This window comes from Amborella trichopoda, chromosome 3 (genome assembly GCF_054954075.1).
Source record: "Amborella trichopoda isolate Santa Cruz 75 chromosome 3, AtrichopodaSantaCruz75HAP2 v2.0, whole genome shotgun sequence".
Taxonomy (NCBI): Eukaryota; Viridiplantae; Streptophyta; class Magnoliopsida; order Amborellales; family Amborellaceae; genus Amborella; species Amborella trichopoda.
In genome coordinates, this window is record NC_142338.1 from 51,696,126 (window position 1) to 51,817,100 (window position 120,975).

The 120,975-nt window shown below is 35.9% G+C and overlaps 7 protein-coding genes and 1 long non-coding RNA gene across 17 annotated transcripts; 4 read left to right on the forward strand and 4 right to left on the reverse strand.

The window, feature by feature from the left end:
• The first annotated feature begins 20,425 nt into the window (after positions 1-20,425).
• On the forward strand, positions 20,426-23,965 carry LOC18429212 (uncharacterized). Its single transcript, XM_020664486.2, is given in 2 exon segments — positions 20,426-22,045; positions 22,048-23,965. Coding segments are annotated over 2 exon segments (3,132 nt in total). The 5' UTR covers positions 20,426-20,677; the 3' UTR covers positions 23,812-23,965.
• Positions 23,966-24,513: 548 nt separating this feature from the next.
• Positions 24,514-30,776, reverse strand: LOC18429213 (eukaryotic translation initiation factor 3 subunit D). Its single transcript, XM_006838504.4, has 2 exons — positions 29,999-30,776; positions 24,514-25,903 (listed from the first exon to the last, which is right to left on the reverse strand). The coding sequence occupies exons 1-2, from the start codon at positions 30,677-30,679 to the stop codon at positions 24,872-24,874; spliced, it is 1,713 nt and encodes a 570-aa protein (XP_006838567.2). The 5' UTR covers positions 30,680-30,776; the 3' UTR covers positions 24,514-24,871.
• A 5,790-nt stretch (positions 30,777-36,566) lies between these two features.
• On the forward strand, positions 36,567-43,540 carry LOC18429214 (Plant VAMP (vesicle-associated membrane protein) family protein). Of its 5 annotated transcripts, none has more exons than XM_006838505.4 (9): positions 36,567-37,096; positions 37,280-37,369; positions 39,631-39,701; positions 40,065-40,146; positions 40,332-40,447; positions 40,530-40,661; positions 40,824-40,850; positions 42,130-42,207; positions 43,099-43,540. In XM_006838505.4, the coding sequence occupies exons 2-9, from the start codon at positions 37,318-37,320 to the stop codon at positions 43,231-43,233; spliced, it is 693 nt and encodes a 230-aa protein (XP_006838568.1). In that variant the 5' UTR covers positions 36,567-37,096; positions 37,280-37,317; the 3' UTR covers positions 43,234-43,540. The 5 variants fall into 5 exon arrangements, with proteins under 5 accessions (XP_006838568.1, XP_011621518.1, XP_088717334.1 ...); XM_088861207.1 differs by having other exon boundaries at positions 36,714-37,096; positions 40,313-40,447; XM_011623216.3 differs by lacking the exon at positions 40,824-40,850 and having other exon boundaries at positions 36,570-37,096.
• A 5,794-nt stretch (positions 43,541-49,334) lies between these two features.
• On the forward strand, positions 49,335-58,724 carry LOC18429215 (Protein kinase superfamily protein). The gene is made up of 15 exons (XM_020664137.2): positions 49,335-50,159; positions 50,281-50,351; positions 52,234-53,688; positions 53,871-53,937; positions 54,038-54,100; positions 54,341-54,404; positions 54,505-54,598; positions 54,681-54,764; positions 54,858-54,947; positions 55,064-55,091; positions 56,851-57,399; positions 57,490-57,548; positions 57,753-57,862; positions 57,962-58,049; positions 58,214-58,724. The coding sequence occupies exons 1-15, from the start codon at positions 49,727-49,729 to the stop codon at positions 58,481-58,483; spliced, it is 3,525 nt and encodes a 1,174-aa protein (XP_020519796.1). The 5' UTR covers positions 49,335-49,726; the 3' UTR covers positions 58,484-58,724.
• A 3,014-nt stretch (positions 58,725-61,738) lies between these two features.
• LOC18429216 (dihydroorotate dehydrogenase (DUF3598)) lies at positions 61,739-74,099 on the reverse strand. 4 transcript variants are annotated; one of them, XM_006838507.4, is made up of 5 exons: positions 73,155-74,099; positions 72,160-72,591; positions 68,335-68,427; positions 67,910-68,049; positions 61,739-62,468 (listed from the first exon to the last, which is right to left on the reverse strand). In XM_006838507.4, exons 1-5 carry the CDS (start codon positions 73,545-73,547, stop codon positions 62,015-62,017), a joined length of 1,512 nt encoding a protein of 503 aa, XP_006838570.1. In that variant the 5' UTR covers positions 73,548-74,099; the 3' UTR covers positions 61,739-62,014. The 4 variants fall into 4 exon arrangements, with proteins under 4 accessions (XP_006838570.1, XP_088717337.1, XP_088717335.1 ...); XM_088861211.1 differs by having other exon boundaries at positions 69,034-72,591; positions 73,155-74,026; XM_088861209.1 differs by lacking the exon at positions 67,910-68,049.
• Positions 74,100-77,855: 3,756 nt separating this feature from the next.
• LOC148782950 (uncharacterized) lies at positions 77,856-80,044 on the reverse strand. The gene is made up of 2 exons (XR_016051554.1): positions 79,938-80,044; positions 77,856-78,228 (listed from the first exon to the last, which is right to left on the reverse strand). It is a non-coding gene; the product is annotated as an uncharacterized LOC148782950 (long non-coding RNA).
• An 8,580-nt stretch (positions 80,045-88,624) lies between these two features.
• LOC18429217 (pre-mRNA-splicing factor) lies at positions 88,625-95,761 on the reverse strand. 3 transcript variants are annotated; one of them, XM_006838508.4, is made up of 3 exons: positions 95,043-95,761; positions 89,148-91,012; positions 88,625-88,895 (listed from the first exon to the last, which is right to left on the reverse strand). In XM_006838508.4, exons 1-2 carry the CDS (start codon positions 95,375-95,377, stop codon positions 89,152-89,154), a joined length of 2,196 nt encoding a protein of 731 aa, XP_006838571.1. In that variant the 5' UTR covers positions 95,378-95,761; the 3' UTR covers positions 88,625-88,895; positions 89,148-89,151. The 3 variants fall into 3 exon arrangements, with proteins under 3 accessions (XP_006838571.1, XP_011621521.1, XP_088717338.1); XM_011623219.3 differs by having other exon boundaries at positions 89,121-91,012; XM_088861212.1 differs by lacking the exon at positions 95,043-95,761 and adding an exon at positions 92,905-93,066 and having other exon boundaries at positions 89,121-91,012.
• A 2,689-nt stretch (positions 95,762-98,450) lies between these two features.
• Positions 98,451-102,650, forward strand: LOC18429218 (large ribosomal subunit protein bL19cz). The gene is made up of 5 exons (XM_006838509.4): positions 98,451-98,561; positions 98,678-99,034; positions 99,905-99,991; positions 100,137-100,270; positions 102,356-102,650. Exons 1-5 carry the CDS (start codon positions 98,517-98,519, stop codon positions 102,462-102,464), a joined length of 732 nt encoding a protein of 243 aa, XP_006838572.1. The 5' UTR covers positions 98,451-98,516; the 3' UTR covers positions 102,465-102,650.
• Positions 102,651-120,975: the final 18,325 nt, after the last annotated feature.

The window sequence follows — 120,975 nt, forward strand, 5'->3', positions numbered from 1 at the left end:
GCATAATTTTCTCCAATTTCTTAGCAATTGAAGCAGAAATTTGAATCAAATATATTTGGTAAACCGGGAGGTTAGCTAAATAAGTTCTCAGTAAAGTAACCCTTCATCCTATAGATAAGTATTTGTGTTTCTATAGTGCAAATTTACCTTGCACTCTTTCAAGTACAATATCCCAAACAGCAATGGTGAGCCTCGAATAAAAAATAGGAAGACCCAAATACGTAATAAGAAATGATATAACCTTACAACCCAAAAGAATGGCCAGCTCTAATGTCATCTCCTCTTCAACATTTATTCAAACTAAAGATGATTTGTGGAAATTAACCTTAAGAACCAAAGTAACTTCACAAATCTTTAAAAATCTAGCAATATCAGACACCTAAGAAGACTCCGCATCATAAAAAATCCAAGTATCATCAACATATTGAATATGGAAATAATGATATTAAAGTAAGGAATCATGAAACCCGAAAAATAACCCAGACTTTCCACCATGCTAAGCATAAGACTGAAGCACTCAGCATAGATTGTAAACAGGAAAAGGGACAAAGGGGCACCCTGTCGCAAGCCTCTCGATGCACTGAAAAAGGCAGTAGGACACCATTGAATAAAACAGAGAAATGTGCCAAAGACAGACATCCCCTAATCTAATTCCGCCATTTATCGCCAAAGCCCATGGCTCTCAGAATTTCTAGTAAAATACTCCATTCAACATGATCATAGCCTTTTTTCATATCCAATTTTAGCAAAATCCCCGGCTTCTTACTCAAAACTTTGGGATGAATACATTCTTGCACAACCAATACACTATCCGTGATTTGGCGATCTTGAATAAATGCGGACTGAGCACTATAAATAAGGGATCAGAGTACAGCTTTTAGTCTTTCCGCCAACACTTTGGTATTGATTTTATAAAGACTAGTTAACAAGCTTATTGGTCTGATATCAGAGAGGTCATAAATGATGTCATTTTTTGGAATCAAGGCCAAAAAAATAGAATTAATTCCTTTAAAAATTTGGCCCCTGAGCATGAAACTTTTCACAAACTCCAGTAACTCCCTTTTAAGCACATTCCAGAAACGATGGAAGAAAACAAGAGGAAAACCATCAGGTCCCGGAGCCTTATCTCCAGGTAATGCAAAAATTGTCTTGTGTTGTTCCTCCATTATAATCTCCCTTTCCAATTGCGCTTTCATCTCCAACGACAAGACTTCGAATGGTACTCTACTCAAGGAAGGTTAAACTGTAACCTCTTTAGCAAAGGCCTTTCTAAAATGACTTATCACTGCATCTTCCAATGCGATTGCATTCTCAGAATCCACCCCAGGTATAGAAAGAGCAGAAAGGTCATTCTGTCTTCTACGCGCACTGGCAATTGCATGAAAAAATTTGGTGTTTAAGTCATATTCTTTTAGCCATTTAGATCTAGACCATTGCCTCCAATAAATTTCTTCTAATTTTCGTAACTCCTCTAATTCATTACATTTCAGCGTATGCTTAGAAATCACCTATTAAGAGATAGCTCCATTTTCGTGAATACTAAGAACTATCACTTCAATATCTGACAACACCCTATCAATTTTGGCCTTAATGTCAAACTGATTCTCCTGCTTCCATGCAATCATTTTATGTTTAATATTGACCAACTTTCTATGCAATTGAAAATCCAGGGAACCTTCCACAACAATGTTAACCCAGGTGGTTCTAATTATTTCCAAAACATCCTTCTCCTTCAACCAGCCTACTTCAAACCTAAAAGGTTTTGGTCCCCTTTTAGCCAATCCAATATTAAGCATTATAGGACAATGGTCAGATGACAACTTGGTAGAAAGGGAAAAAGATTCCAGCCAATCTATAGAAATAAGAAATCTGTTTATTTTAGACATAGACAAATTAACCAAGTTGTTGTTTGACCATGTAAGTTTAGCACCAGCAATTGGTAGGTCCATCAAGGAATTACCCTCAATAAGCCTATTAAATAATCTCATAGAGGTATTAATAGGGATCTCAGCCAAACATTCACTCGGCCAACGAATTAAGTTAAAGTCCCCACCAATCACAACAGGAAGAGCAAAAGAGCGAATGGCAGAATGTAAATCACATAAGAAAGCTTCTTTCATCACCAACACAGATGGCCGATACACATTCACAAAGCCCCAATTAAAACCAATTTTTGGTCTGTTGAAACCCAATAACAAAAAGTGATCTCTTATAATAACTTCAAAATTCTGGAGAACCGTAGGATCTCAAAGGACCCACAATCCTTCAGAAGCACCATTCGAATCGATACCATAAAAGCCAACTGAACCAGAACTCCAATCTCCTGAACCCCTGAAACATTGGGGCTTGGGAGGTTTGTTTCTTGCAAACCTAAAACCACAGGATTAAATTTAGCCACCAAGAACAAAACGTCTCTTTTCCTACTGGGGTGTCCTAAACCCCTAACATTCCATGAAATAAAATTCATTAAAAAGATGAGGGGAAAGGGTTAGAGGAAGAACCTGGTCCAAAGTCAAATGCATTTCCTCCAAAAGCGAAATTGCCTCGTGATAGTCATCACCCATAAAAGACTCGAAGGAGGAGGTGTCTAAATCCACCATAGACGGCTCACTAATAACAACCCCCTGCCTAGAAGGATTTTATAACCCCTCTAGCTTGAAGCCTAGCAGAAAATCGTGTCCCTATAGTAGCAACACTTTTATTCTTCCCATCACCAAGAGCTTTAGCATGAGTCTTAGTAACATCAACAATATCAGTTTTAGAATGCAGACCATCAGTCGAAGTCTTCTTCCCACCTTGAGACACTAACCTAGCACGTCGTTGTTCCTTAATTTCTTCTATAATCACACAGAGGGGCACATCATCCATGCCCATATCCGCCACCATTTGACCAACCAGAGAGGCATCAGCACAGCTAGAATCATCACCTTGAGCATGTTCCAAGCATGGACCATCCATCAGCAAATTAGCTTGTTCCTGTTGAATAACATCTAGAGGGGCAAGCATGTTCGACTCATCAACCATCAAAGCTCCATCATCTCCTTCTACTGCCATCGCGCCCCCAATATCCTCTGCCACTGGGATAGGAAGGTCCACTGGCATGTCTTCTTCAAAGGCTACAATTTCTACCGGCATATCCTCTTCAATAGCTACAATTGTTATCGGATCATTCAAGAGTGGGTCAAACCAAGACCTGGATTTCTTTCCCAAACCCTTCGCCATTGCTATTGGAAATAAAGAGGATACATCATTTGTTTGATAATCATAGTCAACAAAAAGGCCAAGATCTTTTGCTTCAAGTTCCACAATGAAATCTTCTTGAAGACAGTGAGACAGAAGAACAACACCAAAGTTGACAGATATAAGCCAAGTTGCCTCTTTATCTCTATCTCTTTCCAAAAAGATGAGAGAGAGAAGCATTGTTTGTCAAAAAGAATTAAGGAAGGGATAGCCACGTTGACCATGCAATCTTTCATCAAAGCAATAGAAATCTACATTGGGCAGCGCATCGGCCGCCATATTCACATTAACATTACCAATTTTTAGAGCCAACAACAGTGATCTTGTAGGACCATCCCAAAAGGAGTTTGAGGGCGCAGCAACATGCTCCTGAATATTCGAGAACTTACTAGAAAGTCATCTCAAGAATCTCCTTCCCAGAATTTGAATTCAAATGAGTAACGTCCTCCTTCCAAAATTGTTTAGAAAACCCTTGCGATGAATCCGAAAAGCGACCAATAGGAATCCGCCTCTTCATGAATTTGGGGGTTACAATTTTTTTGAATTTCAAATTCCCTGCACCATTGTAAGTTTTTTGGTTTGAATTCCGAGCAAAATTACCGAAGGACACATTGCCGATATGTTTTTCTAGCTCCATCATCTCTTTTCCAGTATGCTCAGTGTCACACCCCAAGAATTTACAATACTGATATTCCTGAGATGTGACAGTCAAAACATATATATATTTCTTGATAGGACAAATTTACAGTGGTGAATTCTTACAAAGTAACAAAAGAAAGTTAGCACAACAACAATATCTTCAAAGGTTGATCCCGACTAGCACTTAAAATGAATCCGCAATTATCCTGAAAAAAAATGTTTACCATAATTTGATGAGTTTGGCTACTCAGTAAGTGATCATCATAATCCTAAAAATAATCATGAATGAAAGATATCAATATTTTCAAAAATGAGATCTATTAACAGGAATGCATTAACAATTTCACTTTCAAAAATGCATAATTAAGTATAATCCGAATAATTGAAATGCATATCACATTTTAGCATCAATGCATAATTAAAAAGATTTCACAAAATACTCTACTGGCGTCCCAAGTAGGTCACCTATATACCCCATCAGCATCCTGATAGGTCCACTTAATCCCTATCGGCATCCCAGATAAGTCCACTTAATCCCTGCAGGTCCACTTATACCTCACCGGCGTACCAGATGAGTCCACTTAATCCCCACTGGCGTCCCGGATAGATCCACTTATACCTCACCGGTGAACCGGATGAGTCCACTTGCATACTTAAAGTATTTCTAAATCTCTTTAAATATTCGAAAGCAGTAATATCATGTACTCAACGTATCACTGAAATCATTAATATGAATCTCACTGAAACCATTAATAACATTCACTTTCAATAACATTTCAAAACTAACCAATCAATTATTTTGGGCTCAAATTTAGAAAGGTAGCTGTTCGTAAAGGCATTTTAGCATAATTGCCAGTTTAATATATATAGGAAAAACTCTTATAGAATTTCAAGAATACAGAATTATCACAATTTATGGGATATCAATTCACAAATAAACATTTTACAACAATGCTATAATCAATTGCAAAAATATCAATTTTTAAATAGTAAGGCAGTCATTTGCACATAAATTTTACAATATCTAAATATTCAAAAACAGTGGAAAGAAATTTCACAATTTTACTAAAAGCAGAAATATCACATTAATTTCTAATAATTTTACAGTATCTAAAATTTTCTAACAATAGACAAGAAAAATAAATAAATTTATTTTTCTAAGAACTTACAGCATTTAAAATTTCTAACATAGATAAAATATCACAATTTTTATTAAAAAGATTATTTTTCAAGATAATGAGGTCGTGTGCGCATAAAATTTATCGCGCCTAAAATTCATGATGATAAGTAGAAATAATTATTTCATTTTATTTTTAAAAAGAATGGATTATTTTTCGAGACAATGAGGTCACTTACACACAAAACTTATAAAATAAAGATCCTAGATAGAAATATCACTATTTATTAAAAACAGACTATTTTTCAAAAAGACAATGTCACTTACTTTAATTTTGAAATTGAGGGAGCGTCCGTTTTGGATGTGGGCTTATCGTATGTGTTATCGTAGTCTCGTGTGTATCGTTCATAAACCACGGTTAGAAAGAGAGGTTATAAATGGAGAAGGTCCAGTACAGAGAGTTGTGGTTGGGTAGAGGAGATAAGCGAAAGAATCTCCTTTGTTATTGAAGCAGAGGATGCTTCTTGAGGGAGGGTCGATGAGCTGTTAATGAGAGAAAAAGAGAAGCCCCTTGACCCAAAAACGCAGAGAGAGAGAAAAAGAGAGACAGGCTAATAAAAACGATACACTTCATATGCAAGGTGTACCTTAAAGAGGTGTTCTTATAAAACTTTAAGTGGTGGACCTAAGGTCCACCCAAGTAGAATTGAACCCTCAAGTATATTAACAATAATATCATTTATTTATTGTTAATATATATTATTGTTAATATAAAAGCAGCAATATCCTAACGGTATATTAATATTATTATTATTATTATCATTACTAATATATATTTATTATTTTATTATTTTATTTATTTATATTTATTTTTGTTCACACCATTAATATTTTTTATTTTTTTTTGAAAGTTTAGGATTGGTACATTCTTCCCCCCTTAAAGAAATTTAGTCCTCTAAATTTATGTACCTGATTACTGAAAAAGATAGGGATATTTTTCTCTGATATCGTCTTCTCGTTCCCAAGTCGACTCATCTCTTGAATGGTACTGCCATAATACACAGACTAAAGGAATCTCCTTCTTGCGCAACACTTGCACCTTTCTATCCAGTATCAAAATTGGCTGCTGAATGAAGGATAGGTCCTTCCTGATCGGTAAAGGTTCATATTTCAAGATATGGGATGGGTCAGACTGATATTTTCGTAGTGAAGATACATGAAAGACATTATAAACGTTTGCCAATTCGGGTGGTAAGGCAAGTCTATAAGCGACACCTCCGATTCTTTCTAGAATTTCAAATGGTCCGATGTAACGTGGGCTCAACTTTCCTTTCTTGTCGAATCTCATAGTGCCCTTTATTGGTGAGATTTTTAGGAAAACTCAATCACCTTCCTCAAATTCAAGATCTCTCCTTCGGTTATCGGCATAACCCTTTTGCCGACACTGAGCTGTCTTGAGCCTTTCACGAATTAACGCTATTTTATCTATGGTTATCTGGACAATTTTTTGCCCCAAAAGCTTTCTTTCACCAACTTCGTCCCAACATATGGGTGACCTGCATTTCCTTCCATACAAGGCTTCATATGGTGCCATTTGAATACTGGCTTGGAAGCTATTATTATAAGCAAACTCAATCAGAGGTAAATGGTCATCCCAGCTTCCTGTAAAGTCAATATCACAGGCTCTCAGCATATCTTCCAAGGTTTGGATGGTCCTCTCCGATTGTCCATCAGTTTGGGGGTGAAAGGCAGTACTAAAGGTGAGTCTTGTCCCCATGGCTGACTGTAGTCTAGTCCAAAATTTAGAAGTAAACCGAGTATCCCTGTCCGATACAATACTGACAGGAAGTCTATGCAACCGCACTATTTCCTTAATGTACAACTAGGCCAGTCGATCCAAAGTGTACGTCGTGCGAATCGGTAGAAAGTGGGCAGCTTTGGTCAACCGGTCCACAATGACCCAAATGCTATCATGTCTTGAATTTGTTCTAGGCAAGCCAGAGATAAAATCCATAGAGATGTGCTCCCACTTCCATTCTGGCACGGGTAAAGGCTGCAACAACCCAGCAGGCATTTGATGTTCAGCTTTTACTTGCTGGCATGTTAGGCATTTAGACACAAATAGTGCTACCTCTTTTTTCATATTATTCCACCAAAAGGTTTTCTTCAAGTCCAGATACATTTTAATACTTTCGGGATGTATCGTATAACGAAAATGATGTGCTTCTTTCAAGATAGCTTTCTTCACACTCTCATCTTTCGGAACACAAACCTGACTTTTGAATCTTAGCAAATCCTTACTACATATAGAGAATTCATCTCTCTTTCCTTGCTTCACATCTTCTATAATTGTTATAAGCTTAGGGTCTTTCTTTTGTGCCAATCGAATTTGTTGGATTAATTGGGGTTATGCCTTAATGTTGGCAATCGTACTTACCACACCATTAATGGACGGAGTTGGATGTCAATCCACTATTTTCTCTAACAATCTCATTTCTTGGATCATTAGATGAGCTAAGACTCCCGTAGATTTTCTACTTAGAGCGTCGGCCACAACGTTAGCTTTTCCTGAATGATAATGGATTGTACAATCATAATCTTTTAAAAAATCCATCCATCTTATCTGCCGCATATTTAAATCCTTCTGAGAGAAGAGGTATTTCAAACTCTTATGATCCGTGTATATTTTGAATTGCTCACCATATAGATAATGCCTCCATATTTTCAAAGCGAATACTATTGCAGCTAGCTCCAAGTCATGAATTGGATATTTTTTCTCATATTCTTTCAACTGTCTGGATGCATATGCCACTACTTTCCCATATTGCATTAATACACAGCCCAAGCCTTCATGTGAAGCATCACTATAAATCACAAATCCCCCACTCCCCTCAGGAATAGTTAAAATAGGTGCTGAAGTTAATCTAACTTTTAGTTCTTGAAAACTCTCCTCAAATTCACTTGTCCACTCAAATTTGATATTTTTCTGTGTCAATCGAGTCAATGGGGTTGCGATTCGAGAAAATCCTTCTACAAATTTTCTGTAATATCCTGTCAATCTTAAAAAGCTTCGAACTTCAGTCACATTACTTGGTTGTTTCCAATTAATAACGGCTTCAACCTTTGAAGGGTCAACTGATAGACCTTCCTTTGATATAATATGTCCTAAAAATATCACTTGTTCAAGCTTAAATTTACATTTACTAAGTTTGGCATATAATTTCTTTTCTCTTAATATTTGCAATACCATTCTTACATGCTGCTCATGTTCCTTCTGATTCTTGGAATAAATTAAAATATCATCGATGAATACCACAATAAATTTATCCAAAAAGGGCCTAAAGATCCGATTCATCAAATGCATAAATGCAGCCGGTGCATTGGTTAATCCAAAAGGCATGACTAAAAATTCATAATGGCCATACCTTGTTCTGAAAGCTGTCTTGGGTACATCTTCACTTTTAATCTTAAGCTGATGGTATCCAGATCTAAGATCAATTTTTTAAAACACTTGTGATCCTTGTAATTGATCAAATAAATCATCAATTCTAGGTAATGGATACTTTTTTTTCACTGTCACTCGGTTCAACTGTCTATAATCAATACACAATCTCATAGTCCCATCTTTCTTTTTGACAAACAGTACTGGAGCACCCCAAGGTGACACACTGGGCCTGATAAAACCTTTATCTAATAATTCTTCCAATTGTTGTTTCAGTTCCTTAAGTTTTGCAGGAGCCATTCTGTAAGGTGCCTTAGAAATTGGTGCTACCCCTGGCAATAATTCAATGGAGAATTCAATTTCCCTGTCAGGCGGTAATCCTGGCAATTCTTTTGGAAAAACGTCGAGAAATTCTCGGGTAACTGGAGTGGTATCCAAATTTATTTCTTCCTTCCTATCTTCTTTGATATAAGCAAGAAAGCCTTGACACCCTTTTCGAAAGAGGCGATTAGCTTGAATACAAGAGATTAAGTATGATGGAGAGTCTTCTTTGACACCATTGAAGTAAAATTCGGGCTGATTCGGAATGTTAAAGGTAACCATTTTCTTATAACAATCAATACTTGCATGGTATGCAGAAAGCCAATCCATGCTTAAGATTACATCAAAATCTTGAATTTACAAGAGTATTAAATCAACCAACAGTTCCTTTTCTTCTATCTTTATTACACATGATTTGTACACTATATTGGTGTTAATTGAATTTCCCATCGGTGTGGCTACCTCTAGAATGTATTCTAATTGTTCTGGCTCTACTTTTTAAGTGGCATGCAAAATGTTGTGACACAAATGAATGAGTAGATCCAGGATCAATCAAAACATGAGCTACTTTTTGGAAGATAGTAAGAGTACATTGGATCACTGATTTTGAGGCCTGAGCATCTTGCCCCGGTAATCGTAAATACTCTTCCATTCATCTGAGGCTTTGGAGCTACCTCTCCCTGCTTTGGAAGCTGTTGTGTCTGTAAGCTAAGACATTATCTAATCTGGGGTCCCAATTTTCCACATTTAAAACAGGCTCCGGTATTCCAATAACAAGGGCTTGATCCATGGTTTTTCCCACATTTTCTACATGGTTCTATTGGGCTTTGAAATGGCGAGGGCCTTGGCTTCTTGTTTGGCCTTTCAAACTGTTGTTGATTAGATGATGTAGGTCTAACATGACTTTTTTGATTTTTCATCTTTTGGTAATCTTCAAGATCTTTTTCGACAATTTGGGCTCGATCCACTATTTCAGCATAAGTTCTCAATTTCAAGACTGATATCCTGCTTCTGATAGCTGGCTTGAGACCTCTCTCAAATTTCTTCACCTTTCTTGCCTCATTGTTAATCATATGTGGTGCAAACCTAGCCAATTCAGTAAACTTGGCCTCATACTATGCTACTGTCCTATTTCCTTGGATTAATTCTAGAAATTCCATTTCTTTTTGGTCTCGAATAAAATCTGGAAAATACTTTTCATTAAATGCCTCTAGATATACTTCCCAAGTCAAGGGTTTATTTTCTTTGACCAATACTCCTTTTGCCATTCGCCACCAGTGTTGTGCCTCACCTTCTAACATAAAAACTGCCAAGGCCACCTTCCTATCATCAGGACATTCCATAACCTCGAATATTTTTTCCAATTGCATAATTTCATCCCTCGACTTCCAGTGGGTTTATAGCACCCTTAAAAGAAGGTGGGTTTAATTTCTTAAATTGTTTGATATTACTCCCACCATTTCCTGTAACTGACTGCCTGGGTGGATTGTTGTTTTCCATCTGATGTTGCATTAGAGAAACCATATTTTCCAAGACTTTGTGAATTCCTTCCATATTAGCCCCAGCTACTCTAAATCTTGACTTTGTCCCTGTCTGTACACACAATAAATGTGATTTTAAGTACATTCTTTTTAAATTTCCATTCTTAAGAATCTTAAACTTATTGCTTTGATACCATAATTGTCACACCCCAAGAATTTACAATACTGATATTCCTGAGATGTGACAATCAAAACATATATATATTTCTTGATAAGGACAAATTTACAGTGGCGAATTCTTACAAAGTAACAACAGAAAGTTAGCACAACAACAATATATTCCAAGGTTGATCCCGACTAGCACTCAAAATGAATCCGCAATTATCCTGAAAAAAAATGTTTACCATAATTTGATGAGTTTGGCTACTCAGTAAGTGATCATCATAATCCTAAAAATAATCATGATTGAAAGATATAAATATTTTCAAAAAGGAGATCTATTAACAGGAATGCATTAACAATTTCACTTTAAAATATGCATAATTAAGTATAATCCGAATAATTGAAATACATAGCACATTTTAGCATCAATGCATAATTAAAAAGATTTCACAAAATACCCTACTGGCGTCCCAAGTAGGTCACCTATATACCCCATCAGCGTCCTGATAGGTCCACTTAATCCCTATCGGCTTCCCAGATAGGTCCACTTAATCCCTGCAGATCCACTTATACCTCACCGGCGTACCGGATGAGTCCACTTAATCCCTACCGCCGTCCCGGATAGGTCCACTTATACCTCACCGGCGAACCGGATGAGTCCACTTACATACTTAAAGTATTTCTAAATCTCTTTAAATATTCGAAAGCAGTAATATCATGTACTCAACGTATCACTGAAATCATTAATATGAATCTCACTGAAACCATTAATAACATTCACTTTCAATAACATTTCAAAAATAACCAATCAATTATTTTGGGCTCAAATTTAGAAAGGTAGCAGTTCGTAAAGGCATTTTAGCATAATTGCCAGTTTAATATATATAGGAAAAACTCTTATAGAATTTCAAGAATACAGAATTATCACAATTTATGAGATATCAATTCACAAATAAACATTTTACAAGAATGCTATAATCAATTGCAAAAATCTCAATTTTTAAATAATAAGGCAGTCATTTGCACATGAATTTTACAATATCTAAATATTCAAAAGCAGTAGAAAGAAATATCACAATTTTACTAAAAGCAGAAATATCACATAAATTTCTAATAATTTTACAGTATCTAAAATTTTCTAACAATAGACACGACAAATAAATAAATTTATTTTTCTAAAAACTTACAGCATTTAAAATTTCTAACATAGATAAAATATCACAATTTTTATTAAAAAGATTATTTTTCAAGATAATGAGGTCGTGTGCGCATAAAATTTATCGCGCCTAAAATTCATGATAATAAGCATAAATAATTATTTCATTTTATTTTTAAAAAGAATGGATTATTTTTCGAGACAATGAGGTCACTTACACAAAAAACTTATAAAATAAAGATCCTGGACGGAAATATCACTATTTATTAAAAACATACTATTTTTCAAGAAGACGATGTCACTTACTTTAATTCTGAAATTGAGGGAGCATCCGTTTTGGATGTGGGCTTATCATATGTGTTATCGTAGTCTCGTGTGTATGGTTCATAGACCATGGTTAGAGAGAGAGGTTATAAATGGAGAAGGTCCAGTACAGAGAGTTGTGGTTGGGTAGAGGAGATAAGCAAAAGAATCTCCCTTGTTATTGAAGCAGAGGATGCTTCTTGAGGGAGGGTCGATGAGCTGTTAATGAGAGAAAAAGAGAAGCTCCTTTACCCAAAAACGCAGAGAGAGAGAGAGAGAGAAAGAGAGACATGCTAATAAAAAGGATACACCTCATATGCAAGGTGTACCTTAAAGAGGTGTTTCTTATAAAACTTTAAGTAATGGACCTAAGGTCCACCCAAGTAGAATTGAACCCTCAAGTATATTAACAATAATATCATTTATTTATTGTTAATATATATTATTGTTAATATAAAAGCAACAATATCCTAACGGTATATTAGTATTATTATTATTATTATCATTACTAATATATATTTATTATTTTATTATTTTATTTATTTATTTATTTATATTTATTTCTGTTAACACCATTAATATTATTATTATATTTTTTTTATTTTTTTTTTTGAAATTTTAGGATTGTTACACTCATCCTACTCCTTTGAAATGCCAGATATATTCTCCTTCTCCATCTTGTTATTCCCCACAAGAATAAAACTCTCAAACAGTTTTGAAGGCCGCAGAACATCATCATAGGAGATTTGAACTTCAAAAAATTCCATTGATACACAACTAAATAGAACTAGGGAGGGATACACCTGCACACAAACCCACCTTAACTCGACCAAATTGACAGGTTGGACTAAGAATAGAATCCCAGTCTATATCCCTGTAGACCCCATTTTGTCCTGTAATCTTTTTAATAATAGCCAAGTTCCATGCCGATAAAGGAATACCCCATATTTTAACCCAAACAGATTCCAAACGTTTAAAAGAAGCATGATCCGAGGCTTTCCACAAATCCAATGAAAGAAGACTACCTCGAACTCTGTAAAATCTATTCAATAAAGCCCTATCCACTTCCTTTTTCGAACGAAGCTTAAAAACAATCTTGTTGGAATCAATGATCATCAAGACAATAAGACAGGTTCCAGCCTCTCGGAGCCCAATCCGCCAGGACAAAGAAGTCCTTTACAGGAGGAGAAAAAGAACCTGATACAAAAAACTCCATTTTGATATCAAGTTGTTCCCAATCCCTTCGATCAATCACAACCAAAGACGAAAAAGGGGCACAAGAAACAACCCTACCATCTATGTCATCATCTACTTTCCTTACAAAAACTTACTTCCATTCCATCCTTCCCTCTTCCTGCGTCTCTTGAAATTTATTTATTTTATCATGTCCATGCATTTTGATGTTGAGATGATTTGTATGAAGATACCTGAGCATCAAAACAACCTCTTCTAGTGAAATTTTTTACGTAGGCTCTGATTTGATTGTTCGGAGCCTTGGCTATATATAAACGTTTCCTTTTTGTATTTATTGAAAATAAACTTCAAACTTTATTTTTTTTAGCCCAACTTCAAACTTTCCATAACCTCATCCATATCTTTTTTTGGGTGAGCAGACAAAAATAGCTTTCACGATAGTCTTGGTACTGTGAAAGCATCACGATCTCTTGAAAATCGTGATGGTCATCCCGGGTTATAAGTCAAATATAGTTTTAAAGCATCACAACACTTAAAGAATCATAATGGTTTATTGGACTATCACGATTATAATTTAACTATTATACCTTCGTTATGGGGCATAAGAACTCTTAATAGCCATCACGGCTTTCAAAGTATTGTAATGCCTCTTAACGACCATCATGACTGTGTAAGTGCCGTGATGCCTCAAACATTAAACCGCCCATGACCATCGTGGATTCACGGTCATGAGTCTACTGTGATGTCTTGACGGTCCTAAGACTCTGTCGTAAAGGCTATTTTGGTCAAGAAACACAAAAAGTGGAAAAAATGGGTATAGATGAGGTTTTGAAAAGTTTGGGATTTATTTTCAATAAAAAAAATTAAGATATATTTTGTATAATTTCTCAAAATTTTAAACTTTAGGGTCCTAATTGGAAAAATTTTGAATGCCCAAAATATTATCTACGCCTTAGGGAATATACTGTATGTTTACTCCCTAGGGAAAAACACACTCTACATATACTTTTTGTGTCTCAAGTTTTGGGGATCTAATTTTTACAAACCCAAGGAATAATACCATAAAAAAAAAATTCAAAATAATCTCGTTATATTCTAACAAAAACTAGTGCCTCAAGATTGAATAGAAACCATTCAATTTTTGAAGGGTCTAGATTTTAGTGTCACAAAACTCAAAATTCACTTTTTTTTTTCTTTTAGAAGTATTATCTAGTGTTTCTTATATGGTTCCCCAAATTTTAAACTAAAAAAATCTTTCCAAATAGGTGTTTTGAATGAGGGAGTAAATGCACTGTACACTCACTTACGAGCATAGTGTAGGCACTCATTGCCCAAGAAGAACGAAAAAAAATGGGATTATATAGAGTGCGAGTTAAACTTCTTTGTCTCAAAGGTTGGTCATAGGGCTCTATCTCCAAATTTTGGGACCTTAGAGATGGGTGCGGTTTGTATAAAACCGAGGCTCCAAACATTCAAATTAGAGCCTACCACCTTCAAATAGCGTTGAGAAATGCGGTTTCAGTGCTTGATATCTTTGTGATAGCCTTAAAATGTATTTTCATATTTAGTTATAAAATTTAACGTTTTAAAAGTAGTGTAAAACGAGCAGATCTATGAAAACTTGAAAATTGACGGTAAAAAAATGCGTTACAAGATGCACTATTTCCAAAACTTGAAATCCATTTTTTTTTGTCATATCCATATATCTTGATGTAGAGATGATCAATTTGCGGATATTTGAGCATCAAAAGGACTTATTCTAGTGGACTTTTTTAGGTGGGATATAATTTGATTGTTAAGAGCCTTGGCTCTACATAAAATTTCCCCCTAAAAGATATAGAAATGTACATAATGAGATAATGTACTTTGGACCCGGTTTTAATGCCGCCAAGACCACATATGTAGAAATGCGGGCCTTTTAATAAATTTATTTTTGAGATGGATTTTAAGACTTAAATTTTAAGGACATGTAATCTCTAACGTGGAGATCATGAATATGAAAAAATAAATAAATTTTAAAAACTAAAAATAATAATTCTAGTAAAAAAACATTTGGACTTTTAGTTTCCATTGTTTTTAGATGGAACACCTACTTGCATCCATCTTTAAGATGGATGCTTTACATTGTTTGAACCACATATGTAGAAATGCATTCAAGCCCGCATGAAATAATTTTCCATTTATTTTTGATACAAAGAGGTCACAACTACTATTGATTGTTAGATGTGAAATTAGGTGGTTGAGAATGTGTCACTCACTAGACATAATGTCCAAAACAAAATTTCTCGAATATTGTAATACATTTCAATCCATCAAATATCACATTCAATGGCTAAAAATGATTGTGACCTTCTTGTACCAAAAATAAATAGTCAAGATTCAAGAGGTCACGGTTTGAAACATTGAGGTTTGCCCATAAAACACAACTAAGTTCGAGGATTCAAGCTTAGGAATGATTGGTTAATTGTGGTATATAGTACAATGGGGACAGCAATTGTTCACTCTGACACAGCGAAGATTTTTTTACTCTCATAGAAAGAGTTCTTCTGCACAAGGAGTGGCAGCTGAATGCTCTTACCATTACTCATGCATCTAGCTCATGTGATATTTAAGTTGGTGTTTATTGATTTGATGAAAGGGAAAGTGCCTCGGGCAATTATCTAATAATTGGATGGTCCAGATTCAGTTAAAAATAAAAGATAGGCATCTATGACTGATAGCCCCAATTCCCATCTCTCCTCACCTAATATCCATGTTAAACCCTCTGATGGCACAAAAGAAGGTCCTACCACATTTCCTCTCTCATGTTCAGGCCTTGGCTCATCACTGTTTCCATCAGGGGATAACTTATATGGTTATCTTCCTTTTGGCTACATTAGTAGGATCCATTCTTCGTAGAAACCATGAAGGAGGAGGCCCAGCAGGAAGGTAATATTCAGTGCCTTAAAACACAACTCAACCAAAGTACTCAGATTTTGGCCGAGGCGAGTTTCTCGGCCAAATAATTACTAATATTTGCTTACAGCTGAAAATCCGAATTTCAGTTTTGGCCGAGGCGAGTTTCTCGGCCGAATAATTACTAATATTTGCTTACAGCTGAAAATCTAAATTTCACAAGTTGTAGCCGGCTCATTGCCATGTAAATTCTACCGGTGACGGGTATATTATTGATTGCACAACTTATATTGCCTGACTTTGGACGAGCAGCACATGTTATCTGCTCATTCTCATCCTCACTGACACCACTTGCTTTGAGACTCATCACTTTACTTAAGTTGAAGCACCTGGAGCAAGCTCACCAGCATATGTTTCCTTAGGATCAGAGAGTGAATACTAGAGGATGATCGAGACATCGGTGAAGGTGTTGATGCCTTCTCTTAAAGGCTCGGATTCTTCCTCATGCTTTTCAGAATCTTCAGATGATACATCAGAAGCACCATTGTTTTTGCTCCCTTCTCTACAGTCCCCAACCCAAATAATAACTCCAATACTCGCTGTGTCTTTCACGCCCAAAGTGTTCACTCCTATACCCAACAGGATATTCTGATGTCAATTTTGACGACTCTGACAGAGATGGAGAGAGCTATCGTGATTTATACTCAGATATTTTCCTGTACAAGTATAGTGAAAAGTAGGTCTGGCAACGGGTTGGGTATGGCTGAACTCGGACCCGGACCTGAATGTATTCGGGTCCCAAAGTTGGACTCATACATGTACCCGTCAGTTCATGGGTCTATCTCGTCGGATCACGGGTGTAGCTGGATCCATTACCACCATTATTATGATTTTTTTTTTTTTTAACCTTTTTTAACTATCATATACGATTATTATTGACAACAAGATCACAATTACCTGCAATTAGATTTCAAGTTTTTTTTTTTTTTTTGTTCTTTTCTTTTACTATCGCATACTTATATTATTGACAATAAAGTCACAATCACGTACCATTAAATTTCAAGCCATTTAATTTGTCATTTAATAACTTAAAATGACTACAAATTATTAAAAGAAGGCAAAAACTTAACATGGATGTGATAATGAATTCTTCTAACTTGTGACCAACAATGTGTTACGAGCAATAGGCTAACGCGTCAAATTCTATTCATATAATATTGGTATATTTACATTATTTTGTTGTCAGAATTACCCTATGAGCATTGTATTAAAAATCACCAAGCTTGCTTGGTGCTGGGGGACCAGTCAAGTCCCCACCAAAATCAGGATTCGGTCGGGTATTAAGCAAAACTTCTCTATTTTTCTCTGTTTTTTTGAGACCAAAAGTTTAAAAACCAACCGATTTTGCCTCATTTTGAACCTGTTTCCATCAAAATTGCCACAGATTGATCTTCTCTAGCCCCCATTCCGATTCAACGAAAAATTATTTTAGATCACAACCACTTTTGAGAGAGATCAAGAGATAAAAAAAAAAATCCATTTTTTAGCTGAAAAACTCGTGATATGTCATTTCTTTAACCGGCCGATTAAACAGTTCTAACCGGGCAAGTCCCAGGCGGCCAAAAAATTGTTGAAACAAATAAAAAAGATGAAAAAATATATATACTAAAATATGAAAAGCAAATAAAGAATGATTAAAACAAAACACATTCAAATGAAGTTGAAAATTAATGAAAAATAGATGTTAAAAGTGAGTATTAATGACCAAAACAATTTTTAATATTTATCATAATATAAATAATATCAAAAAAATGTATTACAAATCAAATTCCTTATTTTTTGGATTTTATAAACATTTAATTGAATTTTTATTTTTTAAAATATCAGCCAAACACCAAAACCGCCCAAAACCGGAACCAACAAGAGGCCAGTTTCAATCTAACCCGATGGTTATTGGTTAGGCCAGTTAAACCGCTTCAAAGATTCCAATTCGATTTTACGAACACCGGTAGGAACTATTCTTATTCGTATTCGTATTCGTTTAGGCGCCTCCTCAATGGTGCCTCTCCTATTCTATTAAATAGTTCCGCTACGAGGTATATTTCCTTTAGGTGCACCTTATGACATGAAGGCATGTCCCCAATTTATGAGTTGCATCTCAAGTAATTTAAATTGAATGATGCTGTTGTTTTGAAATAATGTCAACAATGACAATGTTGTGTGTTTTAAATTTTACTCTTTTATCAATGTTTCAAGTGCAGATAATTGTTTCATGTAGTGGGGTGTTCTAAATTTTACTCCTTTATCAATGTTTCAAGCGCAGATAATTGTTTCACGTAGTGGGGACTGCATTTCTACATTTATGGTCCCCGAGGTATAACGCATCCATCTTAAAGATGGAGGCAAATAGGTAGTCCACCTAGAAACAATTGAAACTAATAGTCCCAATGTTTGCTTAATAGAATTATTATTTCTAATTTCCAAAATTTGTATATTTTTTCATATTCATGATCTACATGTTAGAGAATACATGTCTCTAAAAATTAATTAAAAAATGCAATTCAAAAATAGATTTTTAAGAGGTTACTCGTTTCTACATTGACTCGTAGAAACCGTGTCCTTCAAGTAATTTGCTTGGTTTCTTCTTTTTCTTTTGATGGATTTTGATCCATACCTTTCAATTTTTTATAGTTTAGATAACTTTTGTTGTTGAAGCCTTTCTATTTAGACGATAGCTTGATAGATAAAAATACACACACGTTTTATAGTTTGAAAGATTTGAGAAGTGACATAAAAAATAATACGGTTTGATGGGTTTAACTGGGTGCTTAGTAAGCGAAATTCAACTCCTAAGAAATGGCAACAACAATAAATTGAACAATTAGATTGAGCCGTCTCTATTAGGTGCCAAATGTCAATGTTTCAAAATCCGGATTAGTGGGTGAGCCGTCTCTATTAGGTGCCAAATGTCAATGTTTCAAAATCCGGATTAGTGGGTGAGCCGTCTCTATTAGGTGCCAAATGTCAATTTTTCAAAATCCGGATTAGTGGGGAGGATCGTTCACCCATATTCGTAGTAGATCGTTAGATTGATGATCTGAATTGAATTTGGATCAGTCTGAATCGGTGATCTAGAAAAATGTAAAAAAATAAATAAAATAACAGAAAATTAAAATAAGAGTTTGTAGGGTGGAGATACATTGGGGAGCTAAAAAGTTAAATAAGCTCTTAAAAAGCAAAACGTATATATAAAGGGGGTATTTTGGAGGGAATCGAGTCCGGACCCATATCATCCTAAAACCGGTTCATTCCTAACCGATTCCCATCCACATATGCGATTTTTATCAAATGTCGTCGGGTTTTAAGACATTGTCTGGTGCCAATTATTCAAAGATTATATGTAAGTCTGATCAGTTGGCTAAAAATGCCATTTCTCCACTTTAATATTTCACTCAAGTAGCATAATGATTTTTCTAAGTTGTTTCTCGACCTTTATATTTGATCCTTTCTTTTGTTTCACAAAGCTGTCCATTTTTAAGTTCTCTTTGAATCTTTCAATTGCTTACAGGAGCAATATGCCAGGATTATGACAGGAGCAAGTCTACCTCAGTATTTCTTACCCCACATGAACCTCAAGTGCCACAGTAAATTTCATCGAGTCTTTCTTGAATTTCCAAGTAGTCAACAAGAAGGAAGATCGATTTTTCAATTTAAGTCTTTACAGCGTATAGATTCTTAACCTAACTTTTGTCCTTCTCCACACCAAGAAGATTATGTAAATAAAAAATTAGCAACCAAAACCAAGGAAATAAAAAAATAGAGAGAGAGAGAGAACTTTGGAAACATGAATTTTCTTAGGTGCTTCATAGAATCATTTTTCTTTTTCTCTTTCTTTTAATTATATTTGTGTGTGAGAGTATGTTACATATGGTTCAAGTCTTAAAAATAGTGAATTACCCAAAAAAAGTTTTTAAAAATAGTGTATCTTGTAATACACTATCTAGACCATTTATTTTCAAGATTTTCAAATGTTTATAAATTTGCTTGATCAACATCATTTTTTTGGAGCTTGAAATTTCATTGTTGAGCGTGGTAGTAGATTTTAGGAAATGCATCTTCTAATAAGGTTTGTCGGTATGTCTTACTTTAGTTAAAGTTAACAACCTAAGGATTGTCTACAAAGAGACCATTTATTTTTTGTACATAGAGATCATAATCATTCTTGCTATTTAAATTTCAAAATGGGTGGTTGTAAGGCTATCATTGTATAGCCTAAAAGTTCCAGAAAAGAAATTTTTGGACCTCATGACTGACCCCAAGCCATTCAATTTGAGATCTAATGAGTGAAAATGATTGTAACCTCCATGCACAAAAGATAAATAGTCTTTTTGTAGACAATCCCTTTTATATATAAAAAAACGTTTATATAAAGGTGAGGCATGAGACCCTTCATAGATTGGTGGGTGCAATATACTTTAACCTATTATAGTGACCCTTCCTTGTATTACTTTCTTTATGGTGGCTAATGGAGAACTCAACCCCATGTCATGCTCTGTAATGAATTATCTTGACCATGCCAGGCTTTATGATAGACATTCTCATCTGACCTAAAGCTTGAACTCAACTCAGCATTAGAACTTTGGAGAGGATCCAAATTCCAAATACTTCAAAGTTCAAACCCCAAGGAAGTAATTTTTTAGCAAAAGACCTTCATATTGTGATATATCATGCATGCCCTATACACAAAAACTGTCATTGCAACCATCATACTTCAGTGGCTATCTAGCTGGGCCTGCACTCCAAATGAAAGGAGCACTCTGCTAAGCTTCAAAGCTGGGCTAACGGACAGCCAAGGTCGCTTAGCTTCATGGCAAGGAAATGGTAACTGTTGCAATTGGAAAGGAATTGGTTGTGTCCAAAGATCCAACACCACCCATGTCACTGCTCTAAACCTTAGAAATCCTAAACCAGTACAACGTGCTCGCAAGACAAATGGCATGATGTTTGCCTATTCCTCTGACTCATGGAGCCTCAATGGAACCATCTCTCCTTTGCTGTTCTCTAGCCTCAAGCAATTGGAGTACCTTGATCTTAGCTGGAATAACTTCCAACAATCCCAGATACCTGAGCAATTGGGTGATCTTCACCGCCTTAGATATCTAAATTTATCGAATGCCGGGTTCTCAGGTGCAATTCCAGAGAGATTGAGCAATCTCTCAGCCTTGCATGCCCTTGATCTTTCTTGCACCACTTTCATTGTTGATGTATCATCAGTTTCGATGAACATGTCAAACCACAGACCAGTTCATAATTTCCTTTTTTCAAATGCTTCGTCTGGCTTTCTTTACTGTCATAGCTTGTCATGGTTAGAAAGACTGAATGCTCTCACAGTTCTTGTAATGGAAGGGGTTGATCTCTCCACTGCAGTGTCCATAAGATATAGTGATTGGGCTGAACCCATTTCATTTCTCAAAAATCTTCGAGTCCTCGATCTTGTTGGCTGTGGAATTTTTGGTTCAATCCCTGTGAGTTACCTTCTCAACCTCACATCTCTCTCTTCTCTACAGCTCTCTTTCAATTTTTTTTCTTCTGATATCCCTCCTCAGCTTGCAAATCTCACTTCCCTTTCAATTTTAAATGTTGTCAGTTCTGGTCTCAAAGGTTCCATTCCCAACCTTCCTCAGTTACAAGAACTTTACATTCATGGAAATAGCAATCTCTCCGTAGATATTTCTCAGTTTTTTGACATTCCATGGCCATCATTACAAATCCTTGGTGCCAGCCTTTGTAGCATAAATGGGATGATCTTGAGCAATATTGCAAACAGCTCCTCTCTAGTGGAACTAAATTTGCAAAGTAATAACATTGTGGGACCCATTCCTCCATTCCTTGGGAATATCTCAACCTTGAATCACATAGACTTCGCAATGAACAGCTTATCTGGATCCATACCTTCTTCTCTCTCCAGCCTGGGAAACCTGCAAGTGCTAAACTTCAATCAAAACAACCTCGAAGGTCAAATCCCAGACTCTTTATGTGAGCTCCCCATATCACTCAGATTTTTCATACAACAAACTGAATGGTAGCATTCCCAACTGCATGAGCAACTTCTCTGGCCTGTTTTTCTTTTGATTTTTCTTACAACTCCTTAGAAGGCGCAGTTTCTTTGACATCCCTGTTTGGCAATTCCACTCCCATCTATATTTGTTTGAGTTTTAGTGGTGTAGCAGTCAGAATTGATCAGATGGAGATGCCAAAATTCTTTCAGCCTCAATATTTAATGTTAGCTTCATGTTCTATAGAAGGCACAGTTCCAAATTTCATCTCCAAGTTGGAAGTTATCGAAGTACTAATTCTGCAGGGCAATAACTTGATTGGCTCCATTCCTTCTTGGTTATGGCAACTTCCCAGACTTGCCTATTTGGACCTCTCTAACAATCATCTACATGGAACCATTCCACCTTCTTTCAAACTCGCAATGTCAATTATGCCTTCAGGTTTAAACCTTGCAAACAATAGTCTCCAAGGTAATCTTCCAATACCTCCTGATATCATCGAAGTTTTTGATCTATCTCACAATCAATTTAGTGGTTCTATCCCAACCCAAATGGGAGAAAGACTTCTAAATTCAAAGTATGTTTCCTTCTCAGCAAACCAACTCACAGGAGCGATACCACCTATGTTTTGCGATGGAAACAATGTTCTGATGAACTTGGATTTATCACAAAACAATTTTACTGGAACCATTCCTTCTACTTTCGGAAATTGCACTGCCCTGGTTGCTTTAAACCTTGGAGAAAACAACTTAACTGGGAATGTTCCTTTAGAACTTGAAAATGCCAAAAACCTCAAGGCCATTCGCCTAAACAACAATTGCCTGACAGGGGTCTTCCCAAAACCCATCCAAAACCTTAAAGACTTAGAGTTTCTAAACTTGGGTTACAATTTCTTTGAGGGAAGCATCCCGTTGTTCATTGGTCATCTCTCAGGCCTGCGTGTTCTCGTGCTAAGATCAAATAGCTTTAATGGAAGTATTCCAACTGAGATAACCCAAATGCACCAACTCCAATTTATGGACCTCTCAAACAATAACCTTGAAGGAACCATTCCCTCTAATCTCAGCAGTTTTGAGGCCTTAACCAAACAAACACCTGCAGTTATCCTTGGATACATGATCGAGCTCGAAGCTTTGAGCATGAACCTGGAGCTTGTTAACAAGGGAATGCAGCTTCAATTGACAAAAGTATATTCATACTATACAGGAATTGACCTATCAAATAACCACCTTGATGGTGCAATTCCTGAACAAATTGGGCTGCTCCAAGAATTATTCATGTTGAACCTTTCAAGAAACAATTTGGTTGGACAAATTCCACGAAGCATTGGAAACTTGACCACTCTTGGTTCCTTGGACATTAGCCACAACAAATTATCAGGAAACATCCCTATAAGCCTCACTACATTGGATTCTTTAGGGTGGGTAAGTGTTTCTTTTAACAATCTTAGTGGGCAAGTGCCATCTTCTCCACATTTTGAGACACTCACATTGGATTCTTCAGTGTTTGAGGGGAATCCACTCTTGTGTGGGGGATCAACAGGGAAGAGTTGCAACACTTATCATGAGGAGGGGGTGAGGGGGCAGGAGACAGAAGGGAGGAGGACCACATGGTTATGGTATGGTTGGCTGGTTTTGAGTTTTGCCATTGGTTTTTGGGGAGTCTTTGTAGTTTTGGCAATAAAAGAAACATGGTGGGTTAAGTACTGGAACACAATGGAGGACATGGCAGTGGGGATCATGAATTTCTTTAGTGGTTACAAGAGAGAGGTGAAAATGCAAAGGCGCCACGATCCCCTCCTCTGATATCTTTTGGTATTGTATATATGTGTAAGGTTACTGAATATGTATGTTTGAAGTTTTCAAGTTTGGTTCCTAGCAAATCGAACGTCATGTAATTTCTCAGTAAGTTTGTATGTGAATTTAGCAGGTTGTGTAAATATTATACTTGATCAGTTCATTGCCATGTGCTCGGTGGTATTGTAAACGAGTCTTGAATGATCAAAGTTCATTTTCTCTGCTCCGGGTATGCCGGAGTCATACAATCCCAAAAGGGGCTGAAATTTCAAAAACTACAGAGCAATGTTTAAAAAAAAAAACAAGAGGTAAAAAGAAGCAAAATAAACTATGAACATCATTCAAAGTACATTTGGAAATAAATTACAAACAATTAATCTTGACCATTGGATGTGAAATTGGGTAGCTGCATTTATTTCATAGATCAAGTTCAAAAGAATTTTTCTTGATCTTTGTGACACACCCAAGCTATCAGAGTTCACATCAAATGGTTGTAAGTAATTGTCACCTCCCTATGCCACATCAAATGGTTGTAAGCAATTGCCACCTCCCTATGCCAAAGGTAAAAATGGTCTCATTGTATACAATCCCTAGATAAAAATAGATGTAGAAAAAAATGATTTATAGCTTTTCGTAATACAATTAAGCAAGGTGTACGACATTTGCTCTCAAACCCCACAACAAAAAACAAAACATGGAGGCAATCACAAGTTAGACAACAACTAAAAATGTACTTTTTTTTACCCCCCAGCATTACAATCACTCCAGCATTATCATATATATAGATCTCTACCCACAATAAAAAAAGAAACGTGGAGGCAATCACAAGTTATAGACAACTATAAATGAACTTTTATCCCCCAGCATTACAATCTCTCCAGCATTATCATATATACATCTCTACCGGAAGAGACACCCATGCTGCTCTCAGGAAAATACTACATATACCAGTACCAAAGTTTCGATCCTCACAGTTTTTGTAAGGGCAGGTTGATAGTGAACCACAAAGACACAAAACCAACAATACTAGAGCACTAACTAGAAAAATGAAATAGGCCAAATCAAAACTCTAAACATCAGCATCCACATCCTTCTCCTCATCATCCTTGCTAACAGGAGCAGCAGCCGTAGCAGAGTCAGCAGCTTCCTCCTCAGTCGGTGGCTGCAACTGCTCCTCCTCAGGTAGTGGTTCCTCCACATAATCGTTCTCAAAGGCATCCATGGGAACTTCATAAATCCTCACTTGTGGCTTTGAGGGGTCCTTCACCAAGATATACTTCCCCTCATTCAACTTCATACACAAGTCGACAATTGATTTCACAATACCCCACATATTTGATGTGTTCAAATTGATCTGAGATGCAAACTCCCTCGGCTTGTAGCCTTGCACGCTCAATATCACATGCTTAAAGTGGTCACGAGGGTGGAGCCTCGAGACATAACCTAGCTTCATAACATCAGCACTAGCCAATAGTGCCTGAACAGTCCACTTGGCGAGTTTGTTGGTGTTGTTCTTGAGCTCGGTGGCAAGCACTGCCCCTTTTTGAGTCTCAAGCTTTTGGCGCCAGTCAACCCCAGAGTACTTGGGATCGAATTCATTCAATGCATTCAGGGTGAGAAAAGAGCGTTGTCCCCTAGCATCAATGACACTGTGGACCTCACACCGAGCAATGAGCGAGGTCTCATTGTCGAGCTTCCATCGTCGGTAGCGGTAGGCCACAGAAGCGACCTCATCTCCCTCAGAGGCAAATGGGTTCGGCTCCTCAAATGTGAGCTTATTGCCATCGCGAGTAAGGACTTGTTGAGAGAAGTTTTGGTTAATATATGCTGCCTCAACACTGAGAGAATGGGCGGAATTGATGTCCTCCTTGGCCTCAGGGAGGGGCTCTTGGGAGGTCTCATTGACAGAGAGGAGGTCAAGCTGGGAGCCATCCCGCTTGTCAAAGAAAAGCTTGTTGCCAACACGCTGCACAACAATGTCCCATGAATAGACAGAGCGCGGTGCACACATTAGGGTCGCAAGGATGGCGTCAGTGGCAAATACAGTGGCATGGTCCTCATTGGCCAGGCGGCGGATTACCGGGTCATCTGTGGTGGTGACCTACAACACATTTTATTTGATAAATAATTATATTCATGTGTCAGGGAAAAACCAAAATATACAAGACAACCACATGGAAAATAGAAAAACAGGGATAAAAAACTCGTTTGCAACACGTAAAAACTCACCAATTCAACTCGACCAAATGCCGACTTTTACAAAAGACAAAATCGGATATTTCCAAGTTTTCGGCTATAGAATTTTTTTTTCTTTTTTTCCCTTGAGTTGTTTTATTATATAGATGGTATCTATGGAAGTTGTAGAATGCGGTTTGATTTGGTAACAATCTAGATCCAAATCCCACAATAAATATTTTTTATATCTTTTTACAGAGTTTTAAAAAACCCGGCTGATATCCTCCGAGTTCAGTGATTCGAAAAGCGGACCGCCCAACGCCTAGGCGGTCCAGAAGGCCTAAGCGCATCACCCAGGCCTAGGCGGCCAATCTGGGCGGCAGTCCCTAGGCGGCCGCCTAGGCGGTATAGAACCCTCCTAGGCGAGCGCCCAGCGCCCAACTCAGGGTGGCCACCCAGGGCTTGCGCCCCACCTAGGTGGTACAGAACCTGCCTAGGCAAGTGCCCCGCTCAGAGGCGGAAATTTTCTTTTTTAGTGATCTTTTTTTTTTAAATATAAAGGGTTAGAAGGATGGTTTTAAGTTCATTTGGAACTTAAAACTTATTGGAGCCCATTTTAGAGAGAGAAAGCCTCCAAAAAACTAGTTTTTGGTGATTTTTTTAAGATCGAAGGGTTTCTCAAAGTTGACAAATATTGATCAAAACATCACCATTGACATTAGATTTAATTTTTGATGTTTTATAAATGTATTGAGGGTTTTTTTAGAAGATTTTGAGTCTTTAGAAGCCATCTTTGAGGTGGAAGTTTGAAAATTGAGCAATCAAACTCAAAGTAAGTGCTTTAAATACCTAATCTTTATTTTTTTATACTATATATCGTTTTTTTTATTCAAATGGGCATCCTTTTTGGATTCGACTGGGCCACCCAGGTTCTGGGCGCCCGCCTAGCGCTTTTTGAAACACTGTCCGAGTTTACTGTTTAACTCAGCAAGTCGACTCAATTGTGACAGCGCTGAAGTTTCGAGTTCAAGTTTTTAAATACTGAGAAAAACTCTATTCTATTGGGCCAAGGGACCACCCACTCAACATCCTATCAACCTTAGATCATATTAAGACAGATTGCCATATGCCTACAAGCTCAAGGATAGATCAATAATAGCAAGGCACTAAACTATTGACTCACACATGCATAAGCATTATGTTGTGCACAAACAAAGGAAGATTGATGATAGGATAACCAGTATTTTCTGTGCCAGTACAATGTAGGCGTGGCATCATTTCACCCATAAGAACATTGGAGAAGTAATTATTAATTTCCAAAAGACCAATGCTATCCACATATCTGCATCCCTCTCTGCGAACTCATATTTACCTTCGTAGCAGCACTTACAGTAGCTTCAAGGCTTACAAATCACCATAATCAATCTTGCCTAAGTATTAATGTATTTTATAGAGCTACAGATTTTACAATTTGAATTTCATAATTTGACCTCAAAAACATGAGTTTTTTAGAAAATCCATAAAGAAATTATTTTACACTAAAAAATGATTTTCACCTATCCAATTTCCATTATCGAAGTTTTTCATACTAATCAATACATTTGAAAGCACTTGAAATTAGAATAGCACCAGAGTGTTTAAGATATGATACCTAGAGATTTAATTTGGTAGGTGTTGGAAAAGAAATGAGTCTCTATATACTATATCAACTTGGTAAGAGATATGTACAAGAGAGTGTTAATTAGTGTGCGAACAACTAGTGGAGATATGAGTGAGCATTCAGTTACAATAGGTCTACGTCAGGGGCCATCATTAGCCCATACCTCTATCTTAGTTATGGACGACTTAACCCAACACTTATAAGATGAGGTATCGTAGTGCATGTCATTCGTGGACGACATAGTTTTAATAAATGAGACCCGAAGCGACATCAACACAAAGTCAGAACTTTGGAGGGATGCTCTAGAATCTAAAGGTTTTAAAATTAGCCGGACAAAGACAGAGTATATGGAATGCAAGTTTAGTAATAATAGGACAAGAGAAGAGGAAGTGGTTAAGATTGATGACAAAGAAATACCAAAAATAACATACTTTCAATATCTTGAATGGATAATCTAGGAAAGTGGAGAGATTGAGGAAGACATCATGCATAGAATTGCTGCGTGGCGAGGTGGAGATGCAACCGGAGTTTTATGTGATCTCTGCATACCATTGAAGTTGAAGGGAAAGTTCTATAGGACAAATGTGAGATCATTTTTAATTCATGGGGCTGAATGTTGAGCGGTCACGAAACAACATACCCATAAGATGAGTCTAGCCGAGATGAGGATATTAAGATGGATGGGTGGTAAGACAAGAAGGGATAGAATACAAAATGAATACATTCGAGAGAACTAAAGTGTAGCTCCTATAGGTGATAAGATGGGAGAAAGTAGACTTAGATGAGTTGGCCATGTGCAGCAAATCCAATACAGCACATATTAGGAGGTGCGAGTTGGTTTAGGTAGAAAGCTCAAAAAGGGCAACGGATAGGCCCAAAAGTATATGGTTGGAAGCAGCGAGAAAAGATATCATGATTTATGGCCTCACTAAGGGTATGGCCCTTGATAAAACAGAATGGCGAACCACGATTCATGTAGTTGACCCCAAATAGTTGGAAAATGCTTTGATAATAATGATGATGACCAAAGTGTTTAAGAGGAGTCTATTGTTCGTGGCGAACAAAAAGATTTCTTTCATATACAGTCTAGTACATAGTTAGGACCAGTTCAGCCTGGACCACATTCCTAGCTGTAGATTGAACATCACTAACATGGGTTTCCATCATAGCATGTTCTAAAGAATCATGACAATATACAGCACTAGTGTTGTCTATATATTCCTCCCTCTCCAAACTTTTACTTCCTGTAATAGATCTTTCCACATAATGAATGAGGAAACAGAACCCATACCAATATTAGTGATCACATATTTTTATGTTGTTTGAAATTATATAACCAAGATAAGAGAATCAAGCAACATAATCTTTCCACATAATGAATGAGGAAACAGAACCCATACCAATATTAATGTTCACATATTTTTATGTTGTTTGAAATTATATGACCGAGATAAGAGAATCAAGCAACATAAATTTCCCCTTTGCAAATATTACTTACATATACGTAAAGTCTCAATGGACCGTTTTAGCTGTTATGAAAACATAACAGCAATCAAATCTATAGAATGGATTCAACCATGTTGATCAGCTAAATTTCATAATGAAAACAGGAGGCTGCTGGTTAATTGACCCACCAAAAGAACAAATTTGTATTTCGGAAAAATACTACCCTAGTAAAGCACTATAATTAAGAATTAATAGACAAGTTCCAAGACAGGCTCGTATCCAATGGCGTTCCAATACAGGCTCATATCCAATGGCTAAGACAAAAAGAAGGGATATCAATTGGAAATGTTTAATACGGCTGTGCCTTTAGCAATAAAATTTCAGATGCCCAACAAATGCCTCCCAAAATTGCACCATCAAATTGTATTAGAGTGCTAATTATGATTCTCATATTATACATGCCACTATTCTCTCACTTAACATTGCTATAAATTACAGTAAAAAAACAACTACCAGCCATTAATTGCTACAAAGACCATGAACTAGCATTATCATTATCTAATAAAATATTATTGTTACTGGCCATGATATTGTTAGCAGACAAATTACTAGGAGAATCTCCAAGCCAATAATTTTTTTCTTCTCCAAGTGGATGAATTTGTTTTTATCTAATTCCAATTTTTGTTAGGTGGCAAGAAATCTAACAGCTTTAAAAGTCGTGATTACTTCTCCTACACTAATCAAAAACCATGAATCAAAAATTTCAAAAACCATCAAAACCAAACAAACTCTTCATAAAGGACAAGAAGAAGCATAAGTAAAAAACCATAAGAGTGTAGAACCACGACCAAGAAAAATACACAAACAGTTAAAACAGCAACCAATATGATAAGAAGGTATCTCAACAACACAAACCTTGAAGAAGTTGCGGGTCTTGAATCGCTCAAGACGATGCTCATTCTTCAGGTTGATACGATCATAAGACCGGTCGTAAAACTCGAGCGCCCCACACATTAATAAGTCCTCCGGAGGGTCAGGCACTGAGAATGCTAGCTTCGAGAAAGTCGAGAACGGTATCTGATCAAGCATCGTCCACTCCGGCTGTATATCCACGGAACTCTTGAATGAGGCCGCGTCCCTCCTCTGAGCATTGGCACGATTTTGATTGAAAAGCCGATCTCTTCTCAGCATCTTCTTCTCGGCCTCACGCCTTCGGGCCTCAACCTCCTCATCCTTACGCTGAGGGAGGTGGCGGTGGGGATTTTGATGGAATCGCCACTTGGGTCCAAACTTGGGTCGCGGCGGGGGCTTCCCATCAACAAGACGAAAGGATTCGTCGTCTGCATCATCAAGGGAGAAATCAAATACCGCAGAGGAGTCGCGAGCCGAGGGGTGGGCAGAGTAGTTGCGGCTCCAATCTGCAATGCGGCCGAGCTTCTCAGACTTGGAGTAGGGGGCATATGGCACGTTCTGAAGCTGATTTTCAAGTACAACAGGGCCCTCAGGCGGCCCCCACCCATCGCGGTTGGAGGGAACATGTCCAATCTCGAAACCCATGTTGCTTCTCTTTAGCTTCATGGGTACACAGAAGATCATAAAAATGGGGATTTCTCCGCTTGGGGGGTTAAAAGAGGAGGTGATTTCTCTGTTCAAAATACCCAAAAGAAGAAGAGAAAATCAAATTTGCTCAGCTGAACAATGATGTGCAGATGCTGGCTTTCTATAGTGATGGGAAGAGACAGAGACGAACGCTAAAGTTCGGACCCGGACCCGGACTCACACCGACGCGAGTGCAATTTTGGTGAACCCATAGCCGCCGAGTGAATGTCATCCACCCGGGTTCTCGGTCCGAGTCAATCAGTCTAAAGCATTTCTTTTTGGTTTTTTTATCATCTCAATCGGGAGAAGTAAAGATATTGGAAAATAAATATAAATAAAGTGCCAAAAATTATATATCTTATAATATATTATCTAGTCTACCCATTCTCAATATTTTTATGTCTTTGTAGATCTAACTTTATAGATTTGCTTAAAATTTTATCTAGTCCACCCACTCTTCTATTTTTTAAAATTTTCAATTTTATAATTTGAAAATTTTTATATAAGGTTGCAACCTTAAACTATAGAATTAAATATGCACCTCAAAAATCTTATTTTAATGTTGAAACCTTTAATTGATCAACTCGACATCGAGATGTTTGAATATGAATAAAATAAAAAATTGAGTCTTAAGAATAGTGCACCTTGCAACACATTATTTCGACTGTTTATGGTCTAAATTTTCATAAGTTTATAGATCTACTAGATTTTAAATATTTTTTAAATTTAAAAATCTATAATTAGATATGAAAGTTCGAATTAGATTTTCAGATAATCCTAATAATTTTTTACACCAAAATTACTTAGTATGATAAATTTTGGAGGTGCACCTTAATTGGATTGTTTGAGGTTGCAACCTTGCAAAAACCGCAGCTTTTATAATTAGCTACAAAGTAGTTTTTCATCTTTGAAGTTTATGTTAGTATTTTAGTTTAAGTAAAAAATTATTATAGAAGTTATGCAATAATTCCGAATAAAATTAAATGATTTCAAAAATTTAGAATTTAAAAAAAACTATGTATTTTTTGGTGATTTAAACAACAATTTCAATTTAAAATGATAAATTTTTTTATATTTATATATGTTGTTTTCCTAAGTTATAAATAAATATAGAAAAAGTGTTGGGTTTTTATCTCACATTGAATAATAGAGTGTGAAATAGTGGTATAAATATAGAAAAACTATTATGTGTGTGAGCGGACTCACTAACCCATACAATCACAAACGTCCATCTTTAAGATGAACATCCACAATTAAATATTCCTATCCAATGTATAGGGAAAAAAATAAAATAAAATGTTTTAATTATATATATATATATTCATGATCATCATAATTTAGATCATAGATAGCTGCAAATTTAGATCCAAAAATGATACAAATAATGGGTGTTCAAGGGAGCCTGCATGAAAATAGTATGAGTCAAAGGACTCGTAAAAACTGGGTCCATACATATAAGAACAATCACATGGCTTATGTTCATGGAACAAACAAGAGAGTGTGGACAGAGCACACAAATCATGTAAAGGCGCAAAGCCGTTTGATGGTACAAGGCCGCTTGATGGCGCACTTTGCACAATCGCATTAGTGCATGAGGCGCCCCCTTGCCCGAGCATGTATATGAGTCGTGCTCAAAACCCCATCAGTCATTTGTCCTGGGAGCAATCACATTAATAGCCAGTTTTCACTATTTAAAATGGACTTTTTGGCTCCTCGTTTTGTATCACATTTTGACAATTTTGAAATCTCTCTCGCAATATTTTCTTATTGTCTTTATCTCTCTAAAAATACAAAAAAGATATGCTTTCTCTCTGTAAATTCAGACAACTTTGGTGTTAAAACTTTGCAAAATTAAGTGAGGATTTTCATCGATCTTCTATTTACAAATATCCCGAAGTACTAATTTGTCGGAGTTACCTTGTTGCACATGGTCAAGACTTCACAAAGGTAAACTTATGTTTTATTGAAAATACACAGGAGATGTTGGGTTTATATAAATATTTTTATTATAGTGAAACATAATTTTATTGGGAGTATGGTCCCTCAAGAACCATACTAAGGAAATGATGTTTGCTTATACCAGACTGTGATTATCAATTTAGGGCAGTCGGTTGAAAAACTCAAGATATCTGGGCATAAAGAATTAACCGATGAGGGTTTTGCATTAGCCCTTGATGAGGTCGAAGCTTATGCCTAGATGAATGAACCGAGGGACCGTGTGACCATTGTGTGTGATGGTAAGCCTACTGAGACGATGGCCAAAACCTCATCCATGTTCCATCATACGGCATACATATCGATAGATTGTTCGAGAAAGCCAGGTATCTACCTTTGGGTGAAGCGTATGCGTATGCAAGAGATACCTATATGCGTCATAGAGTTGTGGTCGCATCAGGTCGTGGTGACCTCGACTCGTATATGGGGGAGGATATGTAATACACAGACTGGGATTACGACCCTTTTATTCATCGGCCTGACTTTGGTGACCCGCTAATGAGCCCATGCTTGAACTGTGGGTCATGGGAAACACTTTGTCGGTTCGATAAAGCTAGTGTGGTATGTAGTCCACAGTTGAAGGTGGAGTACCCCATAATTACAGATTAAATTCCTAAAACCATATGGATCATTTTAATTTAATGGTGTTCATTTTATTATTACAATGGTTTTAGTTTTATTATTTGAATTTTTATAAATCTTTCAATATTTTATTTATGATTTTACAAAGTTGTAATGTGGGTGGGAGCTCACATGTGCCACATAGGGGTGGCACGCCCCACCCCTTTGGATTCTTTTTTTTTATTTGCTTTGTATTCAAGTCTTTAAGTTATGGTAACTTTGATTTGTAGCATGTGGTCAAATCTTAGAAGGAAAATATTGACCATGGCTTATTTTGTTTTATAGCAAGTTTGCTTTAAAGGGATATGATCAATTTGAATTGATAGTAAATATTGACCTTATCTTATTTATATTTAGTAGTATTTATTTGCTTGATAATATTTGACATAGCCTTGAGGAATATGTGAGATGGATCATGCATTTTTATGGACTGCATGATATTTATTTTATTTAAATATATTGATGAAAAAATGGTTTAAGAAAAATGGGATAATGGTCCAAACACCTTCCATAATGTTGATGGCCCATTTATGGAATGGATGGTTCAGATCTCTCACCCCACGAGTCACATTGATCAACGGTTTAGATTCAATCTCATGAAAAAAGCAAACTATGAGAAAACCATAAGAAACTCTAAACCTAACGTTACACTAAAAAATGGGTTTTTATTTCCTATCTCCACACAACTTATCTCTCTCCCATCATCTCTCTCTCACCTCTCTCTATCCTCTATATTTCTCTCTTTAACATTATCTCCAAAACTTTCAAAGGGGCATACCCAACCTTAAGTAGTTATCTCTCTCCTCTTTAGACCTAAGAAGAAACTAGAGTAAGAAATCAGAGGGAAGCCTATAGTTATTTTTGGGGGTTAGGGTTTGGTAGAGATTTTAAGGGCAGTTACCTAGTTTGGCCGAAATCAGCTTTTCCCGTTTGAGATTGAAGCTATACCGTAGATCCCGCACCATTGGATGTGGTGACTCGGTGTGTGGTGTAAAAAGTCCTGTTGAGGTATCTCGGACATCTGTTCTTTTATTTACTTGTTCTTTTATTTTATATTCTCAAGCATTATATTAAGTTGTATAAATGAAGTTAAGTTTTATTGTTATGCAATTTTATTTTGGAATATCTGCTGTTTGTAATAAGACAATCTGTGAGTGATTTTGTTGCCAAAACATAAAGGGTGATTATTATTATTAATAATAATAATAAAATTATATTTTTCCGGCAAAATATCACATAGATCTTTCTTTTAGTTGCCATCGCCACATGAAGAGAAGGACCCCGAGTTGTCCAAAAATCGGCAGAAATAGATGGAGGATGATTACATGTGCAAGGGTAATATCCTAAACGCACATACCTATCCTATTTATGATATATATTTAGGGAACTTTGGTATTTGTGGAAAACCCGACGATTATTTAAGGGAACGGTGATATGCCGAAAAGGATCTCAAAAGCCTCAAAGTCTAAGTCATTTTAACCACCAATGATAACTTAGTGGCAATGGTCATTGAAGTTAATATGGTTGATAAGGAGGAAGGTTGGTAGGTAGACACCAGTGCTACATTCATGTGACGAATAATTGGAACCTCTTCAAGGCATATGATACCAAATTTATCAAAATACATATGAGAGGTTAATTATTTAACATTTTAGTCCATATAATATGATTTAATTTCAAAAAACACACAAAAAAACACATTATCATAACTTTTCGTTTCTTGGATGAGAATGGTTCACTTGTTGCCAAGAACACTGAAGAAAATACAATATAAAGAGATGGCTTTCCACAACTGAAAGCTAAGGCATTGCTTATATCAGCCCATATTGTGCAATTTTATAGTTACCTTGGAAATGACACATAAATATCACCAATGACTAAAAGTGGCAATCATTGATAATTGTTTTTCGTTGAACAACAAAAGAAACTTCAACCTTAGCAATTAATCCTTAAAAAAAAATTATATAAGGTCACAACCCTAAATTGTATAAGTACTGTGAACCTAAAAAACCAGTAGAAATAATTGTTTTGAAGTTGGAAATCCTTCTAATTGAACATCTCAATCTAGAGTTTTATCGATATAAAAAAATGGTATTTTAGGTCTTAAAGTAGTGCATTTTGTAACAAGTTATATGGACTGACTATTTTCAAAATTTCCAAGTGTCGATAAATTTGCTTGATATGCACTGTTTTTGAAAATTTACATTTCATAATTAGTGTTGAACATAAATTTTTAAATTATTATAAAGATTCCAAAACCAGAACTACATCCACCTATAAAATTTAGAGGTATATCTTAGTTGTATAGTATTAGGTAGGCCCTTATACATACATACATAGCCCTACAATATGGAATTTTTATCCAAATACTCTTAACTTTTCAAATACTCTTAACTTTCAACCGCTTGCATGAAATCGCTGCCCTTTTAACTTTTTTTTCCTTTTTTAATAATTTCAAGTCATGATCATGTGTATTTTTATGGGGCATTTTATTTGAAATAAAAAAGTACGAGTAAAATGTTAAATAGTCGATCTCTGATATACTTTTTGCAATATATTAGTTGATTTCTTTTTGAATTGCTATGCATCACTATTTCTAGGTAAATGTCATTTCTTAAAGAAAAGGTATTTTGGGACCTTTTATTTTATGGGACTACATACGATGAGACCATTCACTTTTGGCACATATAGTTCACAATTACCTACAAACTTCCGATGTGGAGTGATAGCTTGGGTGTATTACAAAATTTGAGAATTTTTTTTTTTAACTTTGAGTTTGGTCAATGAAATAAATGCAGCCACCTAATTTAACATCCAATGGTCAATATTAATTGTGACCACCTTGTACAAAAGGAAAATGATCTCATTATAATTTTCCTTTATTTTATTTGCCATACAAGGAGGTCACAACCTCCCATTTCCGTGAGATTAATTATTTTGACGGCTCAGGGTGTGTTACAAAGTTAAACAAATTTTTTTTGGGTGTGGTTTAAACGAGGCGACCACCTTGAAATATCGAAGTAAAACACACCTCTAAACATTCACAAACGATGTAATTCAAGTGCCAAAAATTCTTACGATAACGTGAAAATCTATTACTACCTCAAAATATGAAATTGAAAGCTCCAAGAATGGCATGAATCAAGCAAATATATAAATAATTGAAAATAGTGGGATTGATTATCTAAATAATTTGGATTCATGCAAATATATAAATAATTAAAAATAGTGGGATTGTTTATCTAAATAATTTGTTACAAGATGAACTACTTTAACGACTTGAAATTATTTTCCTTAATATCTAAAAATCTCGTGGTCGAGAAGATCAATTGGTTTTCCAGCAACAAACATTATCCTATTAGTTTTTGGGATATGTCTCAATTCTATAGTATAGGGCGTATACTTTGTATGAGGTGTCCTATTCTTTTCCTTGAAGAAAGAGAAATCAAAGAAAACATACAAATACAGGCTGCAGCCCTGTCAAAATAAATAAATCCTCACATCATAACTCATAAAAAATTACAAGCTACATCGATCATCTCTACTTGAATAATATGCTTGTAAAAAAAAAAAAAAAACTTTGGAAAAACTTTGGCTTCATTAAACTGCAACATCAATTTAATTTAGATCTGGCAGCCAGCCTTCTTTAAACTTTTGGCTTTTTTTTTTTTGTTGGAAAAAACTGATTATTGTCATGCATTTAATTAGGCCCTTCATTTTAGGTTTTGGACCAGGCAATGGCCTCTCAGTCACCGAAGCTGACGCCGTTATTGCGTATCTTTTCTTAATGCTACCGAGGTTAATGGCCTTTCTTTCTCTCTCTACATTTCAGTAGAATAGCTTTGTTTCTCTCTCTACATTTTAATGGGTTTTAGTCTTCTTTTCTATTAATAGCTCTTCATACTTGCCCCCAAAAATATTTTCCATGTTTTTCTTCAAATTTGCTGGGTATATGTTTTCTTGTGACATTGCAATGTGCAGATGATGAATGAAGAATTTGCAGTCATTTTTCAATAGGGATGAGTAGCCAGCAACTTATATCGGTTTATCCAGAAGATCTCATCTTTCCATGTAAGCAAAAGAAAAAGTAAAAAGAGAAAACCTCTTTTTATTTTTTTAACCTTTTTAAATTTGTTTTCTTTATGTAGTTTTTATCTTCTCTGGGTATCTGTCTCGATTGATAAATATATTCTAAAAGGATAGTAGAAATTAGCAATGAGTTGAAATACTGTATTTTTTTATTTATTTTTAATTGGGAGCTGGATTAAATAGAAGTGATGTGGTTATTATTATTTTATTGATTAAACAAGAGAAATGGGATTGAATTTGTGTTTCTCTGATTGATCAATCGAATATATGTGAATTGCGATGATACCGTTTAATTGGTTTGAGATCTTTCTGAAATTATATTTCAATAATATGAGACTCGTAAATAGATTTCAAAAACACTTGTATCAGATTTTCACTTCAGGCTTTATTTTAATTTTTTTCGTGATTCCTGTTCTCTCACTATCTATCTGCATCCCTCTTATGGTATGTTGTGGAGTTTGCTTAATAGGGGTCAGAACTAAGCTTGATATTCATTGGTGTTAGAATTGCGTATCTCAAACTATGGCATTGCTTGTGTGCCCGGGGTGTTGTAATCCAAATCGATAAACTATTGCAATGGATTACCAATTTAAATTGAATTTTGTTGAATAGGTAATTGTACGCAAGATTAATCAGCCCATGAAGTGGTTTCGTATCTTGATGTGAATACAAACACTTAAATAATGGAAAAGTATAACATCAAGTGCATATGTGTCGTTGCTTTTCTTCTAATGGTGCGACAGCCCAACTGAATTATCCGTTGCAGTGGATGATAAATTGGCTGTCAAACTGTTGAGTATTACTGAAATGTATCCACGATTAGCAACCCCATGAAGTTCTATGTTTATGTGAACACGAACACTCAATGAATGTTGCTATGAATGGGAAATATGCCATACACCAGCGGCATATGGCAAATGGCACACTAAGGTTGCAGCATTCACTCTCAATCCCAATGATAAACTGTAGAGATCAACTGTACCTCTGTGACTTGCCAACGTTAGAAACTATGGTTAATCTCCACCACCCATGATCAGAAAGGGATGGGGGATGCCCTTGTACTGTACCATGTACTATACATTCGTGCTGGATGGTATACTTTCCTCTTTATAATTGGCCAATGTTTGAAATTGGCCTTTGAATCATTATCGAAAACAGGAATCCTGATATTTGTAAGTGCATTTAATTAACGAAATCCTGTCTTTTGCCTTTTTTTGTAATTAATCCTATAGTTCCCCATGTGTTTATTTTCTAGTAATTTGTTTCTAGGCATTTATGAATTTGAGGGATGCATGAAAGCATTTATGAATTTGAGGTAGACAAGGCTCAAGTTGGTCTATGAATAATCATTATTCTATGGAAAATCTGACCTGCTTGAGTACCATGTAGTTCTTAATGCAACTCCTTGCCTACGTTCTCTTTGCGGCAACTAATGAAAATTTTGAATGAAGTATACCGCAGGGTACATAAGTGTCATTACTTTTGCAGCTCAACTGACTTATCTTTTGCAACGAATGATAGATTCACTGTCAAATTATTGAGTATTACTGTAATATGTGCATGATTAACAACACCATGAACTGGATTTTCTAATTATATGTGAGCACAAACACTACGAATGTTGTGTATCAATAGAAATATTCCATACTCCAACGTCATACGTCAGTTGGTACACCATGTTAGCAGCATTGACTGTCCATCCAAATGATTGACTGTAGAGATTAACTGTACCTATGTGAATTGCTAACATCAGAAACTGTGATTAATCTCCATCACCAATCATCAAGAAGGAATGCCCTCTGTTATACCATATACTATACAACTGTGCTGGATGGTACACTTTCTTCTTTATAATTGACCATTTGTGAAAATTCGCTCTGAATTATCATTGAGAATAGGAGTCCTGATACTTTTATGCCCATTTAATTAATGGTATCCTACGTTTCACCTTTTTTGGTTATTAATCCTAACTTTCCCTGTTTGTTTATTTTCTATAAAAAAATGTATTTAGTCATGTATGAATTTGAGGGATGCATGAAAACATTTATAAGCGATACAATGTCCAAGTTTGTTTATGAATAACCATTATTCTATGGAAATCCTGATCTGCTTGAGTACCATGATTTTCTTAATGAAACTCCTCGCCAGCCTTGTCTCTTGGTGGCAACTGATGAAAGATGGTGATATTATGACAGTGACACATGTATTTGTGCTTATTTAATTTTCCTATTGGCAATGAGCAGTTGTGGTCGACAAGATAAGCTATTGTAATCTCAAGGTGGTGAATAACACTGAACATCATGTTGCCTTTAAGGTACCAACTCTTAGACAACTAAAGCCCATTCCTTTAGGCTTCCATTGAATGAAAACGACTGAAACCTGGTATCTATTATTATTATTATTATTATTATTATTGTTATTATTAGTATTATTATTATTATTATTATCATTATCATTATCATCATTATTATTATTATTATTATTATTATTATTATTATTATGATGATGATGATGATGATGATGATGATGATGATGATCATCATCATCATCATCATCATCATCATCATCATCATTATTATTATTATTATTATAGAACTGAGTGTAAAGTAGTGGAAACAATTTAGCAAAAAGAAAAAAGCTGATTCTAGAACTTCTGAACTGATGCTGCTTTAATCAGGTCAAAACCACTTCTCCCAAAAAATATTTTGTTCGGCCGAACTTTGGCATCATATTGCCTTGGGACTCTCTCATCATTACAGGTAGGCCAACATCACGTCTAATGAATTGGGTTTCTTTGATTTTCCACTATTTTCAAATGGTTGTGTTATAATGGAACCATCTTGCAATTCAACCATATTTATTGAAATAGTTTTCTTTTATTTAGTTTTCTTTTATTTAGGTTTTTTTAGTTTCTCATTTTGTCAGTTGTATGTCAACTGTGAAGTCACCATGCAAGCACAAAAGGAATCTCCTCCTGACCTGCAGTCCAAAGATAAATTCCTCTTGCAGAGTACGATAGTACCATCCAATATAGACATCGATGAGATGCCTGCAGATACGGTATACTAATTGTACAAATTAGAGAGAGCCATCTCTAATTAGTTTGTGTTTCTATATAACGTGAGCAATCATATTTGTACAGTTCAACAAAGATGCTGAAAAAAACATTGAGGAGTGCAAGCTTCGGGTTTTCTATACACATCCTTCTGGACATCAGGATGGACTTTGTTCACCACTGTCAAGGAACTTGAAGCAACACTCTGATTATAACTCCGTGAGATTTTCTTACTTCAATCAATCTGAATTGAGTTTGTCTGTGTCTGTATTCTGGTCTATCCATGTGAAAACACATTGGTTGTGGATTTTATCCTCATGCAAATGTTGTGTTTCTGAAGATGTTGTGAGGATATAGGTTTTCATTTGTTTTTCTTGGCAGGTGAATAGCGAATTGAGCAATGACAGTGTAAGTAATGTCTCCATTTGGGTTTCATTTTATCTTCTTTGCGTTTCTGGTGTTTGAGTTGTTGAACTCGATGTAGGAGTGGAGGGCATGCCTACAATGTGACACTCTATGATATGACATGAAATTTACCCAGTGAAAAGAGAAAAATGCGCACACATACACAACGTCAACTGAGGAGAATAATTTTTGAACTTCTGCTTATCTTCCCACTATGATGCATGTAAATGGGTTATTGTATTAAGCAATCTGAAAACATTGAGAGAGTTCACATCAATAACAAATGATTTTAAAAGCTGCTGCTATAAGCTGAGTCCCAATGAAGGATTGAGAATCGGTCTTAATATTGTATATCCCAAGGGTTGCAATAATGCTTTTGCTTAGGTCCCCATTATCATCACATATAAAATCATACTGGCCTTGGTTTCCCTTAAAGCTTCTGTCATTGTTCAGCTTCAAGAAATGGATCAGAAACTTTCATAAGGTCTATTAGTCATCAACCTCCAGATTACCCAAGAACCGACCTACCTGATTATCTTGATGAGAATTGCTTATACTTTAGTTGTAGGAACCTGGTAAATGGTGTTTCCCTTGCTCTAGCAAATGAAACCCCTCTCCCATATTCAAGACATGAGCTTTGTGCTTTCACATTATAAGGATTGCACTCTCCTCTTATTATGTTTGACATTGCAAACCACTGGCCTTGGAATCTTAATTTTATGTGAAAAAGGACTACAGTTGTCAATACAGATGTGATAATGGTTTCTTCCTCTATGAAAAACAAGCACGGACAGCCAACATTAACATCGGGTTGAACAGTTAATGTAACATTAGAATCACCTGAAGCTCCAGAGAATTTTAGATGCCACCAGGATATGGAATCTGCTTTAGACTAGACATTGTTGTTTTTTAGTTATGTCCTTTGCTGTTGAGTTGCAATTTTTTTTTAAGAATTTTTTCTGTTGAGTTGCAGTTTGAGAGTTCTATAAATAATTTGATCTTGATTATTCATTTAATAGGAAATTTGACATTGATTTAACTAAATGATAATTATGATGGAGTGCTCTGATATTGGGCATTCTTGTAGTTTCTTATAATCAAATACTGGAGTGGAGATCTTGATATTTATGATGTGATTCTTAATATTTTGCCTCCTATAATGTCATCTTGATGTATAGTACCCGTGAGGTTAATGTTTTATTGTAAGTTTTTTGTGGCCAAATCTGTACAGTCAGCTTCCTATTTACCATGAATTTTTCATGCAAAAGTTATTCTCATGCAGATCGATGCTGCATTGTCCCGTTTGAAGGAGGAAAGAGATACCGCCCTTCAGCAAAATCGTCAATTGCTACAAGAGCTGGTATAAATGCATCTCTTTGTCGTTATTATTAAAAATTTCATTACTGTCATGGTTGCTGAAACTTCTTGCGAAAGTGATACCATGTTTTAATTGGTGATCTAATAACCCTATATTAGCATAAAATATTTTGGTACTATTTGTTTATTTGAAACAATGGTTCTGAACTAGCAGCGGAGTTTTTATGCCATTCTAGGACTTATGTTTCCTACTGTGTGTCTAGTACATCCCCAACTATCTATGTCCACAATGGATAGTTCTTCTTTTCACTCTGTAAATTTCTTTTTCCTTGGACTTCCTTTGTTTACATCTGACAATTGTGGAGGCACTAATATACTGTTAGAAGCCCAAGTGCTAGAATGCTTTCCTATAACAATTAGCATCAACAATGTTAACATCATTTTCTAAAGGAGAAAAGAGCACTTTATGCAGTACAAATGCGGTTTGACTTCTTATATAATTTTGTCCTGCTTCCTTAAGGTATCCGTTGGTGATAAAATTCATCAAATTTGTCTAAACGTGTCTGAAAGTGTTAATATAAAAGTGATAAAAAAGACTGTCAAGTGAGAAATGCCACGCAACACGCAATGAGTTTACACTATGTAGCTTACAACAGCAATTAATGCCATGCAATTATTGTACTTTGTCATTTTTCCTCGAGAACTACAGATAATATAAGTATCCGATGATAGGGTTCACGGGATTAGGATGGCAAAAGGACCTTTAATGCCCCTTACAATCGGCAATACTACCTGCTTAGATTCTGAGGAATAAAATTGACAACAAATAGAGACCATTGTTGTTGTACTCTGGGATTACATTATATTTTCAATGCAATGCTCCCGTCCTCTTTTGAAATGAAGTCACTTGACTATTTTCCTATTCCTTTCAAAGGAAATGCTGAAGAGGCAAGGACGCCGCCGTAAAGATTCGGGCTTCTCTGTTGTGTTTGCTGCTTTTGTTGGAGCCTTGGGCATTTTAGCAGGATATGTCTTAAATCTGGCCTTCACTTCGCCCTCTACCGAGTAACTTGGTGCATTAGAAATGACGTCTGAAATTGCTTCGTATTGTTGTTACTCTATCCTCAAAAAGTATTTGAAGTCTTGAAATGGGATACCTTGTTTTTTTCTTTTCCCTTTGATACCTCTCTTACCTTGGTGGACATCTTGCCTCACCCTCACATTTGCAGTTTGATTTCCCATCCAGCTTCTCAATTTGTTTTTTATATTTCTTCTAGAATTATGGCTTTTAATGCTTTTGAAGCCCCATATGTATTGTAACATTGAGGTATCATAAAGTGATTAGTTCTATTAATAAAGTTACACGTACATCTGAATTTTAGAGTGAATTTTTATCATAGGTTGGAAGGGGTGAGGAGGTTAGAAATCAAACCAGAACACCTTAGGGATGGGGCAAGTTTATGTAATTTGAATGTGATTGTTAGATCTACTTAAATATACCGGGAAGTTCTCAGCTTCTTACGAGCTTTGGTCAGTGAGTTATGAATGTGTATTTGTGTTTAAGACTTCATGTAAGGTTAGGCATCGGGTGCGACTCTCAAATATGTGTTTTATAATTTTAAAATGGTATATAATTTGGATCTCCAAAACAATCCTTGTTCCTCATTGTTTACTCAAAATTGTGTGTTCCTCAAGTACTTGGTTCAAGCCTGCAATGGGAAAAGCTCAAAATGCATTATTTGTACCATTAGTTGCTAATGTGTTGTTGAAGACAAGAAGGAAAGACCACATGATGATGCCTTTTCTTTTGTGTTGTATTGTATCATGAAGAACAAAATTGTCACATGAAGCCTAAATACCCTAGGGAAAGTATACAAAAAGACGATGGGTGCAGTTTCCATGCGGATGCATCCATAGGTGCAGAGGTAAGGTGCACCTTCAAATTTTATCATGGTATATAATTTTGATATAAAATGTTCTTGGGATTATCTCAAAATCTATTATTATATCTAATTATAAAATTTTAAATTTCAAAAATGGTTAAAATAAAGTAGATCTATAAATATATGAAAATCTTGAACATGGACGGTATAGATAATATGTTGTAAAATGCACTATTTTTTATATTTGAAATCTTTTTATTTTTCATAGTCATACTTCTCGATGTTGAGGTAATCAATCAAAGGGTTCCGATAGATTTTTGAGGGGCATCCGTAGTTCTACATTATAAGGTAACATCTTTATATAAATTTTTTTTAAAGACCATTTACTTTGAGTACAAAGAGGTCACAAACACTCTTGGTCGTCAGGTTTTAAATAGGATGTGGTAAGTGTGTCATTATCTGTACTCAAAATTCAAAAATATTTTCTCAAATTTTGTGACATCTCAAGTCATCCAATTTGGCATCTAATGCCTAGAAACAATTGTGTTATTCTTGAAACAATGATAAATAGCTTGATAGTATACAATCTCATGAATGCTCGAACTTATAGAGTTTTTGTTTGGAAATAGCTCTTCTTAGCTTTATGTCCACTCTTGAAAAACTATACCCACCATAGGAAAGTTCCATTTTGGCAATCTAATGGGAGGTTCAGTTGTGTTTTAGAGATAGGTGGGTTAGCCTCGCAGCAAAATAGTGCAGACCAAGCTGGGACAACTCTCGCACTCAAATGAGCGTGAAAAAAAAAAAGGGATTGTCTACGGATAGACCATTTATCTTTGTATATGGAGGTCACAATCATTATCGTTTTTTAAATATCAAAATGGGCAGTTGTAAGAGAGTCATTAAATAGATACAAAGTTTCAAAAAAAATATATTTTCGGACTTCGTGATTCATCTCGAGCCATCTACTTTGACATCTAATGAGTAGGAATAATTGTGACTTCCATGTTCAAAAGATAAATATTCTCTTTGTAGACAATCCAAAAAAAAAACTCTATTGAACAATGAAGACTACTAAGTGGGAATTGGATGAAAATATCAACATCAAGATAGGTCTGCTTTGGACCGTCTCGTGGATCTCTTTTTTTCTTTTTTTTTCCTATACAATGGAAAACCATAAATTGGTTGATATTTAGTGTTGGCGATATTGATTTTTCTTTAAGTTATTAAAACTAGTATTATAAGGGTCGGATAGTGTATTAAAGTAGTGAGGAGTTTGGTTCAATCAAAACTAGTATGGCCGTGGATTGAAATACTTACATTAGATATTATAAAAGTTAAAAAAAATTAGAACTGATAATTTAAAAGTATAAAACATATAAAAAATTTGTTCAACTTTATTTAGCAAGTCGAATTGGTCAGAGATGATTAGTTTCATCTGTTAGAACTAATCAAATATTGGTTTTGACAAGTTTTCAATCAAACATAGTTTTTTATTTGAGCTAAATCAACTAAGGCACCGATCAGTGATATGACGGATCTAGTGGTGTTAGTAACTATAAATCTCGAGAGAACCCTAGATGAATGAGATTGAGCCAATCTATTCTATATATTATTAAAGTTGGGATGGAAGGGCTTTAAATCCATCTATGTCCATGTTTGGAACAAAAAAAAAAATTGTCCCTTTTTTTTAACGTGTCAAAACAAATGGATGTTTTTAATTTAAGAAAAAATATAAACTGCCCTCCTCCCATAATATATACCTTTAAAGCATGCTCCCCCAACACATTTGATATCACACTATTAGTTGCAATATTAGTTTTCTTTGCAAACAACCCCCTACGAACTAAACCGAAAAGTTTTGAACCAAACTACTCTCTGTTTTAACAAGTGATTCCAAAATGTGACACCCAACATATCAAGGCTCAACACAGGAATGTACTTGACTTGCTCAACTTGAATATAGAGCTGGTCCACACAAAATTTTATTTGAACTGGTTCTATATTCAAGTTGTGCCAAACCAGCTCAAAGAGAAAGTAGAAAACATAACCTTTAAAAATAATGCATGGGGTAAAAAAAAAAAGCATGCTTCTTGACTTTGGGGGGAGGCTATAAAATATAAAAAGTTTTGGGGTTAAGAGTGTGATTTACAAAATATTGTGAGATGACATGCCTAGAAACTAAGGTCAAGGGGGTGTCTATAATTTTCCTTTTAATTTATTTCCAATATCTCTATATCTTTTCTAAATATATTAAGTGTTTGAATTTTGAAACATTGGATTAGATAATTTTAATATTTCTCAAATGTTTTTTTTTAGGAAGAATGTATTAAGAACATTGAATGATGAAATTAACGCGTTAGTTGATCCTTTTCTATTCCTCGCATATCACACAAGTGTATTTTTACTTTCACCTTTTTTTTCAAAACCAAAACCATATCCATTCACCATTTTTAACAACTTCAATGTTTAGAGAGATAAACCATAACATGAATTTAATGTGGTTTATTCTATAGGGCTATGTCTACTGACAAGCTAGCAAGTATTTCATTATCAAAAGATAAATTTATAAGATGATATAATGTTATCTCAATAGATAAATTTGGTGAAAAACATCATCAACAATACATTTTGTGATCACTCAAAAATCACGATTTAATGCGTTTTACTCCAAATGATTGAAAGACATGGGCAAAACAAATTTATATAATTTATCCCCTAAAAATTGGACAATAAATTATTATTCGTTTCTTTCCCTTTCTCAACATAACCGAGGGAGGCCTAACCCTTTTTAGAGAGAGAAAATAGTTCAAACCAAAAAAAATCGTATATCTCATATTCTCTTTTTATTTTATTTTATACAAATCACATAATTAAGTGACAAACAAACCCTTAACAAAATGTACAAAAGACAATTTCACCCGAGATGATTTTCTATCACTTCTAAGCTTCAAGATTATATTACAAAATCTCAAATACCACACCCCATGATGCTTACCTGCTGGACAAGGTTTGAATGGGTAGGTGATAATTGTCACCTCCCAAAACTTAAAGCCTTAGTTGGGTCATTCAATTCTTAGAGGGATCTCTTCTTAGTACCAAAACAAAGAAAAAAATAAAAAATAAATAAATAACCACCTTTGCTGAGGTTTAACTTAGGATGTGCATGTCAATAACATACAATGTGGTGAGTGTGATGAGACTGCAGGTAGGCCTCATGCACTTTTTATGTCTACCAACCGATATTGTCCGATTCATTTCGGAGTCTTTTTTGGTATGATAAAAAAAACGAAGCAATTCGGTGTTTCGCCCAATTCGGGGGAAGGTTTATGATTTTTTCTTTTTTGTAACTTAATAGAAATAAATTATAATATATAAAAATAAAAAAATTATTATTATTATTATTATTTTAAAATACTTTTATATGAATATCTCATTGTTTCGAATGAAGAGGCTGAAGCTTTAGCCGAAGCGGCCCGATACGGACCGAAGCGGCAGCACCAAGCTACGCTTTGTTTTGGTCTATACTTGGCTTCAGCCTTTTGACCGAAGTGAACCCAACCACACTGCCACCAACTCTTAATTTTGAGTCCACGACACGCTGATTCGAGACATGCGGCCATAAGAATTCTCAATTTTAAGGCTGCATCACGATACATTGCTCACAACACAGGGATGTTAAAATACATATTTTAGAACTTAACGTATCTTGTGCCAAGTTCGTGCTATATATCACCGTACTAACTATAATTAAAATAAGTTTATCTCAAAATACGGTCGGTAAAAGTATATATATTTTTTGATGTTGGAAAACTATTTAATTGATTATCTAGACATCAAGATATATGAATAAGAAAAAAAAAACAAAAAAAAGATTTCAAGTCTCAAAAATAGTTCATCTTGTAATTTGGCTATCCATTTTTAAGATTTTCATGTGTTTATAGATTTGTTTAAATTGAACTTTTTTTAGTTTAAACTTTTATAATTAACGATGAAAGTAGAATAACGACCATCCTAAAAAAATTTCGACACCAAAATGCATCTTATGATAAAGTTTAGATGTGCACTTTACTTGAATGTTTAAAATGCAGGTTGCAACCTTATGCGAATCTCTATGTTACTCTCTTTAGTTTCCTTTCTTAAGTCCCTTATTCTTTATTTTATTAGAAATGTACAAAGATAGCTTAAAAATGGTTTGTTTTAAAAAACATAAAACCTTCGTATTAATAAGATAAATTTGCACTGATGCCTTCCTAACTTACCATTAATATGGAAATCCCATCTAATTTTTATTTTTATTTTTATTTTACATTCATGCTCTTATTTATTTTTATTTTTTTTAAAGGAAAAAGTTTATATAGAGCCGGGGCTCTAAACAATCAAATTCGACCCTACCTCAAAAATTTCACTAGAAAAGATTGTTTTGATGTCCAAATATCCTCAAATTTATCTTCTGTACGGACATGAGAAAAAAATGGATTTCAAATTTTGGAAATAGAGTATTTCGTAACGCATTTTTGGACCGTCAATGTTCAAGATTTTGAAGTTTTCATATATCTTTCGATTTACACTATTTTTTAAGCTTTAACTTTATAAATAAAGATAAAAATATATTTCAAGGCTATCAAAAAGATTTCCAATATTAAAACCACGTTCTTGACACTATTTGAAGGTAGGGTCTAATTTGATTGTTTAGAGCCAAGGCTCTATACAAACCGCACCTTTTTTAAAATGCCGTTATTCTAGATTTTCAGGGTCTAAAATGCCCTTACTTTAGAATGCTAAAAGTCACAAAGTCAGGGTAACACAAATTTTTTATGGTAGTGGGCACTAAGAGACATCGGCGTAACCATTGAAGACTATATAAAGTCGAGGCTCTAAACAATCAAATTTAGGCACGCTTCAAAAATTTCATTAGGGGAGGTTGTTTTGGTATCTAAATATCTTTAAATTGATAATCTCAACATCAAGATACATGGACAAATTTTGAAAATAGTGCATCAAGTAATGTATTTTTTGACCGTCAATTTTTAAGATTTTCAAGTTTTCATATATATGTTTGATCTACATTATTTTTGAAACTTTAAATTTTATAATTAAAAATAAAAATATATTTTAAAGCTATCACAAAGATTTATAGTATTGAAACCATATTTTTCAATACCATTTGAAAGTGCGCTTTATTTTGATTGTTTAGAGCCTCGGATCTATACAAATCGCACCCATATTTAAAAGCATTTGAAGTTTGTTGCCGGCCTTCTAGACAGAGAGGACAGAGTTTGTGGACAAGAGTCGGAGTTGTATAGTCATTTACGTAAAAGATCGAGGGGTTTACAGTCATTTACGCCCTTTAATTATGTAACCCTAAGCCATGGGCCGCTAGAGCGCGGGAATCCGACACGAGTGAGGGTTGAAACAAGCACGTGCCAATTTCCCGCCTTCTGCAAAAGGAGAAAAATGCGTGTCGGAAACCAATCTCTTCTCTCTCTTCTGCAATTGCCCCTGTCGCTCTCCCTCTTCTAGGGTTCCACCTCAGATCTGCTTTCACATTGCTCTCTCTCTAAGAAGTTTATTTTCTCTCTCTTCTGCGAATCTCCTCTCTCTCTTTCCTAACTTCTAACAGAGATGGATCTCCATCCTACAAGGATTCCCATCTAGAAGCCATATTGGTTCTTCCTCATGGAGCTAGACCCCTACCCCTGCAACTCAAATTTCTCCATTGAAATTGAGAAGTCATGGTACTTAGTAACCCTCCTGTTAAGGCTACGTCGCCCCTGCCTTCCTGGTCATCTCTCTTCACTATGCTCCATTTTCCCCGTGTCTCCCCACCAAATAGAGCTCCTTTGTTCAATTCCCAGTTTGCCACTTCAAATGACACCCGATCACTTTGTTACTCTCTCTCATTCTACTTTCTCTCTCCTTGGAGATTTTTCTTGTAGAATTTTCCCGACTGTTTCACATGTAACACTTAGATTTCCAGCGCTTTGTTTTCAGAGAAGTTTGTCAAATGAGATTTTACACAAGTATTGCAGGAAACGGAAGGATTGCAGGCCTTTGATTTTTTCGCCCTTTGTGAAAAGGAGGCTCTTTATTGAAGATGGTCTACAAAAAGGTTGAAAATTATTTATTTTCTTCATGTTATGTTCTATTGTTGAAGTTTTGATCTTTATTTCTTTTAACTTTTTGTATGAGTTCTGGACTTCTGCTTACTATATTTTGGCATTATTGTTCAGACCTCTCATCTTTAGTGGGCGATGAGGAGTTGACAGTTAGAGAAAAGGGAGTTTTTGATGCTGAATCTGAGGTATCCAGCGATACTAGTTGCTATACTTTCAATGAACCGATTGTTCATGTTGAAGTTCCTTCCATAATTTTGTCCATTGAATACATTTGCATGTAACTGATAGCTTTTTCTTTTGTGATTGATCTATATTTCCAAGTGTCTTATGGTCTCAATTGAACATTTTCTATTTTGCAATTATGATCATATATTTCTCGTTTATATAAAGCACATTTTTTGAACCTTTTGGTGGACTGTGTATACAATCAAGCAACCCTAATATTACAAATGTAGAAAGAAGGAATACAGAAAAGTTTTAGTTTGGATAATCATGCTTCACTTGAGGTACCGGTACACTGCATATACTATCTTAAGGATCCACGCATTCATTAATAAATTGCTACCACCAGCATGCTCCACTGTCTTGCATCAGGAGCCAGAATTGAGTTTTGAAAGTTGAGTGAACTCACTAGGCTCACCTCTGTCCAGTTAGTATAGGGTCCTGACTTTTAAACCTAGTAAAACTCATAATTGGCCCAGTTTAAGAGAAGAAATACAGAAGTTTAAGTTTGATCAACCCTCTTTTTGCCCAGTTTTCTCGGACCTTTTCTTGACCTCTTCACTGTGGCAATAATTTTTACATGGTGGACTCTGAAAAAGACAAATTTTTGAAGTGCCTTAAGAAAATTGCTTGGGTTTCAAGGATTTATTTGAGCCTTCTTCATCTTCACAAGCCCTTATGTATTAGTTTCGAGACTCGAGGGACCTAAGTGGGCCCAGGCAAGGTCTTTTTGCTTGATCTTGTTAATTTTGGTTTGGTTTATTCAAGGTGAAAAATGTATTTTGCCTTGCTGTTGTTGACTATATTCCAAGTGTAGAAAATTTTAGGCTTTGTTTTTTGGCACCTGCATTGATAAACCTGATGCAATAGGTGCCACCCTTATTGCAAAAAGCACCATACAGATAGGAATATCCTATTGACTTTAAGGGTAGCAGAGTAGCATTTATGAGAACCACTCCATGGTTCTTTCCAACACCACGGCATTGACACCATGAACGGTTGAATTGCATTTAATGCAAAAAGTCTTACCAAACCCAGCCTTAATTATTTTGTTTTTGTCAGTAAACTGAGTATTTATTTTGAACAGGAAAAATGTTCTATTCCTTGCTAGAAAACGGTCTGCAAAATCTCCAGAGTTCTGTATCCATTACTTTTCAATGTAATGGTGAGATTATTTCAGTGTTTTTCATTGGAATTCCTGTCTTGTCTACTGTATGATTCTCCTGTCTCCTCTCCTCAGTAGTTATATATGGGAAATTATATACTATAATCCAATTCATTGCATGAAACCATAGGCTACTAGGACGATGAGAAAACCATTGAAATGTGATGAAAAAACCATTGAAGTAATGTCTTGTTGTGATGTGTCCCTCTCTCTGTTACCCTTTGTTTCAATGTATACTGATGACCCAGAGGACTCTGATTTTCCATAGTCCATTTGAGTATAGTATATCTCAGTGCTTAAAAATTGACAACCGAGGCTCGGACTCATCTGGGTCACTAGGACCCCTCATGGTTCTTCATTTGGATGAATGACACTGAGACTCTGAGAGAGTCTGATCTGAATCATGCATTATTATTGTGTTCTATAAACTGGGTCCAGTCAGAGACACCGACTCAGCCGAGTTGGCTTTTGAGTTGGATTCAGGACTTTGGCAAGTCCAATCCTGACTGCGGACTTCTAGTCACTGATATGTTCATTATACACACACTAGTGGAAGGTTCTATTCTTATGCTTACAGCTTATTCATTTCCATTATCTAAAGTGTGCTGGAGATAAATTTTAGGTTTGCTTCTCTTATGCCAATTACTTAGTTATGCATCCTAAAATTAAATAAATTGCAGGTATGTGCAGGAGTAGATGCCAGCGAAAGCAAAGATGAGATGCTCTTGCCGCTGGGCATATCTGAGACAAACGGTGGTTCAGACATCTCAGAAAGAGAAGTACCTTTCATTGTTCATCATACTAGTGTTTTCTCATCTAGCCATGGATTGGAGAAGACTAACTTCGCAAAAGATGCATATGGGATGGAGTTCAAATGTAACAATGCAGAGAACGTCGATGGGGAATTACGAAAGTTGGTAAAGATAGGAGAAGATTACTGTTGTGCTCTGAGCACCTGCGTTAACTCAAACAATCTTAAAACTTTAAAACGTGAAAGTGTGAGTATCTGTAAGCTAGAGCGTGTTCCTCAAATTACAGAGAACTGCAAAGAAACTCCTAGGAACAATGATAAATTTCAAGTGAATGCTGACATAGAAATTAGAGAATCAAACATTGTACCTGAAAATTTTTGGGAAGAAGGTATCTGTGAGATAGATCCTGTTTCTCAAATAAAGAATAATTGCCAGGAAACTCAGAGGAACGATGACGAATTTCAGGTGAACACTGTCATTGAAATTAGAGAAACAAACATTGTGCCCGAAATTTTGAGGAAAGGAGGTTTCACATGTAGGGTAGAGCCTACTCCTCAAGTAACAAAGGGCTGTCAAGAAACTCAGAGGAACAATAATAAATTTCAAGTGAGATCTGATATAAAGCATCAAGAAACAAGCACTGTGCCTGAAAATTTGAGGGAAGGAGGTTGTCTTGATAACCAATTAGAATTTGATAAGATTGAACATTCCCCTAAGGGAAATAGGGATTTAGAGTCCTTGAATCCTGAGCTTGTCAAGATAGAGGATGTTCAAACTTCAGCAGAGTTTAACTTCGAAGCCGAGAACCGATGCATTTCGTCACACACAAAAGCAACATTGATTGACGATGTTCCTGATAGTCTTGAATGCTGCTTTTCAAGTAAAAGCCCGACAGGTGCTGGGGCTGATGAACAGTTCCATTGTGGAAAACATAAAGAAATAGACAATATTGATACTTGTAATAGAGAACTCCTCAACTCTTCTTTCCAAGAAAATGCTTCCCACAAAGAGGGCCAAGCTCCAGATGGTTCGATAACAAAAAACCAGGTGGTTGGTGGCAATTTGTTAACTTGTTCAGTCACTCAAGTACTAAGATCTGTTAGAATGAAAGTGCCTGAAGAATGTCCAACAGTTGGGCTCCCGAATGCTGGGGAGCATTCACCGAATATGCTTCAGAAGGAAGTGATTTCTGGTGACATGGAAGCCTCAATAATTCCTTGTCCACTTGATGGCAGTAAAATTACTGATTTGACCAAACAATTGGATAACTTCAGGAAGGATGAGAAGAGAATCACTTCAATACAGAAGGCCAAGCGATCTCAAAAACATAATGGGCATGCTAAACATAATGAGCCAGATCGAATATGCCATTCTTCTTCCCATGTAATCCCTTTTCCAAGTACACTTGGAATATGCTTAATCTGCAATAGAAGTTTTTTGTGCTTGGTGCATGTTATATGCTTGTGTTCAATGTTTAAGTCTGTCGCAAAAGATATGCATTCTTTTGAGCAATAAAAAACTTGCACCCTATGTTCTTAATAGGGTGTTTGATTTTCAAAATGCAGCCACATTTGGAGCACAAAACTTTACTGGCCTTGGAATCTTTCATCTTAGAGGAAGAAGAAGGTTCAGGTAGTTTCTGCCTCCCTAATATTAAGAATTTGACCGTGCCTTTCTTTTTGCCTTTGCTGCTTTATCTTTTAACTGCCACTGGTTTCATTAATATATGCAGGAGGTTATGGCACTGTGTACAAGGCTACGAGGAAGCATGATGGAAAAACAGTTGCAGTCAAGTGTATGTGAATTTGCCTACTGTTTGGATTTTTAGTGAGACTTGGTTTATTGTCCTTCAGGAAAAGGAGCATGTCATGGATTTGTACATGATCTAATATCTTGCTTGGTCACTATTTTACATACTGAGTTGTTATCGAGTATTAGGCTATTACTTCATTAGTTATTTAGTTTTCTTGCACTCGTCAAAGTTACTAATCAGTCACAATGGATAATGGTTTGCATATCTATGCATTTATGACAGGCCCTCATGCAAACGCTCACGCACATCATGTCAACAATGAATTAAAGATGCTAGAGCAGTTTGGGTGCGTGGAATTTGTAAATCTCTGTTTATTGAGCTAGGAACTTGGCACAGTCCTTAAATTTACATTTTTCAGAATCCTAAGATGGAAATTCTTGTCACAGAGGTAGGAACTTTGTGATAAAGTATGAAGGCTCCTTCAAAAGTGGCAATTTGGATTGTTTTGTTTTAGAGCATGTCCAGCATGAAAGACCAGAGGTGATCATTCAAGAACTCAAAAGGTGCAGTTAAGGTTCTTTTCCTCGGGTTACCATTAACGGGTTTGGTTGTATTGTTGCAGGTGTTGAAAAGAGAAATAGATATATATGAACTTCAATGGTATGGTTATTGCATGTTCAGAGCCCTTTCAAGCTTGCATAAGCAGGTAAAAGTTTGGGCGTGTGTTTTTGCATGTGCACATGTTTGTGGCTATTTGCTTTTTATATCTTACAGAAATTCTTTGATCTCAACTTTGCAGGGTGTAGTCCATAGAGATGTAAAGCCAGGAAACTTCCTCTTCTCTCGAAAACTGTATAAAGGATACCTCATTGATTTCAACTTAGCCCAGGTTAGTCATGATTATGTCTTTTCTGTCAATTGGTTAATCTGTTTTTTAAGGGATTAAGTCTAATTTGATTTTTCTTTGTTTTGGGTGGTTAATCTAATGATTTTTTCTTCCTGCAGGACCTCCACCAGAAGTATGCTACAAGTAGTAAGTTTCCTGTTCTCTTAGACCATGCATGATCTTGAGCCTTTGATGACCTATTACATTTTGCGTTGTATCAATTATTGATAGGGTTTCCAAGTTAAATTTTGTTTCATAAACTTCTGTTTTTCTGAAACATGGTCATGACGGTTATATGTTTCACATTGGTGCCTATGTGTACACTTCAACTTACTCTCATGATATTTATTCATGAGATTAAGGCTTTGGTAACTAATCTGGTCTTTCTTTCTTTCTTTTTTTTTTCTTTCAAAATGTTAACCTGCAACCTAGTGGGCACGGAACTCGAGATGTCACATTGTGGCACCTGTCACGCTGACCACCAAAGCCTTTAGCACATTCCCAGGTCATATTTTTGTTATAGCTGGATAACTAAAGGAAAGTTCAAAATAATCTACTTTGGTGGACGTGCAGGTTAAATTTGATTAGACTTTGCCCTGCTAGTTTTAGCCGAGTTTAATTTTAAAGTGGGCTTTCACTGTTGAGAGTAAGATGTGGAGATGACTATGTTGATGATCATCCACCTGAGGTGTACAAAAAAATGTCTAACACTGTGGAGGTTAGACCACCTACTGGTTTTTTCGGGTTTTGTTCTCGTGCACCAAAAATTGAAATTGAGCCCTTCTCTGATGCTCCATTCAGTGTTCAAGAACCAAAAATCAGGTTGGGACTTGCTAGGGTCCCGAGACTGAGTCACCTAGTTTGACTTGGTTGTCCAATTCAAACTTGGTAAGTAAGCAGATCTATAACGCATGAAAATCTTGAAAATGGACGGTTCAGAAAATTGTGCTGCAAGATGTACCATTTTTGGGACTTGAAATCTTTCTTTCCTCCATATCCAGATAATCAATTAGAGGTTTTCCATCATCAAAATAGCCTTTTTCAAGGGATTTTTGAGGTGCACCTTAATTCTACATTTTAAGGTGTCAATCTTATGTAAATGCCTTTTTCAAGGGATTTTTGAGGTGCACCTTAATTCTACATTTTAAGGTGTCAATCTTATAAAAACTTTTTCCATATATATATATATATATATAAAATAAGGAGGCCTCATATGTTAAGACTCAGGATGAGTCTCAAGGACTTGGATCGAGACTTTCCGGGGTCTCAAGCCGAGCTGATTTGGATAAACTGGTTTTTAGTACTCTGCCCCGTGGTCTTTGTATTTGTTCTTGCTGGATGAGTTTTGTGTCATAATATCGAGAACTCATTGGGATGTTATCCCTTGGTTATTAAAATATTCGACCTTTGCAAGAGATTAAGTAACACATAAGGTTGATTAGTAGCAGCCTTAAGAGCTGCTGTATCTGGAACTAAGTTCGACTCGCACCACTCAGTCTTTTGACTTGCACTTTGTTATGGCATTGATGTCTTTGCCATCATAGATTTTCAAAATTATTTATTTCTTGCTGTATGGTTACTTGCTCAGCATACACGTAAAGATACGCTTTCTGTTATTTATTATTGCTGATTTGTACAGTAGGGAAGTGGGGAAGTAAACTGCTCTGTTTTTCTAGTATTACTGCTTGTAATGTGAGAGGGTAGTTGTGGGTGGGTGGGTTATTTTTTTTGTGAATGTTTGTGGGTGTTGTGTGTGTCTGAGAGAGAGAGAGAGAGAGAGAGAGAGAGAGAGGTAAATTCTTAACTGTTCCCCTCCTTCCTGTTCTGCAAATTGAGAGCACGTTCAAAGTGTTACCCAATCCAGAGGGGAAATGCATTGATGTGGTGGTTATGCTGTTATTCACAGGCACCTCAAAAATGCATTCTACTAGAAGGTTAGACCACGTACCCATTGCTGTCCTTCATAGAGAAACTTCTCTTTCTTCCAAGGGAAGGTCCCTACCAAATGGAAGATTAGAAACACAAACTACCATCTATAAGGGAACCAGGGGACCGGTGCCATCTCATGAAGCTAAGAGCATGAAGAAGCAGTTGCCACATGCACCTCAAATGGAGCCCTTTCGGAATGGTAATAGCAATATTTGTAGAAGCCAGGGTGCCGATGGTTCGGGCACAAAGGAGGTGACAAGCACTCGAACACCTTCTGGTGAGAGGCTAAGGGAGCCCATGCCAAGCTTTGGAAGGAAGGAGCTTATTAGCCTGGTTCAAGAGGCCATGCAATGCCCCCCTCAAGAAGCAGCCATGACAACTATGGTTTCTCAGAGGAAAAGAGTAGCAGCCCCACCAGCCAAAGCACCACGAACTAAAGAAGATGGAAGATTGGTTTTGTTTACACCTATGCCATTGCATTGTAATGGTATTCCAGTTTGTGGGGCAGGCCCATGTAAGAACAAAGGTTAGTGCTGTGAGCTAGGTGCTTTTGAATTTACACTGTTTTAATGTTTCCTAGCTTGAGGGGTAATTTGTTTGATTTTGATTCCGACAGAGGGAAAACACAGGAGAGAAGGTCCTTGTGTAGGGACTAAGGGATTCCGTGCTCCTGAGGTATAGAAATTTTATACTGCTTTCTATGAGCTTTTTATTTTATCATACAATCACCCACGACCGGACTTGATCTCTCTCTGTCTCTCTCTCAGCTATTGGATGCAACCTAAATTGATATTGGTATCTATGTGATATTTTCGGTACCTGAAGTTGATTTCTGTTCGATTAAACCATCACTGATTGTTTGCGTGCTGTTTGTTGCAGGTCTTGTTCAGATCACTGTATCAAGGTTACAAAGTTGATGTATGGTCAGCTGGGGTGACGTTGCTCTACCTGATTATAGGAAGAATGCCATTTATTGGGAATCCTGAACAGTATGCCCTTTGTTCCTGTCCTTCAATCTGCAGTTTGCAAAAAAGTTAATCTACCCTCTCTCTCTCTCTCAGCAGCAAAATCTTTTGATGTCTTTACAGAAACATAAAGGATATTGCCAAGCTACGTGGGGCTGAAGATCTTTGGGAGCTGGCCAAGCTGCACAACCGAGAATCATCTTTCCCTGTGGTACTGGATTTTTAGATAAGGAAGCTATATTAATAAATTAAATTTCAATCTCATGTCTTTTGAACTATTAATGCCATATGATGAATCCCAAGCTTTCAATTCTCGTGGATAAAAAGGATTTGCTTTTGCATTTTCCAAATGAAAAGATAATTGTTTGGTTGCAGGGTTTATATGACACACAATTCATGCATTCAATGAATTTGGAAGCTTGGTGTCGAACAAATACCAAGAGACCAAATTTCATTGATCGTATCCCAAGATCACTCTTCGATCTCATTGACAAGTGCCTCATGGTGAACCCAAGGTCGAGGATTAGTGCAGAGGAAGCTCTACATCATGAGTTCTTTGCCCCATGCCATGAGGCCCTGAGAAAACAGAGAATGCTGAGAAGGAATGATATGAAACCCTCATCTGACACACCCTCTAGTTCTTGAAGTCACTGACAGCTCTTCAATGCATGTGATCAAGGGAGTGAGTATGCCAAGTAACTTCATTGTACCATTTGATATCCTATTTGTAATATAACATAGCAAGTTGGCTGAAAAATCTTCTTTCTGTAACTTGTATTCATTACGAGAATTTGATTTTATAGAGGAAAGATTCCAGAGCTGCTAGCATGGAATCTTTGCATTGTGATTTCTAATGTGAATAAAAGGTTGTTGCTGATATGGTAAACTTGTTGCTTTACAGGAATTTGTCATGGAGTTTAAACTGTCATCCCCCCTCTCTCTCTCTCACACACACAAACTATATGGCTAAAATGATGGTCATACTCATCAATTTGAGACCAAGGAATCTACCACTAGCTTTCTTTTTAAAAAAAGGAAAAAAAAGAAAAGCTTTGTTGAAATATGTTAAATAAGCAAGCAAAAATTGACTGAAAGCTGCAAGTTGCTTCTTTATAGTAGAGAAATTATATAATAGCAGTAAGGGCGTGTCCCTCCCTTCCCTAATGGTTTTAAGGTTCTCATTTTTGTTTCTTCTTTCTTATTGTATCAGCTCTACCTCAGTTTAATGGAAATGTAGCAAGTTAACAATTAGAAACAGAAGAAATTTGATAAGGAAAAGTTTATATAAGGTTGCCAACCGTGAAATGTAGAATTATAGATGCACCTCAAAAATCTATTGGAAAATATTGTTTCAATATTGAAAAACCCTTCAATTGATCATCTCGACATTGAGATGTATGAATATATATATATATATATATATATAAAAGAAATTTTTATATATAAAAAAAAAGAAATTTGAATCCCATAAATAGTACATTTTACTAGACTGTCTATTTTCAAGATTTTCATATGTTTATAGATCTATTTGATTTTAACTATTTTTTGAGTTTAAAATTTTATAATTAGATATGAAAATAGATTTTCAGATAATCCTAATAATTTTTTACACCAAAATTACATGTTATGATAAAATTTGGAGGTGCGTCCTAATTGGATTGTTTAAGATTGCAACTTTCTAGAAACTACACCCATTAGATAAGGGAAAGCTTTCTATGTTTCCCCTACAACATAGAAGTTATGTCTTCCCTTTTATCTAACCCTCCATTTTTTAATAGGGGGTTAAGATTGCCCCAATCACAATGTCATGTCTTTACACTGTTTTATTTTTAATCGTTTTTGCTATAAACTGTTTTCGCACCAAATTTTGGATGTCCATTCCTCTATTAAACTCACACTAACAAAAAATATAAAAAAAATATTTTCAATAAAATAAAATAACCAAAATACTCTTGAAAGTTTCAAGGGGTATTTTGGTCGCTATTTTTTTTGAAAAATTATTGTTACTATTTTCTATAGGTGCACCCCAAAGAGAAGATAGTACATACCAAATTTCATGTTCAAAAAATTTGTATTAAAAAAAACTAAAAATAAAATACTTCGAGATGTCGGATCTAAGATCAAATGATGAGTGGCTCTCTTGATAAAAAATAGATGGCTGGATGGTAGGGGAGTGTAGGAAGAACAGAGAAAGCTTTCCCATTAGATAATGGCATTTAATGGGCATCAAGCCCTGAGGTGCTCTTCACTATTTACTCTTTACGTGATATGCTTATTATTCATCAATATTGGAGGCAAAATGGCTGTGTTTCTAAAAAACCTCCATTAAAGCACATGGGAATACGTTTGCCCTGTTGGGGCTCGAGAAACTTGGTGAAAGCTTTGGCGGGTTCTTCTTAATTTGGGAAAAGATGAGCATTTTAAAACCTTTTTGCAGCAAGAGTAGAACTCGAGACCAGATCTATAGAGGGAGATATGGGACAACAGAACTTGTTGCACACTATGGTTGACTTAATTTGAAAACTAAAGGAAAGGTGTCTATGCCATCTTAAACATGGATTTTGGATTCAAGATTTTAAGGTTTTTTATCTTACCATGATGGATGATCTGCGAACATTTTTTGAAATATAAAAATGGTGTCTTTTAAAATTCTTTTTTCACCGACCATTTTAACGGTTAGTCGAGGAACCATTTTTTGATATCTCAAAGATGGACAACTATGGTTCAGATCCAAAACTTGAATTTCGGATCTTATTCGGATCTGGTATAGATCCAAGATTTGGATTCGAAATTCAGCTCTCGATCTAAATTTTGGATCTAAATTATTATTTGGATCAAATTTAGGTACAGGTGGATCCGGATCCTACCCAGTTATTAAAATAGTATATATGTTCACACTATAAAACATTTTATAATTGTACTAAATAAATTTTCAACATTAAGAAGGATGTCCCATCATTTACAAAGGATGTCACATCACCATTCATGTGGATAATGTCTCTCCATTCTTAATAACAAAAAATACTCTTAATAAAAAAATATTCTATGTAAAAAAAAATATCTATAAGTGTCCAAAATTTGTCAAGTACAATTATAAAATGCCATATAATGTGAGTACCCTAACATAACCTATATTTTTAACTTTTAATGACTTAATCCCTATTTTGGGATCGGATTGTGGAATTGATTGGAAATCAGATCTGGATCCTCTAAATAATTTTTGGATCTAATTCCGGATCTGGATGGATCCAGACCCGATCAGACAAATTCTCAACTCTATGGACAATTACCATCCATTTTAACTTCTAATGGAGGCATCAACTCTGGACATCCGTCAAATCGGTTTTTTTAAAGTTCTCGTCTTCAGCTTCATTGATTAAGTTTTTCAGAAGAGGTATTACATAAAGAATCTTGAATTAAGAAAATATTTCCTTAATGTTTCCCAAAAAAAATTAATCCCCTCAAAAGAACTCGCATTCCACCAAAAATAGTCATCATCATATTGTAGAAAAAACATTACCACAAAAAAACTATATTCCTCTAGAAGATAATAAAGATAGAGGGAGTATTACCCAGTGAAAAAATCTTCATTTTATCTAAACGACGAGCACCATTGCAGAGAGCAAGAGAGATCGATTCAGCCTCAAGAGGAAGCATACACGTTTTGGGGTATCACACAAGAGGAAGCATACACGTTTTGGGGTTTAATCAAATTTAGATAAAAGAAATTTCGAAATAGTACCTAAATGCTACAAAGTCTTGGAAGTTAATAGCTTTATTGCATGTCTATGCATATCCGATAATTATACTCCAACTTTTTGAGCCAAATGAAAAATATTCATGGTTTTTCAAATTACCTATTTTTTAGTGATGTGTTTTGTCACGATTTTTTGCCTCCAATTTTTTTTGGACCAAAAGGGATTTAATATTGTTTTTTTGGTCTGCCAATACATTGCTATTTCCCATTTTTCTAAGTATACTCCGCAGCAGGACTATTGTTAGGGCCCTATATTTTGGAATGTAACTTCCTCAAGCTAGCCACCAACTTCTAAAATAAAAATAAAAACAAAAATAAATAAAGATATGCAAAACTGTACTCCCAATGAAAATAATGCCCAATACAGTCCTTTACCTTTCCACAAAGGAGGAGAACAATGGAAAAAGACAGAGACCTGTTTACAAGGTAACAGGATCAGCAGCCCACCTTCTCTTTACCTCGGATTTCCATCGAACTTCCTTCAACATGCCATCAGATCCATAGTCTCTCTCCATCACTAGATTGATCCCTTCATCAGAATACCACCCCACCCCAATACAAAGCACATCATCTTTCTTCACATCCACATAACCAGTGACCCCGCCCGGTAGCCAAAGAATGGTCACATCTTGCATGTCAAGAATGTCTTCTTCGCCAAAGTAGGCAGAGCTCTCTGGTAGGCTTCTCTTCTTTAGAGTCTCCATACACAGGTATACAAAGGGAGGCCTCCCTTCTTTGCTTGTGCTCTCCTCTTCCCCCTCCTCTCCAGAAATTGGGGTTGCTCCAACTTCAAACACCTTCCATGAACCTGCTAGCTCTGATGGCGCGGTTCGCTTCCTTTGAGAAAAAGGCTTCAAATCCAACTCCCCATCACTGCCATAGACCCATGACGCCAATGGATATGTTAAGAACAGGATGCATTATACTCGCATGTGAGACAGAGAGATGCATTACAGTCACATGTGTGTATATGAGAGAGAGAGGAAAATAGTAAGGAATGGACACAAATCCCAATGAAGTACAGAAAAGCATAGCCCATTGGGGTCCCTACCATCTAAAAATAATCATCTGGTGATTCCTAGGCAGATCCCAAATTTTCAAATTGAAAGAATCTTCCTTAGTCGCTTTTTCACCCTAGGGATTAAGTGCACAATATATGCTCCTGTGTATATGCACTTAGAAATATAAAGCCCCTAATGTGCTTCTCGCTAACAAACCAATTCAAGCTTCGAAACTCTAGTAACGTCTGGGAACTTAAACCTGCCCAAAGTAAGTACTTCTTTTTTTAGAAAATGTTAACTGTATTGAAGAGGAAGGGGAGTACAAGTGTTCTATGAGGCAACCCACAAGTCGGGTTCTTTGGTAAAAAATATCGGGGCGACCCACAAGACGGATCCCACACCTCAAAAAACAGGTTACCCTAAAAGGGTACCCTGTACAAAAAATGGTTGGGGCTCAAGAGATCTGCCCAATACAGCCATGTACAAAAGAGTTGCCAGGGAGAATAATCAAACGACAGAGAGTTATGCGGCCATGCTCAAAGTTAGTATTACAAAGCCCTCTACATGATCTCATACTACAGCATAAAGCCTAAAATTTAGACACCTTTAGATATGTCAACATGCTTCATGCTCGCTAGAATACAGCAGCATTTCATCATCTATTACATGTTAACAGCTAAGTAGCAATTTACCATCCAAGCTTTGCCAATAGCATTTTCTGTGGGCTTTACACTAAACCAAAAAAATAGGAGGGATAAAACCATGGGTGCAGTTGGCATACGGATGCATCTGTAGCTTTAGAGGTAAGGTGCACCTTCAAATTTTATAATAGTATATAATTTTTATGTAAAATGTTCTTAGGATTATCTCAAAATCTATTTTTATATCAAATTATAAAATTTTAAATTTAAAAAATGGTTAAAATCAAGTAGATCTATAAACATATGAAAATCTTGAAAATGAACGGTGTAGATAATATGTTGTAAAATGCACTATTTCTGAGAATTAAAATCTTTTTATTTTTCATGATCATACATCTCGTTGTCGAGATGATCAGTCAAAGAATTTTTCAACATTAAAACTACCTTTTCCGATGGATTTTTGAGGTGTATCCATAGTTCTGCATTAGAAGGTTGCATCCTTATATAAACTTTTTCCAAAAAAAATTGAAGAAACAGAAATGATGAGAAACTACATCTCAAAATCTATCAATCCAAACAGTTTTCATTCACGAGATAAGGTTAAATGAAAAGGTTCTGGGCGCCTTAAATAATGCAGCGACCTTATAAATCTGATAAGGGAAAGTCTACCATCCACATCATGTGGGCAGGGGAAGGGTGCACAAGCAACCCTTCAAATGGCTATATTCAATGCCTACAAAAGAGTTTCATACTTTATTTTTTATTTTTATTGGATATTTATTTGAAATTTGGGTTCTCAATGTTGTTTTATATAGTAAATCAAATAGAAAATAAAAAAATATTTTGAACAAAAAAAAGTTGACTAAAGTACCCTTAAATTGTTTCAGGGATAATTTTGGTCAATTTTTTTGTTGAATTTTTATTTATTTATTTATTTATATTTTATGAACCATATATCCTAATTTTAGATAAATATTATTTTTAAATAAAAATAAAAAATAAAGTATGAAATTCTTTTTGGGTCATTGGATGGTATGATTGGATGGTATGAGGTTCAACCTGAGCCATTCAAGGGTGCTTGTGCACCCTTCAAGTTTCCACATTATGTGGACGCTATACCATCCCCACCTGATAATCATGAATTATCATCAATGGAGCAAAAGGAAACCACACTAGAGAAAAGAAAGGCATGGAAGATACGTGGCATCCAACAGGGAAAAACTTACAACAATAATAGAATGTATGTAAGATTTACTCATAAATTTGAACCGAACAATGATTAAATATACAAGCCTGATATGGTTATAATTAAAGGATGGGGATTTGGCATGGCGTAAGGGTAGATTCCTCTCAGCGGCAGGCCAACTCTCATCAAGACCACCCTCTCCAATGTCTCCATCTACCATATGCACTGTTGGAAAAATCAGGCGATCTAACCGCTAACCGCCCAGTTAGATTGGAACTGGCCACTGGCCGGTTTCGGTTTTGGGAAGTTTTGATGATCGACCGGTATTTTAAAAAAAATTCAAAAAAATTATATAAATTATCAAAAATAAGGAATTTGATTTGAAATGCATTTTTTAATATTCTTTGTATTATGGTAAAGATTCAAAATTGTTTTGGACCGGTATTTTAAAAAAAATCAAAAAAATTATATAAATTCTAAAAAATAAGGAATTTAGTTTGTAATGCATTTTTTAATATTCTTTACATTATGATAAAGATTAAAAATTGTTTGGTCATTAATACTCATTTTAATTCAAAAATCAATCCGTTAAAATCCATTTTTCATTAATTTTCAACTTCATTTGAATGTGTTTTGTTTCAATCATTCTTTATATGATTTTCATTTTTTAATAGATTCTTTTTTTAGTATCTTTTTTATTTTTTCAACACTTTTTTGACTACCTGGGACTTGCCCGATTAGAACGGCTAAATCAGTCAGTTTACCGGTTCGGCTAGTTAACCGTTCCGGTTCGATTTTGCGAACACTGACCATATGTCAATTCTTCGAATCCCTGCCTTTCTTGCAGCCCCTCTAGAGCGAGAGAGGGGAAATTTTCTTTGGTTGGGAGAGAATGACAAGCACAAATTCCTCTTAACATTCTCAAAAAAAAAAAAAATTTCACCTCCTAGCATGGGACAAGGTCTGCCTACCAAAGAAACAGGGTGGACTAGGCAACCCTCATCACCATTTAGGTAACAAAGCCTGCTGGGAAAATGGTGGTAGAGATTTACCATCCAGCACAACCACCTGTGGCAACAACTAATACGCCAGAACACCAAATAGACCCCCTTTGTTGTATGCCAAGTGGACCTGATCATCTGGGGTCTGGCGCTCTCTACTCTCCTCTTTGGACCAATTCTGGTCCATTGTCCATCTCAGAGTGAGGTCGAGCACTAGAGTCAAAATTTGGACCAACCTGAGGACTGGGAATTCTATTCTGTGGGAAAGCTTAAAAAATCTTTACCCTTTGGCTAGAGACAGGGATGCTTGGGTTGGGGATCTCTTTGAACCGTTGGGAGAGGAAACGGTGGAGGCCAAACTTTAGTAAGGCCCTTGCTCAGCCACAAAGTTCCTTCATTCCAGTCCCTTCTTACCACCCTACAAAGTACATATCCTACCACCTGCAGGGGCTGATAATATCATTTGGATGACCACACCATCCCATAAGTATGCAGTATCTTCCTTTTATGGCCAGACTCCCACCCCCCCACCCCTCAAAAAAAAAACAACAAACCAGCTTCCCGTGCTTGGATTACTGCCATTGCCCCCCCGTGCTTGGATTACTGCTGGTTGCAATTTCCGAGAGAGAGAACAATATGATTTGTGGAGAAGAAAGTAGCAGCCATTCCATATATTAATTCCTCATTTAATGCTCCTCATATAGTTTTCCTTAAAAACCTGAATCTCAAATAGGTACATCTTCCAACAGTTTAAGCCACTTAAAAATAACTAAGAAGAGTAAGGACATTATTTTAAGACTATTCTAATTAAACCTTTTGTACTAGGTGAGGGCATTCTCCAATTTATAAATTACAATGTCCTTCGGTGAAATTAACTACTTTAGAGAGAGGCATTTTAGGGAATAAATTTGGGGCACACCTTTCCAACCAGGTTTAACAATATGGTATAAATCTTCAAATATGGCATAAGCTGGGAAAACTTGAGAGAGGCCTTTTGGAGAGGAGCCCTGTGGCTAGGGTTTGCAATGGATGAAACTACTGGTATTGCAATTCTCAAGGATATTTTATCTCATTAGAATCTCATTTTAGATTTCCAAACCCCTCCTTCAGCAAAGACTAAAAAATACCCGGAGAAGTCGGAAAAGAGAATATAAAAGGTCAAAAGGGATTCCTAGTTGGAGAAGTAATAAGCTGGTCGGGCAGATGGAGCTCCTAGTTTTCTAGGAACTTCAACAAAAGGTGAAAGAAAGTTGGAAAAAGGAAACAGGGTTTTAGCCAAGGTGGACAATAGAGAGAGAAGGGGAAGCAGTCTGAAGAAGCAGCTTTCTCAACACATCTCCTTTCTCTTCGGTCCTTCTCACTCTACTTCATTATCCATATCGCTTCAAGTCCATTTCTCTCTTTTTTCTTAGCCTATTCCTGCAGTTTTGAAGCTAAAGCAACAACAAAGTACTACTACTGTTTGGCAAGAGAGAGTAATAAATTTGAAGAAATAAAGTGATGATGTTGTAAGGGGATGATGTTATAAGGGATCAGGTAATTTTGTAGATTTTGTTGTTAATCTCTCCCCAATTTTGGAGAATTTTGATCAGATTTTTTATGAGATTATGCAGGTGTTTGAAGAGATGGGGTGGAAATTTCATCAGAATTTCAACTCAAATTGAGGGGGTACTTTAGAAAATTTTGATCCAATTAAGAATGATGGATATTGGGATAAAGGACTATGTCTTCTCTGTCTACCTGTGCCCTTTTCTCTATCTCTACTGCTCTCTCATACCTCTAAGCTCATCATCTAAAGAGCTTTAGACAGATTTTCTTTGTAAAGAGCTTTAGACGGATTTTATTTGTCTCGTAACTCTCATTTTCTCTAATTTTTGCGTAGTGTAAACAATCAAATACTTCTGTTCTCTTCCAAATCGAGAAATTGAGAAGGGCACTCAAACTAGACACTCAAACGGGCACACAGATGCAGAGCAACACACATTGTGACAGTACGTGATCATAAAATACGGATGGCCAGCAAGATTTATTTTTCTGCTATCTTTATCAAACTGATAAAAGAACAAATAGTGATCACAGTGAAAAAACTAGCATTATGCCTTGAAATAAGTAAACAAAAGAAAATTTAGGAACCCCGTCAGTAAAAAAAAAAAAAGAATAGTATATGATATGTTACAACAGAAAGTAGACTCTAGGCAGAAGTGGTCGGGGTGGAGGGTGCCACAACGTGACATCTAAAGTTCCATTCTCACCAGTTCCCAAGTTAACATACTTAAAAAGAAAAAAGAATAAATAACAAAAAAGGTATGTTAGACCATACAAGTGGGTGCAAGTGGCCATTGGCCTGCAGGTAAAATCCTCTATTTGGATTCACAAGAAGATAAATCAGAGAAATTGATGGACACCTGGAAACATCAAATGTTCTCCATGCATATTGATAAAGATAAGCTCATAGGATTAGTAAAGGAATGGATTGCAGAATCACCTTGCATCTTTCATATTGGTAGGATTGACCCACTGTTCTTCGAAAACAGAAACTCTTACTATTTGTATATCCGATCCCCCATCTTTGAACTCTATGGTATGCACAATACGCAGCCGTTTGTGGCATCCCTTAACCAAGCACTAAACAATTGAAGAGTAAACAATAAATAGATACTCCATTCCCTAGAGATATTCCATAAAAACTCAGTGATCACCACTTATATTTGAAAGTATTGCAAATTTATGCATGCATTACATCCACTATATCTTTAAAATTAATGTTCAAAATTAAATATTTCTCGATGCCTAATCCTTGGCGATAAGGCAACAGAAAAACAGGATCACTGGGAGGGTAAAAGTCATTCAAATGTAGAAATTTTTGGTTTACGGGTGCCCATAACATCCACTGCTAAAGTCAAAACTTACTTGTTCGAACTTGAAAGTAGGAGAAAGATAATACTTCGACTCATCAAATGTTCCCACTGGTATAGACATAGGGCCTCTGGAATATGAGCCATCCTGTAAACAAGAACAGTGCTCACTAATTTGTCACGGCTAGTGGTGCAGTAATGCACAGGATCATTTACTGAATCTTAAGTGTCAGAACCAACATTGATGGTCTTGAAAAAGTCCATTAAGGGCTTTCATAATACAGGTATATTCATCAATTACTTTCCTCAAAATGTTCAACACTCAATATTTGCTATAAAGTGACATAAAACATACTTCAATACAATCCATCATGAGATAACAAGTGCAAGATATGTCAATACCAAACCATAGAATATTTATATCTTCCATGCATGCAGAGACAATCGTTAGCGTAGAGATGATAACTCAGCATCTATGTTAGCTGTCATTTACATAAGCTATTTCATTCTGAATTTGGGAGCCATTCATGGTTCTAAGATGTGCAACACACAGTTGTTGCAGCTGGTAGCATGGCGTGGGTTTGTTGGTTGCTAGGAGTTCCCCATTTTGCTAGGGTGCCATACAATACATGTATCAAAACAGACAAATTTTAATAAACAAAATCCCAATTTTTTTTGGAAATATTTAGATGCAAAACTAATACATTAGAAATACCTTTAACTATACTTACAACAAATTTACTGATTGACATACCTCTCCAGGGGGCCTCTTTCACCTGGTCAGACCACTCCATCAACCCCACCCTTTCAAAACTAGATCGCTTTCTTATATCTTTGGACTGGCCTGCTGAATTTCCTGGTTCACATTCTCTTGCCCTCCCTAAGCCCACTTCGGATCATTGCCCTATCATGTTAGACACCGTTCCAGCCATTCGTTCATCCAAGCCCTTCAGATTAGAGCTGGTTTGGTTAGAGGAGGATAATTTCAATAACCGACCTCTTTCTCTAGCCATGTCCACAGATGGGTAGGGTATCGGCTCCAAAAGAAGCTTCAATGTGGAGTGCTCTGCTGCCAGGAAATTTTCGGTCCCACAAGGCCTCCCTTCTCCATTCAATCCAATTGTGGGACTCTACAAAGGAGACTTGTCCTCGTGCAAATAATGAGAGATCCCTCCAAGCCGAGGCCAAGTTTGAACTACAACTCCTCTTAAAGAAAGGGGAAATTTTTTGGGCCCAACGATCAAGAGTGAAATGGCTTAAACACAATGACCTCAACACTGGTTTTTTTCACAAAATAGCAACTGTAGAAGAAGGGATAATACCATTACTCATATTAGAGTGGGAGATATTGTGCTTGATCAACCTCCTTTGATTGAAGATGCAATCACTGAGTACTTCAAAAAGCTTTTTGGGGTACCTCGAGGCCCTTGACCCTTCTTGGATGATCTTTCTTTTCAAACCATCTCTCCCTCTTCTGCTAGTTGGCTCGAGAGGCCTTTTGAAGAGCATCAAATTCTTGATGATGCATTTGTTGCTCATGAGGCCATCCACTCTTGACATCAAGCCAAATTACCTGGTTTAATGATCAAACTGGAGCTGCTTGTCGAAGGACTTGCCATCCACGTATCTGGGATTGCCCCTCTGCATAGGTAAGCCTAGACTGAATCTTTGGAGCCATGTCATTAACAAATATGACCGTAGATTAGCAGGGTGGCAAGGCAGATTCCTATCTGCGGCAGGATGCCCTACTTTGATTAAAGCCACTCTCTCTAGCATCCCTATATTTCAGATGTCACTTTTTCATATGCCGGCCTCAGTGGCCCACCATTTGGAGCAGCTAATGAGAAACTTTTTGTGGTCCAGCAGTGAGGATAGGAAGATCCGTCTTATATCTCGGAAGAATGACTGCAAACCTAAATCTGGGCCTGGGCATTCGAACCCTCAAAGACTTGCTCTACTTGGGAAATGGTGGTGGTGCTTAGCTACCCAAAACAACCATCTTTGGCAGGAGGTGATCAACTCAAAATACCACAGTTCTGACCCCTCTTGGGTACCCTCCCGACAAGCGCATAGCAACTCCTCAGGGATATGGAAGTCCATACTGCGTTCTTCCCCACACTTTCAGTCCATGATAAGGTACAGGCCTAGGCAAGGTGAAAAAATGTTGTTTTGGATCGATACTTGGCTGGAGAATGTACCCCTTAAAGACCTTTACGGTGTGACTTTAATGTAACTGTGGAATCCCAGTTTCAGCTAATGCGCAATAGGAGGGTGTGGAGTCCTACCCTCAGAAGACCACTCTCGGATCCAGAATTTCAGGAATTCACAGCCCTTTCCATCACTCTAAACTCTGTCTTCCTGCCCCTTCGAGGCCAAGATAGCCTCATCTAGACCCCCAACCACTCGGGTTCCTTCTCGGTGGCCCCCTTCTATCCTTCTCTAGCTCATCCCAGAGGCCCCCTGCTTGCCCCAATTCTATTGGTTCCCCCAGGATTCAATTCTTCAATTGGATAGCTGGATCCGAGAGAGCCCTTAGTGTAGATCAATTGCGGAGAAAGGGTCTCCAAATCCCAAATAGATGCATTATGTGCACTGAGGACAAGCAGACCAATGCTCACTTCTTCATCCATTGCATGGTAGCTTCGTCTATATGGGCTGACATTCTTCAGTTATTCCAATGGCAATGGGTGACTCCACCTGATGGCCCTCATCTCATCAGTTCTACCTTCTCAACCCCCTGGCCTAAGGCCGGCACCCTGCTGTGGCAGACCTCTGTGGCTGCCACCCTTTGGACAATCTGGACTGAGAGAAATGCCAGAATTTTTCGAAGCCAGTCATCTCCGGTGAAAGCACTAGTAGAAAAGATCAGAGAAACAACCATTTTCTGGGCCACTCACCACAAACAGTTCAAAACCTTTGCCACTTTGATTTTCTCCATGGCTGGACTCCCATTAGCTCCTTCAAAGCTCAGAGGCCAACACACTTTTCCCTTTGGAGACCATCCGAAAAGGGCCACATCAAGCTTAACTTCGATGGGTGTTCTCTCGAAAACCCAGGCCATGTAGGCATAGGTGGCTTGTTCCGCGACCACAACAACCCTTTGGGAAGGCCAGGAAGTTAGACATTAGCTGGGCGCAGTATGTAATCGTTGAAGGTGACTCTTACAGTGTTATAGCCTGGGCCTCAGGCACTGCCCCCTGGCCTTGGAGGATTGACATCATATTCGAAGAAATCTGTCAACTCACAAGGAATCTACAAATCTCGTGGAATCATGTTCGGAGAGAAGTTAATGGTGAGGCTGATTCCCTAGCAAAGGCAGCTGCAACCTTGTCTCAAGCCAACCTGAGCAACCCTTAGGGAACCTTCGCTCGACTCCCTATCACAGATTGGAATTGATATAATGGCTCAATTCATGTAAAGCTTTTTTGATACACCCTTGGTTTTGTATAGGGCACCCGTTTGTGGGTTGCTTATTTTTGGGCGGAACCCGTCTGTGGGTATCCTGCCCCCTCTCCTCTCACATTCTGTACTCACTTTCTGTTCAATACAGTCAACATATTAAAAAAAAAAAGAAGGCGACATTACCCTAGAGGGTTTTATCATACTTGTATGATGCTTCATTATAAGTGTGTCACATTTGCTAGCATGAAAGTATGTCAAAGACTAAGAATCACTGGCATATTGAATGGATAGTTGGACGTTACATGAAGAAAGATCAAACAGGAAAAAACCTCTCAAAACTCATATAACAGGGCCATCACAATTTAATGGACAACAACTTGATCGAACCAGGGGCACACACAGCTTCTTTCGGCACAATGAAGGATAATAAAAAATATTGATTTAGCAAATCAAGTATAAGGATTTTACTTAGCAATACCTCAAAAAAGACCAAACCTGGCTCCATTCCCATGGAATCCTCCTCTAGTATATCACTTCCTCTAAAGTCAAACGATTCAATGCAGGGCAATATATGTTTTATTTCAATATTATCAAACTTAACTCCCTCTTTCTCTTCCCCTTCCCCTTTCTTACCACCATTGTGGTGTTTGATCTGCAGTGGCACCTCACCAAAAGGGTTCAGAACTACCCAATTGATTTTCCTATGTAGTTGAGGAACCCCACCTCCTGATGAAGGGCTCTCCTTCTCAATTTCCAAAAGAGTGAAGCAATCATACATGTTCTCATTCTGGTTTCCAATCCCAATGGGCTCCATTTCAGCAGTGAATGGAGAGAATACAGCTCCGACACCCTTCCATATCCCACTAACACTGCTCACAAAGGTATTCCAAACTGGTTTTATAACGGGCTCCTGTAAATAAATAATCAGAGTCAAATCACAAGACCAAAGAATGGTAACATTATCAGAGTTGAGGTGCGCTCATTACAAAGGTCAAGATACTCCATAAACGATACAGTTTGATATATTCAATACAGTCCATACATAATGTACAAATGCACGAGGGAATCACAGTTGAGAAAACAATCAATGAAGTACTTACGGGCTAGTTGGGTTGGTTAAAGACATCATCCAACATCTTATAATACAAAAAGTAAGGACAGATAAGCAGCAGGATCAATTTAAACCAGTTTAGTTCTGTCTGTATGACTGTGCGTGTGTCTGAGAGAGAGAGACAGAATGAGAGACAGAGACAGAGAGAGGTGACATCGCAGCATATAATCAATTAATCAGGACCCAACCAAATGTTCAATGTTCTATCCCCAAGTAATCTCTAACACAAACATGAACAGTTGAACATAAAAAATCTCCCAAGAAGAAAAACACAATTCAGCAAAATTCTTGAACAACTGAAGCAAAAACAAAAGACCCAATTCATAGTTGTAGAAAAAATTAGTAAATGAAAACCCTGTTACCTGTGTTTGCAAAACTTTCTCAATCTCCATTAACATAGCAGCAGTGACAATCACTCGACCACTCCTGTTCCTTCTCTTTGAGTTTCTCAGTCTAGGCCTCCTACTTGGATTTCTCGAAGGCCCCATAGCAGCTTTTGATTGTTCATTGTCGATACTCCATACATTCTCTTTATGCTTAAGAGCCCCCTTCTGTTTGTCTCTCCCTCCATGTTTATTGCGTTTGTCACTGTGCACACTGCAAATCACCGAAGCTCCGCTGCAATGGATGAAAGATGAAGTATTCTTTAATGGGATTACAGAGGAGGAGAAGCCTAGGGAGTTTTCGATGTGCGTTTTGGGGAGACGGAGAATTTGCTTGAAATTAGGGCATACATGGAGACACTGAGTATGCATTATGAGAGTCCAGGCTCCAAATGGGCGGTAATGCAGCTGGAATTGTAGAGAGAGAAAGTGATTGTGGGGTAAAAAGTACGGAGGAATTAAGAAATCGCAGCGACGATGGAGAGAGAGTGGTGTGATGGGTGGAGAGGGAGATGGTTTGGTAGAGAGAGAAAGTGGGGTTGGAGGTAACTCAGAAGTTGTTTCTTGCGATCGAGAGAGAAAATACGAGCGGCCTTTCTGGTGGTGCTTCCCACCTGCTAAGGATGAGCCCTCTCCCTCTATCTCTCTCTAGATTTGATTTGGCGTCTCTCTCTCTCTCTAAATTGAGGAGCATTCCTCCTGGGTTTGGGGGTTCTCGCAATGTCTAATCGGATGCGGTACTTCCCAGAGGAATCGAGAGTGCCCTTTCACTGCAGGATCCGAAAAATAAATTTCCTAGGGCTTTTTTTTTTGGACCTCTATGAAAAGTAAGTTAAGCTCCATCTCATGATTCATCAAAAATTATAATTCAAGCCTTTTAGTACTATAGCCAACTCCACCTCATTATTCATTCATCAAAAATTATAATTCAAGCCTTTTAGTGAGAATGGCATAAGAGACTTTATCATAGACTTCCTTGGCACTATAGCCATGGCCCTAGCCAATTCTCGACTTGAACATACTGGTTGTGAAAAAAAATTAGGATTTTAAGCTTTAAAAATTATGTACATTATAATAAATTATTTAGACGGTTCATTTCACCATGAAATTAAGTGTTCATAGATCCACAAGATTTTTACCATTTTTTGAGTTTCAAAATTGAAAATTAATTTAGATCTATCATGGAGATTTTTGTTGCTGGAAAAAAAATTGCCAGGAAAAAATTTGATTTAGATCCGTCATGGAGATTTCTATTGCCAGAAGTGCTTTCAAGACAAGGATACGAGGTAAGGCTTTATTTTGTTTTCATAAAGCCTAGGCCCTATAGAAACTTCATCCTTTTTTTCTTTTTTTGGGAGAAAATTAAGTGGTACTTCAAAAAAAAAAAAAAAAAAAAAATCTTACCAAATTTTAAAAATGAAAAAATATTTTATGATGGTGATGCTCTAAACCAGGGTTCAAAACAAGGGCCGATTTGTCGTCAATGCAATGGACAGTTGGAATCATGGGAATTTTTTTTATAAATTATATATTCATCTGAAATTTGGAGCTTTTATACATCTCACTATCAAATGCTCAAAAGTATATAGAAATAACTTTTTTAAAAAAATTAAATGAGAAATTACTCTAAAAGACTTCATCTGAAATTACTATTTGGATTTTTTTTTTTTAATGTACATTACTGAGGTGCACCCATAAATCCGAAACGAAAAAGGGGGAAGTTTTGAAATTTGAAAATTTGGAGCGTGTTCAGAATTACCGCTCCACCGAAGAAACAAATATGGGTAACAACATTTATCAATATAAGGCAATATGTTATCATAAATTTGAGTAGAGGTTTATAAAATAACTATTAGGATGGTGCATATGGAAATAAAACCCCTCCCATCCCCCAACACACAGACAAAAGACAAAAGAACAAAAAACAGCCACAACAAGGAATCCAACCGAAAACTCACTTGTTGCCACTGAGACTGAACAACTAAATGGTGATGGAAGCAAATAACAAACCAACCGGCCGAGCCCCCCATCCCCTGAAAAACAAACAAAACCAAATCTACACATAAGAAAGAAGAAATGGCCACAACAAAACACCCCACCGAATACTCACTTGGAGTCATTGTGAACCAACGACTCATGGTGATGGAAGCAAACAACAAATTTACCTGCCCAGAGAAGAGTATTATCATTGAGAACTAATCAGGCTTCTTAAGCCAATTCATATAGAGCAATATTTTGGGCAAATGCCCCGTGCTCACAAAGCCAATCATAAGTTCATCACAATGATAAATGCTTTAAATGTAAAATGGTTCATTACGTAATAAAAATATCAGAATCAACCACCAAAGTATAAGGAAGATTAACACTTTATAAACTATTTACAAATAGCAAACATTCAAGGAGCAACTAATTGTGTAAGAATACAAAGAAATAGACAAGAATTTGCATACATAAATACAAACAAATATGCACATTCTTCTAGGAGGAATTCACCAGTACAAATAGACAAAAAAGAAATGATATCAATGTGTGATGATATCGGTGAACAAAATATCCTACCACTTGTATAAAACGTACTTGCAAAAACACAAAGTCACACGCATAGATAAAGAGAAATATAGTGAGATATCTACATTATTACCATCATCCAAGCTTTATCTCAATTATTTGGGGTCGGCTACCGAAATCCTGTTCCTCCATTCTTCTCTATAATGACCATACCCTCATAAGACCATAGGTTCATGATTCATGATAAGATTGTGTCAAAGTTTTACATTGGTTGCCTACCTAATGCAATCTACCTCTTTAACTGGGCTTCGGATAGGTTAAGAGAAAACTTAAGGTCCTCATGCTTATTAAAAGATGTAATGTATTTCATATATGTTCTAATAAGGGTGAGGACCTTAAGTTTTCCCTTAACCTGTTCTAAACCTGGGTAAAGGAGGTGGATTGCGTTAGGTAGGCAGTCCATGTAAAACTTTGCCACATCTTATCATGAATCCTGAACCTATGGTTTTACTGAAGGTATGGCCTTTGAGAGAGAGATCCAAATACCAATATAAAAATACACACACCAATATAAATAAATGATACATTTGCCGATAGTAAAAAAGATGTCCATTGAATTTGACAGAATCTCATAGAAAGACAAGAATATGGATCTCAATCTACAAAGAAAGCTGCTGTAAAACTTTATTTCAGGCTCCTTATTCAAGGCAACTACAAAAATTTGACTTTTCTCTACATACAAAACCCAATGACATTTTGCACCTCATCTATCCCCCCCTCCTCTCACTCTCAAAAGGAAATGTCAAGTAGCATGCAGGTTAAAACTAAGGGAAGTAAGAAAATAAACAACATTCAGGAGGGAACAATGGGGATATCCAATGGCAGATGAATTTTTCCTCAAAAACTTTCCAAACCCCAAATATCTTTTTTTAGTTTTCTCTTTCCTTGAATTATAAGAATTCCCTCCATAATTTATGCCATCCTCCACATCAGAGAATAGGCTCTCTCCAAGTTGATCTAATCGTATCACAAGAATTTCCCAGTTCAATCACAGGTCTTGGGAACAAAACCTCCACACGTAAGCAATAATTCAAACAAATCACAAGAGCAACCCAGCACTTCAGAGGTCTCAAGAACTAAACCTCCTACACTTGATGGTTCTAGGTTCCCAAGGGAACTAATATTAATATTGAGCTTAAGTAATCACCTTTACAATTTGCCTCATTAATGCTTCGCATTGTTTTCATGGTACAACTTTCTGGATAATATGCTATAGCAAATGACGTAAATCCTTAAAAGTACATGGCACCTCTCAAGCCACAAGACATTAGATTCATACTTCATAAGGGTTAAAGCAAACCTTCATAACCTGTAATGACAATGCAAAAATTTACTAACTCGTCATTTCTTAACCTCTGTTTTAATTAGCCTTTTATGTTCAACATATGATTATTGATCATTTGAAAGTGCTAGGACTCTTGAACTCATTGTTTTTTAGAAAAACACTTCTAAAAATTTATTAACAAGAAAACCCTTCAGAAACCCCAATCCCTGAAAGGCTCCCTCAAGTATCTTAGGTACGATTGACAAAACAGAATCTTGAATATTCAAAATTTTAGAAATCTGAGTAAAAGCATTTCGAGCATTCTATAGATTTAGATTATATATTATTGTTACATGTGTTTTTTTTGTGTCTGTTTAACTGTCCGCATTTTTTTTTGGTAATTATCAAATATTTGAAATTTGATTGTTAGCTGACAAACCCACAATTCATCCTTTTCCTTATTAGGAACGTTGATATTTAGGCATATCCTTTTTTCCCATAACTAACCTATCTTACAAATATCTCTCTCTCTATCTCTCACGTGAAAAATAGTTCTTTCAATTTCCTGACTGACATACAATTCGTATGTTCATACACTTAGCAAAAATATGTTTTTATGTAAATTCCAAAGGAACACAACTAAAAGACTAATGTTTCAGTTGAAATAGGCCACAAAATGATGCAAGGCCTTGATTAAATGTTAGTTGTGTTCTACTATTAGTGAGATCGACAACATGAAGAGAAAACAAACAAAAAGTGGAAGTGAATAGGAGGCAAAAAGAAAAAAAATAAAAGAAGTATCACACCATAATGACCTTATAATACAAGAATACATGAGACTTGTCATATAAAATTCCCTTCCTCTTGCCTTAATGAGAAATTCTTCAGTTTTATAAGAATGGAGTAATTATAAATTTCTCTCTTCGTTCTTCTAATTTCTAAAGGAGAAAATAAATTGCAGCTTTTCAAGCCAAAGTCATCAAATGGTCTTTCAATTCAAAATAGGGGTTGCCTGATAACATCTCAAGAAGCTTGGAATTGTGGGGTAAATCCATCTGGTTCATCAAATTCTTTCCATTGAAAAAGAGATAGACATTTTAGAGGAATCCCTAGTGGGGTAATTGGAGGTTCCAATGATTGATACTGCTAAAATGTCAACAGCCTGCAACTGCAGGCATCAACTCAGCCCCAGATTTTCCTTCAGATGCTGCTCATTGTAACCTGTTTATATGCACAATCTAGTTATACATCCAATCCCAGAAACATATTAATGTATCATAACCATTCATTCAAAGATATAATGGATTCATTCATGGCAAGGAAGAAAAATTAAAAGAAAAAAATGGTAGAAAGAGATCACCTCTTAAGAAAACTTTCCCACCACAAATAATTTCAAATTAACCACGAAAAACTCATTATTAAACATAGTTATTGAGTTTAAAAGCAAAGGATCATGGAGCTAGAGGATGTAGAGAACTAAATAATCAAAATTATTGAAAAAGGAAAAAAAAAAGACTTACAGAAATCAATTCCAGTAACCCACAAATATAAGACTTAGAACACAAGGTAACTCCTAATTTGTTATAAAACCTAGCTGAAATTACAGCAAAATTGATACACAGGGCCTATTTTTCATCTACATGAAAAAAAGGATCTCCTACTGTTACATATGTTAAGAAACCCTAAAAAGGATTACAAAGATCACACAATTATCCATCAAAATCACAGATAATTCTCAAAAATGAACTCCACTAAAATCTGTTCAAGTCCAAATCTCTTTACATTTGAAGTGGGTTCGTGCAAAACGCAGAATAAGATCCCATATGAGGCAAATAGTCCTTGAAAAAATAGATATATATATATATATATATATATATATATATATATATATATATATATATATATATATATATATATATATATATATATATATAGAGAGAGAGAGAGAGAGAGAGAGAGAGAGAGAGAGAGAGAGAGAGAAAGAGGGCATAATTAAACAAGGGTAAGGGTTCTTCACTTAAGCTCGAGACTAGGCCGCTTTAACAGAGAAAAAAAAATACATAAGATAAATAGAGAAAGAACATGTCTCTCCTAAGATAAATCAAATCTCTTCTTCGTTTCTTTATGCCTTAATAGCGAGAGAAAAATAAGAGAAGAATAATTTAGCAGAGCGAGAGAAAGAGAAGAGAAGAGAAGAGAAGAAGATAGGAAACAGAGAGAGGGGGGCTCAGTTGTGCATGAGAGAGAGCTAAACCCGGCAAGATTCAATGAAGAAAAAATGATATCCGCTTAATGTGATCACCAAAGATTCAAGTCTTACTTGAATTCTTGGTAATCTTGATTTTGGACTTTTACTTGAATATCATGGGATATCACACCCTTTGTCCATTTCAGCATCATACTTTTTTTAATTGGTTAATATCATGAAATATTCAGATATTTGGGTGCAGTTGAACTCGAACATACCCTTAGGCATAGAAAAGGAATATACTGCAATTCTTCTTTCTTTTTTTTAAAAAAGGCTCAGAGGAAACCCGTTGATGTTACCTTAAAACTACTCCCTTACCCCAAGACAATGGCAGTTCAAAGCGCCAAAACTTTTGTAAGAAATGCGTTTGGAGGGCATGGATAACTCTCATAACCTCCATAAACTAAAACAAATAATCCCTTAAAAAAACTCCATGAGGGGTACAAAAGGGAGAAAAAACCTAACATGACAAAGACCTGGAGAGATTGAACAATGCAGGTTATCGCTCAAAAAGATAGAACAACGAAACTTTGTCGACTCACCGAATGCCCAGGAACAAACAAAATCCAATAGAAGTAGTAAAGCCTAATTAATGTGAGGTTTTAAACTTTTGAGTTACAGAGAAAAATAAAACAGGGAAAAAGAAAACAGGAATCTGTTGAAAGTGCAGAGCTTAACGTACGACTTTCCCCATTTCCCCCGGAGCTGTAGAAGCAACGGGAGGGGATTTGAAGTTTGAAACAAGGACCTGAACGGAAGGTGGGGCCAAGTTTGGCCACTGCCCCAGCCGCGCTATCACGTAGCGTTTTAAATTCCTAAAATTCGGTTTACGCCTGCAACCTTAAACCATCATACTAAATCTATTTTAAAAATGGTCAAATCAAATAGATCTGTAAATAAATAAAAACATCTTGAAAATAGTACATAAAGAAAAATCTTGAAAAATAGACTGCTCTAACAATACGTTGTAAGATGTATTATTTTTAAGACTCAATTTTTTTTTCATATCCATACATCTGGATATTGAGATGATCGATTAGAGGGCATTCCAACATCAATAAAGCATTTTCTTATGATTTTTTATGTGTACCTTAATCCTATAATTTGAGGTTTCAACCTTATATAAATTTTTTCCTTTTAAAATTGGATGCAATTTACATAAGACTTGGGTTTTATGAAAACAAACTAAAGCCTCACTTAGAGTCCTCGTCTGGAAATTGCTTTGGGCATAAAAAATCTCCATGATGGCTTAAAAATCAATTTCTAGTACCGACTATGACATTTGAAGATCTTGCGGATCTGTGAATACATTTTTTCATGGCAAAGTGGAAAGTCTAGATAATGTGTTACAATATACACTATTTGTAGAGCTTCAACTCTTGTTTTTTTTTTTTTCCACAACCATAATGTTTGAGGCCAAGATGATCAAATTGAAGGTTTTCCAATACCATAATTGTAATTTTCGTTGAATTTTATGGTGAGGCTTTAATTATTTTGATAGGGCTCCAGTAGCATTCTCTCCCATTCCTCTGGAACCTAGTGCTTATAGTATCCTGTCACTAGATCATAGTGTACATTGACTCTCTTGACCTGGACAATTACTTGAGAGGACTTTTTCAATATGAAATTTTGGAAAACCCCTAAGAATCACTATTATTATTCTTAGAAGAAAAATTTTTACACTTTTTTAATCCTCACGCTTAGATTGCACGCTCTAAAAATTGGATGGTCTCTGTTCAATCTTGAGACATTATTCTTTTCAAAGAGCATAGAGGAGGGCTGCACTTTCTTTGCATTTTTGTGAACCATTAATTATAAGATAATTAGTTGGGATAAGGCTGAGATAAGGCTGGGATGATGATTATGAGGTTTATAAGATAAATGTGAAGAAATAGACTATGATCAAAGTTTCAAGAAAAATAATAATATTATGGTCTCCGCAATTTCATGTCCATCCTTTATTCCTAGTGAAAGTTCTGAAATCCACATACATAAAAATAAAATTAGGTCATGAAATTGAAATGGCTTAGTGTAATGTTCGTCATCCTTGGCACCCATTGCAAACTCATAGTCCTCCTTTGTCTGTTCTGTTTCCTTTGACACTCCAATCTTGTCCATATCGATTCTCTAATGCAATTCAGTACATTTTGCACTAGTAGGGTTCATGTTAATCCTCATTTATGCATTTGTCTCTTACTGCAATTTATTCTTTTGAAATCAGAATCAAGTTCACACCACGTTAGCAGTCATCAATCAATGAACACTCAATATCTTGTATTGATAAATGTTAAAGCTCTTTATCAGTGATCTTTTTAAATTTATACGTCTCCTATCTTGTCTTCATATGCTTCTTTGGTCTTCTGTCCATGGCCTTATACAAATAGCCTGTTCTCCTTGACATCCTCCACATGTATGTGAGGTTAGCACAGAGTACTGAATTTCTATTGGATTGCTAAATGCTGCTGTTCTTTTTTTTCCATCTTCCTGTTTTGCAATACTAGTTCAGAGTTCAATTGTAAGGTACATTGAACCATAGTGTAGAATCCAATCCATTCCCATTCTTTAGTTTTACTTTCCGTATTTTGTGCTTCTTCCGCATTGCTAATTGCATTCTTTGTTTTGAGCTCCCTTGCCCTCTTTACTAGGTTTCCATCTTCTATGAAAACCTTGTCCTATCCTATACATCCACCAGAGGCTGCTTGTTTTGTGTCTAGGTCCTTTTCAACATCTAGTATTGCCTTATGTCTTTGTTTGCTTGGTTTCTTTGTTGTCGTAGACGGAATCAAATTGATCCTGGAGGCTCCTAGGGTTTATAGATAAGCTGCTCTTGTTGCTGGAAGCATTTCAGTTATGTTAACAATATTTATCATGGTAGCCCTCATAGCTTTTGCTTCTTTTAAATTTGCCAATCTCCTACTATAATCATTCGAAAAGTGGAATCTCACACCGAATTGAACTTTGCTATCAAATCATTTCTCATGTCTCAGAAAGACTGAAAGGCTCAAGGCCTCATACAGACTGCCATTTATCGATGTAACTATATTTCTCATGGGAAACCTGAAGAGTAATCCTCTAATGTTCGCCCTTCCAGGCCCTTTTTATGATTCCTGGTAGAAGGCTTCCTTGCTTGTACTAATCTTGTTTCTTTACCGAGGTTATACTTAGATTGTGGGATGAATGGAAAGGAATTGATTTTGTCAGAATTAAGATTGATTCCATTTCATACTTTTGGAGATGAAGCGGATAGCATTAGCATTCTGCCATACTGCTGAATTGTAAGTACATGGTTTTGTTCGGTGTTTTGAATTCGGCTGTAACTACATGGGGGCTGTAACTACATGGGGTGAATTGCTGTTGTCAGTTTTTCACTGGCAATCTTCATGTGATGTTTCTAGTGAATTAGAAATTTCAGCACATGCATGCCGACATTTTGCTCGCTCTCTCTCACACCCTCTTTCATTTTCTACGCAATAGAAGCTTGAGAGATGTTGGAGCGTTTTATTTGTGGTTCTTATAACCAGTTACTTAAGATCAACTATTCTTAAGAATATTTCTGAGGGAATCTGAGATAATATGCTTAATGTATTTGCATTTTATCAAATGAAAGGACTTTTTCTTTATAGTAATTGTGATGAGCAACCTCAAGTTTGCAGCAAGAGCACTTCCAAAGGCGACTTTGGATTTGAGAACAATTTTCTGTGAATGGATGCATCCTACTTTTGTAAAAGAAAGGCAAACTGCATGTTATGTCTTTTCTAGATTTGTGGTTATCATGTTTTTAAATTTTATATTATTTTCTTCACAAGATGATCTAAAGTAAGGTGAAGATATGAAATTTCCTTATAACGAACACTCAAAAAAGAATGTTTCCTTCCAAGTTTCTAAATAGAGGGCATCAATTGTTTTGGCGATTTTTGTGTAATATTCCTAAAACTAGCATACGAAAATTTAGATTAAAATGAAAAATGGAAAAGTATATTATCTTTGGTACAAAGTGGTCACAATTAATCTTGACCATTGGATGTAAAATTAGATAGCTACATCTATCCCATTGACCAGACCCAAACTTTAAAAGAAATTTTCTTGAACTTTGGGACACGCCCAAGCAATCAGATGGTTGCAAATAATTTTCACATCGGATGGTTGCAAATAATTGTGACATCCTTTTATCAAAGGTAATAGTATCATTGTATACAATCCCATGAAAATTTTAAGCAATTCATGGGTAGTTGTTTTTCTCAAGATTTCCTTTTGGGGACCGCCATTTGTGCTTAGGGCTTTGGTATTCCAATCCATCTGTACGGCGGCTTTAAGAATACCGTTTTTTTTGGGTGGGAATGAATAGTGAATAGCGCCATGAAAATGAGCCATTGGCCATGGCCATTATCGACCCCTAAATATTGGCTTTATATTAGGCAATTATTTAATGACATTTATAGGATGAGGTATCATGGTGTATGTTGTTTACGGATGGCATAGTTTGGATCAGTGTTAAAAAAACGGCGAGTCAAACCGGACTCGTCCTGTTCGACTCGAGAATCGTACTTACCGTGTCGGTTCCGACACAAAACTGGGAACCGCCCCGTTCTAGAGCAGAACCGCCGGTTTCCGGCCTGTTCTAGCGGGTTCCCACCCGGTTCGGGAATCGTACTTACCGTGTCGGTTCTTCTCACCCGGTTTGGGAATCGTACTTACCATGCGGGTTCTGGCACAAAATTGGGAACCGCCCGGTTCTAGAGCAGAACCGTCGGTTCTAACGTGGTTCCCACCCGGTTTTAGCCGGTTCCCTCCCAGTTCTAGCCTTCACACTTGTGTATGTGTCACACGTGCCACACATGTACTCCCACACGTGCACCGGTTCAGGCCTCACATGAGTGACACGTGGCCATCGCACGAGAGTAACACGTGGCCACACGTGGCAACTCATCTCACGTTTGCCTCCATCACATTTCTACACACGCAACAAAAAATCTAGTTCACATGACTTTATAAAGAACCAAGCAACACTCATCCTTCAATGTAGGATAATTATCACAAAAAGTCATTAAAGCAATATCATTGAATATATATTATTATGGAAGCTAAAAAATTCACATGTGATGACATGGTCATGTTGTTTAACAACATCGAATTTTGGGTGTATGTCTTGAGTTCGAACCCTATAGTAAACACCAAAAAATATTTTGAGTTCGAATCCCTTAGCGCACAACAAATTTTTTTTTTTTTTGAGTTCGAACCCCTTAGCCCCATAGTGAACACCAAAAAATATTTTGAGTTCGAATCCCTTAGCGCACAACAATTTTTTTTTTTTTTTTGAGTTCTAACCCCTTAGTGCACGACAATTTTTTTTTCTTTTTTGAGTTTGAACCCCTTAGCGCACAACCAAAAAATACAAAAAAATTTTGTTGTAAAAAAAATAAACAAAGGTAGAAAATACTGTTGTAAAAAAATAAAAAAAATATAAAATAAAAGGCTTTTCAAGATAAAGATAAAAAAGATAATACAACATTTTTTTTTATTTTTCTTGTAAAAAAAATACAAGGTAATATAACAAGTATTTATTGCAAATAAAATAAAACGGAAGGCATAAAAAAATAAAATGTACTTTGACAGCAGCATTTTTTTATTTTTCTTGTAAAAAAAAATAAAAAGTAATACAACAAGCAAAAAAAAATGTAGTACAACATCTTCTTCTTTTGTCAAAAAAAAAAAAACAAAGATAATCAACAAGTATCATATTTTTCTTGTAAAAAAAAATAAAAGATAACACAATAAGTATTTCTTGTTAAAAAAATAAAAGGTATTTTCTTCATACAACCTAAAAATAAATGGTCTAATTATAATTTTTATTTTTATAACAAGATGGTCTTTAACATAAATTTAGTAATATTAATTTAAAGATAGGATTCATACAATGAGGCCATTTGAAATCTCTCTTTCTACTAACAATCTCTGCCACTAATTTATTCTAGAAACCTAAAAAATTAAAGAAAATTGGTACGCATTCTAATAATTTCTACATTGATAAAAAAATCTTTTATTTTATTTATTAATTTTTGTATTATAAATCATGTAATGTACTATTTTTCTTACAGTTGTCAATAATACATTTTAAATTGGATGATATTATAAAATATTTTGGATTTGTTATTATTTATATAATAAAATAATTATAAAATATTGTTGGTATATAATATTATAGCTAGTTAGGTTGTAATAATTTTGGTTATTTTAGCGGATTAGGGTTTTTCGCCAATTCGAGATTTTAGTGGCCAAATTTTCATCGATTTAGTCAACTCTTTATTGTAGTCCATATATGATTATATAATTAATCCATGATAATTCTATGATTTCTTTTGTGTGATGTAAATTTAATGGTCAACGTAAATTCATACAAGGAAAGATCATCTCAATATTCACAAATTGATGAAAAAATGAAAGTTAATAATGTAGTACCATCATTTCTTATTGGATTTCTAAAAAACAACATTTTATAATGAATTTTAATAATTTTTTTGGATTTTTTTGAAGCTTTAATCCGATCGATGCAGTCGATTCCCGATCTGAATCGCCAATTCGCCGATCCGGATCGGTTTTTGAGGTGCCCGATCCGGGTCACCAATCCGCTTTTTAAACCATTGGTTTGGATTGATGAGACTAGAGATGGTGTTAATGCAAAGTTAGAACTTTGAAGGGATGCTCTACAACATGTGGTTTCAAAATTAGTTGGACTAACATAATACATGGAATATAAGTTTAGTATTAATAAGAATATAAACGAAAAATTAGCTGCAATTGATGGCAAAAAAAGTACCTAAAATAAATTGTTTTTTATATCTAGAGTTGATAATCTATGAGAATAAAGAGATTGAGGAAGGTGTCGCGTATAGAATTAAAGCTATGTGAATGAAGTGGAGGTGTGCTTCCAGAGTCTTGTGTGTCGCATACCAATTAAACTGAAGTGGAAGTTCTATTGTACGATTGTAAGACCAGCCATCTATATAAGACGAAATGTTGAGTATTCAATAAACAATAAATCTATAAAATAAGTCTTGTTGAGATGTGAATGTTAAGATGGATGAGTAACAAGATAAGAAATAATAAAATTTAGAATGAACATATTTGAGTGAACTTCGCGATGGCTCCAATAGGCGATAAGATGAGAAAAGTAAACTTTTAGGTGGTCTGGCCATCTGTATTGTTGTTTTAGATTAGGTAATTTGGTTCAAGTGGAAGGCTCTAAAAGCGTAAGGAGAAGACCCATAATAACATGGATAGAAGCAACGAGAAGAGATATATTGATTTAGGGTCTGTCTAAAGATATGGCCATTTGTTTGATCCAAATTTTGAAATATACACTCTTTTCATCCTAATGAACAATCACAAAAAAGGAAAAAATTGAAAACACAACCTAGAAAGTATTTTTTTAGCCCAATTAACATAGGCCGTTCATTTTAGTGAGATGCTTAGATCTAGGCCTTAGAAAGATTTTTTCATTTCCAATTTTTTTGGATGGCTTTATTATCATTAGAAGAACAATGTTAAAAAAGAAAAAAATAATTTTAAATTTATAAAGGTTAAAATCTTGAAATTCACAAAATGAATGACCTAGATTCGTTTTTGGAGATGACTCATTTTGACCATAGGGTTCAAATTGAATCTTTTTATTTTTTGGAGATTGATTATTGAGTGTGTGTGCAAAATTTGGAGTCATACAAATACCACAAACATTGTTTTCTAGAAGTGTTGTTGTATTATCCTAAGATACAGCCGTTGCATCGGATCATTGCTCTCTCTCTCTCTCTCTCTCTCTCTCTCTCTCTCTCTCTATATATATATATATATATATATATATATATATATATATATATATAGAAAAAGTTTATATAGAGCCAAGGCTCAAAAAAATCAAATTTGAGCCTACGTCAAAAATTTCACTAGAAGAGATTGTTTTGATGCCCAAATATCCTCTAATTGATCATCTCGACATCAAGATGCGTGGACATGAGAAAAAAAAGGACTTCAAGTTTTGAAAATAATATACTTTGTTACGCATTTTTTGACAGTCAATTTTCAAGATTTTTAAGTTTTCATAGATCTATCGATCTACACTGTTTTTAAAGCTTTAAACTTTATAAATAAAGGATAAAAATAAACTTTAAGACTATTATAAATATTTTCAGTAACCCACATTTCTTGATACTATTTGAAGGTAGGCCCTAATTTGATTGTTTAGAGCCTAGGTTCTATACAAACTGCACCCTATATATATATATATATATATATATATATATATATATATATATATATATATATATATATATATAGGAAAATCTTAAAAACGTTTGCATGTCATGTATGTAGTATATATATATATATATATATATATATAAAAGTCTTAAAAACGTTTGTATGTCATGTAAGTAGTTTGGCATACACAGTTACGAGCATGCTCAAGGATATTCAGCGTTGACCCTTCGATTGTTTGTTGGATATGGACTTTTTTCGACTGGATTTTTTTGGATATGGGATTTGTTTTCCGGTTTTTTTTTTTGGATATGAACTTCTTTAGTAAGGTCGATGGTTTACATGGGGATTTGGATTATGGATAATGTCGATGTGAGCCTGGCTATTTGAATTTCGGATTTGTGCTCGGGTATGGTTTCCACAAGGTTGGAACCTTAAACAATTCAATTAAAACGCACCTTCAAATTTTATCATAACATGTAATTTTGATAAAAAAAATTCATAGGATTATGCCAAAATCTATTTCGACATCTAATTATAAAATTTTATTTCAAAAAATAGTTAAAATCAAATAGATCTATGACCATATGAAAATCTAAAAAATGGATAGCCTAGATAATGTATTGAAAGATGCACTACTTTTAAACCTGAATCTTTTTTTATTTTCATATTCATACATATCAATGTCGAGATGATCAATTAGAGGTTTTTTAACCATTAAAACCACTTTTTTCTAATTGCTTTTTGAGGTGCATTTGTAATTATGTATTTTACGGTTGCAACCTTATATAAACTTTTTCCTTGGTTCTAACCTATATCTTAATTTATTATAGTTTATTATATTTGGAATGATGAATTCAACATGTGCACCTTGCTTTTTATGAAAAATCGACTCTTCATTTTCCAATTTGTATACAAGTTTTCCTAATTTTTAGTGACTATTCATGTTATTTTTTTTATTAATTTCTTATGATTGTTCATATTTTGTTTTCCTTCCTTCACTAAATTTTCCCAAAAATTTTCAGTATCTCTTTCTTTGCTCATGGAGACGGCCAAAAATCAGTGAACTCCCAAGCCCTAAAGGGAGCCTGAGTATACACCGTACAAAACAACGTCAATAAATAAAGAAAACGAAGTTCAGCAGCTGGCATTAACCATAATAACAAGAAACCATAGAAGTACGGCGGCCTGAGTGCCAAAATGCTACAAATTTACAGGGTCTAGTATCATGACTCCCTATCTCAACTAGGTTTGGTTTCAAACCAACTTACCAAACACAACAAACTCAGAAAACCAGGTGATGCTCCCAACTCTGAAATGGCGAGACTTGGAGAACCACTCGTCTCAACAGTCCTGCTTGCCATGGGAGAATCAAAGGCCATTCAAATCAAGCCTGCAAAAGAGAAAAAACTTATTTTAACTAGAACAAACCACCTATAAGAAACCAAAGAGCTTGCAAAAGAAATTAACTCATAATGAGAATAGAGAAATGCTTCATAAACGACCTCACTGATCAGCAATAAACACAAACTCTTTAAGAAACTTTTTCTGTTTTTTTATTTAACTGAGAAACAACTGTTTAAATCCAATTTAAGCATTTCCATAACACCAAGCTCACCCTTTCGCCGATCCAGAATGTATATACCTCTTCACCAGTCTCCTCTGGTGGACCTCTCTGGCCTACTTCTCTTCTGTTCATACTCATCGTGCCTGCCCCTCTTTGAATGCCTTTCCAAGTCTCTTCCATGCTTTGAGCCTCCACGTTCCTCTTCTCTCTCATGACGATCTTGAAAAGCCCGCTTTTCTCCTGCTTTCCTATGATCATGCTCTTCCCTCCTTGAGTCATTTCTACTGTTATCATCAAAATCTCTCTCCTCACGGTTAGCACCACCCCTGTTCTCTCTCCTCTGGGCAACAACCCTGTTCTCGAATTCTCTATCCTCCCGGATAGCATCAACTATGTTCCCTCTCCTCCACTTGAATTGTCTCTCCTCTCGGTTGGCACTTCTGTTCTCTCTACTCCGGTCATCACCCTTATTATCGAGCTCTCTCTCCTTCCAGATAGCGCCATCACCCCTGTTCTCTCTCCTACGTTCATCACCCCGGTTACCAGTGTCTCTGTTCTCCATTCGGTCCCTTCGTTCCACATCTCTCCAATCTCTCTCTCTAGCCAGGTCGTGAGCTACTTTTTCAAGCTCACTTTTTCTGCTAACGTGACGATGTTTCGATTCTGGTAGATTACTTTGTTCCCCTTCGGCCTTCCTTTTCCTGCCCATCTTCTCACTGACCCCATAGCCTGCATCTCTATCATATCCATGTTCTTTTACAGGCTCATCTCTCACAGGCATCACTGCTTTTTCCTGTGTGCGACCCTTGGAACTGGCCTCTTCAATCTCTTCTCTCTCACTCTTATCATATCTGGACCTCTTTCTCGTGGGCCTCTCGGGGCTGCTACTGCCATAACCACTGCTATCACTCTCTTTTTTGCTGGCTTTTTTCACTTTCACGTCCCTTTTCCTCCTATCATCTATGGACCTCTTTCTAGCACTCCTTTCATGGCTACTGCTACTATAGCTACTACTACCATAACTATCACTTGAATCACTATCACTCTCATCAGTTTCAGAATCAGGCCTTCTAGCAATTCGGCCGTCTCTCTCCTTCCTTTTCTTGGAATTTCTCCTCGAGCCATCGGTATCAGAGTCTTCGGATCTCTTACTTTTTAAGTTGTTCCTATTTCTTTTCTTTAATTGTTCGCGTGTATTTCCTCCCTTAACATCATGATCAGCTTCATCATCAGTGTCATTCCTCCTGCCGCCTTTTTCATGCTTGGCAAAAGATCTTTTTGGGAAGTCCTTTCCACTATCACTGTTGGATTCATCGGCATCATGCCTTCTCTTGCTCTTACTGTGTTTCTCACTTCGCTTTTTAGGGTTTCTCCTATCACTGGAGTAATCAGACTCACTATCACTCTCTGTATCATACTTTCTCTGTCTTTTCCCATGTTTCTCCATTCCCTTCTTAGTATTCTTTAGGCTGCCACTATCATTGAGCTCATCGCTGATGCCATACTTTCTTCCTACTCTCCTATCTTTTTCAACAAGTCTTTTGATATGTTTCTTGCCATGATCAGAGTCAGAGTCATCTTCTGAATCAAGCCTTCTCTTCCCACGTTTCTCCATCATATGAGTTTCTCTCTTGTCATCATCAGCATTAGAATCATCATTATCAGTTCCTTTCCTTCTTGCATGCTTCTCAGCCTTAGAATCACGACCATCTCGGGGCTTCAAATTCTCATCATCTGACAGTGCTTCCTTTTTCGATTTCTCAATTCCTCCAGGCATGTCAAGATCCTCATTTTCAGATCCAAGTAATTTTTCATTATCCATTTGTTCTTGAACTTCCTTTTCAGTTGTTTCTTCTGCTTTAGTGATCCCCAGAGCAGCTCTAAAGGTCTCAAGTTGCCTTTCTTTCTTGGCAGCAATCTGATGAGTTTGTGTGTAAGAAACCCTGAACAATGTAAGCCAAGCAGGAGTTAGTAACATAATAAATTCTGTATGTGTGTGTGTGTGTGTGTGTGTGAGAGAGAGAGAGAGAGGGAGAGAGAGAGTTATGCTGTGTGTGTGTGAGAGAGAGAGAGACCCATAACTTGAATTTTGTTGGCCATTAATGTCATTTTCAAATTTGATTGAATAGTCTAGACCATTTTTCATAAATATAATGAGAATCTTTCCAAAACTCAAACTATGAAATTCAAACTTCCAAGAAAGGAATTCTATATCCAGAAATAAGACAGATCCACAAACAATTTCAACATGTGTTCGTCCAATTACATATATGTACTACAAATTTATGTCACGTTATATATGGTATAACTAGAAATGATGCTCAGAAAATAAAGTCTATAAGGTCCAACTACATATATGTACTACAAATTTATGTTATGTTATATATGGTATAACTAGAAATGATGCTCAGAAAATAAAGTCTATATCTGCAACAAATTTCATTAAAACATAAAATGACAAAGCAAGAAATGAGGATTTTTTAGAACAGTATGATAACAGGGTCAATTCTAAGACAATCCTATAAGCAGTGACAAGGAGAAATAAATGATAATATCAGAGCGAGACTATTAGGCTTAGACCGGTGGTAAAAGAAATACCTAAGGATGTCCCAACGTGAGTCTAAAAAGACAACTAATTCAGGAAAAGAACATTTCTGAAGAGGTTTATAAAAAAAAGCAGACACAATTTCATTTATCAAATGAAATGTGGGTGAAATTTTCAAAAATTTTATGTTGTGAATATAGCAATGCAGATAGGAAGCTTTCTATCAAGCGAAGGATGGTAAAATGAGGCAAGAAAGGTAGTACTTTTGAGGTTATAGTGGTGAGGAATATAAACTTTTAAAGAATGTAATGGTGAAGAACATGCAAGGTGAGAAGAGAATCCTAGGTTCCAATGGAAAAAGCTAGGGACGGTCCTCCAATTCCTGTGACACATGTGCAGGGCCCCAATGAGACTTCAGTTTAAAGTTCTAAATGGGCCCATCCTTTCTTGAGATGGTTTTGGTCCCCCCAAACAAGCATCCACCTCTGAGACTTTGGACTATAGTTCTTCAAGGGTTTCGCTCTTCTTGGGCAATGGGAGAGGGGTAACATTCCAAAGCAAATATATATTACTAGGGGAAGTTGAATGTGCCACAATCATGAAGCTGGAAAAAACATGAAGTTCTCGAACCTATCCATTAAACCAGGTCTTCAACTCGGAAATAGGGAATCTCGACATTGGTTAGATGGAAAAATCACCCCATATGTTCAGGAAACCTTTTTTTGAGTAGAAAACCAAGGAAGCCTCGAGAATTTGTAATCCTTATGGATATCAATCCCAAGTTAGAGATGTGAAACTATAAAATTTAAAGCACCGAATCATTCCTTTTCCAATAGGAGATTTCACGGCCATTATCAATTTTTTTTAAAAAAAAGACAACAAGATTATTATTTTGAAGAACTAATCAACCGTAAGATGGTGTACTGGTTAGCCTTGTACTCTCTAATTTCAATTTAGTACAATTGTTACCATTCTCACGAAAAAAAAATTCTGTAAGAACTAATACACTGAATAACACAACTTTAAGTACTATATACTACAATATATTGAACAAAAAGGACTAATGTACCAAGTAACCCAGCCATAGGCATAATAATTAATATCGCATGTAAATTTACCTCTTTTCTTTCAAGGAGAGAAATATTGCCATTCCCAAAGAATATCTTATTTTAAACCCTAGCACAAACTTGAGCATAGTTTAGTAAATTAGGTTCACTTTTCTATGTTTCACAATCCAAATTCTTGTGTAAAATCATCAGTATCTTCATGCTGCTTGAGATTATGGATTACCTTATATCGATCGACCTTTTCCAAGAATAAATGGTTTTAGTTGATCAGTCGAGTGGTCTCAGTGGGACCTGTTTATAGATTGAACAAGAATGGTATGACTTCCATTTCCGGATTAACAAATTGAACCCTCCCCATAGGCATTCTGGTTGTGGGACACATTAACTATGAGTCCCGAAAAGAAAGAAAACAAAAAAAATGAGAGGCAGGGGGTCAAAAGTTACTTTAGAGAATTGGAATCTTCTTGAAACGAAAGAATTATCACAATAAACAACTTCCCAGTCAGCAATTACAATTTAATCAATCAGTATTACCTATAACAACTTATGAAGATTGTAATATACCTTCTAAGATGAACTCCACAAGAATGTCAAAGTGATGCAACTCACTAGGATACTATTAGTGCTCCAATTTCAGTGAACCAACTTTTTTCTTTTTGAATAATCAACTTATAAATCAATATCTTTAACTTGCCATAAATATAGGCTTGTAGAAGTCTAACTTTATATAAGGTTATATTAGGCCTAATATAACCTTACTTGTAGAAGTAAGGTTAAAGTATACAATCCATTTTATTTGGAAAATGTAGGTTTTAAAATGCATTAAAATCTATACAGTTCAACTAAATTGGATGGTGTAAAACACTTCAACGTTACCTCTACAAGTAAAGTTGTCACCTGATATACACCGCATCGAATGATAAAATAACAAAAAAATGCTTAATTGTATAAGCCACTTAGGGAAGACCACTGGTAGAAGTATCTGGAAAATTAGCAATGAAAAGATTGAGAATGGTAAGTTTTGCTCCTCGAAAAACATATAAAATGGCTGGAAAAGGGTGTGTGCACACAAGAGTTCTCTGATATAGTAGCCAAAGAAGGAACACTTAGACGCACTTTGTTCAAAGCTCCAACAATATTCTTTTGAGTTTAACTAGTTCTGTTTACATAGTTTTTTCTCTATAATACACTGGTAATCAATTTCATAAAATTTAATTTCATCAATACTGCACAAGATTGTTACTTGCAAATAAATAAATAAAGAAAACACATTCACACACACAAATGAGAATTGCTAATAACGGACAAAATCCCTATGAATGATGAGATAATCCGGGAAGCCTTTCTCAAATATATGCATGCACCAGATGTCAAGTTCTGGTATAAAATATCATAAAGCCCTATTCTTCACCGAGCTTAAAATATACATAAAACCCATTATCATGCAAGTTAAGATAAACGCATGTGAGGAGTCAATTCTACCTACATGATATATGATTGGAGAAAACCCTATATATAGTGTAAACCACTATGATTAACAACATTTTTCCTTGATTGCTTTCTAAACAATTCCAGAGTGGGTAAATGCTATACATGGAATGAGATGGAAATGACAGAGAACCAAGATATGTAAAAAACCAGACAATCTTCAAGCTAGATAAATCTATCAATAAAAAGCAGAAAAGCTAAGTCAAAACAGACATAGAAAATGCAAGATTGAAGATCAAACAATTCATAGACCAACCGACACTCTCAGTAGCATTTGATTCATGAAAAATTATAATTGCAAGATAAATAACTTGCAGAGGAGGGAATAGGTTTGAATTTGTGCTCCAAGTGATTAAAAAAATAGATCTTGTAAAAAAATTTACTTCATTTTTTTTCTATTGATTGGAAACTTTTTATTTCATTAAATTGTAAGATAATAGAATATTGTCTCGTGGTATAAGAGTTTGCATAATATCCATGTAATCATACACAAAATGTACATCTGAAAATTCAATTGTGCAAGAAAAGAAATCAAACACACTGAATCATCACTCATCAGCCATTATATCTGATTTCGGCATAAGAAATAACCTCAGCTATGTTGATTCCAATCCCATATTCATAAATAAAAATAAATAAATAAAAAAATGCCACAATAGGCGCAATCCAAAACATTCAATTAAAAGATGAAATTTAAGCAAGTAATTCATAGAAACCACGAGTATAGAGAAAAAACAAAAATAAGGTAAACAAACTGAAGTTAACAGACAGAAAGGAAACACAAAGCAATAACCCCTAAAACACAAAGAAAAAGAGAATACCATCAAAAATTTAAATCAATAACAGGTTTAAGAACCACGAGAAGGAAATTACTTATTGGTAGTGTTAATTCCACCATCCTCCACCTCCTCAGCTTCAGCCTCGAACCTCTTTTTCGCCTCATGTAACTTGTCAAGAATCTCATCCTCCGTATAACCCTGATCGGCTAAGGTTTCCTCAAGTAACACCAGTTTCAATTGGATCTGGCGTTTCTTATCATGATCTAAAATTTCCTTGTTTGCTTTCTTCACACCTCCTGTTCCCTGATCACTCCTAAACTCTTTGGTCTCAACCCTAGCGCTCTTTGGCTTCACAAAAAACTTATTGCTCTGTATATACCCATTTGTACCAGAACCCCTAGGGGTTTGTAAACCTATGCCATTATACATGGCTGAAAGGAACCTAGGGTTTCAGAATTGGTAAGAGAGAATTTTGGGTGCGAAAACCCTAAAAATTGAACAGAAAGCCTAGCAGCAAAAAAAACGTACGCAGTTTTTGGGAGATAGGGATTGAGGGAAGGGAGATAGAGCAATAACCTTTGGGTGGGTGCGAAAACCCTCAAAATTGAACAAAAAACTAGTAGCAAAAACGGGAGATAGGGATTGAGGGATGGGAACCAACGTAGGATTTTATACAGTCATAGGGATTGAGGGAAGGGAAATAGGGGATCCTACGACCTAGGATTTTATACACTCAGGCGCCTTAGTTGGCGGCATGGGAGGGATCAGGCGATTGAGGAAGTGAAAAAGGATTTTATAGTATACACCCAGTCGCAGGCGCGTCCCACCGCTTATAATATGGTCCTAAGAGGACAAGATGGTCATATTCTGCTTTTAGATGATATTTTTTTATTTATTTTTGGAATCCAATTAATAATAATTAAATTATTATTTTTAGAAAAAAAAAAAAAAACTTCTTCAATACCTAGATTTTTCCCTTAATTTTTGGATGTTCATTCTTCAAGACTATGACTTTATTTTTTTCAGTCATGTAGAACATACTATTTCGTTTTTAATGTTCATATGTGCTCAAGAAGTTACATCTCCAAAGTCTTAAAAATATTATAAACGTGAGATTTGAGTGAGGGAGCAAATGGACAATATACTCCCATAAGAGCAAAATATATTTCGACTTTAATTATTGGGGAAACAATAGCATTTTTTAAGATATTAGACTATTAAGAATTTATTTTAGAAAAAAGTTTATATAAGGTTCCAACCTTAAAATGTAGAATCAGAAATGCACCTAAAAAATCCATCAGAATAGGTTGTTTTAATGTTAAAAACCCTCGAATTGATCATCTCAACATCAAGATTTTAAGAATATGAGAAAAAAAAAAAAAGGATTTAGAGTCTCAAAAATATTACACCGTCCATTTTCAAGATTTTCATATGTTTCTTGATCTACTTGATTTTAATCATTTTTGGAGTTTAGAACTTTATAATTAGATATAAAAATAGACTTTCAGATAATCCAAATAATTTTTTATATTAAAATTATATATTATGATAAAATTTGAAGGTGAGCCTTAATTGGATTGTTTAGAATTGCAACCATATAGAAACCACACCCTTTACTTTAAATTGGCTATCATGGGCTATTTTGTCTCTCTTTTAAAGATAATTTTATAGCATCTTTGTCACTCATCTTAGAAATATTATTTCCTCTCATTTTTTTTCCTTCCCTTTTTTGAAAAGTCCAATTATTAAGCGCTTCCCTAAGTACAATTATTAAGATATCCTGGAATCGTGGTTTAAACAATATCATACAATTTAGTCTTCTTCTTTGATTTGTGTCCCTTTATTTCAGTTTTAAATAGAGAACACGAGACCATGAAAAAGTGGGAGTATTGTAAATTATAGAAGTTATGCGCATATTTTTTTTAATTTTAATTAAAAAAATCTCCATAATAAAATTGGGGGATTGTATACAATAAGACTATTTATCTTTATTACTTATAACCAATAAACCATCCAGAGTGAAATCTAATAGTTTGAGTGCGTCTTGAAGTTTGAAAAAATTTATTCCGAGCTTTGGAATAAATATAACCACCCAATTTCATGCTAGTGACCACTTTATACCAAAATAAACAGTCACATATTGTACTTTTTTTAAAGCGTGCGGTATGTATAGAGCCGAGGCTCTAAACAATCAAAGTAAAGCCCACTTTCCAAATAATATCGAGAAATCTGGTTTCAATACTGAAAATCTTTGTGATAGCCTTAAAATATATTATCGCCTTTAATTATAAAATTTAAAGCTTCAAGAATAGTGTAGATCAAGTAGATATATGAATACTTGAAAATCTTGAAAATTGACGGTAAAAAAATGCGTTACTAAATGCACTATTTCTAGAACTTGAAGTCTATTTTTTTCTCATGACCATACATCTTGATGTCGAGATGATCAATTTGAGGATATTTGAGCATCAAAACAACATTTTTAAATAAATTTTTTGATATGAGCTCTAATTTGATCGTTCAGAGCCTCGACTCTATATAAACTTTTTAGTTGAGCGCTTTTGCCTACAAATTTTTTACCAGGAATACACTTTCCCCCATAAATTGGCCCTTTACTCCCCAGTCCTTGTAAAGATGCAACGATCTTTATTCACTCAAATAAACATGAAAAAAGTTTAAATAAAGTTACAACTTTAAAATGTAGAATTAAAGATACACCCCAAAATCTATCGAGAAAAGTTATTTTTTATGTTAAAAAACCCTCTGATCGATCATCTCAACATCAAGATGTATGAATATGAAAAAATGAAGATTTGTAGTCCCATAAATAGTGCATATTGCAAAACATTATCCAGACGGTCTATTTTCAAGAGTATTGTATGATTATAGATCTACTTGATTTTAACTATTGGAGTTTAAAATTTTATAATTAAATATAAAAATAGGTTTTGAGACAATCCTAAAAAAAATTTAAATCAAAATGGCATGTTGTGATAAAATTTGGAGGTGCGCTTTAATTGGATTGTTTAAAGTTGCAATCTCATAGAAGTCACACCCAATAAACAATGAAAATGGATTTGATAGGGCTGCAATCCTTTTAAAGTAAATAAAATCTCACTTCATAACTCATCCAAAATTACGATTCAAGTAACGAAAAACTTACACAACAATCATCTCGACTCGAACATTATGGTTATAAAAAACAATTAGGATTTTAAGCTCTAAAAATAATGTATATTGTAACAAATTATTTAGACCATCTATTTCGGCTTAAAAATAAATGTTCACATATATGCAAGAGCGGTATCAATTTTTTAATTTTTAATTTTATTGTTGGTATTAAAAATCACTTTTATTGTTGGTATTAAAAATTAATTTCCTTCGGCGAATGTGCTTTCTGGAAGAGGATTTCAGGTGAGGCTTTATTTTGTTTTCTTAAAGCCTAGGTTTTATACAAACGTCATCCAAAACGAACAAAATAGACTGAAAACTAGACCCTGCTACGCGAGGGATAAGATAGAGTGGCTGAACCATATGCAGCTAACCTTCACTCTCTCTGATAAAGAACATGGCGCCCCTTGATGTTTTAATGGCGTCCAAGCTTAATTTGCAGGTTACTATTTTGAATTAACTTCCATGTAACCCTAGGTTATCTATCATTTTATTAGTTGATTTCAAAATTATATTATTTTGACTTGTTTTTGGGAAAAAATTTGATGGGTTTTGCAGGTTAATGGATCAGTTTTAAGAAACCGTGTCCCTTATCCTTTTATCTCTTGTTCTCTTTCCTCCAGTTCTCGAGTGAAATTATCTCCAATGAATTCGGCTTCGAAAACGAGCACTCTGATGTGGGGATTGGGCAAAAGAATGGCTGTTCGTCCAGTTGTGGTAGAAAAGAGGTTTCTTGTGAAAGCACAGTCAGAAAACGAAGAAGGGGAGCTGGGTTCTGAAGAAAATGTTTCAGAGAATGCAGAATCGGCTCTGGAAGCCGAAACTTCTTCATTGGTGGTGGCTACATTGGAAGCGCCCGAACCAGAGGTTAAACCAAGAAAGCGGAGAATTAAGTTTGGTGGTGAGATAATGGAGGTAAGTTGCCTTCCCCCCCCTAATCCTTTTTTCATTTCCTAGTTATTTATTTGCTTATTTAGTTGTAGCGTGAAGCAATTGTTAGTGATTTGGCTATTATTTTGGTCGATATATGGGTTTTTGCCTAAAAAGTTATCAGGTTTATTTTCCTGTTAAGTTTATGGTTTGATTTGAGTTAGAAATTTTTTGATGCATTTTACCGATCAAAAGGGTCAAAAACTAAAAGATTGGATTGTTTAGGAATTTGTTAATATTTTATGGTCTGAGATGGCTGTGTCCTAGGGTTGTTGCTTTTATGATGAAATTCAGAAATGGCTGTGTCCTAGGGTCGTTGAACTGCTTGACTCAATAGTGGAAATGGCAAATGTGTGGATTCAAATATTGAGTTTTTATTTATTTATTTATTTTTGTGTTATGCTATGAATTCTCATGGATAATATGTGTTATTATTATTTTTTCTCTTTGGGGTAATTGGATTGCAAGCCTCTTTTCATTCTTTAAAATGTTCTCTCTATTGGCTGATGTTGAATTTTGAAAAAGGACACACTAACCCTACTATGAGAAAAAGAAAATGCCTCGGTGTTACCATTTTCACAAATATTATCGGAGAGCAAAGGGGTGATTCTTTTATGGTAGCTGACTGTTTTGGAAGACGGGCATGTATTTTCAATATCAGATATATTATTGTGTTATCATTCTTTAGTTTTTCATTAGAAAGGTGCTCTCTGAAAATTATTTGAATTTCTGTTCGATGATTTTCTGACAATAAGAGATGTAGTTTGGGTTTTGGGGAAGGAATTTGTAACAGATTTAAAAAATATTTATTTTGTGAGAAGGCCAGTAATAGTGATTTTTTTTTTGGACCATTAGATTTTGAACAAGCGTGCTGTTGAAGCATCCGAGAAAGAGCGGCCTGTCCCCGATATTAGAACTGGAGATATTGTGGAGATCAAACTGGTAAAAAAACAGGCTACATCATTTTGCTTCACCCTATGTATGATGTTACATTTTGTTTGAGATTGTTTTATGGTTATTCCCTTTCGAATTTGTAATCCTCAAACATGGTTTATACTAAGGGTAATATGTGGTTTTGAATTCTTAGGAAGTCCCAGACAATAAACGCAGAGTTGCAATCTGCAAGGGTATAGTTATATCAAGGCAAAATGCCGGGATCCATACAACGATCCGGATTCGTAGGATAATTGCAGGTGTTGGCGTTGAGATAGTTTTCCCACTGTAAGTAACTAAAGTTCAATAAAGTTTTCCCCACAGTTATGTCAATCGCCTACCAAAAATGGGTGTTGTTTTACTTGTTGGAAAATATGGTAAGGATGGATGCTTCAAATGGCATGGAAGATGATTGAAAAGTGTTAGTGGAGACCTTTTTCACTTGGTTATGTGATTGGAGACTCTTACAAATCACAAGCTTTGTAAAATGGAACATGCAAGTTAAAACTATGAAAAGTAACTGCGCCCGAAAGTTAGATTTAAGAAGATATCCAAGAAATGTGGAGGATCAAGTTAATGGTGCCAATTTTATGCTATCAGATCACTTATGGGTGAGGATGGTTGTGTATCTTCTTAATTTTATATTTACATCAACAATATAGAAATATCAATTCTCAAAGCATAGAACATTCCGACATTTAAATCGAGCTTTCACTAAACACACATCGCACACATGCACAAATATACACACACACACATATCTATATATATTTCTATATATATACATATATATTATATAATGTTGCTAATGTAATTTAAGCTACTTGACATGTTGTGTCTGAAAGCCCAACCATGTTTTATTGTTTCTAACATGGGTGTCGATGTGATATAATTGTCTGGCGAGCCTTTGAGCTGTTGGCATGTTTTTATTTTTATTTTTATTTTGGGAAGCTGTTCACTTTGTATTAAAGAAAAGGTGACAGGTGTTGACATTTTCTTTCTTTACTTTGACATTTTGCTAGTCAATTGGTGCATTACTATGGTTTTGAGTGATGCAGATGTGTATACATATCGGAATTTCGATTAGTATTGGAGTTCCCACGAATCATTTGAAATACATCTCTACCTTATGAGTAGCTTACCAATAATCATGCCTTTCAGATTCTTGCATTATAAATGGGGCTTGCATGACAAATGGGGATTGTATACTATGAGACCATTTATCTTTCTCACAAGGAGGTCACAAATACTACTAGCCATTAGATGTCAAATTGAATGGCTTGGGGTGTGTCACGAAGTTCGAGAATTTTTTTTTGAACCTTGAGTCTGGTCAATGACATGCTCATAGCCATCCAATTTGAAACCTAAAGGACAAGAGTGATTTGTGAGCTCCATGTGCGAAAAGTAAATGGTCTCTTTGTATGCTTTTCCTTATAAATAAGTCATCGTAGAAAGCAAATGCCATGCAAACTCTCATAATTTGAGACAATATAATCGGTCGCTGCTAACTCGAATTGTTTGTTTTCATGCCCAATGTATAATCTATGCAGGCATCAATAGATAAATATATGGATGTGTCCATGTGTATTAAACACATGCATGAATTGATAGATATATTGTGTTATGGGCATATGCATCAATAGACAAAATCAATGTATCTTTTTGGATAGAAATATTAATTGGTGCTATTTGTGTAACGCTGAGGCTTTATGATAAAAAGCAAGCCGCACCTGAAAACCTGCTAGAAGATGTAGTTCTAGTGCTGGAAACTTTTATGATGAGCTGAAAAACTATTTCTGCCCCTGATCATGTCCAAAAATGTTGCACTTATGGGAAATCTTTAAACACTTGAAAATGGATGGTCTAAATAAATGTGCTACAAGATGTACTGATTTCAGGGGGCTTGAAATCCTAATTTTATTTATTTATTTCTTGATTCATAATTGTTGACGATGAAATGATCAGTTACAATGTTTTCTGATGCTGCAATGGCATTTTCTGGCAAGATGTGAGTTGCTGCTGTAATGGCTATGGCTCTATAACGTTTTCCTTGATTGAAATATATATATATATATATATATATATATATATAATACAAAGATATATAGATGTTGAAAACCTCATTTTATGGAAATTTTAGTAATTTAAAGTATTGAGGGAGATGAGCCAGTTGATGTTTGGACTATTTGCATTATATGTTTATGTAAAAGTACATATATTCGTAATATCTTTGAATTGTATTGTGGTGTCCATGTATGTGTATGTTTAAATGCTTATATGTTTGTATTAGCATGTGCTGTGCCCATGCATGGATGTATGTCTGCTTGTTAGAAGTGATGATGTATTTCTGGATGTTTCTCGGACATGTTTCAGGTACTCCCCAAACATCAAAGAGATAAAGGTTGTGAGTCATCGGAAGGTTCGAAGGGCGAGGTTGTACTATCTAAGATACAAGCTTCCAAGACTTTCAACCTTCAAGTAAAACCACAAGCTTTTCTCATCTCCTGTTGCCTGGATTTGCTTCCGTATAGGAAACTTTATTTTCATATTTGCTTTTGTTCCAAATTGTAATTTTTCTTTTTTAATTTCCTTTTCTGATAGAGAGAAATCCCTTGCTTTAGGATTTTTGATAAGATATTAAAAAATCAGTTCCTTTGGTTTTGAATTAGCTCAGGCTTGTCGGAGTGCAAAATGTACATTCACTACCTTAGGCAAAACCTAGCTAGGAGTGTTTATATGATCACAAATTTTGGTGATGAGACCTACTGACCAACTTAAAGAAACTTCAATGTTCACCTGGAGCTGCATGAGGAAAGTTTTCTCATAAGCAGTCCAATACAGGCACATTTAATTGTTTAGGTGCTCAAATGTTTTATCCTTGAAAACATGCATCTTTTACTTGAAAATTATATCCTAAAATTTCAGATCAAGAAAATCCTCCCAAGGGAAGTTGATGGAGTAAATGTAAATTGTAGTTGTTGCCTAACTTACTGTTGTATTCTTGGAGCATTTCCTCAAGATCACTATAAACACACACCCACACACACACATGAGGTGCTCATGCCTATAAGACCTTCGGTTTGCAGTGGGTGATTGATGCCTAGTGATTGGGCCTCTAGAGGTCCACCCTGACTCCCTAAGAGTGGTCGAATATTTATGAAAAAGGCAGTGGTTGCTACACAATGGTCATTTTTGAGTCTTTGTAGAGTTGTGAACTCCTTACCATCTTAGCAACCACAGCATCAAGGTTCAGGGCACATAAAGAAACATGCGGCATTTTACTTAATAAAAATAGTTATCTTAAAGCTAAGCATGCATGAGTGATCTATGATACTGAATCATGGTTGCCCCGCTGCGCTGGGCAAAGGACACATGGATGGCCAAAGTGGCTTCGTGCAGAGGATTACTTCAGGCCACATGGCCTGACTGCTAATAGGGAGGCCTTGCACTGAGGCTTCAACCCAGTTAGCTGGAGGCTCATGAGGCCTTGCCGCAATCACCAAGGCAGTTAGAGTCAGTCGAGGCCTCATGGATTTCACGACTACTGTCGTGGCCTCATGGTAAGGCCTCGGGGGGCTTAACATCGAGGCCTTGGGCCCCATTTTTGAAGCCTCACGACCTACTGTTTAGGCCTCATGCCAAGGCCTCAGTAGACCATGCAATTCTAGACCATAGAAGCCTCTGATATCAATCATAACCATAATAATAGAACATACTTAGTACTGAGCCTTGATGCGGGGCCTTTTATTTGCATGCCGAGAGGTATTACAATGGGGCCCTTATGTCTCAGTACTAGCCCACAGGCCTCAGGGCGAGGCCGACAAAGCCACAACAGCAGCTGCAGACCATGAGGGCTTAGTTACTACTGCCCTGGCCTCAAAGCAAACCTACATGGCCTTGATAGGAGGCCTCCAGCCAATCTGAGTGGGGCCTCCCATGATTAGGTAAGACCTCAACGTGAGGCGTCCCCAACCAGCGGCAAGGCCGCTGCTGGACCAGATGTAGCCATGATATGGTTGTTGGGATCGAGAGTGGGATTGGGATCGGGAGCTGGGAATCTTGATAGGCTAGAAATCCCTATAATTGTGTGTGTTGTCTGTACATTTCATATGTTGGGAATCGAGATCGCAAAACCCAAGCTTTTGGGGATCTTGCTCCCAACCTTAAAGAGTATATGTATTTGAGGACTATATAGGCTCATAAGGTAGAGATCTCTTTATTTATATTCTGCAAGCAATGCATTTGAATTAGAGGTATAGTTGCTTAGCTTGTTGGCTGTAAATAAAGAAAATCATCAGTTTGTTTTTTATCTTGGCTTTTAAGGTAGGGATCCAGATCTTTAGCAGCGGCATTTGAGATCCCTAATAATGGGGATTGGGCCCCAAAATTAAAATCAAAATTCCTTGAAGATCCCTTTCCCTGGCTTTAGAGCCAGATTTTGGAGTGTGATTGCCACTTAGATTGGGAGATACCAACAAATATGGGCCATCAAAACATGGTCAAGGTCAACAAAGGCCTCAAACATGAGGCCACTATAGGAAGCCACGGGGCCTCAACCCTGGCCTGACAGGCAACCAATGCTTAGCCTAGTGCGCATCAATCATGTGTGCTTGGGCCTAGCAACACCAAACGTTTCTTTTATGACTCCATAGAGAGAAACGGAAATAGGGTTTCCGAGGGAGATAAAAAACCCAATACAAAAAACAACCTAGCTCCGTAATGTCAATGTTAGGTTTCGTCCATTCGATGTGGTAGAATGGACAATTACAAGTTCAATATCCAGTAATTGCATATATACATATATTAATTACATATATATATATATATATATATATATATATATATATATATTTTTTTTTTTTTGAACTTTAACTGTTATTAGTGTAGCAATTTTTTTTTAAACCATTAATAGTTTTCGAAAGGGGTTAGCATTGATAGGAATGGAAACCGAGACCGGTAGCTGAGTCATGGGTGGTGCTACCACCAGTGATTACATGATTTATCTCTAAGCATGAGTTGTACTCCTTTTTCTTCCCTTTTCTCTTTCAGGTCCTCATATTTGACTGTGTGCTAGCTTACAAGGCACTTTCAGGATTCCATCAAGCTCGTGGTCTTACAGTGTTGATTTCAACATCAGACCTAGTGGTTGATGGCTTGCCTCTAGATTTGCATCGTTCATTTTCATTTGTTAATGTGCACAGGCTTAGTAGAGCATTTCTATCTGTCTCTCTCTGTAATGTGGCACATTGATCTCTCTCTCATTCTCTTTCTCTTGCTAGACCTAGTGTCTTAGATAGACTCTCCACATTTTATTTATAAAGATGAGTCTTCCTTTTCTGTGAGATTCAGGATAGACTTCTCATTCCATCTAGAATTGGACAGAGGATAGAAGAACCAGAGCCTAGTGGCCTAATCCGAGAGAAAAAGCTGGAAATTGTTCACTGGCTGAAATCTAATAGAATTTTCATCCATGGCAATTTACCTTCATCTCTCTGATCAAGTTGGGCCCTTATCCCGATAAGGTATGCCCACCATACGCCTACAATTCTTAATATGAACTTCACATGAAGTGAATAGAATAAGAGCAAGTAGGTCCTCAAAGAGACTTCCCTCGGAAACCCTAGTTTGGGGGGGATTGAGATGAATGAGAAATTCTAGGGGTGGATTTTAGACATGTCTATTTCATGCCTTTGATGAGATGAAGGATTTTTGGATGAAAGTAGTGTTATACCTTGGCACCTTGTTTCTGTCTTGCTGTTGCATGTCGACACTCTCTGAGACGGGTTAGGCATGTTGTCCTCATTTTCTGCCCTATTGATGCACATGCACGTTGACTGGACACGTATTGTCAAAAGTGATGGCAGGTGACATGCCCATTGATGTGTGGTTTAATTAATGAAAAGGCATGCTGTCCACATGGGACTTGAATAGAGTTCCTCTTGTAATGTGACTTGGCCGTCTATTGCCATGCTTCCCAATTATGTTGTGGCATACATTGTTAACAATTTTGTTAATAACATCGAGAAAAAAATATTTTCCAAAAATTAATGCAGAGAAAAAGAAAGTTAAAATTTCTTTTCTATGAAACATATTAAATTTAGGTCTTTTATTTATTGGAATTTTTGTTGGTCCAAGAAGGGTGAGGACTTTAAATTTTTCTTTAACCTGTCCCAGGCCTGGGTAAACGACGTGGATTGTGTTAACTAGGCAGCCAACATAAAACTTTCCATAGGATCTACAAATCCTGGTGTATTGGAATTTTTGCATTTTCTTATTATTATCTTTGATATTTGTATATGAATAATATATGCATGATTTTTGTATCAATCATTGTATTGAAGTGTCAGTCTATATACCAGATTTGTAGGCCGAAGTATTAGACACTCAAGACATGCACTAAATATCAACGCCTGTACAGTGTCCATTTACCACTAGATGAAACGTTCTCTCAGCCATTGGACCTATAGGGTGTCTTTGTTTGGCTCTCTTTAGATCCTCTACTTAGGCTATATATTCTGGGGACCTTTTGTGCCTCAGGCTCATTTTCAATGTTGTTTTCTCAGCCATTGGACCTACAGGGTGTCTTCTGATTGCTTTCTTGGTCAGCCTTCATTGGAACTAGAGTTTAGGACCCACTTGCTCTTATTCTATTCACTTCTTCAGCCTCAGGCTCAATTAACTTTAGGGTCATTTGTCAAGTTTCTCTTTGAGTCTGGGCCCCTCTCCTATGTATAGTATTGACCAGGTTCTCATGGAGGGAATTGACCCTATTCTGTGTTTCTCTCTAAAATATTCTACTGTTGTTTCGTTTTGAGGTAGGGAGTGATTGAAAGTTTGGATCCAAGTCAAGCCAAATCACCTCGGCCAAGTTTTTGGGGAATGAGGATTATGAGGTAATGGTGGGGCAGAATGAGGATTATGAGGTAGTTGTGGGACAGCCTTTCTATATGTAGTAGGCCTTCTCTTTACCTTAATCTTGGGGATTAAGTATTATCAGGCTACCTACTAATGCTGGTCAAGAGTTACCCCTCAAAATCTTACTTCTCTAAGTTTCCCTCTCAAAGAGTCAAACACTGGGAATTTACCTAAGAAGACAGTCTCTCTCTAAAATCTGTTCGGCATCTACTTTGAATTTACCTAAGAAGACACTCTCTCTAAAATCCGTTATGCATCTACTTTCTGCCCCTGGTTCTCTTTCAGATTAATTACCTAAGAAGATTCCCTCTCTAAAACCTGTACTGCATCTACTTTCTGCCTTTGGTTCTCTTTCAGTCACACTCTCTCTCCTCCCCCCACCCACCCCCCAAAAAAATAAAAAAATTCCATTTTGCATCTCTTTCAAAAAAACAATTCCTCCCTCAGCAAGGGGGAATTTCTCAAACTGCTCGTCTCTCTTTATGGAGGCAAGAGAAAACCTATGTTGTTTTGCAGATAGGGTGCCATTTTACTTGCAGTGTTATCGATATTTGATTGGCCGTTAAACAAGTGAGAGGTTTAGTCCAATCAAAACTAGTCCGAATAGCGGTCGATCCATTTACACAAGAATATAAAAATGACGTGAATAAATCTCATTTTTTTTGTCAGCCTAACCAATCAAACATGGTTGATCTAACTGGTCAAGCATTGATTTTGACTTAAATGACCAAATCAAGTTTTTTGCATTGAATTAGAATTATAGCATCAAGGTCAGTGGTCGAACAAGAAGTCTTGTTCGGACCGGTTGGGTCTTAATAACATGCTTTTTATAATGATTTCACCTCTCAACTTGGAGATGGATTTTGGATTCAAAATATTGCGGTCTATCCTCTAAAGAACCATGATCATGATTTTGAAAAAAGAAACGAGGATGAATTTGAGCTTTAAAAATGGTATGATTTTTACTTTTTCGTTGATTGTTGAATTTAATTCTTAAAAGATAATTAGAGGCATTGTTTTTAGCTCCAAACTCCAGGATCAGAAGCAATGGTTTAAAAAAAAGGATCGGTGATCCAAAAAATTTATTAAAATTCATTATAAATGTTGTTTTTTAAAAATCCAATAAGAAATTTGGGTACTACATTATTAACTTTTATTTTTTCATCAATTTGCGAATATTGAGATGTTCTTTCTCTGTATAAACTTATGTTAACTATTAAATTTGCATCACAAAAAACAAAATCATAGAATTATCATGGATGAAGTATATAATCATATATGGAATACGATAAAAAATGGCTTAAATCGATGAAAAAATAGCCACTAAAATATCGAATTGGCGGGAAACCTTTATCCGTTAAAACAAAACTCAAATTATTACAACCTAACTATAATCCAAAATTATTACAACCTAACTAACTATAATATTATATACTGAAGTTGAAATTGTTGGTTTACATACTGAAATTGAAGTTATTAGTTTACATTTTATAATTATTTTATTATACAAATAATAACAAATCCAAAATATCTTATAATATCATCTAATTTAAAATATATTATTGACAACTGTAAGAAAAATAGTATCTTACATGATTTATAATACAAATAAATTAATAAATAAAATAAAATATTGGTTATCAATGTATAAATTATTAGAATGCGGACCAATTTTTGAAATAGCACTTTAATTTTTCAAAAATTTAAGTGTTTAGGTTTCTAGAATAATTTAATGGACGAGATTGTTAGTAGAGAGAGATTTCAAATGGCCTATGAACCCTATCTTTAAAGGGTCTGGTTTGCATAAGGTTGCAACCTTAAACAATCCATTTAAGGTGCACCTCCAATTTCATTGTAGCATATAATTTTGATGTAAAAATATTATTATGATTATCTTAAAATCTATTTTCATATCTAATTATAAAATTTTAAACTCCAAAAATGATTAAAATCAAGTAGATCTATAAACATATGAAAATGTTGACAATGGACGGTCTAGATAATGTATTGTAAGATGCATCACTTTTGGGACTCAAAATCCGCCCTTTTTTCATAGTCATACATCTCGACATTGAGACATTCAATTAGAGGGTTTTTCAATACTAAAACAACCTTTTCTGATAGATTTTTGAGGTGCGGACGTAGTTTTACATTTTAAGGTTGCAACTTTATATAAACTTTTTCCATCTTTAAATTAATATTCCTAAATTTATGTTAAAGATCACCATTTTATAAAAATAAAAAATATAATTACATCATTTATTCCTAGATTGTATTAAGAAATACTTATTGTATTGAGAAATACCTTTTATTTTTTTTGACAATAAATACTTATTGTATTACCTTTTTTTTTGTTTTTTGACAAGAAAAATATGATACTCGTTATATTACTTTTTATTTTATTTTTTTGACAAGAAAAATAAGAAGATGTTGTATTACCTTTTTTTTGCTTATTGTATTACCTTTTATTTTATTTTTTGATAAGAAAAATAAGAAAATGATGTTGCCAAGGTACCTTTTATTTTATTTTTTGACAAGAAATACTTGTTTTATTACTTTTTATTAATTTTTTTGACAAGAAAAATAAGAAGATGTATTATTTTTTTTGTTTTTTTGACAAAGAGTGTTTATTGTATTACTTTTTATTTTTTATTTTTTTCCTTTTATTTTTTTTGACAACATTAAATTTTTCCTTTAATTTTTTTTTTAAAACAAAAAGAAAACACTAGATAAAACAAAAAGAAGACACTAGATGGCGCTCAGAGGGTTCGAACTTGATACACTTAAGTTGAAATCGGTAGTGATAACCAACTGCACCACATCACCGTAGTGCTTTTCTTTCTATAATAAATCATAGTTTCAAAAAGCGCAAGGCAAGCTCTGGGGGGTGCAGGCCGCCCAGCGCTTAGGCGGGCACCCAGAACCTGGGCGGCCTAGTTGAATCCAAATAAAGATTTTAGCATTCTGCAGTATAACGCCATGAGGAAGAAAGCAAAATTGAATTATGAAACTATGAAAGTAATGCATGAAGATTCAAATTGGGATCACCACTCCTACTAGATCTTGAAGAAGACATCTAAAAAATAATGCAAATTATTAAAGTAATAAAAAAAAATCACTTACTCTGAGTTTGATTGCTCAATCTTCAAACTTCAACCTCAAAGATGCTCTAAATACTCAAAATCTTTTAAAAAACCCCCTAATAACTTTGCAAAACATTAAAAAACAAATTTAATACCAATGGGTGATGTTTTTTTATCAATTTTTGTTAACCTTGAGTAACCCTACGATCCTAAAAAATTCACCACAATCTAGTTTTTTGAGGCCTTTCTCTCTCTAATTTTGGCTCCAACAAGTTTTAGGTTTCAAATGAACCTAAAACTCTAATTTTGGCTCTTAAAAAAAAACAAAAACAAAAAATGCCCTCACCGAATGGTTTTTCCACCTTGGGCGGGGCTTGGGCCCTGAGCGTTGGTTGCTTGCCTAGGTGGGTTCCGTACCGCCTAGGTGGCCACCCAGGGTTCGATTGCCCAGATTGGTTGCCTAAGCCTAGGCGATGCGCCCAGGCCTTCTGGACCGCCTAGGTGCTGGGCGGTCCGCTTTTTAAATCACTGTAATAAGTATATATATTATATTATTGTCTCATCTCTCAACGTTATATTAGTTCTACATCGTAGGACGAGTGTAACATTTCTCTCTATAAATAGATGTGATAAGGACTCTCTGTACACGCATAAAAGCACTGGGGTAGCCCATATGACATTTGAGGTGAGGTGCCACGCACGTGAACCTGCATTTCAACGGGTTTTAGGTTGCCACGTGTAGCATATATTTAACTTCGGCGGGTTTGAGGTGCCACGTGTTGATATTGGATATCAGCGGGGTTTTAGGTTGCCAAGTGTAGCATATATCTAATTTCGGCGGGTTTGAGGTGCCACGTGTTGATATCAGGTAGGTTGGTTGCCACGTGTAGCATATATTTAATTTGGGTTTGAGGTGGGTTAGTTGCCACGTGTAGCATATATTTAATTTGGGTTTGAGGCGGGTTAGTTGCCATGTGTCCACGTGTTGATATTGGATATCAGCGGCTCGGTGGGTTAGTTGCCACGTGTAGCATATATTTAATTTGGGTTTGAGGTGCCACGTGTTGATATTGGATATCACCGGCTCAGTGAGTTAGTTGCCACATGTAGCATATATTTAATTTCGGTGCCCGATTCACTGTAATTGCCACATGTAGTATATATTTAGTTTCGGTCTGTGGATTTGAGGTGCCACCTGTCGATATTGGATATCGGCGGCCGTGTAGGTGGCTGCGGCCATGTAGGTGGTTGTGTCGTGCTCGATTCACTGTAGCATGTCACCCGATTCGCTGTAGCATATCATTGAGAACCGACGATTCCTATCTAGACACGCCTGTTTGAGGTGCCATGTGTCGATATTGGATATCGGCGGCCCAACGCGTTTGAGGTGCCATGTATCGATATTGGATATCCGCCGCCGTGTAGGTAGCCGTGTCGTACCCGATTCACTGTAGTTGCCACGCGTATATTTAATTTCGATGCCCGATTCACTGTAGTTGCCACGTGTAGCATATATTTTTAATTTCGATGGGTTTGAGGTGCCACAAGTCGATATTGGATATCGGCGCCGTGTAGGTAGCCGTGTCATGTCTGATTCACTGTAGTTGCCACGTGTAGCATATATTTAATTTCGGTGGGTTTGAGGTGCCACCTGTCAATATTGGATATCAGCGGCCGTGTAAGTAGTTGTGTCGTGCCTGATTCACTGAAGCATATCACCCGATTCACTTTAGCATATCGCTGAGAACCAGCGATTCCTCTCTAGACACGCCCGATTTTCGGTATTCCATAGTAACCGACAGGGGCTGGTCGATTTTCGTGTCGACCCCGAGCGATTCCGGGTCGACTCGCCGTTCTTTAAATCCCCGATCCATAGTGATTTGGAATGCGTTCCAAGCAGCGATTCACTGTAGCATATCGTTGAGAATCGGCGATTCCTCTCTAGACACGCCCGATTTTCGGTATTCCATAGGAACCGACATGGGGTGGTCGATTTTCGTGTCGACTATGGGTGATTCTGGGTCGACTTGCCGTTCTTTAAATCTTGATCCATAGTGATTTGGAATGTGTTTCAAGCAGCGATTTAAAAAACGACGAGTTGACTCGGAATCGCCCGATGTCGACATGGAAATCGACCACCCTATGTTGGTTCCTATGGAATAACGGAATCGCCTGATGTCGAAAACGAAAATCGACCACCCCGTGTTGATTCTTATGGAATACCGGAAATCAGGGCGATATCCAATATCAACACGTGGCAACCTCAAACCCTCCGAAATTGTCCCGATGTCGACGCGGAAATCGACCACCCCATGTCAGTTCCTATGGAATGGCGAGTGGACACGACATAGCTACCTATATGGCCGGCAATATGGAATGGCGAGTGGACATGACATAGCTACCTATATGGCCGCCAATATCCAATATCGACATGTGGCAACCTCAAACTCGTCGAAATTGTCCCGATGTCGACACATGGCAACCTCAAAACCTCAAACCCGTCGAAATTGTCCCGATGTCGACACGTGGCAACCTCAAAACCGTCGAAATAAATTGTCCCGATGTTGACATGTGGCAACCTCAAACCCATCGAAATTGTCTCGATGTCGTCACGAAAATCGACCACCCCGTGTGTTCCTATGGAATACCGGAAATTCACCCCGTGTGTTCCTATGGAATACCGAAAATTGGGTCGAGTGGACACGCAACCTCAAACCTGCTGAAATTGTCCCGATGTCGACACGAAAATCGATTACCCCGTGTCAGTTCCTATGGAATACCGGAAATCGGGGCTAGTGGATACGAACAGCTACCTACAAGGCTGCCAATATCCAATATCGACACGTGGCAACCTCAAACCCGCCGAAATTTCAAACCCGTTGAAATGCAGCTTCACGTGCGTGGCACCTTACCTCAAACGTCATATGGGCTGCCTCAGTCCTTATCACAAGGCTATTTATAGAGAGCATTGTTACACTCGTCCTTCAATGTGGGACTAATGTAATGTTAAGAGTTGAGACAGTAATATAATATATATATATATATATATATATATATATATATATATATTACAAAGAAAAGCACCATACGGTGATGCTTATTGAACTACCTTTTATTTTTATTTTTTGATAAGAAAAATAAGAAAATGATGCTTCCAAGGTACCTTTTATTTTATTTGTTGACAAGAAATACTTGTTATATTACTTTTTATTTTTTTGACAAGAAAAATAAAAAGATGTTGTATTACTTTTTTTGTTTTGACAAGAAAAATAAAAAGATGTTGTATTACTTTTTTTGTTTTTTTTTTTTTGTGACAAAAAATGCTTATTGTATTACTTTTTATTTTTCTTGTCAAAAAAAAAGAATAAAAGGTAATACAACAAGTATCATTTTTTTCTTGTAAAAAAAAAAAAAAAAGGGTAATACACAAGTATTTCTTGTCAAAAAAAATGAAAGGTATTTCTCAATACAACAAGTATTTCTTTATACAACCTAGGAATAAATGATGTAATTATATTTTTTATTTTTATAACATGGTGATATGTAACATAGATTTAGGAATATTAATTTAAAGATAGGGTTCATACAATCTCTTCGACTAAATTTATTCTAGAAACCTAAAAAATTAAATTTTTGAAAAATTAAAGTGTTATTTCGAAAATTGGTACGCATTCTAATAATTTCTATATTGATAACCATATATTGTATTTTATTTATTAATTTATTTGCATTATAAATCATGTAATGTACTATTTTCTTACATTTGTCAATAATATATTTTAAATTAGATGATATTATAAGATATTTTAGATTTGTTATTATTTGTATAATAAAATAATTATAAAATGTAAACCAACAATTTCAATTTCAGTATATAATATTATAGTTAGTTAGGTTATAATAATTTTGGATTATAGTTAGTTAGGTTGTAATAATTTTGGATTATAGTTAGTTAGGTTGTAATAATTTGGGTTTTTTTTAGCAGATTAAGGTTTCCCACCAATTCGAGATTTTAGTGGCTATTTTTTTATCGATTTAATCTATTCTTTTAGTGTAGTCCATGTATGATTATATACTTCATCCATGATAATTCTATTATTATTATTTTTTTTTGTGATGCAAATTTAATGGTTAACATAAGTTCATACAAGGAAAGAACATCTCAATATTCGTAAATTGATGAAAAAAATGAAAGTTAATAATGTAGTACCTAAATTTCTTATTGGATTATTAAAAAACAACATTTATAATGAATTTTAATAAAAATTTTGGATTTTTTTTAAAGCTTAATTCAACCGATTCAACAACTGATTCACCGATCCAGATGGGTTTTTTAGGTGCCCGATCCGGGGCACCGATCCGTTTTTTAAACTACTGGTTTCAAGTTCTAAATCCTCAAAAAGTAAGGTCGACACTTGAACCGCTACCCTACCAAGTACTTTCTTGTATTAATTAGTTCAGGGAAAGGTTTCTACTTCCTCTACAATATAGAAGATATATGCTTCCCCTACCATCCAGCGGTTCAATTTTGATCAAGAGAGAGCCATTCACTATTTGATCTTAGATCTGACGTCTCAAAGTATTTTATTTTTAGTTTGTTTTATACAAATTGTATGAATATGAAATTTGGTACGTGCCATCTTCTTATTGGGGCGCACCTATAAAAAATATCAAAAATAAATTTTTCATAAAATATAATGACAAAAATACCCCTTGAAAATTTTCGGGGTATTTTGATCATTTTAGTTTATTGATAATATTATTTTTATATTTTTCACTAGTGCAAGTTTAATAGAATATTGAACATACAAAATTTGGTATCAAAATAATTCATAATATTAAAAATAAAATAGTGTAAAGATGTGACATTGTTTTTTTTTTTTTGAGAGAAAGTTCAAAGATATTATTAGTCTAGAACGAGATTACAGAATCCAAAATAACGGCTTCAGAGAGGGTAGAACCTCCTTTGGCTAGGGAATGAGCTAGCACATTAGCCTTCCTATACACATGAACAAAAAGAGACAGAAAAGGAGGAGGCGATATCCAAAATCTAAAATAATAAAGATTTCAACTCCCAATGAAGTTTCTGATCCCCTTTGCACCATTTCACAACATTAAGAGTATCCCCTTCAATAAAGTAAGAAGTCCCCAAATTCCTCTCCACAAAGGAATGAAGGCTAAAGAGAAGGGCAAAGATCTCTGCATAATTTGCAGTCCGCACCCCAAGTGGCCCTGCATAGGAGAAGATCACATTACCCATGCAATCCCGAAGAACCATTCCAAAACCAGCAAGACCCGTTCCAAAACCAGCAAGACCCGGGTTACCCAATGAGCTACCATCAAAGTTGGGCTTATAAACCCCCAAAGGTGGGACTATCCATCTGCCTTTGGGCCTACACTTTTGGAAACCCAAATGGAAAAGGTTTAAAAGATTATGTAACACATCCACTTCAGAAATATTATGTCCGCAACTCGTAACAAAGAGGTACAACCAGATGGAATGCAATATTTTCTCCAAAACTTTTCCAACCAGCAAAGAGATACCTTCAAACATTATTCTATTTCTCTCTCTCCAGATCTCCCACAAAATGACACCTCTAAAGGCTTGCCATACAACACTCCCAGTCCTTAGTAAAGTAACTGAAAGATTACAAAGAATCCTAATCACCGACGGTGGCATTACCAATGCAGCCCCAAGCTTGTCAAAAGCCCACATCCAAATGCCACTGGCAAACAGATAATGGAGAAAGAGATGATCACTAATCTCTTCGTCTTCCTTGCACAAGAGACATATATTCGGTAAAATTTTCCCTCTCTTAATCAGATTATCAACCGTGAGAACTCTGTTTTGAACTTTCAACCAAAGAAAACATTGCACTTTGAGAGGTAGGAGTCTTTTCCACAAGATAGCTATTTCAGGCATAGACCATCGTACCATATCATGGTAGAGTAAATGATACAAAGATTTGACTGAATAAATCTAATATTCGTCAATCTCCCAAACTACCTCATCAGAAGCATGATGCAGGATATAAACATCTTTCAATAGTCTATGAAGATCAGCAAATTGAGAGAAAACCAAATTAGAAACCCTATTATAAGGCAGAGCAATATTCCACTCAATATTACTACCCCTACGAACAAAAAGCTCGGCAATAGTGGCTTCTTGATTAGTCATCAAATAATAAATCAAAGGAAAACTTTATTTCAATGGGCAGTCCCCCAACCATTTATGATGCCAAAAGGAGATATTGCAATCATTACCCACACACCACCGAATATCATGATGTATAAAGCCTTTACACGAATGGATAGCCCTTCAACTAGCTGTCATGCCCGTTACTCCATTCCTATTCCCTACCCACATACCAAGCCTATCAGTTCTATACTTTGAAGCAATCACTTCGTACAAAAGGTAGTATTTAAGAGTAAGACATCTCCATCACCATTTACAGAGCAGAGCTTGATTAACCAGTTTGATTTTCCTAATCTCAAGCTCCCCTTCTTTTTTAGGCATACACATTTTATCCCAGCAAAGGAGATGAAACTTATTCTTCTCAACAGAGAACCCCCACAGAAAGTTCATCATCGTAGTCTCTATTTTCTTTGCTATCGAAGCAGGGATTTGTATAATACACATCTGATAACTAGACAAGTTTGACAGGCATGCCTTAATGAGCGTAATCCTCCCCCCAAAAGATAAATACTTAAATTTCCACAAATCTAGCTTAACTTGGATACACTGCAAAATTTTATCCCAAACTGCAATAGGGAAACGACCATCTAAAATTGGCATACCCAAGTAGGTAATAGGGAAAATTTTAATCTTACAACCAAACTCCTGTGCAAAAGAGGAAACCTCCGCATCAAGGCAATTCACACCCACCATACCTGTTTTCCCAAAATTAACCTTTAAACCCAATGCAACTTCACAACACTTCAAAAAAATAGTAATATTTGCAACCTGTGCCTGTTGTGCTTCACAAAAAAGAAAGGTATCATTAGCATATTGCAAGTGTGAAACACACGGTCCCCCTTGGGCATTTGAAATCTGCAAAGTGACCATTCCTCATTACATTGTTAAGCATCAAACTGAAGCATTCCGCATATCTAGTAAAAAGGAAAGGGGAAAGAGGATCCCCTTGACGTAGTCCCCGGGTGGCCTTGAAAAATTCCATCGAGCTCCCTTTATAAAGAATTGAAAAATGAGCTGAAGACAAACAACCCAAAATCCCCTGCCGCCACTTTTCACTGAAACCCATATTTTTCATAATTTCTAACAAAACATGTCATTCCACCCTATCATAAGTCTTCTCCATATCCAATTTAATAACCACCCACGAATTCCCATCAAGGATCTGAGAGTGAATGCACTCCTGTGCAATCAGAACATTATCAGGGATCATTCTGTCCTTAATAAAAGCTGATTGCTGGCCAGAAATAATAACAGGTAAAACCTCATTTAGTTGCTCAGCCAAGACCTTAGCCACAATTTTGTATAGACTCGTAGCAAGGCTAATTGATCTAATATCCCCCAATGCAGCAATCATAGACTTTTTTGGGATCAAGGCAATAAAAGTAGAGTTAACCCCTTTCAAAATGTTTCCACTTCGCAAGAATCCCCTGGTCATTTCCAATAGCTGAGAACTAATCAAATTCCAAAATTGGTGAAAAAAGATTAGAGGTAAGCCATCAAGACCAGGTGCCTTGTCACTAGGCAATCTTAGCCCTCCATTCAAAATAGACGGTTGGATAAGGGGAAGCATATAAGTTTTATGTTGCAGAGGAAGCTTGCCCATTAGTTAAAGGGTGTGGTTTCTATAAAGTCGCAACCTTAAACAATCCAATTAAGGTGCACCTGCAAATATTATCATAGCATGTAATTTTGGTGTAAAAAATTATTAGGATTATCTAAAAATCTATTTTTATATCTAATTATAAAATTTTAAACTCTAAAAATGATTAAAATTAAATAGATCTATAAACACATGAAAATCTTGAAAAAATTGATGGTCTAGATAATATTTTGCAAGATGCACTATTTATGGGACTAAAAATCTTTTTGTTTTTCATATTCATACATCTCGATGTTGAGATGATCAATTAGAGTGTTTTTCAACATTCAACAAATATTTTCTGATAAATTTTGGGGGTGCATCTTTAATTCTACATTTTAAGGTTGCAACCTTATACAAACTTTTTCCTTAGTTAACATGCTTTTGGGGAAAAGAAAGAATATATCAGAAACCAGAAAGTCCAAACATAAAAAGTACAAAGAAATAAAATTTAAGTTGGAAAAATAGGCCATGGATTAACGTTTCCACCAAGTCCAATTGATGACTGTTACTGTTTGGAACTTTAGTGGGCCTTATGGCTTAGAAAATAATAGTTTTAATGCTTTGAAGAACATAAAACAACATGGACCGCTAGCTGTTGTGAGACTTCAGACGAATTTATATAAATATTTTTATTAAAATCATTTAATTTAATTATTTATGTTAGCAGTTTCAAAAAAAATAAAAAATAAAAATAAAATCGTATACATAATCCATATAAAAAATTACTAACATATTGGGTTTGCACTTAAAAACATTTACTTGTATCTTTGCTTAGTAGGCTTGTACAATTGGAACGCGTCAAATTTATGGATCTCCCCCTTGGCAATATTGGCTACCACATTTGGGTTGAATGAAATGAATTCCACAGTAAATCATTAATCATCCGAGTACTAATGAATTTCAATGTCAAGGACATTTATTCTTTACTTTCATTGAAGTCTAGTTTGAAATTTCAAACCATCTAATTCTTTATTGGACTTGGAGGCATATTGATGTCTTTATGCTCTTTGGGACGGCATGGTATCAATAGTTGTGCTCAATTTACATTTTTTAATGGGATTTCTTGAAGATTTTGGGATATGACTCTTGTTATTGACTAATTCATGTTTATGTAAGATTACAACTTTATTTGTAAAAATAATGATGCACTAACCTACTGTCTATTTTATTTGGATGGTGTAAATTGGACATTGTCTTAAAAGACGTGTCATTTATTGACACCGTCTAAAAAATATGTCAAATCTAAGTCATCCAAATAAATAAACGGTGCATAGTATTGCAACCTTATTTATATAAATAAGGTTGCGACCTTATGTAAACCGCACCTTTCATCTAATCACCCTCATTATATATATATATATATATATATATATATATATATATATATATATATATATATATATATATATATATATGGAAAATGACCTTGTAAGACCTTTCTACACCCATGTATATAGGAATGATCACTATTAAATTTGACACAGATCTCTAGAAAAGTCAAATCCCACACCTATATGATAATTTTTTTAAAGATATGTGTCAAATTTAATGATGATCTTTTAGGTACACACATGAATGTGGGAGGGTCTCATAAGATCATTACTCATATATATATATATATATAAAACTAATATCATAAATCTATACCTCATAAATAGGCTTATAACAAATCAGCATTGTAAAGTATATTAGGTATTGTGGTAGATGGTTTAGATGATCCAAATTGACTTGTTAAAAAACCAGCGAACTTATATAAATTCATCTAAATGGCTGAAAATCCTCCCCAACATTTAATAGAAACCCTGTGCCATCCACAATTTGACATGCGTGAGTCGCAAGTGTAGCTTCATTAATATCTCATTAAAAAACTTGGTGGGACCAAACAACACAATAAAGTTGACAAGTTGGTCTTCCATACTTGCCCCATGATAATATCTCATGCCGAGTCATGCACAACATCACATAAATGTTGATACATGACCCTTATCTTAGCTTTTGCCACTTGTTCTAGGAAAATAACTACTCTTTTTAAGTCCCATATTGCTTTCATTGAAAATAACAAATGGGCAAAATAAGGCCACAAAGGATGCACATATAAAGTTCTCAAATAAGAAAAGCCCCATGGAGACATCTTCATTTGGATGACACATCAAAGTGGAATTGAGGGTTGAGATTTTCACAAGTGCATGTATGGACCCCAAATATACGGGTTCAAGTGCCACCTTTTGTAAAATACGGAATATAGCTCAGTTGTGTGACAAGGTGGAAGCATGACCATATAGATACTATTAACATCATGATTTAAAATTTGTTGAGCCGATTCAGAATAGTCCGAATGGTTCGAGATCAGGATTATGAAGATTCTGATCTGAAATTTCTTTAAAATTACCTGGCTCAACATAGACTCGCACAAGTCAATCTGGAGGGACTCAAGCTCGGACCCCTTGGGCATTTCCAAGTCGTAGCCCAATTCGAGTGTTTTTGACACCGATGGAGAAGAACCCTAAAGCTACATGTAGTTCACACAGCGAAACTTAGGTGTGAAAAGCCCTAGAGCTGAAAGTAGCCGTCAGAATGGACAAAAATGAGCTAACATTCTCTTGTCGCATTGTATGAACATTTGGGCAGATCATTCAACCAATAAGTTGTTTAGTAAGATGGATTAATCAAAAGAAAAAACAACAAACTTAGCTCATTCATGTACATGAACAAAAACCCCCATCGATTGGTGGTAATCTGGACAATCCAGACCCAACACGTCACATCCCCATAAAAAATTGTCCAATAAGAGGGCATCGGCCGCCTAGGGTTGTGGTGGGGTGGGGCCCTTATAGCCACTATGATAAGGCCATACAAGTGCCATGTGACATGGCTTTCTAAGATGTGGGTTAGGCTTTATGTGACATCATTGCATCTAAACCCTAATATTTTGCCCTTAACATAGGTTTAAGAGAGAGGGAGTAAGATGGTGGGTGGGTTTTAGAGAGAGAGACGGTGGGTTCTAGAGAGGAGAGAGATGGTGGCCTCTATAGAGAGAGAGAGTTGGTGACCTCTAGGAGGTTCCCTAATTTCGTTGCCTTTAGGGTGTATTTCATTGAAGGGGGTAAAGTTGGTGGGTCCCCTTGCAAGCCTTTAAATTTATTATTACAAGAGAAGA

Excerpts from the sequence above, each read along its gene's own strand:
- LOC18429217 (XM_006838508.4), bottom strand. The coding sequence starts at position 95,377 with ATGTATAATGGCATAGGTTTACAAACCCCTAGGGGTTCTGGTACAAAT. Across the intron at positions 91,013-95,042 it reads GGAATTAACACTACCAATAA|GGTTTCTTACACACAAACTC; the intron begins GTAATTTCCTTC and ends TACATTGTTCAG.
- LOC18429214 (XM_006838505.4), top strand. The coding sequence starts at position 37,318 with ATGAGTAGCCAGCAACTTATATCGGTTTATCCAGAAGATCTCATCTTT. Across the intron at positions 39,702-40,064 it reads AACATCATGTTGCCTTTAAG|GTCAAAACCACTTCTCCCAA; the intron begins GTACCAACTCTT and ends TGCTTTAATCAG. Across the intron at positions 40,851-42,129 it reads GCGAATTGAGCAATGACAGT|ATCGATGCTGCATTGTCCCG; the intron begins GTAAGTAATGTC and ends ATTCTCATGCAG.
- LOC18429216 (XM_006838507.4), bottom strand. The coding sequence starts at position 73,547 with ATGCATACTCAGTGTCTCCATGTATGCCCTAATTTCAAGCAAATTCTC. Across the intron at positions 68,428-72,159 it reads CAGGTTTGGTCTTTTTTGAG|GATGGCTCATATTCCAGAGG; the intron begins GTATTGCTAAGT and ends TCTTGTTTACAG. Across the intron at positions 68,050-68,334 it reads CTACTTTCAAGTTCGAACAA|TGCTTGGTTAAGGGATGCCA; the intron begins GTAAGTTTTGAC and ends TCAATTGTTTAG.
- LOC18429215 (XM_020664137.2), top strand. The coding sequence starts at position 49,727 with ATGGAGCTAGACCCCTACCCCTGCAACTCAAATTTCTCCATTGAAATT. Across the intron at positions 53,689-53,870 it reads TATGCCATTCTTCTTCCCAT|CCACATTTGGAGCACAAAAC; the intron begins GTAATCCCTTTT and ends TTCAAAATGCAG. Across the intron at positions 55,092-56,850 it reads CCAGAAGTATGCTACAAGTA|GCACCTCAAAAATGCATTCT; the intron begins GTAAGTTTCCTG and ends TGTTATTCACAG.
- LOC18429213 (XM_006838504.4), bottom strand. The coding sequence starts at position 30,679 with ATGATCTTCTGTGTACCCATGAAGCTAAAGAGAAGCAACATGGGTTTC. Across the intron at positions 25,904-29,998 it reads AGACCCGCAACTTCTTCAAG|GTCACCACCACAGATGACCC; the intron begins GTTTGTGTTGTT and ends AATGTGTTGTAG.
- LOC18429218 (XM_006838509.4), top strand. The coding sequence starts at position 98,517 with ATGGCGCCCCTTGATGTTTTAATGGCGTCCAAGCTTAATTTGCAG. Across the intron at positions 99,035-99,904 it reads TTGGTGGTGAGATAATGGAG|ATTTTGAACAAGCGTGCTGT; the intron begins GTAAGTTGCCTT and ends TTGGACCATTAG. Across the intron at positions 99,992-100,136 it reads ATATTGTGGAGATCAAACTG|GAAGTCCCAGACAATAAACG; the intron begins GTAAAAAAACAG and ends TTGAATTCTTAG.